This window comes from Oncorhynchus keta, chromosome 6 (genome assembly GCF_023373465.1).
Source record: "Oncorhynchus keta strain PuntledgeMale-10-30-2019 chromosome 6, Oket_V2, whole genome shotgun sequence".
NCBI lineage: Eukaryota > Metazoa > Chordata > Actinopteri > Salmoniformes > Salmonidae > Oncorhynchus > Oncorhynchus keta.
This window is the reverse complement of record NC_068426.1, coordinates 34,442,913-34,587,091: the sequence shown is the minus strand read 5'-3', so window position 1 is coordinate 34,587,091 and position 144,179 is coordinate 34,442,913. Positions and strand designations below refer to the sequence as shown.

The following is a 144,179-nucleotide window of genomic DNA, read 5'->3' as shown; positions in this document are numbered from 1 at the left end:
GGGTTAGCTAATGCTAAGTACTATAGTTGCAAAGTAGGTCAAAAGTAGTAAGAAGTTGCAAAGTTGCTAATTCGGCAAAATGCTAAAGTTGTCCATGATGAGCTTCAAACATGCAACCTTTGGGTTACTAGATGTTTGTGTTATACACTTACACATCCCCCCTGACCAACCACCGTACTTTCGTTTTTTACCTTAAGTAACCTTCTGTCTCATGTAACCATAACATACTGTACTAATTTGAGGGTCTTGGATTTGCTTTTACTATGTTTTGTCTACTCTATGAGACCAGGCTGCATCACTAGTTTGAGCCGCTCCAGGTCTCAAAACTCTTAAAGAGAAATTGCCCCTAAAAAGTAACTAATCCCTTTGAAAACAGCCTATGTGGCATCAAAATGAGTCAGAAACATGTATTCTAGTGCCAAAATTGACTACAAAGTTTAAATAGGATAAATTGACATGAAGTCAGTCTCATCTGAAAAGGAGTTTGGAACCTCAGTGAGTCACAACGAGTAAATTAAGGTTGTGTTTTAATTACAAATATGTCAACAAATCATGCCCCCTTTTGGCAAGAGCCATGCACAAATCAAATTGAGGAGGGGGATTATTTGAAATACTCTTTGAAGAGGTATGGTTTCAAGTCTCTTTTGAAGCTGGGCAGGGACTCTGCTGTCCTAGGTGATGCGAGCTTCAACTGGAAGCCAGTGGAATGTGCAGAGTAGTGGGGTGACATTGGAGAACTTGGGAAGGTTTAATTTATCTAACGACGTCAGATATCGTTATTGTTGCTTATTGCTGACCCTATCCCCCCTGCCCTCAAATTAAGTGGACACTTCTGATGACGTATCATGACGTCTGACGAGAATATACTTGAAAGGCAAGGGGCTAGGGAGGAAGGAATTCATTTTAAATGGACCACCCTTGGCCAGAAATTCATCACTCCTTCATCCCGCGACGATTGTGTTTTCAGCCACCAGTAGCTTGTGGGTGCTTTATATGCGCTACAGTCAATTATGAGTGCACGTCTTCTTATATTAAATATTATATTAATTATTCATGTACGCTTACTGTATGATTGCTAGCAAATTAATTAGCTAACTAATGTTAGCCTGCCTAGCTGGAACTTCTGAAGAAGGAAAATGTTTTATTTCTACAATTTCCAAAAGATAACCAAACAAAAATATATTTATATTTCATGATTAGTGTTTGTGCCATCATGTGCATTAGTAGCACACTTCCTAACTTATTTGCAGTCATTTTTATTTGCACTTGTATGTAGACTTCTCTATTGATGTTGTTTTTAAGTTTTCACTGACCTTTCTTAGCAGATGTACAATCTTCGCGAATTGAATTATGGGGAGTTTCAGGCACCGGAGTGAACATAATTGTACAATCGCAGAACTGACTAAAAACGATGGCTGAGGTGCTTACTTTGCAAACTTCCCTTGCTTGGCTAATCATGTGGACCGCCCTCCAGGATGGCGACAGGATTCCCCTCAGGGCATAAGGCGAGGGTAAGTGGATGTGGGTGTGTCTTTCAAGTGTTTGGACCGCTGCCTTGGAATTCCCATGCTGCAATCTAGACTCAGGTGTAGATGTAAATGTAAATCCGGGACATGCCAATTTGTAAATTATCTAATGTTTCGTATGGTATGCATTAATTTGTCAATCTCCATCATCCATTTTGTATGATATGTTACAAATTACAATTTGTACAATATGTTACGAAATCGCAAAACAAAAATATTACGAATTCCAATTTGTTTTGGCTAACATTAACTAGGTGGCTAACCGTAGCTAAGGTTTATGGTTAGGAGTTAGGTTAGGGGAAGGGTGAGCTAATGATAAGTAGCTGCAAAGTCGGTAAAAAGTAGTAAGAAGTTGCAAAGTTGTTAATTAGGCAAAATGCTAAAGTTGTCTATGATGAGCTTCAATCATGCAACCTTTGGGTTACTAGATGTTCACGTTATACGCTTACACATCCCCCCTGACCAACCACTGTACTTTCATTTTTGCCTTAACTAACCTTCTGTCTTATGTAACCATACCAAACATAACATATTGTACTCATTTGAGGGTCTTAGATTTGCGTTTACTATGTTTTGTCTACTCTGTGAGACCAGGCTGCATCACTAGTATGAACTGCTTCTGGTCTCAAACCTCTTATTAAAGAGCGACTGCCCCTAAAATGTAACTATTCCCTTTGAAAACAGCCAAGCGACTGCCCCTAAAAAGTAACTAATCCCGTTGAAAACAGCCTAGCGACTGCCCCTAAAAAGTAACTAATCCCGTTGAAAACAGCCTAGCGACTGCCCCTAAAAAGTAACTAATCCCATTGAAAACAGCCTATGTGGCAACAAAATGTGTCAAACATTTATTCTAGTGCCAAAATTGACTACAAAGTGTAAATAGGATAATTTGACATGAAGTCAGTCTCAGGAGATTGGAACCTCAGTGAGTCACAACGAGTAAATTAAGGTTGGGTTTGGGTTACAATTATGTCAACAAATCATGCCAACCTTTGCAAACTCCATGCGCAAATCAATTTGAGGAGGGGGATTATTTCAAATACTCTTTGAAGAGGTTTGGTTTCAAGTGTTTTCTGAAGCTGGGCTGTTTTCTCTGCTGTCCTAGTTGATGTGAGCTTCAACTGGAAGCCAGTGGAGTGTGCAGAGAAGTGGGGTGACATTAGAGATCTTGGGAAGGTTTAACTTATCTAACAAAGTTAGTTAACGTTATTGCTGCTTATGTAGCTAGGTGCCATACTTTTGATAAGGCAAGGCAGGCTAGCTTACATTAGCTAGTATGGCAGGCTAGATAATGTTTGAGCTAATGTTAGCATAGCTAGCTAGCTAGATAACTAACTACCTCATTACAATTTAGGTCGTACAGCTCATCCAAGTGTATTGTCTATACTGCTGGTTATGTAACGTTATTATTTGATAATGGTAGTGAGGCAGGCGCTAACGTTTGCTTACACGTCAGATTTGAAGGTTAGTTCGTTGCTCATGTATTCTTTATTGTCTAGGGGAAAACTAAATAATGGATGCAGCTATGGTGGTAGCTAATGCAACAAACCATAACTGCGTCAACCTGCCTGAATCTAATTCAATCTGGAGCTTCTTCTTGGATGAGGTTTAATGGCAGTTGGCATCCAATAAATGTTGCATTACCGCCACCTACTAGACTCCCTTATACTTTGCTTGCAAATAAATAAAAATAAACAAATACCCTACCATCTAACCCTACACTCACTAAAAACCTACCACCCTAATCCGCTGTTTAAATCTATCTAGTCCTACCTCAGGCCAACAACCTGAAAGGATGGGACACTGCCACACCACACACTCTGTAACTCTTGTAACCACAACTTCAACTTTCTGCAACTTATTGCAGTACAGTTGATAACCATTGCTATACACGCTAAGAATATAGTCTTTCTGAAGCATATATCACTTGATGGCCTATCCCTCTGTACTGGTACAGATCCACTTCTCACACCACTCCTCTCAGGATCCCTCCCCCTTGACCTATATTCCTCTACTGTCTTCACTACCTCAGCATATGACAATTTCTGCACTATACAAACCCTGGAAACCTCAATCTGCCTCTCTCGCACCAGACATTTCTAATCCTCACACCATGCCCAAACCAGATGCTTGCGCAAATTGATTTTGTCCCCCCCACACCAAATGAGATCACGACACGCAGGTTGAAATATCAAAACAAACTCTGAACCAATTATATTAATTTGGGGACAGGTCGAAAAGCATTAAACGTGTATGGCAATTTAGTTAGCTTGCAGTTGCTAGCAAATTTGTCCTGGGATATAAACATTGAGTTGTTATTTTACCTGAAATGCACAAGGTCCTCTACTCCGTCAATTAATCTGCACAAAGCGGTCAACCAAATTGTTTCTAGTCATCTCTCCTCCTTCCAGGCTTTTTTCTTCTTCTTTGGACTTTATATGGCGATTGGAAACTAACTTTCATAATAAGGTGCATTACCACAACCGACCTCAGTTCATCTTTCAATCACCCACGTGGGTATATGTTCCTAAAAACCAATGAGGAGATGGGAGAGGCAGGACTTGCAGCGCGTTCTGCGTCACAAATAGAATCAACTTCTATTTTAGCGCCTGGCAACGCAGACGCTCGTTCGCGCGTGCAAAGCAGTCTGGGTGCAATGAATAAATAACATGTGACCGGTGTGGTCAGCATGTCAGCCCTATAGGCACTCCTACAATTCACACTAAAAATTTCCCAGTGCCAAACATTATTTTGTCTCATGCCCTTCTGCACACTTTTCAAACCTAGGGACCTCCCTCCTACACACTGCTGCCACCTGCCCTAAGCTTGACACCTGTAACAACTTAATGTATTCAGCACAGAGGTTAGTGCAGGATAACATGTATCCTAACATCACTTTGTCAGGCAAAGACTCAATATCAAACTCAAAAGAACAGACAACTCTTCTGTTCCACCACTCATGCCACCCTGTCTGCGTCACACCAAACGACAAGCATCACAAACACCTGGACCCACTGTTCCCCGGGCGGCGATGATGTGGATGTCGATTAAGGCAGCACTCCGCACCTCTCTGATTCAGAGGGGTTGCGTTAAGTGCAGAAGACACATTTCAGTTGAATGCATTCTGTTGTACAACTGACTAGGTATCCCTGCTTACCTTTCCCCTTCAGTTGGTCAACTTTCACATTTACCACTACCCCAGTAATCACCCTTTTTTTGAGAGCAAAACAATTCAAATCTCTTGTCCCCCTTTGTTTAACACGGAGCGCCTGCTCCCCCTGACCCAATCTGGCAGTACAGTCAGTCTACATCTGTAAAGCATAGCATGAGATTTTCCACTAGTTACCACAGCCAATAAGTCAAAATTGGCTATATCCTAAAAATGAATGAAAACATACATTTGCTTTTTGGTCTTAATTTAAGGTTGGGGTTAGGCATAAGGTTTGCAGTGTGGTTAGGGTTAGGGTTTAAAATCACATTTTAAGAAGATCAATTGTAGAAATAGGCAGCCTTTGTGACATTGTTGCTTTCGTAACTAGTGACTAGCTAGCATTAGCTTGACCCGAGTTACTGCCCCGATGACACAGATGGCTTCATCAACAATGGTAATGTGTGTTATGTGAAAACTTGTATTAAAAAATACCCAGTTTGATCAACTAGTAGATTAATTACACAGCCAAGCAGGTACAAATAGGAGAGTCATTTTGGTTGTGAAGTGCATTAACAAAAAGCTTTGTCCTTTCTTTATAGCAAAATGCAATTTACCGCTGTCTATTGTATCACCTTGTCACATGCCTTCCCATTTAATAATACCTCATAAGATGAAGAAGTGCTTTCTTTATGAGGATTCCCTGATGCAATGGTTCGAGAGATGTCCAGCTAGCATGCCGAACATGCAACATAGAGAAGACCAGCAAGGGGAGGCTCAGCTTCACGCAGACATGCCCTCGCTGTGAGCATTCCTGTAAATGGAACAGTGGGTAAAAATTGAATCAGGTTGGTGACATTTGACCGGGTTAAAGGTCAAAACATTTTCACCTTCATAACTTAGCCTGGTGGACACAGGCTTATAGCTGTGTTAACCATTCCATTTCACTTCAGATATCAAATGAAGTTTTATTAGTCACATGTGCCGAATACAACACCTTATAGTGAAATGCTTACTTACAAGAGCCCAACCAACAATGCAGTTTAAAAAATATGAATAAGTATAAGAAATAAAACTAACAGGTAGATAAAGAGCAGCAGTAAAATATCAATAGCAAGACTATATACAGGGGGTACTGGTACAGAGTCAATGTTCGGGGGCACCGGTTAGTCAAGGTAATTGAGGTAATATGTACATGAAGGTAGAGTTATTAAAGTGACTATGCATAGATAATAAAAGACTAGCAGCAGCGTAAAAGAGGGGGGGTGGCAATGCAAATAGTCTGGGTAGCCATTTGATTAGATGTTCAGAAGTCTTATGGCTTGGGGGTAGAAGCTGTTTAGAAGCCTCTTGGACCTAGACTTGGCGCTCCGGTACTGCTTGTCGTACGGTATCAGAGAGAACAGTCTATGGCAGGAAGCTTGGCCCCAGTGATGTACTGGGCCGAACGCACTACCCTCTGTAGTGCCTTGCAGTCGGAGGCCGAGCAGTTGCCATACCAGGCAGTGATGCAACCAGTCATGCTCTCAATGTTGCAACTGTAGAACCTTTTGAGGATCACAACTCTTCTCAGTCTCCTGAGGGGGAATAGGTTTTTTCAAGCCCTTTTCACAACTGTCTTGGTGTGCTTGGACCATGTCAGTTTGTTGGTGATGTGAACACCAAGGAACTTGACGCTCTCAACCTACTCCACTACAGCCCCGTCGATGAGAATGGGGTGTGCTCGGTCCTCCTTTTCCTGTACTCCACTATCATCTCCTTTGTCTTGATTACGCTGAGGTTGTTGTCCTGGCACCACAGGACCAGGTCTCTGACCTCCTCCATATAGGCTGTCTTGTCATTGTCGGTGATCAGGCCTACCAATGTTGTGTCATCGGCAAACTTAATGATGGTGTTGGAGTCGTGCCTGGCCATGCAGTCATGAGTGAACAGGGAGTTTAGGAGGGGACTGAGCACGCAACCCTGAGGGGCCCCTGTGTTGAGGATCAGTGTGGTGGATGTGTTGTTACCTACCCTTACCACCTAGGAATGGCCCGTCTGGAAGTCCAGGATCCAGTTGTAGAGGGAGGTGTTTAGTCCCAGGGTCCTTAGCTTATTGATGAACTTTGAGGGCACTATGGTGTTGAACGCTGAGCTGTTATCAATGAATAGAATTCTCACATAGGTGTTCCTTTTGACCTTTTGTCCAGGTGGGAAAGGGCAGTGTGGAGTGCAATGGAGATTGCATAATCTGTGGATCTGTTGGGGCGGTATGCAAATCGGAGTGGGTCTAGGTTTTCTGGGATAATGGTGTTGATATGAGCCATGACCAGCGTTTCAAAGCACCTCATGACTTCAGATGTGAGTGCTACGGGTCGGTAGTCATTTAGGCAGGTTACCTTAGTGTTCTTGGGCACAGGGACTATGATGGTCTGCTTAAACATGTTGGTATTACAGACCTCAGGGAGAGGTTGGAAATGTCAGTGAAGACACACATGCAATATGTTTGTGGTGCACTCACTCACTTTTTTGGGGGGATAAATTACTGTATTGTCTTCAAGATTGATAAGGTAAGTAAATACATGTATTATTCTCATAAATGTAGCTCATACATTCATTCTTTGTAACAATTAATCTTCCATTGCTTTAATAAGTTCTTATGGCTGAGATCCCACTAAAGGGATTGATATGACAACAGCCATTAAAAGTGCAGGGCACCAAATTCAAACAACAGAAATCTCATAATAAAATTCCTCAAACATACAAGTATTTTACACTATTTGAAACATACACTTCTTGTTAATCCCACCACAGTGTCAGATTTCAAATAGGCTTTAAGGCGAAAGCACCACAAAGGATGTTAGGTGAGCGCCTATTCACAGAAAAACACAGCCATTTTTCCAGCCAAAGAGAGGAGTCACAAAAAACAGAAATAGAGATAAATTAATCAGTAACCTTTGATGATCTTCATCAGATGACACTCATAGGACTTCATGTTACACAATACATGTATGTTTTGTTCTATAAAGTTCATATTTATATTAAAAAAATATCTGTATACATTGGCGCGTTATGTTCCAAAAACATCCAGTAATTTTGCAGAGAGCCACATCAATTTACAGAAATCCTCATCATAAATTCTGATGAAAAGTGTTATGCATGGAACTTTAGATAAACTTCTCTTTCATGTAACCGCTTTGTCAGATTTCAAAAAAAGCTTTACCGAAAAAGCACACCATGCAATAATCTGAGTTCAGCGCTCAGAGACCAAAACAAGCCAAACAGATATCCACCATGTTGTGTAGTCAAAAGAAGTCAGAAATAGCATTATTAATATTCACTTACCTTTAAAGATCTTCATCAGAATGCACTCCCAGGAATCCCAGTTCCACAATAAATGTTTGATTTGTTAGATAAAGTTCATAATTTATGTCCAAATACCTCCTTTGTGCTTAGCGCGTTGAGCCCAGTAATCCAAATTCATGATGCATGAACAGACAAAGTAAAAAAGTTCCATTACAGTCCGTAGAAACATGTCAAATGAAGTATTGAATCAATCTTTAGAATGTTTTTTAACTTCTTCGAGATAGGGGGCGCTCTTTTAATTTTTGGATAAAAATGTTCCCGTTTTAAACAAGATATTTTGTCATGAAAAGATGCTCGACTATGCATGTAATTGACAGCCTTGGAAAGAAAAAACTCTGACATTTCCAAAACTGCAAAGATATTATCTGTGAGTGCCCCAGAACTAATGCTACAGGCGAAACCAAGATGAAATTTCATACAGGAAATGGTTCCAATGTTCCAATGTCTCCTTATATGGCTGTGAATGCGCCAGGAATGAGCCTGCACTTTCTGTCGTTTCCTCAAGGTGTCTGCAGCATTGTGACGTATTTGTAGGCATATCATTGGAAGATTGACCATAAGAGACAACATTTACCAGGTGTCCGCCCGGTGTCCTCCGTCGAAATGATTGCGTAATCTCCAGGTCCATGCGCGTTCCATTTTCTTCAGAAGCGAAACCAAACTGCCACGAATTATTTATCGTCGATAGATATGTGAAAAACACCTTGAGGATTGATTCTAAACAACGTTTGCCATGTTTTTGTCGATATTATGGAGTTAATTTGGAAAAAAGTTTGCGTTGTAATGACTTAATTTTCAGGTTTTTTCTTACCCAAACGTGATGAACAAAATGGAGCGATTTGTCCTACACAAATAATATTTTTGGAAAAACTGAACATTTGCTATCTAACTGAGAGTCTCCTCATTGAAAACATCTGAAGTTCTTCAAAGTTAAATGATTTTATTTGAATGCTTTTCCTGTTTGCTAGGCTATCAATACTCTTACACAAATGCTTGTTTAGCTATGGTTCAAAAGCATATTTTGAAAATCTGAGATGACAGTGTTGTTAACAAAAGGCTAAGCTTGAGAGCTAATATATTTATTTCATTTAATTTGCGATTTTCATGAATAGTTAACGTTGCGTTATGCTAATGAGCTTGCGGCAATAATTACACTCCTGGATACAGGTTTTTTTCGTAGCCAAACGTGATGAACAAAACGGAGCGATTTGTCCTACACAAATAATTTTTGGGGAAAAACTGAACATTTGCTATCTAACTGAGAGTCTCCTCATTGAAAACATCTGAAGTTCTTCAAAGGTAAATTATTTTATTTGAATGGTTTTCTTGTTTTTGTGAAAATGTTGCATGCTGAATGCTAGGCTTAATGCTATGCTAGGCTATCAATACTCTTACACAAATTCTTGTTTAGCTATGGTTCATAAGCATATTTTGAAAATCTGAGATGACAGTGTTGTTAACATAAATCTTCAATACTGTTCCAACCGGAGAATTCCTTTGTCTATAGAAATGCAACGGAACGCAAGCTATCTTTCACGTGACCGCACATGGTCAGCTCATGGCACTCATTCCCCCCTCCTTCACAGTAGAAGCCTCAAACAAGGTTCTAAAGACTGTTGACATCTAGTGGAAGCCTTAGGAAGTGCAATATGACCAATATCCCACTGTATCTTCAATAGGGAATGAGTTGAAAAACTACAAACCTCAGATTTCCCACTTCCTGGTTGGATTTTTCCAGGTCTTTGCCTGCCATATGAGTTCTGTTATACTCACAGACATTTTTCAAACAGTTTTAGAAACTTCAGAGGGTTTTCTATCCAAATATGCTAATAATATGCATATTTTAGCTTCTGGGACTGAGTAGCAGGCAGTTTACTCTGGGCACCTTATTCATCCAAGCTACTCAATACTGCCCCCATCCATAAGAAGTTTTAAAAACTAGTAACTAGCTCATCTTGATGAAAAAAATCTGAATATCTTTCCATCATTTTTTTTTGCATGTAAAACAATGCCAAAACAAATGTGAAACTGTTTCTGGATGCTCAACACAAAAAGTATAGTTAATGTTAATGTCTTTTAAAAAAAAGTTTCTTTAGGTAATGATTCACAGGTTAATACTTATGGATCATTCTGAAAGAGACCTCTTTGACCTTGTTAACAAGCAGGTATTTGTGTGGTAATAACCATACTTTTTTCCAACAGATATTATTGACAAATGTATTCCAGTAAGTTGTGACATAAGGAATGGATACAATATCCCTTTGAAATAAAGCACGTATAGATCTGTTGTTCTGAGGGAGCAAGGAGAAACACATTTTTCCTATTGGTGAGTCAACTGGATTAAGTAAGGGTAGGTCAAGAAGGTGAGGTCTGGCTACACCTCTAAACAACATGAGAGTTCCAGATGGAATGGCATCAAGACTAGGGCGAACTCTCTAGGTGTAACAGAGATATTGTAACGAGATAAAAATTCCTTAAAAAGTTGACTCACCAGCAGGATATGATTACTGAACCTGTTCTTAAAAAACAAAGGCTTGTTTCTATACAAAAGATCCTTATTGTTCCAAATGAAATACCTATGCAGGGATTTTGTTCTCTCGATATATGAACGACCACGCTAAGACTACTTGTCTATGAAAAGCAGATCATTTTGAATTTTATCAATGTTATAAACTCAGCAAAAAAAGAAACGTCCTCTCACTGTCAACTACGTTTATTTTCAGCAAACTGAACATGTGTAAATATTTGTATGAACATAAAAAGATTCAACAACAGAGACATAAACTGAACAAGTTCCACAGACACGTGACTAACAGAAATGGAATAATGTGTTCCTGAACAAGGGATGAGGGCTCACACTCAAAAGTAACAGTCAGTATCTGGTGTGGCCAACAGTTGCATTAAGTACTGCAGTGCATCTCCTCCTCATGGACTGCACCAGATTTGCTAGTTCTTGCTGTGAGATGAGATATTGACAAATCTTCCACCAAGGCACCTGCAAGCTCCCGGACATTTCTGAGGTGAATGACCCAAGTCCTCACCCTCCGATCCAACAGGTCCCAGACGTTCTCAATGGGATTGAGATCCGGGCTCTTCACTGGCCACGGCAGAACACTGACATTCTTGTCTTGCAGGAAATCACGCACAGAATGAACAGTTTGGTTGGTTGCATTGTCATGCTGGAGGGTCATGTCAGGATGAGCCTGCAGGAAGGGTACCACATGAGGGAGGAGGATGTCTTCCCTGTAACGCACAGTTTTGACAACAATCTCAGTCTGATGATGCTGTGACACACCGTCCTATACCACGATGGACCCTCCACCTCCAAATCGATCCCGCTCCAGAGTACAGGCCTCGGTGTAATGCTCATTCCTTCGACAATAAATGCGAATCCGACCATCACCCCTGGTGAGACAAAACCGCAATTTGTCAGTGAAAAGCACTTTTTGCCAGTATTGTCTGGTCCAGCGACGGTGGGTTTGTGCCCATAGGAGACGTTGTTGTCGGTGATGTCTGGTGAGCACATGCCTTACAACAGGCCTACAAGCCCTCAATCCAGCCTCTCTCAGCCTATTGCGGACAGTCTGAGCACTGATGGAGGGATTGTGCCTGGTGTAACTCGGGCAGTTGTTGTTGCCATCCTGTACCTGTACCGCAGGTGTGATGTTCGATGTACCGATCCTGTGCAGGTGTTTTTACACGTGGTCTGCCACTGCGAGGACGATCAGCTGTCCTTCCTGTCTCCCTGTAGCGCTGTCTTAGGCGTCTCACAGTACGGACATTGCAATTTATTGCCCTGGCCACATCTGCAGTCCTCATGCCTCCTTTCAGCATGCCTAAGGCACGTTCACACAGATGAGCAGGGGCCCTGGGTATCATTATTTTGGTGTTTTTAAGAGTCAGTGGAACGGCCTCTTTAGTGTCCTAAGTTTTCATAACTGTGACCTTAATTGCCTACCGTCTGTAAGCTGTTGGTGTCTTAACGACCGTTCCACAGGTGCATGTTCATTAATTGTTTATGGTTCATTGAACAAGCATGGCAAACAGTGTTTAAACCCTTTACAATGAAGATCTGTGAAGTTATTTGGATTTTTACGAATTATCTTTGAAAGACAGGGTCCTGAAAAAGGGACGTTTCTTTTTTTGCTGAGTGTAGTTGCCAAGTAACATATAAAATTGAAGCCACCAAAACGGGAGAAGATATGAGGGATGAAATTACAAATTGAAGTTGGATTCTTTAAGAAATGTTGAGCACAATTTATCTTAAAAGTATTTTCTTTCATAAAAGACCTCCAACAGAAAGGGGGCTAAATGTTGAGAAAAAGTTTTGTAAAACCATCAGTCCCAGGAGACATATTATTTAAGGGGTTCACTAGAATAAATAATCTCTTCAACTATAATAGGATCATCACACTGTTCCCTCTCAGCCTCTCCGATTGATTTCACAGCCTCCAGAGAGTCAAAGAAAAGAGTTGAGGAAACCTCACAATACTTAGAACTATATAAATTACTGTAGAAGTTGCATCTTAAGTTAGATATTAATTTAGGATCATCTGTGATGAGACCATTAATATTTAATTGTTGAATTGTATTGTATTATTTTTAGAGTGGTATTTTTCTAACCTGAAAAAATAAGACATTTTGTTGAACCTCCTCTAGCCACTTCCTTCCTAGATCTGACAAAGGCTCCCTCTGCTTTCAGTTCATACACATCATCCAATTTGTTTTGCAGCTCAAACAGAACAGATTTGTCCTCCTCTGAGAGACTTTCAACAGGCTTTTGAACAAGAGAGGATCTTTGTAATTACAGTACACTTCCTTCTTCAGCTCTCCTCTTGGCAAGAATATTCCCATATTTTCTTAACCTCTTGAACCTCTTGGGGCAGTATTTCATTTTTGGATGAAAAACGTTCCCGTTTTAAACAAGATATTTTGTCACGAAAAGATGCTTGACTATGCATATAATTGACAGCTTTGGAAAGAAAACACTCTGACGTTACCAAAACTGCAAAGATATTGTCTGTGAGTGCCACAGAACTAATGCTACAGGTGAAACCAAGATGAAATTTCATACAGGAAGTGAGACAGATTTTTGAGGCGCTGTGTTCCAATGTCTCCTTATATGGCTGTTAATGCGCAAGGAATGAGCCTACACTTTCTGTCGTTTCCCCAAAGTGTTCGCAGCATTGTGACGTATTTGTAGGCATATCTTTGGAAAATTGACCATAAGAGACTACATTTACCAGGTGTCCGCTCGGTGTCCTCCGTCGAAAACTGTTGCGTAATCTCCAGGTGCGTGCATTTTTCCATTTTGAACCGAGGAGAAACCAAACTGCCACGAGTGACTTATCATCGAATAGATATGTGAAAAACACCTTGTCGATATTATGGAGTTAATTTGGAAAAAAAGTTTGCGTTGTAATGACTGAATTTTCGTTTTTTTTTATTAGCCAAACGTGATGAACAAAACGGAGCGATTTCTCCTACACAAATACTATTTTTGGAAAAACTGAACATTTGCTATCTAACTGAGAGTCTCCTCATTGAAAACATCAAAGGTAAATTATTTTATTTGAATGCTTTTCTTGTTTTTGTGAAAATGTTGCCTGCTGAATGCTAGGCTTAATGCTATGCTAGCTATCAATACTCTTACACAAATGCTTATGTAGCTATGGTTGAAAAGCATTTTTTAAAAATCTGAGATGACAGTGTTGTTAACAAAAGGCTAAGCTTGTGAGCCAATATATTTATTTAATTTCATTTGCGATTTACATGAATAGTTAATGTTGCGTTATGGTAATGAGGTTGAGGCTATAATTACGCTCCCGGATATGGGATTGCTCGTCGCAACAGGTTAAGTACTTTCCAACCTCATATTTAAAAAGCTCCCAGTTATTACTGTATGAATTGTCATTTATATATTTGATCCAGAAGTGTGTAATTAAATTGTTTATCTCTATCTTGACCAACTCATGTTTTAATATAGAGCTATTAAGCTTCCATTAGGATGCTCTGCTAAGGCCATTATCAGAGGTAAAAAGTTTAATGTCAATATAAATAGCTCTATGATCTGTAAGGAGAGTGGCAAGGATGTTAACAGAAATAACCTGTTTATCAAAACATTTAGACACCTGCCAAAAATCTATGCGTGGTTGTCTGGAGCGTGCCTTATTAAAAAGACTTGTCATTAGGAATCTTTGCTCTCCAAATATCTAAAATATCAAACCTTTCCATAAACTGCCTCAAACTTGTATTCATAGAAGGAGACTGTCCCAGAGGCCATCTATCAATTAAATTATAAAAAAAAAAAAAAATCCCCACCTACTGTAAGTAAAATATTAAGGAACTTGGTTAGCCAGTGGAGAATACGCTTTTCCAATTATTCAAGTAACTGATCATTTTCAAGTTTGGAATTGTACCCAGAAATGTTGCTAATAATAATAATGATGTTATTACAGTTGATAATAAGACAAAGAAAGTGACAAAAAGGGTCACTGTACTTCCATTTAAATGATTATTTAGAGTGATAACTCCAGCAGAGCATTCAGAACCCTGAGAGAGCCATACATCATTTCCCCACTGAGATCTCCAGAAGTTGACATCCGTAGAAACTGAATGAGACTTGAAAAAAAAACATAAATCTGTTTTAAGCTGATTGGCAAATAGAAATAAGGCTTTGCGCTTGACATTATCTTAACCCCATAGCATTGAATGAAACTATAGACAACGACAAAGTGGAATATAGAGCAGAAAGTACTACAAGCTAAACAACAATCGCAAATCCAGTAAGAAAGAAAAGAAACCACAGATGCACACTGTATACAGTTGAAGTCGGAAGTTTTACATACACCTCAGCCAAATACATTTAAACTCAGTTTTTCACAATTCCTGACATTTAATCCTAGTAAAAATTCCCTGTGTTAGGTCAGGTAGGATCACCACTTCATTTTAAGAATGTGAAATGTCAGAATAATAGTAGAGAGTAATTTCTTGCTTTCTTTCATCACATTCCCAGTGGGTCAGAAGTTTACATAGACGCAATTAGTATTTGGTAGCATTGCCTTTAAATTGTTTAACTTGTGTCAAACGTTTCAGGTAGCCTTCCACAAGAATCCCACAATAAGTTGGGTGAATTTTGGCCCATTCCTCCTGACAGAGCTGGTGTAACTGAGTCAGGTTTGTAAGGCCTCCTTGCTCACACACGCTTTTTCGGTTCTGCCCACAAATGTTCTATAGGATTGACGTCAGGGCATTGTGATGGCCACTCCAATAACTTGACTTTGTTGTCCTTAAGCCATTTTGCCACAACTTTGGAAGTATGCTTGGGGTCATTGTCCATTTGGAAGACCAATTTGCGACCAAGCTTTAACTGTGTCTTTGATGTTACTTCAATATATCCACATAATTTCCCCTCCTCATGATGCCATCTATTTTGTGAAGTGCATCAGTCCCTCCTGCAGCAAAACACCCCCACAACATGATGCTGTCACCCCTGTGCTTCGCGGTTGGGATGGTGTTGTTCTGCTTGCAAGCCTCCCGCTTTTTCCTCCAAACATAAAGATGGTCATTATAGCCAAACAGTTCTATTTTTGTTTCATCAGACGAGAACATTTCTCCAAAAAGTACAATCTTTGTCCCCATGTGCAGTTGCAAACCGCAGTCTGGCTTTTTTATGGCGGTTTTGGAGCAGTGGCTTCTTCCTTGTTGAGCAGCCTTTCAGATTATGTCGATATAGGACTCGTTTTACTGTGAATATAGATACTTTTGTACCTGTTTCCTCCAGCATCTTCACAAGGTCTTTTGCTGTTGTTCTAGGATTGATTTGCACTTTTTGCACCAAAGTATGTTCATCTCTAGGAGACAGAACATGTCTCCTTCCTGAGCGGTATGACGGCTGCGTGGTCCCATGGTGTTTATACTTGCGTACTGTTGTTTGTACAGATGAACGTGGTACCTTCAGGCGTTTGGAAATTGCTCCTTAGGATGAACCAGACTTGTGGAGGTCTACAATATTTTTTGGTCTTGGCTGATTTATTTTGATTTTCCCAAGATGTCAAGCAAAGAGGCACTGAGTTATGGGCTTGAGGCTGTAGTCACGATCCCGGATCCGGGATGGCTCGACGCAAGAAGTTAACATCCTTGATTTCCATGCATGCAAACTCAACTGTTTTTTTTAAGCCCTTGCTTTTCATTGCGTTGTCGCCAACCATTTTCTCTAAGGCATCAGCCTGGAAAGAGTGCCGATAACATTATTGGCAGCAGCATCTGGGCCCAGTTCAAACATGCGTTTCTTGGAAGCTGGAGGTTTGCTTGGGGTTATAGGCTTAAAAGGAAAATCCTCGTCTGACACCGTAAGTGTCATAGAATCTGTCAGGCCAGTATAGTTGTGGCAGTTGTCAATCAAAGCATTTGCCTCCTGTATAACAACGTTGGATGATGGCTGAGCATTGCTAGCTGAGGAGGTAGCCATAAGATTTCTCTTTCTGTCAGCGCGCTGTGACATTTTGGAAAATATCATCTTAAATCATCAATCACCTGGTGTTTTTAGCAAGCAAAGTATTAATTTGGTTGTTCAAAATATTATACTTTTCACTATTTTTCAAAAGTTGCTATGCAGAGCTCGGTAGGAAGCGTGTGCTCAAGCTGCCATCTTGGAACCTTCCCTGCTCATCTTGTAGTTTGCGAACGAGTTGGCTCTAAGAGCCGGGCTCTTGTAGGTGAACATTGGGAGTCAGCTCGCATGTCAGAAGAGCTTAATCTATTTAAAAAAATATAAAAAAATGAAGATATGAAAAATCAAAAGATTTAAATGATTAGATTTAACTCATTCAAAGAACGAAAAAATAAATAATATAATATAGGTCTAAATGCTCAAGCGCAAATCAAATCAAATCAAATTTTATTTGTCACATACACATGGTTAGCAGATGTTAAATGCGAGTGTAGCGAAATGCTTGTGCTTCTAGTTCCGACAATGCAGTGATAACCAACAAGTAATCTAACTAACAATTCCAAAACTACTGTCTTATACACAGTGTAAGGGGATAAGGAATATGTACATAAGGATATATGAATGAGTGATGGTACAGAGCAGCATACAGTAGATGGTATCGAGTACAGTATATACATATGAGATGAGTGTGTAGACAAAGTAAACAAAGTGGCATAGTTAAAGTGGCTAGTGATACATGTGTTACATAAGGATGCAGTCGATGATGTAGAGTACAGTATATACATATGCATATGAGATGAATAATGTAGGGTAAGTAACATTATATAAGGTAGCATTGTTTAAAGTGGCTAGTGATATATTTACATAATTCCCATCAATTCCCATTATTAAAATGGCTGGAGTTGGGTCAGTGTCAATGACAGTGTGTTGGCAGCAGCCACTCACTGTTAGTGGTGGCTGTTTAACAATCTGATGGCCTTGAGATAGAAGCTGTTTTTCAGTCTCTCGGTCCCAGCTTTGATGCACCTGTACTGACCTCGCCTTCTGGATGATAGCGGGGTGAACAGGCAGTGGTTCGGTGGTTGATGTCCTTGATGATCTTTATGGCCTTCCTGTAACAACGGGTGGTGTAGGTGTCCTGGAGGGCTGGTAGTTTGCCCCCAATGATGCGTTGTGCAGTCCTCACTACCCTCTGGAGAGCCTTACGGTTGAGGGCGGAGCAGTTGCCGTACCAGGCGGTGATACAGCCCGCCAGGATGCTCTCATTGTGCATCTGTAGAAGTTTGTGAGTGCTTTTGGTGACAAGCCGAATTTCTTCAGCCTCCTGAGGTTGAATAGGCGCTGCTGCGCCTTCTTCACGACGCTGTCAGTGAAGATGTATACTTTGTTTCCGGCGCCGACTGAGATGGCCGTCCCCATGTGCGTTCCTAGGAAACTATGCAGTTTTTTGTTTTTTTGGACGTGTTATTTCTTACATTAGTACCCCAGGTCATCTTAGGTTTCATTACATACAGTCGAGAAGAACTACTGAATATAAGATCAGCTCAACTCACCATCAGTACTATGTTTTTCTAGGATTGATCCTGTGTTCTGCCTTACAAACAGGACAACGGAATGGATCGCTTGCAGCGACCCAAGGAAACGACTACGAAAAAGAGGGAAACGCGGTACGGTGTTCTGGTCAGACTCCGAAAAAGGGCACATCGCGCACCACTTCCCAGTATTCTTCTTGCCAATGTCCAGTCTCCCGACAACAAGGTTGATGAAATGGAGCAAGGGTGGCATTCCAGAGGGACATCAGAGACTGTAACGTTCTTTGCTTTCCATGGAAACATGGCTTACTGGGAAGACGCTATCCAGGGCGGTGCAGCCAACGGGTTTCTCCACGCATCAGCCGGACAGAAACAAACATCTCTCTGGTAAGAAGAGTGGCGGGGGCGTATGCCTCATGACTAACGGGACATGGTGTGATGAAGGAAACGTACAGGAACTCAAATCCTTCTGTTCACCTGATTTAGAATTCCTCACAATCAAATGTAGACCGCATTATCTTCCAAGAGAATTCTCTTCGATTATAATCACAGCCGTATATATCCCCCCAAGCAGACACATCGATGGCTCTGAAGAACTTTATTTAACTCTTTGCAAACTGGAAAACATTTATCCGGAGGCTGCATTCATTGTAGCTGGGGATTTTAACAAAGCCAATCTGAAAACAAGACTCCCTAAATTTTATCAGCATATCGATTTGCGCAACCAGGGGTGGTAAAACCTTGGATCATTGTTACACTAATGGAAAACATTTATCCGGAGGCTGCATTCATTGTAGCTGGGGATTTTAACAAAGCCAATCTGAAAACAAGACTCCTAAATTTTATCAGCATATCGATTCAAACGCAACCAGGGGTGGTAAAACCTTGGATCATTGTTACAGTATGTTCTGACTGTCTGCTCATACTAACAGCCTCACCTGTTGTTCCTGTCAATCAGACACGCAGTGTCAACCAATGACCCAAAGATGCGTGAGGGAGAGCCGAGCCAACTCACACAGTCACACATTGAGCAGCCGAGGAGAGAGAGAAAGGACAGCTGTGAAAAAATGAGTCGTAAGCACAGTAGCATTTGGATGCATGTTAATAATGTAGACAATGTTAGAACACAGTGTAGAATTTGCCAAATCAAAATCTCATATAAAGCAGGTTCTACGCACAACCTACACCGGCATATGCGAACTGTGCACCCAACTGTGAAGCTAGCTGTAGCGGAGCTTCGAGAAACTAGCGGGCCTGCTAGTGGGTTTTCGTCCTCCTCCTCCTTTTCGTCTGAGGAGGAGGAAGAAGGATCGGACCAATATGCAGCGTGGTAAGTGTTTGTCATATCTTCAATAAAAACGGAACACTACACAAAACGAAAACGAAACAGTTCTGTGTGGAAAACACAGATACGGAAAATAATCACCCAGAACTAAAATGGGGAAAACAGGCTACCTAACTATGATTCTCATTCAGAGACAACGAATGCACCTACCTCTGATTGAGAACCAAACTAGGCCAAACACAACATAGAAAAAAGAACATAGACTACCCACCCCAACTCACGCCCTGACCAAACTAACACAAAGACATAATAAAGGAACTAAGGTGAGAACGTGACAGTACCCCCAAAGGTGCGGACTCTGGCCGCAAAACCTGAACCTATAGAGGAGGGTCTGGGTGGGCGTCTGTCCGTGGTGGCGGCTCTGACGCGGGACTTGGACCCCACTCCACCATAGTCTTGGCCCACTTAAGTGGCGCCTTGGGAGCGGTGACCCTACCCCCGACCTCGGACTGGGGATCCTTGCCGCGGGTCCCAAATAGATGGGAGACTCCGGTAGTCCCGGAGTGAAGGGAAACTATGGCAGCACCGGAGTGAAGGGCGACTTTGGCAGCGCCGGAGTGACGGGCGGCTCTGGCAGCTCCTGACTGACGGGCAGCTCTGGCAGCTCCTGACTGACGGGCGGCTCTGGCAGCGCAGGACAGACGGGCGGCTCTGGCAGCTCCTGACTGACGGGCAGCTCTGGCAGCTCCTGACTGACGGGCGGCTCTGGTAGCTCCTGACTGACGGGCGGCTCTGGCAGCGCAGGACAGACGGGCGGCTCTGGCAGCTCAGGACAGACAGGCGGCTCTGGCAGCTCCTGACTGACGGGCGGCTCTGGCAGCTCCTGACTGACGGGCGGCTCTGGCAGCGCAGGACAGATGGGCGGCTCTGGCAGCTCAGGACAGACAGGCGGCTCTGGCAGCTCCTGACTGCCAGGCGGCTCTGGCAGCTCCTGACTGACGGAAGACTCTGGCAACGCTGGATAGGAGGGAGACTCTGGCAGCGCTGGACAGGAGGAAAACTCTGGAGTGCTGGAAGCGCTGGACAGGAGGGAGCACCTGGGAGGAGACGGAGAGACAGCCTGGTGCGTGGGGCTGCCACCGGAGGCCTGGTGTGTGGACGAGGCACCGGATGGGCCGGACTGTGGAGGCGCACTGGAGGTCTCGAACACGAGCCTGCACAACCTGTCCTGGCTGGATACTCCCTGTAGCCCGGCCAGTGCGGCAGGGTGGAACAGACCGCACTGGGCTGTGCTGGCGAACCGGGGACACCGTGCGTAGGGCTGGTGCCATATACCCCGGGCCAAGGAGACGCACTGGAGGCCAGATGCGCTGAGCCGGCTTCATAGTACCTAGCTCGATGCCCACTCTAGCCCGGTCGATACGAGGAGCTGCTATGTAGCGCACTGGGGACACCTCTCTCCACGGTAAACACAGGGAGTTGGCTCAGGTCTCCTACTAGACTTAGCCACACTCCCCGTGTGCTCCCCCCAATAAATTTTTGGGGCTGCCTCTCATCCCTGTTGCGCTGCCGTGCTAGCTCCTCAAAATGCCGCCGCTCGGCTTTGGCTGCCTCCAGCTCTTCCCGGGGGTGGCGATATTCCCCAGCCTGTGTCCAGGGTCCCCTGCCGTCCAAAATCTCCACCCATGTCCAGGAGTCCAGAACCCTCTGCTCCTGGTTACCACGCTGCTTGGTCCGGTTGTGGTGGGTGATTCTGTTAAAGAAATTTGTCTTCCTCTGGCGAGGAGTATGACAGATCGGACCAATATGCAGCAGGGTAAGTGTTCGTCATATCTTTAATAAAAACGGAACACTACACAAAACGAAAACGAAACAGTTCTGTATGGAAAATACATGTCGGTTACATTTCACTTCATTGAAGATTTCTCGATGTTTAGCTGTCTTCTGCACTGCTTTTAGTTCAGCGACAGACGCACCTCAGAGAACTTGGCAGAGGAACTTTTGAGAGTGGCCAGAGAATGGCAAGTAGATGGAAAAGTGGTCTGTTGTGTTAGCGACAATGCACCTAACATAAACAAAGCCATGAAAATGTTAAAATGATCCAGGTCTTGCCCACACAATCAACCTGATTGTAAGAGATGCTCTGAAGGTGATTAAGCCCACTGTGGACAAAGTGAAAGCAGCTGTGGAATCCTTCCACATGAGCACAGTAGGTGCTGAAAAACTAAAGTGTACACAACGCCAGATGGGGATGCCTGAGCTGAGGCCTAAAAAAGACTGCACTACAAGGTGGAATTCAACATTTTATATGTTGAAGCGGTTTCTTGAGTCAAAGGATGCCATGTAGTATCATGGAGTATCATCTCTACCTGACCATTGTCAATGCACCTGTTGATGCTCTGACCCAAGAGGAATGGGAGGTGGTGGAGGAGGTGTGCAGAGTCCTGGAACCCTTTGAGCAGGTCACTGTGGAGATCAATGGAGAGAGGTACAGCAAGCAGTTATTACTACATCATTATTTAATCCAGTATTATATATGTATATGAGCAGAAGTAGAATGTAGTATCAGTAGACAAAACATGAACCTGAACTAATAAATTACTGTTCTCTCTTTACAGCAATGTGACGGCCTCAAAAATGATACTCCCGTGTGAGGGTCTGCAGTGAATCACAGCCAGCTGCCAGAGAGAAGCAAATGTAACCACAGAACATGTGAAAGAGTTGATGGACACCCATAATTACTGAGAGAAGAACCCGCACCAGCCCCTCAAAAGTGAGGCAGCTTGCATTTCTGAATGCATATCTCTCATAAAAGCAAAATATGGTCAGCATTGCTGTGTGTTGCTGGTTATAACATGGAAACAAAGAAGAGAGAGAAAAGAGGGACCAGTTTAATGTTTTAACTGGGATGCTGCAGTTTGCACATTGTTTTCTTGATATTTTTTTATATGGTGCAATATACTATTATTATGTTGTTCAGATTGTATTCATTTAGAATTGTTACATTTATATGCACTTTGTTTCTATACATTAAAAAAGTTATACTTTAAATGCACATGTGTAATAGCATCCTTTTTTACATTTATTTCAATTTGTGGGATGCTGCAGTTTTGCAAATTTTTATTTATTTGTCTTTGATATGGTGCAATATTCTATGATGCTGTTCAGATTGTATGAATTTTGAATGGTTAGATTTATATGCAGTTTGTTTATATACATTAAATGTTATACTTTAAATACAAATTTTTAATAGAATTATTTTTCATAACAAAGCAATGCAGTTTTAAATACATTGTGGTTAAGGTAGAATACAATTTCATTTACTAATTTAATTAGAATTGTTTTAACACCAATCATAGTCAAACTATCTGTCACGTTCTGACCATCGTTCTTGTGTTTTCTCCTTGTTTTAGTGTTGGTCAGGATGTGAGCTGGGTGGGCATTCTATGTTCTATATTCTATGTGTGTCTGGTTTGTCTATTTCTATGTTTGGCCTGATATGGTTCTCAATCAGAGGCAGGTGTCATTAGTTGTCTCTGATTGAGAATCATATAGACTGCCCACCCCAACTCACGCCCTGACCATACTAAATAATGACAAAACAAAGGAAATAAAGGTCAGAACGTGACAGCTACCTAAATATGGTAGCCTGGGTTTCACTGTGTGTTTGTGGGTGATTGTTCCTGTCTCTGTGTTTGCACCAGATAGGGCTGTTTTGGGTTTTCACGTTTCTTGTTTTGTTTTGTTGTGTTCGTGTTTATCTTTCAATTAAACATGAATCAGAATAACCACGCTGCGCTTTGGTCCGCCTCTCCGTCAATGGAAGAAATCCCTTACAGAATCACCCACCACAACAGGACCAAGCGGCGTGGTAATGGGCAACAGCAACTGCGGAGCAAAGAGGAAAGGACATGGGAGCAGAATCTAGACTACACAACTTGGGAAGAGATAGACAGGTGGGCGGTCGACCCAGGGAGAGTGCCGGAGCCCGCCTGGGATTCGATGGAGCAGTGCAAGGAAGGTTACAGGAGAATGAGGTTGGCGAAGCCAGCACGGCAGTGCGACAGGTACGAGAGGCAGCCCCCCCAATATTTTTTTTTGGGGGGGGGGGCACACGAGGAGTGGGGCTTAGCCAGGTAGCAGACCTGAGCTCACTCCTCGTGCTTATTATAAGCAGCGCGTTACTGGGCAGGCACCGTGTTATGCGGTTAAGCGCACGGTGTCGCCAGTACGTGTCCATAGCCCGGTGCGCTATAGGGCAGCCCCCCGAGAGTGTCATGCGAGTGCGGGCATCGAGCCAGGGCGTATGGTGCCTGCTCAGCGAGTCTGGACGCCGGTACGCAGTTTTGGTCCAGGGTATCCTGCGCCGGCTCTGCGTGCTGTGTCTCAGTGCGTCCTCTGCCTGCGCTCCGCTCGTGCCGGGCAAATGTGGGAGTGGAGCCTAAGGGAGAGGTGCACGTAGTAAGCACTAGATCTCCCGTGCTTACCCACAGCCCGGTTAAACCTGTGGCTGCACTCTGGAGGGTCCGGGCTAGAGTAGTTGTCCAGCCTGAGAAAGTGGTGCCAAGGCTGCGCACCAGAGCTCCAGTGCTCCCCCACAGCCCGGTCCTTCAGGTGCCTCCTCCTAACACCAAGCCTCCTGAGGGTTTCCCCAGCCTGGTGGTTCCGGTGGCAGCCCCACGCACCAGGCTGTCTCTCTGTCTCCTCCCAACAGGTGGTCCTGTCTGTCCGGCGCTACCGGAGTCACCCGCCTGTCCGGCGCTGCCGGAGTCTCCCGCCTGTCTGGCGCTGCCGGAGCCCCTCAGCCCAGAGGCACCAGAGCCCCCACCCCTCTGTCCCGAGCTGCCCCTCTGTCCCGAGCTACCCCTCTGTCCCGAGCTGCCCCTCTGTCCAGTGGGGTCATTGAGAAGGGTTGCCATGGTTAGAAAGCCACGGAGGCGGACGATAAGGCGGACTAAGATGATGGTGAAGAGGGGTCCGCGTCCCGCGGCAGAGCCGACACCGCGGACAGACGCCCACCCAGACACTCCCCTATAGGTTAAGGTTTTGCGGCCGGAGTCCGCACCTTTGGGTTCTGACCTTTATTTCCTTTGTTTTGTCATTATTTAGTATGGTCAGGGCGTGAGTTGGGGTGGGCAGTCTGTTTGTTTTTCTATGATTTGGGTATTTCTATGTTTCGGCCTAGTATGATTCTCAATCAGAGGCAGGTGTCATTAGTTGTCTCTGATTGAGAATCATACTTAGGTAGCCTGGGTTTCACTGTGTGTTTGTGGGTGATTGTTCCTGTCTTTGTGTTTGTGGCACTAGATAGGACTGTTTCGGTTTTTTCACATTTCTTGTTTTGTAGATTGTTGTATTTTCATCTTTATTAAATATGTAAAAAACTAACCCCACTGCATTTTGGTCCGCCTCTAATTCACCAGAAGAAAACCGTTACAGAATCACCCACCAACCAAGGACCAAGCGGCTTGGTAAACAGAGGCAGCAGCAACAGCAGCAGCAGGAGAAGCGACAGGTGCAGCAGGAGCAACAGCAGCAGCAGCAAAAGCAGCAGCAGGAGAAGCTGGAGGCAGCGAAAGCAGAGAGGCGGCATTATGAGGAGCTAGCATGGCAGTGCGGCTGGAAGCCCAAGAGGCAGCCCCAAAAATTTATTGGGGGCACAAGGAGAGTGTGGCAGAGTCAGGAGTCAGACCTGAGCCAACTCCCCCTGTTTACCGTAAGGAGCCATGGATGGATTTGGAGCTGTCAGCGAAGCTGAGTGCTGAGTCTGAGAGTGTTGAGGATGTATTGGACAGAGTAGAGAGAAAGCTGTTGTTTTGGCATAGTATGCACGGCATTCGCCCTGAGGAGCGTGTTAGCTGTCCGATGCCACCTGTGTCAGTTCCTCGTACTCAGCCTGAAACGTGTGTTGGAGTTCCGGGGGATTTGATGCCGGCTATACACACCAGGTCTCCAGTACACCTTCACAACCCGGTGTGTCCTGTTCCTTGCACTCACCTGGAGGTGCGTGTCCCCAGCCCGGTACCACCAGTGCCAGCTCCCCGCACCAGGCTGTTTCTCCGTCCCATCAATGCAGGTGCTACTGCCTGTTTGTCGCTACCAGAGCTTCCGCCCCTCAGTCCAGAGGCGCCAGAGCCCCTCAGTCCAGAGGCGCCAGAGCCCCTAATTCCAGCGCTGCCAGAGCCTTCCTCCTCTTCAGCACTTCCAGAGTTTTTCGCCTGTCCAGCGCCGCCAGTGCCACCAGTCTGCCCAGCGCTGCCAGAGCCGCCAGTCAACCAGGAGCCGCCAGTGCCGCCAGTCAGCCAGGAGCCGCCAGTGCCGCCAGTCAGCCAGGATCCGCCTGAGCCGCCAGTCTGCCAGGTTTTTTCACGTTTCTTGTTTTGTAGATTGTTTTATTTTCATCTTGATTAAAGATGTACAAAACTAACCACGCTGCATTTTGGTCCGCCTCTCTTTCACCAAAAGAAAACCGTTACACTATCGCAAACTGTTTGACTTGAAAAAATACAAACATATTTTTTTTAAAGAGCCGTTTGGGACCCAAAAGAGACAGCTCTTTTTGGTGAGCTGAGTCGAATGAGCCTGCTCACTGAAAAGAGCCGGAAACGCCCATCACTATAATCTTGAACATGTGTCATTCCTTCTCTATTTCTAGATGCAATCAGTTACCAGGCAAAAATACATATTGAGGCTTTCAGTAAAACTGAGGGCAGAGAAATATGTGTGCACCAGACAGGTCAAGGCTTCTTTCATGCATGTCTTTGAGAGGTAAGTTACACTACAAAATGTTGGGTTGTTTGGATGACCCAATTGCTGGGTTGCAGGTCATTAGTTGGATTGTTTTCTGTAAATACAGCAACGTTTGGTTGTTGGTGCTGTGTTATTGATATTTGAATGAGCCAGTGGGTTAATTTTTACCTTTATTTAACTAGGCAAGTCAGTTAAGAACAAATTCTTATTTTCAATGACAGCCTAGGAACAGTGGGTTAACTGCCTGTTCAGGGGCAGAATGACAGATTTGTACCTTGTCAGCTCGGGGGTTTGAACTTGCAACCTTTCGGTTACTAGTCCAATGCTCTAACCACTAGGCTACCTTGCTGCCCCGCTACAAGTGACCATAAAATTAGGAATTTACAAGTGTTCTAGTTCTAATGTGACTGAGTGATTGACGAGTGGAAAACGGATAATGTTATTTCGACAGACTAAGGTTTTTTTTGATTGACTGAAAACCCTTGCAAATTCACAATTTTATGGTCATTCAGGTAAAATAGGTTGTCCTGTCATAATAAGGTACCTAACTAACGTTAGCTTGAGCGTTAGTCTTGCGACCATGCTCTTAAATCTAGCTTACTGAAGTGTTGTCGTGGAATATAACAACGATGGGAACATGTGGATCTGAGCAAGTGTGATGTCATTAATGTTTGTGGATATGTACAGTATGTAAATGTAAAGTTGTCTATTGTTTTCGGCAATGTGTTTTTGTTTGTAAAAAAACGAAGTAAAATCAAATAATACAAAAATTGTATTGTTTGCTTTACTACAGATTGCTCAGGACTTCTACATTTTAAACCTGGACTGCTTGGGGAAACTCACTGATAACTGGATCACGGTCTTCAAGGGCAAAAAAACTTTGCTTCGCCAGTCCAGAGAGAAGCAGGCCAAAGATACTCTCTAAGTGCAAGTATTGTTTGAAATGACCCTGCTGTTGGTGCCTCAGATGCTAATGTCTAATCAAGTTATTCACTAAACATTAATCTCTCCAGATACACAAGGTGATGTCACTTGAAGACGTCACTTTAAGACTGCCAGTGCTCCTCCCAACATCAGTTTACAAGATAGGCAGGAAGACATTCCGACCCAGCTTCAATGAGACCAGAAAGAAAGTTTAAATAGTGCATAGGCAAAGGGAGATTGACGGGTAAATTAGATGATGGCATTTTGTAAACATTTAATGAAAGGAACACCACTCCAAAATCTGTAACACATAACTCCAAGACATTAGGAAGGTTTCCATCCCATTTGCGACAGATTTTCATGCGAATATTCTCAAATCTGCATTAAACGATATGCACATTTTCTCATCGGAGATGTTTCCAGCAAACACTGGACTTTTGTGGATAAAAGGCTGTGTGTGATGACATAGTGCACGTAAATTACTTTTGCCGTTAAAGGTGAAATGGATTTCCATCGCATTTTCAACTGTACTGATGGTTTTGTAACAAACTGTTGCGTACAAATCCTGAAATTTACATCCCTAACTCTAATAATTTTCGTCAAGATAGAACTGCCAAAGGGGGCGGGATTGCAATCTACTGCAGATATAGCCTTACTATCCAGGGCTGTACCCAAACAATTCGAGCTTCTACTTTTAAAAATCCACCTTTCCAGAAACAAGTCTCTCACCGTTTCCGCTTGCTATAGACCACCCTCTGCCCCCAGCTGTGCCCTGGATACCATATGTGAATTGATTGCCCCCCCATCTATCTTCAGAGCTCGTGCTGCTAGGTGACGTAAACTGGGACATGCTTAACACCCCGGCCATCCTACAATCTAAGAGAGATGCCCTCAATCTCACACAAATGATCAAGGAACCCACCAGGTACAACCCCAAATCCGTAAACACGGGCACCCTCATAAATATAATCTAATTAACTTGCCCTCCAAATACACCTCTGCTGTTTTCAACCAAGATCTCAGAGATCACTGCCTCATTGCCTGCAGTCAAACGACCACCCCTCATCACTGTCAAACGCTTTCTAAAACACTTCAGCGAGCAGGCCTTTCTAATCGACGTGGCCCAGGTATCCTGGAAGGATATTGACCTCATCCTGTCAGTGGAGGATGCCTGGTTATTCTTAAAAAGTGCCTTCCTCAACATCTTAAATAAGCATGCCCCATTCAAAAAATGTAGAACCAGGAAAAGATCTAGTCCTTGGTTCTCTCCATACCTGACTGCCCTTCACCAGCACAAAAACATCCTGTGGTGTTCTGCATTAGTATTGAATAGCCCCCGTGAAATGCAACTTTTAAGGGAAGTTAGGAACCAATATACACAGGCAGTTAGGGAAAGCTAAGGCTAGCTTTTTCAAGCAGAAATGTGCATCCTGTAGCACAAACTCAAAATAGTTCCGGGACACTGTAAATCCATGGAGAATAAGAGCACCTCCTCCCAGCTGCCCACTGCAGTGAGGCTAGGAAACACTGTCACCACCAATAAATCCACTATAATTGAGAATTTCAATAAGCATTTTTCTACGGCTGGCCATGCTTTCCACCTGGCTACCCCTACCCCGGTCAACAGCCCTGCACCCCCCCACAGCAACTTGCCCAAGCCTCCCCCATTTCTCCTTCACCCAAATCCAGATAGCTGATGTTCTGACAGAGCGGCAAAATCTGGATCCCTACAAATCAGCCGGGCTACACAATCTGGACCCTCTCTTTCTAAAATGATCATCTGAAATTGTTGCAACCCCTATTACTAGCCTATTCAACCTCGTATCGTTTGAGATTCCCAAAGATTGGAAAGCTGCCGCGGTCATCCCCCTCTTCAAAGGGGGAGACACTCTAGACCCAAACTGCTACAGACCTATATCTATCCTACCCTGCCTTAACACATTTGGCCGCCTTTCCTTCCTGTTCTCTGCTGCCAATGACTGGAACGAACTGCAAAAATCACTAAAGCTGGAGACTCATATCTCCCTCACTAGCTTTAAGCCCCAGCTGTCAGAGCAGCTCACAGATCACTGCACCTGTACATAGCCCATCTGTAAATAGCCCATCCAACTACACCATCCCCATACTGTATTTATTTATTTTGCTCCTTTGCACCCCATTATCTCTACTTGCACATTTATCCTCTGCACATCTACCATTCCAGTGTTTAATTGCTATATTGTAATTACTTTGCCACCATGGCCTATTTATTGCCTTGTCTCTCTTATCCTACCTCATTTGCACACACTTTATATAGACTTTTTCTACTGTATTATTGACTGTATGTTTGTTTATTCCATGTGTAACTCTGTATTGTATGTGTCGAACTTCTTTGCTTTATCTTGGCCAAATCACAGTTGTAAATGATAACTTGTTCTCAACTAGCCTACCTGGTTAAATAAAGGTGAAATAAAAAATAAATGAATAAATAAATATACCAAATGTGCCCACTCTGGCCTTGGCACATTCCCTCTAGCCAACAGCTTGCACACACAGTGGGGGTAGGCTAGCTACATTATGAGATTATTATGGATAACAGCAAATATTATTTTTCTTTTGTCAAACAGGAGCCAAGCATTTATCATCATGTCACCAGAATAAGACCCTCAACATTTATTGGAAAGGAGCATCAAGCTCTTCACCTTGCACATTCACCACCCTGTGAAGTTTATGTCATTTATTTCATCAGTAGCTTAATAAACTGCATGCTTTCCTGTGTTTTAGCGGGGGAGGACCGCACACCATATCATCGCGTGACTCCAAGTTTACTTCGATTTGATGGTTATTGTATCAATATTTTCCCATAAAGGAGTTTTCACCGCCATTTCTCACAATTCATTTTAACAACACAAAATGATCCCAACATGTCGAACGAACAAATTGTCTGTAGGCATTTATAAAGTTGTTCCAGCACTTCATGTTCCCATCAGCCCGGTCAGCCAGGTCGTGACTTTTTCCATGAGTCAGGTTATTCATCTGCATGAAATGGTTGGATGGAAATGTGGTTAGTGTTGTGTAAATTAACCTATGAGCCCCAGCCAAAACATTTATGGAAGATGTAAGGATTGGGTGTTGATTGATGTAAATGACTATAAAATATACAACATACAGTGTGTGATGGTATTGTCAGTGTGCCTCCATGCTTTGCACAAGTTCTCATATTCTAAAATCTAAAGATTTCTCTTAACAGGTTGGGTCCAACATGGTTGAGTACCTCCACCAGGCAGAGGTGACCAGACCCTACCCATTTGTGTTGGCTCTTGGGGACTGCTCACAGGGGTTTACAGTCATTAGTGGACCGGCATTGGAGCAAAGTACACTGCTTGGATGTGGGCTTCAAGTCCTATTTTTTATTTTTTTATTTATTTTTTATTTTTTACTAGGCAAGTCAGCTAAGAACAAATTCTTATTTTAGGAACAGTGGGTTAACTGCCTGTTCAGGGGCAGAATGACAGATTTGTACCTTGTCAGCTCGGGTGTTTGAACTTGCAACCTTCCGGTTAACAGTCCAACGCTCTAACCGCTAGGCTAGCCTGCCGCCCCGTGTTTGATATGCCCCAGCATGGGAATTCCTATAGACCACTGTGCCCCAGCATGGGAATTCCTATAGACCACTGTGGATCAGTGGCAAGGAATAGAATCCCCCACAATTAGATTGTTGCGAAAATTATTTTTTTTCCACTGAACAATAGTGGATAAGTATCTGCTCTTGTATGTAGTGTGAGAAGGGACAGCAGGAAGCACAGCCCTCCGTGTTCCTGTGAATGAATAGATCAATGGATGGCTGAGCCATGAGTGTCTCATTCCAATGCTAATATGCTCTTAAGGCACTACTTATAGCTCTGTTAAATGTACTTTTAGTTCGTTTTTTTATGCATTTGTGGCTTTCAATGTGCTATTTAACATTTGTATATATTCTTGTACATTCTCTGACGTGATGTACAGTATGTTCTAAAATGCATGCAATAGAAATTAATTATTTGAAATTCATCATTGTATCTTGATTGTGTATGTCGAAAAGGGATGGTATAGAAGGCAAAAATATGCTAGCAAAATTGAAATTAGGATGACTGAAAATAACCCAAGGATTACATATATTACCCAGCTATTAGGTCAAGCCCTCAACCCAATATGCTGGATTTATGTCACAACCCAACACACTGGGTTGTTTTAATCCAGCAATATACAGTCCTTTCGGAAAGTATTCGAACCCCTTCACTATTTACACATTTTGTTATGTTACAGCCTTATTCATAAATGCATTTTAAAAAAAAATCCCCTTATCAATCTACACACAATACCACATAATGACCAAGTGAAAACAGGTTTTTAGATATTTTTGCAAATGATTTACAAATAAAAGCTGAAATACCTTATTTACACAAGTATTCAGACACTTTTTATATAAGACTCAAAATTGACGTCTGGTTCATCCTGATTCCATTGATCATCCTTGCATGTGTTTTTACAACTTGATTGGAGTCTATTGGACATGATTTGGAAAGGCCTGTCTACATAAGGTCCCACAGATCAAATCAAATTTGATTAGTCACATGCTCCGAATACAACAGTGTTCGGCGCAGTTTAACCAACAATGCAGTTCAAAAAATATGAATAAGAAATAAAAGTAACAAGTAGTTAAAGCGCAGCAGCAAAATAACAATAGCGAGACTATATACAGGGACCGGTACAGAGTCAATGTGTGGGAACACCAGTTAGTCAAAGTAATTGAGGTCATTTGTACATGTAGAGTTATTAAAGTGACTGCGCATAGATGATAACAGAGTAGCAACGGTGTAAAAGAGGGGGGTGCAATGCAAATAGTCTGGGTAGCCATTTGATTAGATGTTCAGGAGACTTATGGCTTGGGGGTAGAAGCTGTTTATAAGCCTCTTGGACCTAGACTTGGCGCTCCGGTACCACTTTCCGTGTGGTAGCAGTGAGAACAGTCTATGACTAGAGTCGCTGGAGTCTTTGGCAATTTTTAGGCCCTTCCTCTGACACCGCCTGGTATAGAGGTCCTGGATGGCAGGAAGCTTGGCCCCAGTGATGTACTGGGCAGTACACACTGCCCTCTGTAGTGCCTTGCGGTCGGAGGCCGAGCAGTTGCCATACCAGGCAGTGATGCAACCAGTCAGGATGCTCTCGATGGTGCAGCTGTAGAACCTTTTGAGGATCTGAGGACCCATGCCAATTATTTTCAGTCTCCTGAGGGGGAATAGGTTTTGTTGTGCCATCTTCACGACTGTCTTGGGGTGCTTGGACCATGTTAGTTTGTTGGTGATGTGGACACCAAGGAACTTGCAGCTCTCAACCTGCTCCACTACAGCCCCGTGGATGAGAATGGGGGCGTACTCAGTCCTCCTTTTCCTGTAGTCCACAATCATCTCCTTTGTCTTGATCACGTTGAGGGAGAGGTTGTTGTCCTGGCACCACATGGCCAGGTCTCTAACCTCCTTATAGGCTGTCTCGACGTTGTCGGTGATCAGATCACTGTTGTGTCATCGTGCAGTCATGAGTGAACAAGGAGTACTGGGGGGGACTTAGCACGCACCCCTGAGGGGCCCCTGTGTTGGGGATCAGCGTGGTGGATGTGTTTTTACCTAGCCTTACCACCTGGGGGCGGCCCGTTAGGAAGTCCAGGATCCAGTTGCAGAGGGAGGTGTTTAGTCCCAGGGTCCTTAGCTTATTGATGAGCTTTGAGGACACTATGATGTTGAACGCTGAGCTGTAGTCAATGAATAGCATTCTCACATAGGTGTTCCTTTTGTCCAGGTGGGAAAGGGCAGTGTTGAGCGCAATAGAGATTGCATCATCTGTGGATCTGTTAGGGCGGTATGCAAATTGAAGTGGGTCTAGGGTTTCTGGGATAATGGTGTTGATGTGAGCCATGGCCAGCCTTTCTAAGCACTTCATGGCTACAGATGTGAGTGCTACTGGTCGGTAGTCATTTAGGCAGGATACCTTAGTGTTCTTGGGCACAGGGACTATGGTGGTCTGCTTGAAACATGTTGGTATTACAGACTCTGACAGGGACAGGTTGAAAATGTCAATGAAGACACTTGCCAGTTGGTTGGCCCATGCTCGAAGTACACGTCCTGGTAATCCGGCTGGCCCTGCGGCCTTGTGAATGTTGACCTGTTTAAAGGTCTTACTCACATTGGCTGCGGAGAGCATGATTAGGGTTGCACATTTTGGGGAAGATTCAGAGGTGGAAACTTTCCCTGGGAATTAACGGGAATATATGGGAATTAATATTAATACCATTTAAATATAGATGTTTTTTGCATTGGATATTTGTACCATATAATATGGAGACAGAAACATAAACATTTTATGTATACATAATTGTATACATAATTGCAAATGATCAAATCCTTCCAATAGAAATTAAAAAACAATTTAGTTACAAATTGAACTTAAGTTGAGTTGACTCTTCACAAGGGATGATTTCACTGAAAAACAAAAGAAAGGGAATATTGAATGCTCCATCGCATCTCCCAAAAACATTTTCAATATACATCTGTAAAATGATAGTCTAAAATCTTAAGCTTTGGTTGTCTTCCTCTCATGCTTCCATGTCTTCTCCCTGGACTTCCTCGATGTCCACCTATTGAACCTCAGACTCTGAGGCTTCATCTTCACTGTCACTTTCCAATCTTGTTGAAGATGGCTCGTTGTCAGGCTCAAAAAGCCTCAAATTTGCCCAGATGGCCACCAATTTTTCAACCCTTGGTCAGCCTGTTGTGTGCTTTGGTGTGTGTATTCCCAAACAAGGTCCAGTTGCGCTCTGAGGCAGCTGATGTTGGTGGGATTTGGAGGATGATGGAGGCAACAGGGGAAAGAGCCTTAGATCCGCAAAGTCCCTTCTACTAGGTGGCTGATGAGATATGTTGGCACGACTGCCATATTGCATCTCCATCCCAAAGCCCCTGCTTGGTAGTGTACTTCACCAGACTGCCAAGAACCTTGCTCTCATCCAGGCCAAGGTGGCGAGACACGGTGATGATGACACCATAGGCCTTGTTGATCTCTGCACCAGACAGGATGCTCTTACCAGCATACTTGGGGTCCAACATGTATGCTGAAGCATGTATGGGCTTCAGGCAGACGTCTTCACGCTTTTTAATGTATTTCAACCAATGGGTGTAATAATGTGAGGGTAGGACTCCTCCACTTTAGACCAATCATCCTTCATGTTTGCAGCATTGTCTGTCACCAGTGTAAATACCTTCTGTGGTCCAAGGTCATTGATGACTGCCTTCAGCTCATCTGCAATGTAGAGACTGGTGTGTCTGTTGTTCCTTGTGTCTGTGCTCTTGTAGAATACTGGTTGAGGGGTAGAGATGATATCGTTAATTATTCCCATAAACATTCGACCACCCAACAGAGATGATTGCAATACAGTCTGCTTTCTCTATAATTTGCATCTGTGATGCATTCTTCACATATGATTTGGCACTGTATTTGCAAATGTACACAGCTTTTCCATCTACATTAGCTGCAGTGAAATGTCTCTACACATCAGATAGTTTCCGTGCCATTTTTCTGTAAAGATTTTTAAAAATGAGTAAAAAACAACATAAATAGTTAAGCAGTTAGATTAAACAACTCCTTTGTAAGATATATATTTTAAAATGAAACATGTATGGAAACAGGTGACTTAGCACACCTCAGTTAGCAGGCTCAACAAGCTAAAACCCACATGGTAGCAAAAACTAACTAGCAGAACATGTTAATTAACAAGTTAGAAATGATTTAAACACACTTTGCTGTAGGCTACTATTTACTAGTTAACAAAATATCATGTATGTCATATAAAATATATTCTCCCCACCCAGTATTGTAATCAAAACTTACCAGAAAACATGTAGTCCTGTGGGCTCAATAGCATCTCTTTAGTGTGAAATGTTGCATAATATATTAGTTTTTAATGTCCCGTTGATGGTTTAATCTTCCTCGTAGGTCGTCGATTTTTTTATTTTCCAAAGATTGTACGTTAGCTAAAAGAACGGAAGGCAAGGGGGGTTTATTCGATCGCCTACACATTCTCAGAAGGCAGCCCGACCTCTGTCCTCTTTTTGTCCGTCGTCTCTTCACACAGATGACGGTGATTTGGGCCTGTTCCCGGGAAAGCAGTATGTCGTTCACATTAGGCTCGTCAGACTCGTTAAAGGAAGAAAAAAAAGCATCTGCCAGAGTAATCGCTGTTCTGATGTCCAGAAGATATTTTGGTCATAAGAGATGGTAGCAGCAACATTATGTACAAAATATGGTTTAAAAATAAGTTACAAACCATGCAAAAAAAAGCGAACAGAAAAACACAATCGGTTAGGCGGACGTAAAACGTCAGTCATCTTCTCCGGCGCCGTCAGAGCAAAAACCAAGCCATGAGGTCAAAGGAATTGTACGTAGAGCTGAGAGACAGGGTTGTGTGGAGGCACCGATCTGGGGAAGGGTACCAAAAAATGTCTGCAGCATAGAAGTGCCCAAAGAACAGTGTCCTCCATCAATCTTAAATAGAAGTTTGGAACCACCAAGACTCTTCCTAGAACTGGCCTACCGGCCAAACTGAGCAATTGGGGGAGAAGGGTTTTGGTCAGCGAGGTGATGTTTTAAGGGAAATTCTGTCCTAGATGCCTCTATCCAACAAAGAGAGGGCTGCATGGTTCAGGGCACAGTAGAATGCAGAACCTCTAGGGAAGAGTGGCTTGCAAGTAGGAGAGCAAGGTATTAAAGGATAGAGCAGTTAAAGGAAAGATTCGCCCATTTTGAATGTTATTACGTTTTTGTGCATCTCTGAGCAATGTTCTATTGATTCACAGGGTCATTTCATGTTTTTATGTGTATCTGACCTATTCACCTTTCAAGCAGGCAGAAATGCAGCCAGTATGATGAGTTTGCATCACATGATGCAAGTATCACTTCCTCTAAATAACCCGAATGAGTCTGAGAACTCAGTAAATCTGCCATCAATGTTGACGCTTTTACAGAGGACATTTTAGTCCTGCAATTTTGCATCTAGCTAATGCATTTGGTGCAGTTTTTTTTCCAAGTAAAAAAAAAATGTGTCTTATGACAACAAAGTCTCACTGTTTGTGTGTTCTGCAGTAGGATTGGATAGATCACCAAAGGCTGTGTATCCTGTGTTAGTGGGTAAGTGAGCACTGTCACAATCAAAACCCAATACATGTGCAAGCCAGTTAATTAAGAACACATTTTTATTTACAATTGACGGCCTTCCCCAGCCAGAAACCACTGGGCCAATTGTACGCCACCCCCAATCACAGCTTGTTGCAACACAGTCTGGAATTGAACCAGGGTTTGTAGTGACACCTCAGTGAGATGCAGTGCCTTAGACCGCTGCGCCACTCGGGAGCCCCAATCCTCTAGTAAGTCATGACAAACTCATTTACAAAACTCTGTTTTGGACGAGACTGACTTAATGACCAAAATTATCCTATTTACTCTTTGTTGTCAATTTTGACACTAGAATAATAAAGTTTCTTACTAATATTGCTACACCGACACATTAGAAGGCACACTCCTCACTAGCTAGATGCCAAATTAAAAGTGTCAGATGCGCAATACACTCTAAAATCTACATTTCTTAGTTTTCTTCCAGACCCCCCCAAAAAGCATTACTCTATGAACAATTGTGAAAAATAAAACTGAGAACATAAAACTGAGAACATAATTTTGGGAAATATACAACATTTTTTTTTAAATTGGGAGGGTGTCAAAGATTGTATAGGGCCCCCTTAGAGTTGTTTGTAAAACCATTATTTTACCAGGTATATTGACAGAAAACATAGTGCACTGCTTCGTCTTGTACACTAAAGGACCTGGGTTTCATTGTTTTATTGAAGTCGCTCTCATGCTACGAAAGGTTGGCGGACCCCTGATATAATCTATTATACTGTAAACCGGAGATTGTCATGGTCAGGTCTTCTAATAGGGTGAAGAGTTTTTCCTGGTTTTAGTTGCCCCGAACAGGGGAACAATTTGTAGTGTTTAGTATTTTTGACATTCCACATAAGAAATAAATTCCAAGAAAGACAAAGAATTTTCTCAATGTGGAAGTTCATCACAGTTAAGACAGCTTCCTCTTACTGTGCTATATTAAACAGAGGAGGCTCATCTATCCATTGCTAGTCGCTGACATCTCTCTGACAGCATTATGAAGGAACAACACTGGTAAGGAAAATGACACTTATATAAAAGAATCAGACATGAAAATATATATTTCTGAATGTGTGTATTTCTTATGCTTTACACTTAACATCTGTATGCCTTGGAATACTTGTAATTCATGAGTTGAATGGCATTTCGATGACAATTTATGCTCTCTGACTTGAACAATGACCACGGCTATTGTATATTGAGAACTGGGGCCATATCCACAAATCAAATCAAATTTATTTATATAGCCCTTCGTACATCAGCTGATATCTCAAAGTGCTGTACAGAAACCCAGCCTAAAACCCCAAACAGCAAACAATGCAGGTGTAAAAGCACCAGGTGTAAAAGCACAAAACATCTCAGATTAGAAAATTACTGAGAATGTAGACATTTTCAGGATATAGGTCTAATTCATAACTGGAAACAAGCGTATGTATGGCGTGCGCCAAGTTATACATCTCAATATTTTTGAACATGTGCAGTCTTTTCAGAAATGGCGAACGCAGATATTAAATGTGCAATTTACACAACCGTTATAAATAAGGTCCCGGATGAGTTGAATTTTTGACGGGCGGACGGATAAATGAACCAATTAGAAAAGAGCAACATGCGCATGGACCATGGACCAACATTAATCAAATCTAATTTGGTGTCCGTTCTCCGCGGATCAGTCTAGACAAAGCCATCACCTAGTTGACAGATATTTAAAAGACCTCATGAGCTGTCCGAACCAGTTAAGAGTTTCCAGCAGGTGTCTTGATTATAAAAAGGCAGCAAGTCAGTGGTTCCTGTGACATAAATAGGCAATTTCTTTGGGGTTGAAATAATGTTTTGATATTGCTATTTAAACAACCCATAACTAAAAAACAATTTTACAATGATTTTACATGAGACCTAATTCACATGATATATACTCAGCAAAAAAAGAAACGTCCTCTCACTGTGAACCTTGTTTATTTTCGGCAAACTTAACATGTGTAAGTATTTGTATGAACATAACAAGATTCAACAGCTAAGACATAAACTGAACAAGTTCCACAGACATGTGGCTAACAGAAATTGAATAATGTGTCCATGAACAAGGGGGGGTCAAAATCAAAAGTAACAGTCAGTATCTGGTGTGGCCACCAGCTGCATTAAGTACTGCAGTGCATCTCCTCCTCATGGACTGCACCAGATTTGCCAGTTCTTGCTGTGAGATGTTACCCCACTCTTCCACCAACACCTGCAAGTTCCCGGACATTTCTGGGGGGAATGGCCCTAGCCCTCACCCTCCGATCCAACAGGTCCCAGACGTGCTCAATGGGATTGAGATCCGGGCTCTGCGCTGGCCATGGCAGAACACTGTCTTGCCGGGAATCACACACAGAACGAGCGGTATGGCTGGTGGCATTGTCATGTAAGAGGGTCATGTCAGGATGAGCCTGCAGAAAGTGTACCACATGAGGGAGGAGGATGTCTTCCCTGTAATGCACAGAATTGAGATTGCCTGTAATGACAACAAGCTCAGTCCAATGATGCTGTGAAACACCGCCCCAGGCCTTGACGGATCCTCCACCTCCAAATCGATCCCGCTCCAGAGTACAGGCATCGGTGTAACGCTCATTCCTTCGACGATAAACGCGAATCCGACCATCACCCTGAGACAAAACCGCGACTTGTCAGTGAAGAGCACTTTTGCCAGTCCTGTCTGGTCCAGCGACGACGGGTTTGTGCCCATAGTCGACGTTGTTGCTGGTGATGTCTGGTGAGGACCTGCCTTACATCAGGCCTACAAACCCTCAGTCCAGCCTCTTTCAGCATGTTGCGGACAGTCTGGGCCCTGATGGAGGGATTGTGCGTTCCTGGTGTAACTCGGGCAGGTGTTGTTGCCATCCTGTACCTGTCCCGCAGGTGTGATGTTCGATGTACCGATCCGGTGCAGGTGTTGTTACACGTGGTCTACTACTGTGAGGACGATCAGCTGTCTGTCCTGTCTCCATGTAGCGCTGTCTTAGGAGTCTCGGACATAGCACTTTATTGCCCTGGCCACATCTGCAGTCCTCATGCCTCCTTGCAGCATGCCTACGGCACGTTCACACAGATGAGCAGGGACCCTGGGCATCTTTAATTTTGGTGTTTTTCAGAGTCAGTAGAAAGGCCTCTTTTAGTGTCCTAAGTTTTCATAACTGTGACCTTAATTGCCTACCGTCTGTAAGCTTTTTGCGTCTTAACGGCCGTTCCACAGGTGCATGTTCATTAATTGTTTATGGTTCATTGTACAAGCATGGGAAACAGTGTTCAACCCCTTTTCTGTGAAGGTATTTGGGTTTTTCAAATGATCTTTGAAGACAGGGTCCTGAAAAAAGGGACGTTTCTTTTTTTTGCTGAATTTACCTAAACACTTATCACCACTGGGCTAATAAATAATCACTAAGGCTTCTTTTGATTTCACCATTGACCTACATCATGTTCTTTCAAGTTATCCCTTTGGAGCACCATATCATGTCGTTAAAAAGTATGCATAAATTGGGCATGCCTACAAGTAAAGGTACGAGTTGGGCAATTGAACGCCTCTGGGGCCTAAGTGTTCGATGGTTAATGATAGACCTTTCAGTCGTTTTCTGCAACGCTATCGGCAAGTGACTTGATGCCTAGGCCTACTGTGCCAAAAGAGATTCAGACAGTTGTTGAATGGGATTGCTGGAGTGTTGATAAGGTTAACCAAAATACAGCTTTTAACAACCAAACTTGTATGATTTAAAAGCATTTTAAAAAGACAGATAGAAAGTATTTTGTCTGAATGTGGAAGTTCATCACAGGTAGTTAGACAACTTCCTCTTACTGTGCTATAGGCCTATTACCCAGCAGAGGCCCCTCCGACCACTACTTCTCTCTGACAGTATTACGAAAGAACAACACTTGACGATGACACTTTGATAAAAGAATCAGACATTAAAATAGATACCCGACAACACCGGAGGTATGTGGACACCTGCTCATCGAACATCTCATTACAAAATCAGGGGCATTAATATGGAGTTGATCCCCCTTTGCTGCTTTAATAGCCTCTACTCGTCAGGGAAGGCTTTCCACTAAATGTTGGAACATTTCTGCGAGGACTTGCTTCCATTCAGCCACAAGAGCATTAGTGAAGTTGGGCACTGATATTGGGCGACGTTCCAATTCATCCCAAAGGTGCTTAATGGAGTTGAGGTCAGGGCTCTGTGCAGGCCAGTCTAGTTCTTCCACACCGATCTCGACAAACCATTTCTGTATGGACCTCGCTTTGTGCACTGGGGCATTGTCACGCTGAAACAGGAAACAGGCTGAAAACGCTGAAACAGGCCTTCCCCAAGGCCCACAAAGTTGGAAGCTCAGAATCTTGTAGAATGTCATTGTAGGCTGTAACGTTAAGATTTCCCTTCACTGGAACTCAGGAGCCTAGCCAGAACCATGAAAAACAGCCCCAGACAGACTGCCAGATGGTGAGGCGTGATTCATCACTCCAGAGAACGCATTTCCACTGCTGTGAGCTTTACACCACTCCAGCTAATGCTTGGCATTACACATTGTGATCATAGGCTTGTGTGCGGCTGCTCACCTATGGAAATCCACTTCAGGAAGCTCCCGACGAACAGTTATTGTGCTGACTTTACTTCCAGAGTTAGTTTGATTTTTAGTTTCGGCACTAGGCGGTTCCATTCTGTGCCTTGTGTGGCCTATCCCTTTGCTATTGTTGCTCCTAGATGCTTCCACCTCACAATAACAGCACTTACATTTGACCGGAGCAGCTCTTGCAAGGCAGAAATGAGACAAACTGACTTGTTGGCATGTTGGCATCCTATGACAGTGCCATGTTGAAAGTAACTGAGCTCTTCAGTACGGGTCATTCTACTGCCAATGTCTGTCTACTTAGATTGCATGGCTGTGTGCTCGATTTTTACAGCTGTCAACAATGGGTGTGGCTGAAATAGCCAAATTCACTCATTTGAAGGGGTGTCTACATACTTATGTTTAGACAGATTATCTCTGAATGTGTGTATTCCTTATGCTTTACACTTAAAATCTGTATGCGTTAAAATAGGCCCAAATGTGATTCATGAGTTCAATGGCAATTTATGCTCTCTGACTTGAACAATGACCACAGTAGGCTATTGTTCGATGTCAGGTCGATCACGAGTTACCAGTCGCTCGCAGCCCACCGATGAGTAGCTCGCCAAACAATTCTGAAAGTACACGCAATTCTCACCGCAAACTGTCATGAACAAATCTCACCCAGTAGCCTATCAGACAGCTACTATTTAATCAACACAACACTCACATTATCCCATCCCTGGTTAGCCACTAACACAAAATATCTGCCAATTCGTTTTCAGGCATTTTTGACCCTGTCTGTCTGTGTGGCGCGCGTGTTTGTTTAACACTCCTCGTGTAATTGATGTGCTAACCGTCTTGTGGGTTGACGTAAGTACTTTCCGCAAAACATGCACAATTAAATGTATAAGTAGGCTTACCTGGCAATCGTACATCACAGTTAAGTATATAATTTGCAGTGGCGATTTTAGCCTGTAAATCTTGGTGGGGCAAAAAACAAAAAAATGTGGGATGCATGCCAGCAAAGCCACTACACAACAATATTAAACATTACATTAATTGCACTGTAACGGTGACAAACGGTGCCCACAAACTGTTAGGGCCTTCATAAAGCTGTGCCAGCAGCAGTCCCAACACCTTACCACTGCTACACATGGCTTTCAGCAGAGCCTCGTCTGGCAGTGAAACAGTTCATTCAGCCTCATTTACTGCCTTTTAAAATAACAGCTGATATGGCTGACTTGCTTAAACAAATGTGCTTTCTACTGACAATTGAGATGTACAAACTATGGCATAAGGGGACGACAAGCGGATAAGAGGCAATCAGTAATTTCCATTTCGACATTAATGAGCGAACTCGGACGGACATAGTAAATATAACTATTTTTTTCAGCACTTTTGAAATGTACAGCAACAGAATTCAGTTATTTTTTTCCCACGTTGTTTGCAAACTGATGTGTAATATGTATTAATGCCAAAATAACATGCAAAACAGGAAAGCATCCCCTCCCCCACACACAAAGTGGGGCTTTGCCCTGACTAACACATGAAGTCTATTTTACATAATATGCCTAAATACTTATAACCACTAGGCTAATAAACACGTTTTTTTAAATGATTTAATTACCTACTTCATTTTAACTCAAGTTATCCATTTGGAGTGCAACATCATGTTGTTAAAATATATGTCTAAATTGACCAAGCCTAAATTGGGCAGTTCATGGCATCTACACTAAAAATAAAAGGTTCCTGGAGTGGCCTTTAAGGGTTCTTCAAACTGAAACTGTGGGGGAACCCCTATACATTTTTCAAAGAACCCTTTAAAAGGTTTCTTCAGAGAACTCATTTTAATGGATCCTCAATGAACCTTTTGAAGAACCTTTTGGGGTTAATTTGTGAACTACCCCCCCTATTATTAATATGAATAACATCAATAATACAATATTTGAGTGTTTATTATAATTTTTAGTGGCAAAGCAGAATAGGAACATTCAAATATGAGGTAAACTCCCAGCAGAGCCCCAAGTCCAATGGATATATCCTGAAGGCATTGAGTTGTTAAATGGGAGTGACAAGTGTGTTGCTATAATGGTAATTGTCAACATTCTGCTTGTAACAATAATCAGAATTGGTAGAAAAAAAAGAAAAGGACGTTTGCATGCCATCATATTAGGCAATAATTAAGAGTTGGCAACGTGGACAGTTGAAAACGTTTTACCATTGTCGCATTTGATGTACACTCGCATTCACCATGGTTGACTGAGGTGACACAGCTTGCGCTGCCTCATTGCATTTGGTCATTGCAAGTGTAAGCCATTGGGTGTATTGAATAACTCATTCAAAAATGGCAAAAAATACAGTCAAAAAATGGAATCCTGTTTTAAGATAAAAAAAAATTAAAAAACTTCCAGCTCAGAGTAGATTTTAGGATGATGTTAAGATACTGCCCAGACAAACTCATGTTATTGCCATCAACTCATAAGTGTCTGTCCTTTATCTAGGAGATAAAAGCTCATATTTAATGCTATTTTTTTTGTTGTCGCTACAAAACTACCTCTATACTTCCATTAATTTTGTATAGGTTACCTTTAGCTGAGTCCCGTGACGCTTGTGTGGTACTGTAGTAGAACATATATTAGTTTTGTAGCCCAAACGGTTCGGACGTCACAGACAAAAGTTGGCACATCAGCATTATCGACTTCAACCATTCAGATGCTGCAGAAGTTTAGTGAGGGGACCGATTTTCGGGATGTTTCCTGGACCGACAAACAATTGAGATACAGCCAATGTAAAAATAAAATATATTAAAAAAAGATAGTTTAAACTGACAGATTTTGAAGGGGATATTTTAGCTATCTTACTTAGATTTACTCACTGGTCAATGCTTTGTGGATTCCGGGCCCTGACTGCACCACGACGAACCCTTGACAGGTCAATGGCAGGTTCATGAGCGGTCTGCTTAAACTTAATCTGAATGGTGTTTTATTTGCCTACAGTGTGATTTTGGATGTGATGCAACGGAACAGTTCAGTCTTGGAAAAATGTGAACTGGTGAATTTGCTGGCAACCAAAGTACGACAAACTACTACATTTCATAACACTTTTGGTAACTTAAACGTGTTTAGAAAAGAGTTAGGGAAGCAGGATTGTAGGATTTGTTGTAGCTCAGGAATGCCCAGCATTGTATTGAATGTACCACACAGTAAATGAAGTCAAGACAGATTTTCAGTTTTTAAAATAGAAAAAGTGCGAGGCCGTCTGCACTCTTTTTTTTGGTTTGGATTCTTTCACATTCTCAACAGTCTTTGAAATGCATAATACTGTATCTTAAAGTAGTCTGTAGCTGTGTGTTACGCCGGTCCCTTCTTTCAGGGAACTGAGATTGTTTTCAGCCCATAAAATACTCATATCCTGTTCCCACAGGTGTCCCCTTTACACTTCCTTTCAGAGGCTGCTGTTACTCCTAGTGTCGCTGTGTCTCTACCCCTCCTGCTCTGGGAGGACCTGGGCTCAGAGGAAACTACCCTGTGATGTCATCTCTCTCAACCATTCACTGGCCTACGACTGCTCGTGCAGGAAGCTACTCCAGGTACCCCACGATATCAGCTGGAATGCCACAGAGCTCGACCTGTCCTCCAACCAAATCAAGACACTCTCCAGCTCCTCGTTCTGGAACCTCCAGAATCTGACGCTGCTAGACCTTAGCTATAACTTCAACCCCCAGGAACATCCATTGAAGATAGAGGACCAAACATTCTCCATGCTGGATCAGCTGGAGGCACTGCTCCTTGACGGTAATGGCCTTTGCACAGTGCCGAGGGGCCTTCCATCTGGGTTGCAGATTTTGTTTCTGAGGTACAATGACATCAAGACTGTAACACCGGAAGACTTCAGGGATATTCTACGAATTAAAGTCATCCGCTTAAGTGACAACTGCCAAGGGAGTGTCTGTAGTGGGACCCTGGATATTGCAAACCACACTTTTTCCAGCCTCACTAACCTGACAAACCGCTCAAACTCGAACGGAACCTAATCACCCACATTCAACAGCATGACCTGAGTGCACTCACTAATCTGAGCGCTCTAGACCTTTCGGGCAACTGTCCTGTGTGTTCTAACACCCCGTTCCTCTGCTTTCCCTGTAATACACCCAACGGGGCACTACAGATCCACCCAGATGCCTTCAGGAGCCTCTCCCAGCTGCAGGAGCTGAGCCTATCAGGAAACTCCCTAGAGCACCTACAAACATCCTGGTTTGAGAACCTCACCAACTTACACTACCTGTACCTCTCATTTAATCGTCTGGTTGGGGAGATAGCCAATGGGGACTTCCTCTCTGTGCTACCTTTCGTAGAAGTGATGGACTTGTCTTACAATAATGCTGGACAAAATACCCACAACTTGACCCTCTCAAATAATTTTTCCAAACTGGCATCTCTGAAGACATTACACCTAGAAAACTATGTTTTTTCAGCTCTTCACAAAAATCACTTGGAACCACTTTACTGTTTAGCTAATCTGTCTGTCCTCAATTTGGGAACCAACTTCATCTATTGGACAGACCTTTCACTTTTTGAAAAGTTCCACAATTTATCCAGTGTTGGCCTCTCAGAGAACAGTCTGACTTTCCTGTCCAATAGGGTAGATGCCTTGTCTGTGAATGGGTATGGCTGGGGCTATGAGCCAGATATAGACAGGTACGGGCCTTTCATACACAAGGATAAATTCTACCGTCGCCATTTGCCTAACATTAAACCAGAGTGTCTTGCGTACGGTCCAGTGCTCGACCTCAGCAAAAACAACATCTTCCACATAAACCCTGATATGCTGCAGGGCCTGAACAACACAGCTTGTCTCAACCTGTCATCTAACTTCATTGGAGACATGTTCAACGGCAGTGAGTTTGTACATTTCTCCAAGCTGAAGTACTTGGATCTATCCCAGAATAAAGTCTACCTGCGCTATGAGCATGCATTCAGTGAACTGACAGCACTGGAGGTGTTGGACTTGAGTTATAATAAACATTACTTTCTGGTGGCAGGGCTAAACCACAGTTTAGCGTTCCTAGAACACCTGAATTCTCTGAAGGTTCTGAACTTGAGCTGGAATGAGATCAGCACCCTCACTGATAAAACCATGTCAAGCAGCTCCCTGCAAGAATTGAACTTCCAGGGCAACCGCCTGGACATCATGTGGAACGAGGGCCTGGACTTTAATCATCTTTTCAGAGAACTTAATAACCTGACGTCCCTGGATCTGTCATACAACCAGCTCCGCCACATCCCATCTGAGGTATACCACAACTTCCCCAAGGCCCTGAGACACTTGACTCTGAGTAAAAACGGACTTGAGGACTTTAACTGGACGATGATCACACAACTGCCACATCTGGAGGAGCTGGACTTGAGTAAGAACCACCTGGAGCAGGTGGCCTTAACCGTCTCCACTCTTACCAGTTCACTGAGGCTGCTGGACCTGAGCCATAACAGGATTTCCCAGCTAGCGCCTGGTTTCCTCAGCGGCGCCAGGAGCCTGTATGTGCTGAACCTCAGCTTCAACCTGCTGGAGCTCATCAACCAGACAACGTTTGAAACAGGAGCTGAAAACCACCTCCAGCAGCTGTCACTACAGGGGAACCCGATCCACTGCACCTGTGACTTGCTGGAGTTCCAACTGTGGATGAGGAGCAATGAGGTGGAGATCCCTCTGCTGGCCAGCGGGGTGACGTGTGACATGCCCATGGAGAGGAAGGGCAGGTCTGTGCTGAGTTACGACATAGAGGAATGCGTGAAGGATGACAACGCAATGGCCTTCTGCATCCTCACGTTGTTACTCGTTGTTCACGTTCTGTTGGTATCTCTCACAGCACACCTCTTTTACTGGGACCTGTCCTATATTCTTGACTACTGTGGGGCCAAGCTGAAGCACCAATGTCTCTTACAGCACACAGCCTGTGTCTACGATGCCTTCGTCATGTATGACACCACAGACCCGCTGGCCTCTGATTGGGTGTTGAACCACCTTAGGGTGGAACTAGAGGAGCGCGGAGAGAGGGTTCGCCCACTCTGCCTGGAGGAGCGTGATTGGATGCCAGGGGTGCCTATCATGGATAACCTTTCCAATAGTGTGCGACAGAGCAGGAAAACGGTGTTTGTGCTGACAGAGGGCTTCCTGTCGCGTGGTGTGGTTAAAATGGCCGCCCTGCTAGTGCAGCAGCGGCTGGTGGAGGAGGGTGTGGATGCCATGGTGTTGCTGCTGCTGCAGCCCCAGGTTCTGCGACGCTCACGCATCCTCCACCTGCGCAGACGGCTCTGCAGGCGCAGTGTTCTGGAGTGGCCAGCAACTGCCTGTCCGGCTGCCCAGCGCTGGTTCTGGCACAACCTGAAGAGAGCCATACGGAAAGATCAGCGAGCCACACACGCATCACTACACGGCACATACTTCACTGGGCGGTGAACTCAAGGACATGAAAGGAACTGACCAAAAACAGGAAACCGATCAAAAACATGACTGAGTTTACTTAAAGGTCTCCAATTCCTACTCTGCAGTGTTCTAGACTCAGTTCCTAGAGACATGACTGTGTAGTTCCCCTTCACACACACACAGGCACACACAGGCACACACGCACACGCACAGACATGCACACACACACACACACACACACACACACACGCACACCCACACAATATAGCCTATTGCAGCGGCTGCATGGTTTTCTGTACAATCCATAATAGAATATTAGGCCTTGATTTCTGTTTTTCCTCTGAAGGATTATATTATCAATGGTCACATTAGCTTCTCTGTGAAAATGCCTGCCTCATCTACAGTACAATATAGTAAATCATGTGACTCTGTTTACTGTTGATGTACGTGACCTCATCTATACCTGGTAAGAAAACAGTATTATGATCCTATTTTGGCTACATTCAGATGTTTTTGACAGGTGAAAACCAGTCTACCGATACGTTAATAAACTTAGTTACAATGGTTTCCTATGGGAGGACAATCTTACTGATCTCAACCACTGGGTGGCAGAGTAACTCCTGATTCATGTGTTCAGGACTGGCATGATGTACACATCACTAGTTCCATATCAGTGGCTTCTCCTACAGTATCACCCGACTCTGGAAGGCAGTGTTCTCCATCCCTGGTCCTAGAGAACCACAGGGTGTGCAGGCTTGAGCGAGTCATACTTTACAAAGTGTATCAATATCAGAATGGTTTATTATCAACCAAAAGAAAAGACCTGTGCCATTCACTTTGAACTGGACTGTGTTTACAATCGCGGTACTGAGTAGATCCGCTTGTTTTGAGAGCTGTATGTAGCCACGGGTGCTCATGTGTTCATATCCTTTGCTAGTTAGTGAGTTATTAAGCCAGTTATAGATCATTTGTTGCCAGAAATGGGGGAGGGATTATTTCCTACAAGATCACAAAACGTGTACATTTCTAGACATAAAGACAGGCTTGAATAAGATAAATAGCCAATAGGCAGAGGGTAGCATCATTTGTCTGATTCTCTGTGATAATGACATGGGAATAATAACACCATTTATTTTGTAAAGTGGTTTCTTGCATCAAACAACACAACAACATTTTCTGAACAACTCCTTGTATGAAGGATTAAAACAAAAAAAACGTGTCTGGACCAAAGAAACAGGAGTTCTACAAGACGACTCACTGCTCTCTGTACGTTAAAACAAACCTGCAGAAATGCAGACTAGGGCCAAGATGGCGCCGACAGACATGGCAGCTCTGCTTCTAACTCCTAAGCAACTTTGCAATAATGTTTGACATTTTTGTGTGTGTTATACAAGCATTTCGCTACACCCGCAATAACATCTGCTAAATATGTGTATGCGACCAATATTTTGGGGATTTGATTTGACAAACATACGCAGTACACACATATATGATCTTTGATATAAATACATACTCTTCGTTATACACATACAGAAGACACATACACATACATTTGTATATATCTCTGTAGAAATCTTTATTTAAAAACCTTGTTATTATAACTGGCAACATAGTCCTGGAGGCTAGTGTGTCCCTGTGCTGATCTTGTACAGGTGTCCAGGTATCCAGGTATCTAGTCGGAGGAAAGAACACACGTCTCCAGAAGGGAATCTTTCTATTTTAATAATCCAGACTGTGTTATGTTATACCATCACCTACTATAGGTCTATGGCCACTGACAGTGCCTTGTGTCAATTTAGAACGGTTGACTAAATCAGTCAATGGTTCCCAATTCTCTCCTTAGGGACCCCCAGCTGTTCCAGAGGTAATTCACTTGATTCAATTTGCCAATCAACAAAATAACACTGTGGAATTTTAACAATATAATATGACTGACAAGAATTTAAATTTAAAAAAAACCTGAGAAATGTTCTTTATAGAACCATTCTCTGCAAAGGTTGTATAAAGAACCATAAAAAAGGGTACTATATAACCCCAAAAAAGGTTGTAACTATAGCGGAACCCTTTTTGGTGCTGTATAGAACCTTTTTAAATGGTTCTTTATACAATATAACCTTAGGAAAGCTTTCTTTATAGCACCATACAGGTTCCATTTAGAACCTTATGAGCATGGTTCTTCATTGAACCTTCAAAAAGGGTTCTATATAGCACCAAAACGGGTTCTGCTGTGTTTACAATCCAATAACCCCTATCTGGTACTATTTAGAACACATTTTGTTGTGTGTATAACTAGGTTTCCATTCAATTGGCAACATATTTTCATGTGAATATAAAAAAAGACACGAGATCTTCAGTTTCTTGGCAATTTCTCGCATGGAATAGCCTTCATTTCTCAGAACAAGAGAAGACTGAAAAGACTTTCAGAAGAAAGTTCTTTGTTTCTGGCCATTTTGAGCCTGTAATCGAACCCACAAATGCTGATGCTCCAGATACACAACTCTTCTAAAGAAGACCAGTTTTATAGCTTTTACGAAGTTACGAACAGTTTTCAGCTGTGCTAACACAATTGCAGAAATGTTTTCTAATGATCAATTATCCTTTTAAAATGCTAAACTTGGATTAGCGAACACAACGTGCCATTGGAAAACAGTACTGATGGTTGCTTATAATGGGCCTTTGTACGCCTATGTAGATATTCCATAAAAAATCTGCCATTTCCGGCTACAATAGTCATTTACAACATTAACAAGGACATTTCTAAGTGACCCCAAACTTTTGAATGGTAGTGTACATATGAGATGAATAATGTAATATATGCAAACATTATTAAAGTGGCATTATTTAAAGTGACTAGTGATCCATTTATTAAAGTAGCCAATGATTTGAGTCTTTGTGTTGGCAGCAGCCTCTCTGAGTTAGTGATTGCTGTTTAACAGTCTGATGGCCTTGAGATAGAAGCTGTTTTTCAGTTTCTCTGTCCCAGCATTGATGCACCTGTACTGACCTCACCTTCTGGATGGTAGCAGGGTGAACAGGCAGTGGCTCGGGTGGTTGTTGTCTTTGATGATATTTTTGGCCTTCCTGTGACATCGGGTGCTGTCGGTGTCCTGGAGGGCAGGTAGTTTGCCCCTGGTGATGCGTTGTGCAGACCGCACCACCCTCGGGAGAGCCTTGCGTTTGAGGGCGGTGCAGTTGCCGTACCAGGCAGTGATACAGCCCGACAGGATGCTCTCAATTGTGCATCTGTAAAAGTTTGTCATGGTTTTAGGTGACAAGCCACATTTCTTCAGCCACCTGAGGTTGAAGAGGCGCTGTTGCGCCTTCTTCACTACACTGTCTGTGTGGGTGAACTATTTCAGTTTCTCTGTGATGTGTATGCCGAGGAACTTAAAACTTTCCACCTTCTCCACTACTGTCCCGTCGATGTGGATAGGGGGGTGCTCCCTCTACTGTTTCCTGCAGTCCACGATCATCTCCTTTGTTTTGTTGACATTGTGTGAGAGGTTGTTTTCCTGACACCACACTCCAAGTGCTCTCACCTCCTCCCTGTAGGTTTCGTCGTTATTGGTAATCAAGACTGGAATAGAGAGCGAATTAATATATCCGTAAAGACACCAGCTGGTTTGCGCATGCTCTGAGGACGCGGCTAGGGATGCTGTCTGGGCCAGTAGCCTTGTGAGGGTTAACACGTTTAAATGTGTTACTCACGTCGGCCACGGAAAAGGTGAGGGGGGCCCGTAGTCATTGGTAGTGGGCCACGTCAGTGACACTGTATTATCCTCAAAGTGGGCAAATAAGGTGTTTAGTTTGTCTGGAAGCAAGACGTCGGTGTCCGTGACTTGGCTGGTTTTCTTTTGTAATCCGTAATTGCCTGTTGACCCTGCCACATAGGTCTTATGTCTGAGCCGTTGAATTGCGACTCCACTTTGTCCCTATACCGACATTTTGCTTGCTTGATTGCCTTGCGGAGGGAATAACTACACTGTTTATATTCGGCCATATTCCCAGTCATCTTTCCATGGTTAAATGCGGGGGTTCGCGCTTTCAGTTTTGTGTGAATGCTGCCATCTATCCACAGTTTCTGGTTAGGGTAGGTTTCAATAGTCACAGTGGGAACAACATCTCCAATGCACTTCCTTATAAACTCACTCACCGAGTTTGCGTATACATCAATGTCATTCTCTGAGGCTGCCATAACATTTCCCAGTCCATGTGATCAAAACAATCTTGAAGCGCAGATTCCGATTGGTCAGACCAGCGTTGAATGGTTCTAGACATGGGTACATCCCGTTTGAGTTTCTGCCTATAGGACGGTAGGAGCAAAATGGAGTTGTGATCAGATTTTCCGAAGGGAGGGCAGGAAAGGGCCTTGTATGCATCGCGGAAGTTAGAGTAGCAGTGATCCAGTGTATTGCCTGCGCAAGTGCTGCAATCAATATGCTGATAGAATTTAGGTAACCTTGTTCTCAAATTTGCTTTGTTAAAATCCCCAGCTACAAAAAAATGAAGCCTCAGGATATATGGTTTCCAGTTTACATAGAGTCCAGTGAAGTTCCTTGAGGGCCGTTGTGGTATCTGCTCGAGGGGGGATGTACACAGCTGTGACAAACACTGACAATAATTATTTTGGGAGAAAATATAGACTGCATTTGATTGTAAGGAATTCTAGGTCAGGTGAACAGAAGGACTTGAGTTCTGTATGTTGTTATGATTACACCATGAGTCGTTAATCACGAAGCATACACCCCCGCCCTTCTTCCTCCCAGAGAGGTTTATTTATGTCGGCGTGAAGCATGAAGAAACCTGGTGGCTGTGCCAACTCTGACAACATATCCTGAGAGAGCCATACTTCCGTGAAACAGAGAATGTTACAATCTCTGATGTCTCTCTGGAAGGCAACCCTTGCCCTAATTTCGTCCACCTTGTTGTCTAGAGACTGGACATTGGCGAGTAATATTAATATACTCGTAAGCGGTGGGTGGTGTGCACACCTTCGAAGCCTGACCAGGAGGCCGCTCCGTCTACCTCTTCTGCGGCAACATTTTTTGGGTCGGCCTCTGGGATTAGATCCAATGTCCTGGGTGGTGGTCAGAACAAAGGATCCGCTTCGGGAAAGTCGTATTCCTGGTCGTAATGTTGGTAAGTTGACGTCGCTCTTATATCCAATAGTTCCTTCTGGCTGTATATAATAACACTTAATATTTTCTGGGCTAACAATGTAAGAAATAATACATAAAAAACTAAATACTGCAGTTTCCTAAGGACTCGAAGCGAGGCGACCATCTCTGTCGTTTGCCATCTTGCAATATTTGCGCAATAAAGGCGTTTCCATCGCCATTTCTTCAATAATTAACTTTACCAACACAAAAAGATCCCACCATGTCGAAAGAACACATGATCTCTCTGCATTTATAAAATTGTACCGAAACAACCTGTTTCCATCATAGCTGTTGTGATTTTTTAAAAATACGATATGACTTTACTCGCATAAAAACTGTAGATGTAAACGTGGTTTATTAAGCAGAGAGAGAACAGCACACCCAGAGCCATATATTTAGATTATGGCTCTGCGCATGTAGCGCCACCCCAGTAGCAGGAAATGTTCCCACGATCCTTCCGCCTCTGAGCACACCCACAGTAAGACTCTCTATACAAATGATTTTTGCTCCAGTTACATGGTCTTTTATATACTGTTTCAGGCAGACCATACAGAATTCCTTCAGCATCAGGCATTAACAGTCACAGCGGTACAACAGTAATTTATGAACATGGTCTATGCAGACAGAGACAGAAAATTAAACATTACAAATGTATTTCACAGTCACCAACATTATCAGAGGATGATCTCATGATTTTGGCTTCAGCCAACCGAGCTCATGTTGTAAACCTGCTATTCCTCTACTGATTCTTTATTAAAACAAAGCATATACTTTTCCAGGTGTGAGTCTCTGTCCTCTTTATTTCATCGGGTACTTTTTGTGGACACCACCAACGTGTGCAGTGACCTCACTCTATGGTAAACCTGTGGTCATAAACCTTTCACGGACGTGTTCTCCGATAAGAGCACACTGTCAGTTCACATTCAACCCATGATCAGCCAATGAATGTTTATAAACACACACATCACAGGTTAAACTCCTGATCAGGTCAAATCACATGAGAACCAGGACGAAACCTTTGATGGAGTTGATGTTAAAGAAAAAGACTATTCTTGGGATAAATGCAAATACACGCCTTTGTACTGACTTCGGGATGCGACGCACACTCATGCAACACACACAATGACTATGCACTCCACATATCACATACACAAATGCCCTTTCTCACAGGTTCAGATTCATGCGAGACACTGACATTGTAAAATAACCTTCAGCATTCTAAGTTAGAATGCATTGACTCCCTAGATGATTCTGCTAGCAGTCCAAGTTCAGTCAAATCAAATCAAATTGTATTTGTCACATGCGCCGAATACAAGTGTAGACTTTACCGTGAAATGCTTACTTACAAGCCCTTAACCAACAGTGCAGTTCAAGAAGAAAATATTTACCAAGTAGACTAAAGTAAAAAGTAATAATAAAAGTAACACAATAACAAAAACAAGTATATACAGGGGGCACCGGTACTGAGTCAGTGTGCAGGGGCTAGTTGAGGTAATCTGTACATGTAGGTGGGGGCGAAGTGGCTATGCTTGGGTAACAAACAAACAGCGAGTGTACAAAAGGGAGGGGGGTGGTCAATGTACATTTTCCAGTGGCAATTTTATGAATTGTTCAGCAGTCTTATGGCTTGGGGGTAGAAGCTGACTTTTGAGACTTTTGGTCCTAGATTTGGTGCTCAAGTACTGCTTGCCGTGCAGTAGCAGAGAAAACGAGTCTATAACTTGGGTGGCTGGAGTCTGGGTGGGAAAGGTTTTGTTGTGCCCTCTTCACAACTGTCTTGGTATGGTTGGACCATGATAGTTCGCTGGTGATGTGGACACCAAGGAACTTGAAACTCTCGAACCGCTCCACTACAGCCCCATGGATGTTAATGTGGGCCTGTTTGGCCCGCCTTTTCCTGTAGTCCACGATCAGCTCCTTGGTCTTGCTCACATTGAGGGAGACGTTGTTAAAGTCCCCGGCAACTAGGAGCGCTGCTTCTGGGCGAGCATTTTCTTCTTTGCTTATGGCCTTAAAGAGTTGGTTGAGACCGGTCTTAGTTCCAGGTTCATTTTGTGGTGGTAAATAGACGGCTACGAATAATACAGATGAGAACTCTCTTGGTAGATAGTGTGCTCTACAGCTTATTATAAGGTACTCTACCTCAGGCGAGCAATACCTCGAGACCTCTTTAATATTAGACATCGCGCACCAGCTGTTATTGACAAAAAGACACACACCCCCACCGCTCGTTTTACCAGAGGTAGCGTCTATGTTCTGCCGGTGCATGGAAAATCCTGCTAGCTCTATATTGTCCGTATCTTCGTTCAGCCACATCTCTGTGAAACATAAGATGTTACAGTTTTTAATGTCCCGTTGGTAGGATCATCTTTATCGTAGGTCGCCAATTTTATTGTCCATTGATTGCACGTTAGCGAGAAGAATGGAAGGCAGTGGGAGTTTACTCGTTCACCTCCGGATTCTCAGAAGGATCCCCCGATCTGCGGCCCCTTTTCCGGCGTCATTTTTTCAAGCAAAAGGCGAGGATCAAGGCCTGTTCCAGTGAAAGCAGGACATCCTTCTCGTCGGACCTGTTAAAGGAAAAAGTTTCTTCCAGACTGAGGTGAGTAATCGCTTTTCTGATGTCCAGAAGTTATTTTCGGTCATAAGAGACAGTAGCAGCAACATTATGTACAAAATAAGTTTAAAAAATAAGTTACAAAAAAAATAACAAAATAGCACAATTGGTTGGGAGAATGTAAAACGTCAGCCATGTTCTTCGGGGTATTCAATGGCAGATGCTCATATAAAAACTGTGTCTGGACCAAAGAAACAGAAGAGTTTTACAAGAAGACTCACTGTTCTCTGTACGTTAAAAACAAACCTGCAGAAATTCAGACTAGGGCCAAGATGGCGCCAATAGCAACTTTGAAGTATTTCTTTCTGTTATACAAGCATTTTGATACTCGCAAAAACATCTGCTAAATATGTGTATGTGATCAATATTTTTGTTTGATTTGATTTGACAACCATACACAGTACACACGTATATGCTCTTTGATATAAATACATACTCTTCGTTATACACATACATATATTTGTATATATCTCTGTAGAAATCTTTATTAAAAACTATGTTATTATAACTGGCAACATAGTCCTGGAGGCTAGTGTGTCCCTGTGCTGATCCTATCCAGGTATCCAGGTGTCCAGGTGTCCAGGTGTCCAGGTGTCCAGGTGTCCAGGTGTCCAGGTGTCCAGGTGTCCAGGTGTCCAGTTGTCCAGTTGTCCAGTTGTCCAGGTATCCAGGTGTCCAGGTATCTAGTCGGAGGAAAGAACACACGTCTCCAGAAGGGAGTCTTTCCGTTTGAAAAATTCAGAAGTGTTTGGACCTGTTGTATAAAATGATAAACAAAGAAAAAAGGAGTAAAAAAAACATACACTGTTCTCTTTGTGCTGTGACTTCCACAATAACTACAACATACACTGTTCTCTTTGTGCTGTGACTTCCACAATAACTACAACATACACTGTTCTCTTTGTGCTGTGACTTCCACAATAACTACAACATACACTGTTCTCTTTGTGCTGTGACTTCCACAATAACTAAAACATACAAAATAAAAGTAGTCTTAATCGTAATGATATAAAAAAAAAATTCTATACTATTTGTTTTACAATGTTTACAGTTGCATACCCTATTTACAAAGTATGGGGGAGTTGAAAATCCCTCAGAGACAGAGTCCAGTGTGTGTGTGTGTGTGTGTCTAGCCAGGGTTGGTCTTCTTTCGTTTGCTGGGGCTCTGTCCTGGATCGAGCTTCAGCTCCCGATACTGCATCTGTCAAATACACAGTCGGAGTTACACACACACACACACACACACACACACACACACACACACACACACACACACACAATGTCCCTAGTTAGTCAAATTGTTGTTCGTTTACTATTCTTTTGGGGACTTCTGGTCCCCACAAGTATAGTTAAACACGTCCACACACACACACAATGTCCCTAGTTAGTCAAATTGTTGTTAGTTTACTATTCTTTGGGGACTTCTGGTCCCCACAAGTATAGTTAAACACGTCCACACACACACACACAATGTCCCTAGTTAGTCAAATTGTTGTTCGTTTACTATTCTTTTGGGGACTTCTGGTCCCCACAAGTATAGTTAAACACGTCCACACACACACACAATGTCCCTAGTTAGTCAAATTGTTGTTCGTTTACTTTTCTTTTGGGGACTTCTGGTCCCCACAAGTATAGTTAAACATGTCCACACACACACACACACACACACACACACACACACACACACACACACACAGAGCACCTACCACTTGTACGTCTGAGGGGACTCTAGAGAGGAAGTCTAGCACCTCATTGTTTTCAATCAGGTACGGATTCCTGAGCTTCTTAGTAAACTTATTCACACCTGAGAAGAGTGGAGGGGAAGAAACCAGTCAGAAACAGGTTAGAGACGATGATAGGGATGCAATGGTCAGAACCCCAGGAGCTGACTAGCTACACCCCTCCTTGAGGCTAGCCTGCGCATCTTCAGTTTGGGGTCTCTAGACAGGAGACACACAAGGAGCATGGGACACACACATACACACAGACTCACCCCAGGCGAGCACGAGGTATCGCAGAGGGATGAGGTAGAGGAGGACTGTAGCCACACACAGAACAGATATGGCCAGCCGACTCAGGAAAGGCACTGTCCAGTTAAATGTACTGTAGAGAGAGAGACAGAGATGTTAGTGAAGACACACACACAAACTGTAGCTGTCGAAAGGCGATACACACGCACGCACACACACAGACTCACTCACTTCTTTATCCTCTCTCCATAGGAGGCCACGTCATCCAAGGCACTCTGTACACTGACACACACGTCCTGGAGGGCATACAGCTTATCCATGAAGCCCTTACGCTCCGAATCCTGCCAGGATACGCCCACGCATACAAATGTTACAGGGAAAGAAAAGGTTGCTCCTAACAACACAATACAAAATCATGTAATTCATTTTTTCCACCAGTTGCGCACAAGGTTAAAGAGAAGGTCAAATGTTACCTTGTCATCTTTCTCCTCTTCCTCTTCCTCCCACTCGAACGTGGCTTCCCCTGCCTGTTTTAGGCCACATTGCCAGGACAGGGAGGAGAGAGACATTATACATACAGTGCCTTCGGAAAGTATTCAGACCCCTTGACTTTTTCCACATTTTCTTACGTTACAGCCTTGTTCTAAATTTGATTTTTTTTTTTTTAATTCTCATCAATCTACACATAATACCCCATAATGACAAAGCAAAAACAGATTATATTTTTTGGCAATTTATAAAAAATAAATAATATATCACAGTATTCAGACCCTTTACTAAGTACTTTGTTGAAACACCTTTGTCAGCGATTACATCATTGAGTCTTCTTGGGTATGATGCTACAAGCTTGGCACACCTGTATTTGGGGAGTTTCTCAAATTCTTCTCTGCAGATTCTTTCAAGGTCTGTCATGTTGGATTGGGAGCATTGTTGCCCAGTCTTTTTTCAAGTCTCTCCAGAGATGTTCGTTCGGGTTTAAGTCCGGGCTCTGGCTGCGCCACTCAATGACATTTAGAGACTTGTCCCAAAGCCACACCTACGTTGTCTTGGCTGTGTGCTTAGGTTTGTTGTCCTGTTGGAAGGTGAACCTTTGTCCCAGTCTGAGGTCCTGAGTGCTCAGGAGCAGGTTTTCATCAAGGATCTCTCTGTACGTTGCTCGGTTCATCTTTTTCTCAATCCTGACTAGTCTCCCAGTCCCTGCCACTGAAAAACATGCCCACAGCCTGATGCTGCCACCACCATGCTTCACTGTAGGGATGGTGCCAGGTTTCCTCCAGACGTGACGCTTAGAATTCAGGCAAAAGAGTTCAATCTTGGTTTCATCAGAGAATTTAGTTTCTCGTGGTCCGTGAGTCTTTAAGTGCCTTTTGGCAAACTCCAAGCGGGCTGTCATTTGCCTTTTACCGAGGAGTGGCTTCCATCTGGCCCCTCTACCATAAAGGCCTAATTGGTGGATTGCGGCAGAGATGGTTGTCCTTCTGGAAGGTTCTCCCATCTCCACAGAGGAACTCTGGAGCTCTGTTAGAGTGACCATCGGGTTCTTGGTCACCTCCCTGGTTCTAAACTTCCTCCATTTAAGAATGATGGAGGCCACTGTGTTCTTGGGAACCTTCAATGCTGCAGAAATTCCTTCCTTGGTTTTTGCACTGACATGCACTGTCAGCTGTGGGACCTTATATAGACAGGTGTGTGCCGTTCCAAATAATGTCCAAACAATTGAATTTACCACAGGTGGACTCCAATCAAGTTGTAGAAACATCTGAAGGCACTGTTGAGAGAAACGATAACATTATAGAAACACACTACCCAGAACCACAGCACTCACCGTGTCTCCCGACTCCCTGCCTGCAGTGATGAAGTAATTCCACGTCAACAGCAGCAGCAGAGCTCCAGGCACCATATAGAGCTCAAAGTTCCACACTACTACCACAAAGAACTGAGAGAGAAAGGGAGAGATGATTACTTTAATTGGACGAGGCCCGTAGACCTTAATATCAAAGTGTGTGTGTGTGTGTGTGTGTTTCCTACCAGGAAGGCACTGATGCTCCTCTGAGGTGACTCCCACTCAAAGCAGCTGTTAATGAAGGTTCCAATGTTTATCACGAACAAGATGCACCTCTTCACTCGGTTAAAGTTCTGCTGGAGCAACTAGAACGAAAAACACAGGGTCTTCATCATCATCATCATCATCATCATCATCATCACCGGCCGTAAAACACACACTCGCACACTTACATGTTTAGACACTTTGGGTTCTTCCTCAATGTACTTCTGCTCTGGTGGAACTATCGTCCTCAAGCCTGCCTTCACCTGAGGACGACGGGAATCACAACCCCCAAAAGGAAGGAACATGTCAGGTGACAGGAAGCAAAGGATGGTTCAGGAAAGAGAAGGTGAATAGAGTAAACTCACAGTGCTATAGATGACGTCAGACTCTAGGTAGATGAGTCCTTTCGTTGGTCCGGTCATCTCCTTATTCTTCAATACATAACCCTTCTGTTCTCCATTCTGGATCTGTGTGAGAGAGGAAGAGAGGGAGTGTGAAAGAGGGTAAGAGCAGGCTGTGTCTTTCTTTGCATTCCTAAGAAGGATGTGTGCTGGAGTTGAGCGGCACACACGCGCACTCACTCACTCACTCACTCACTCACTCACTCACTCACTCACATGTAACAGTGGGATGGCCACTTTGCCCAAGAAGTCAGCGCTCCTGTCTCGGTCTTCATCAAACACTGTCACCTCCAACACAGAGTGGATGTCCTTCACATTACTGAGAGGGAGGAGGTGAGGAGTGGGGGGGGGGGAGTAATAGGAGGGGATTAGAGGGAGAGGAGGACGGGGGAAGGAGGGGGAAAGGAAGGAGGGAGCAGAATAGTGGGAAGGAGAGGGATAGGAAGGGAGGGAGGGGGGGGGAGGGAGGGAAACAGAAAGGAGGCTGTTACTGATAAAGGTCTGTATTGGGTTGGAGACTGAGGGGCAAAGTTGAAGGGAATAGAGAAAGGGATAAAAAGAGGGTGGATATATCGATGAAAGAGAGGAGAGGCAGTTATTTAAAGATGGAAAGAAAGAGGAAGAGATCGATGGATATACTGTAAATAGATAGAGGGATATACAGTAAATAGATAGAAGGAAAAAGGGAGAGATGGAGGGATATACTGTAAATAGATGGAAGGAAAAAGGGAGAGAGAGGGATATACAGTAAATAGATGGAAGGAAAAAGGGAGAGATGGAGGGATATACTGTAAATAGATGGAAGGAAAAAGGGAGAGAGAGGGATATACTGTAAATAGATGGAAGGAAAAAGGGAGAGATGGAGGGATATACTGTAAATAGATGGAAGGAAAAAGGGAGAGATAGGGATATACTGTAAATAGATGGAAGGAAAAAGGGAGAGATAGATGGATATACAGTAAATAGATGGAAGGAAAAAGAGATGGAGATATACTGTAAATGATGAAGGAAAAAGGGAGAGATGGATATACTGTAAATAGATGGAAGGAAAAAGGGAGAGATAGGGATATACTGTAAATAGATGGAAGGAAAAAGGGAGAGATAGAGGGATATACTGTAAATAGATGGAAGGAAAAAGGGAGAGATAGATGGATATACAGTAAATAGATGGAAGGAAAAAGGGAGAGATAGATGGATATACAGTAAATAGATGGAAGGAAAAAGGGAGAGATGGAGGGATATACAGTAAATAGATGGAAGGAAAAAGGGAGAGATGGAGGGATATACAGTAAATAGATGGAAGGATAAAGGGAGAGATGGAGGGATATACAGTAAATAGATGGAAGGATAAAGGGAGAGATGGAGGGATATACAGTAAATAGATGGAAGGATAAAGGGAGAGATGGAGGGATAGAAAGAAGTCGACACTTACAAGGTGAAGACTTTGTTCCATTCCGGGTTGAGGTTCTTGTAGATGGTGTGTGTTTGTAACCGGTCGTTATTCAGCTCCAACACACAGAAAGGATCACTCTTACCTACACAGAGACGCAGGCAGTAAAACCACATGCACACACACACACATATACACACACACCTTACCTGTGACATCGGCAGCCATGAGGCCCTCAGCTCTCATCACCTTGACCTGAACTATCCCCACATCTTTCAGGTTAGACAGGGGCCGGAACATGCCCTGGGAGAGAGGGAGAGAAAGCAAAAGACAGAATATTAATTCCTACCAGCGTTTTGGAGAGTGGTTTGAGTGTATGAGCATTGTGTGTGAGATCTCTCCTACTGTTCCACCCTCTGGTCAAAAAGAGTTACTACACGGATCCAGTGGTCAGAGAAAGAGACTTACAACCACTACACCAGCATATCCCTTAGCGACCTGTAAACTTAATCAAATCCTCTTTTTTGAACAGATGTCTTCCCTGAGTTTTCAGGTTGGCAAACATAATGGTGAATAGACTAAGTTGTACCCCCTTTTACTACAATGTTACTCACATATCGGCCCATGATCTCCTTGCGTTCGATGGGGTCGTCGAGCGGGGTGAGTGACAGGTCGGCGATGGAGACGTGTGAGGAGGCTGTCAGAGTGAGCAGCAGCACCACAGAACCCCGGGCCTCCTCCAACGCCAGCTCTAACCGATGGGTGTGTTCCTTAGCAAGGGTGGACAAGTCTAATGTACAGCTGAAAGAGTCACACACACATATACTCAGTGGGGACGACATGCAGCTAGAAAACACACACACACACACACACACACACACACACACACACACACACACACACACACACACACACACACACACACACACACACACACACACACACACACACACACACACACACACACACACACACACACACACACACAAACAGAGTTAAATACACACACACATACACAAACACACACACACACACAGAGTTAAATACACACACACACACACACACACACAGAGTTAAATACACACACACACACACACACACACACACACACACACACACACACACACACACACACACACACACACACAAAGTGAAATACACACACGCACACAAAGTTAAATACACACACACACACACAGTTAAATACACACACACACACACACAGTTAAATACATACACACACACTCAGTGGGGACGACATGTAGCTAGAAAACACATACACCGACACACACACACACACAGTTAAATACACACACACACACACTCAGTGGGGACGACACGTAGCTAGAAAACACATACACCGACACACACACACACACACACACAAACAGACTCACCGTCCTATGAAGTCATCCCTGCGTCCTGTATCTTTGTCCCAGACTGCAATTTCCAGCACTCCTCCTGTCTCTTCATACAGGTGCAGATCAAACTGCTCTCTCCACTGGGGACACAGCGTCTTAGGCATGGTCTACGGGGAGAAAGAGAGACACTGATGACCTGTGCGTGCGCGTGCATGTGTATATGCCGCGTCTGTACCTTGCTCCTGTACTTCTGGTTTCCCAGTCTGAACTTTGCATAGGGGTCACTGAGGCCGTTGGGGTCCATGGGGCAAAGGTCACGACCTTCGATCAGAGAGATGCTGACGATGCCTCTCCACAGCTGGTGCTTACGGTGCAGCTCTGCCAGACGCACGGACTGCTGCTGCAGAGACAAAACCCAGAGGTACAGAGAAAGAGAGATGGAGAGAGGGAAAGGAAGATAGAAAGAAGGTCTGTTACATAGATTTTACATGTTGAATCACTTCTGGTGCTAAAAGCAGGAGCACCAACATCATGTCGACCCCGGTGCTAAAATATGGGAGAGGATGACAACCACAACAAACAGCGCTACATCACCTGCACCAGCTGTTAGACAGACTGTCTGCTCAGAGACACATTATCGATTGTACTATAACTCACAACGTGACACCATTGATAAAGCAAAGTCAGTTCTGAAAGGGGAACCCGAGGGCCCGCCTCCGCTGACGCATCAGCTTTGGATTGCACCAATTAGACGCGAGTAACAATCACGCCTCACTTCTTTGGCGGTCTATTTAAGGTGAGCGCCTCTGATTCTCTAGTATGCCTGTTCTTATTTTGATCCCAACCCCAAGCCTCCACCTGTTCTGCTTCCCTGCTGAGGGATTGGTGGAGCTCACTGCTTGCAGTTCATTGTATATATCGATGCTTTGCCCTGGGCAGTGAGCTGCCCTGAAGGAGCAGAGCCCATATCGCCAAGACTTGCATTATTCGTTCTTTAATATATGGCGAAACATATTTCGACATGGTGTTTCCTTGCTGAACTATGGTGTTTAGAATTAGGGTTTTGATGATCTTTAAGATCCAGAGCTAATCTTTTTGTTTAAAATGGGACAGTGTTCTTTCTGGTGTGGCAGTAAGACTGACCCTGCAGGAGAAAAAACTAAACTGCATAGACCAGCATATGCTGGTGACTAGAGCTGGTTTTGTTTGGTGACCAGCCTTTGTTGTGTTGCTGGTATTTTGCTGGTATGCTGGTATTTTTAATTGATTTTAATTGGACCTTTATTTAACAAGGCAAGTTAGTTAAGAACAAATTCTTATTTTCAATGATGGTCTAGGAACAGTGGGTTAACTGCCTTGTTCAGGGGCAGTATGCTGGTGACCATGCTGGTAAACCAGCATAACCAATTAGACCATGCCGTTCAGACCTGTTTGACCAGCTACTATGGGCAAATATTTGTTTTTTTTTTTGGAGCTCAGTCGGCGTCTCAAATTACAGACAAGAGTTATAATCGTAAAATACACAAGGTGCAATTTCGAAATTTGTTCGAGAGTCTGCAGTTTCTTTTTTATCTTACTATGTCAGTCACTGACAGTCATTCCATTAGCTCATGTCAGCTACCATTTTTTGATTTATAAATTTGCCTAGCCAGCTATCAAACTTGTAGTAGTCATGGTCGGATTACCGACCAGGGGGCCCCCATTGATTTTGTTAGTCACTCTCACTCAGATATCATATTCAAAACTGCAAACTTCTCTCTTCAACCTATGGCAAAAATGTGTAGAATTACAGGGACTTTTAGCTGTAAAACTGCACATTTTTCACTTCGCCACATTGCTGAATGAGTAGAGGGCCAACAAATTCCATAAGGCTAAGGGCCCGATCTGACAGTACTATGTGGGTATGGATGTGAGTACGCAGACCTGCCAATCACTGCGGCCCCTCATGATGCCGTTCAGTGGAGGGGGATGAGGGGATAGAGCACAGCAACACCAACACGACACAGCACTGGGATGGATGCGGCTGCTACACACACACACACACACACACACACACACACACACACACACACACACACACACACACACACACACACACACACACACACACACACACACACACACACACACACACACACACACACACACACACACACACACACACACACACTGGGTATGGCTAGGGATATGAGCTGATGCTATTCGTCATAGTTTTACCTTACTGGATCGCCTCCATGTCCGTTTGAGCAGCATGGTCTAGAAATAAGACACATTATTTCAAAGAGCACTCCGTTCAACATAGACTCCCATCTCCGCAGCACTCCACCAATCAGGCCTTTATGGTAGAGTGGCCAGACAGAAGCCACTCCTAAGTAAAAGGCACATAACAACCAGCTTAGAGTTTACCAAAAGGCACCTATAGGAATCAGACCATGAGAAACAAGATTATCTGGTCTGATGAAACCAAGATTGAACTATTTGGCCTGAATGCCAAAGAGTTAAGGCTGTAATGTAATGTAACAAAATGTGGAAAAAGTCAAGGGGTCTAAACACTTTGAGGGCACTGTATGTAGAGTAGTTGGAATAAGTGGATATACTTTATACGCAAACCATCAACTACAGGGCCAAGCCATCAACTACAGGGCCAAGCCCTCAACTACAGGGCCAAGCCATCAACTACAGGGCCAAGCCATCAACTACAGGGCCAAACCATCAACTACAGGGCCAAGCCATCAACTACAGGGCCAAGCCATCAACTAAAGGGCCAACAATCAACTACAGGGCCAAACCATCAACTACAGGGCCAAACCATCAACTACAGGGCCAAACCATCAACTACAGGGCCAAACCATCAACTACAGGGCCTAAACCATCAACTACAGGGTCAAACCATCAACTACAGTGCCAAACCATCAACTACAGGGCCAAACCATCAACTACAGGGCCAAACCATCAACTACAGGGCCAAACCATCAACTACAGGGCCAAACCATCAACTACAGAGCCTAACAATCAACTACAGGGCCAAACCATCAACTACAGGGCCAAACCATCAACTACAGGGCCAAACCATCAACTACAGGGCCAAACCATCAACTACAGGGCCAAACAATCAACTACAGTGTCAAACCATCAACTACAGGGCCAAACCATCAACTACAGGGCCCAACCATCAACTACAGGGCCAAACCATCAACTACAGGGCCAAACCATCAATTACAGGGCCCAACCATCAACTACAGGGCCAAACCATCAACTACAGGGCCAAACCATCAATTACAGGGCCCAACCATCAACTACAGGGCCAAACCATCAACTACAGGGCCAAACCATCAACTACATGGCCAAACCATTAAGTCTACAGACCTCTTGCACTGTTTTCACATTTTGGCAAACAGGCCAGTAATGAGGAGTGAATGTGATGTTGTTGATTCTCTGTATTTCCAAGTATTGTTGTGGCAGCATCATGTTATGGGAATGCTTGTCACTGGCAGGGAATGGGGAGTTTGTCAGCATCAAAATAAATATGAAAGGAGCCAAAGCCTAGGTAAAAAAGTTTGTGGAAAACCTGCCGTAGTCTTCTGAAAACCTAACCCTGGGAAAGAGTTTTATTTTTCAGCGGGACAAATACACACATTGTATAGCCAAAGACCCACCAGAATGGCTTTCCAATAGGTGGTGTCTCAGTCCTGACTTAAATCTGCTTGAAAATCAGAGACAAGGTTTGAATATTGCTGTCCATCAATGATTCCAAAAACTATTTTACTGAGCTGGAGCAATTTTGTCAAAATCAATGTGTTGCCCTAAAAGTTGTGCAAGTTTGGTAGAATCTTATTCAAAATGATACACAGCCAAATTTTTTATTCATTTTGAAAAATCTTCTATGATTTTTCTTTCAGTAGATGGTGTAGATTGGTTGGGGGAAAAAATTATTGAATACCCCTTTTAGATTGTATTTCAATGTAGCAACATGTGAAGACTGCAAGGGGTGTGTAGAGTATCAAAGTATTGATAAGAGACACTTCCCACTGGTTCTGATCAGTAGCCCCACCCCCTCTCTCTATCTCCACCCCCTTTTTCTCTTTCCCAGCCCCACAATGTCTCCCCGAGTGGAAGAGGGTCATACTTGAAAGGCCAACCTGTGTACACTGTAAAAAAAACATGTAAAAAAAAAAGAAAGAGAAGTTGTTTCCACATACAATTGTGAGGCAACCAGTTGCTATAGGATTGTGAATTTGTTCAACAGGAATTTCACACGCAAACATTTTGTTGAGAAAAATCACAATCCTATTGCAACTGGTTGCCTTGTTCGTTGAAGCAACTTTTTCTTCTTCTTCTTTGTTGTTAGTGTAGCCGTCGGGTCCATGTCTAATTAACCCAGCAGATCATGCATAATACATTGACAGGATTAATTTTACATCCTGGCACCGCAGATGTGGAACACAAAATAACAGAACAGGACAGTGTTCCAAATTCACGCTTGCAGTTCCACACTGCTCCAGATACAGACGCAAAAAAATTAAAATACGGTCTAAGATGCTGTTGTAATTAAGGCTTTAATTAAAACTAATCAAGAGGTAAGAACCCAATAAATTCCCATGATGGATATTACATTTGTGTGAAAGAGTGTCAGGGAGATGGAGAGAGGGCATGCAGGAATATTAAGCCAGGCTACATCAGGCTAAAAGAGACTAATTGGAGTTGGCAGGTATGGAATATGCTACAGGAGGCTAACTCCCGATAGACTCACTTTGTTCACATAAGGCTTCCAACGATGCTCCTTTACCACCTCATTTGTCTGTTGGACGCAAACAGTTCACAGACTCAGCACCACTAGACCCTCAATACACTATAGCTACTGGCTGCCTTACATTTCCTCAGAGCTAAACGTGTTCAGTGCTGGGCTGGAACAGAAACCTGCACCGCCTTGTAGTTTTTCCGGGACTGCAGTGATCTGGTTCCCTTACCGTGCATCTCGTCAAAAATGAAACGTGTTAGTGCCAGGCTGGAGCAAAACCCTCTCCTATAGTGATAACTGTTGTCAGTAGGTAAGTGGTGGTGTAACACTTACAGTGGCATCTCTGTGCGGATCCTCTATGGAGCCGTCTTTAGGCCTTAAGGTGACGGTCAGCTCCAGTGTTCCCAGGTCTACATCAGGGTAGTGAGGGTCCTGCAGTGTTAGATTAACTGGTATTGCCCTGCACAGGAATAGATCACATTCAATTTGTGTGTGTCTGAGTGTGTGTGTGTCTGTGTAACGCTCGTCGTTGCATGAAGAAGGATTGGACCAAAGCGCAGCGGGGTAAGTTTTTCATGATTTTTTTGGTCATACCCTGACCAAACCAGTGGGACTTCGGCCGCAAATCCTGAACCTATAGGGGAGGGTCTGGGTGGGCATCTATCCGCGGTGGCAGCTCTGGTGCGGGACGTAGACCCCCTCCACCTCTGGCTTGGTCCACTTTGGTGGAGCCTCTAGTGCGAGGACCTCGTTGCGGGCCCCGGACTGGGCACCCTCGCTGCGGACCCCGGACTGGGCACCCTCGTTGCGGGCTCCGGACTGGACACCCTCGCTGCGGGCCACGGACTGGACACCCTCGTTGCAGGCTCCGGACTGGGCACCCTCGTTGCGGGCTCCGGACTGGGCACCCTCGTTGCGGGCTCCGGACTGGGCACCCTCGTTGCGGGCTCCGGACTGGGCACCCTCGTTGCGGGCTCCGGACTGGGCACCCTCGTTGCGGGCTCCGGACTGGGCACCCTCGTTGCGGGCTCCGGACTGGGCACCCTTGTTGCGGGCTCCGGACTGGACACCCTTGTTGCGGGCTCCGGACTGGGCACCCTTGTTGCGGGCTCCGGACTGGGCACCCTCGTTGCGGGCCTGGACTAGACACCCTCACTGGAGGCTCCGGACTGGAGGGCGTCGCTGGATGCTCCGGACTGGAGGGCGTCGTTGGAGGCTCCGGACTGGGCTCCGGACTGGGCGTCGCTGGAGGTACCGGACTGGAGGGCGTCGCTGGAGGTTCCGGACTGGAGGGCGTCGCTGGAGGCCCCGGACTGGAGGGCGTCGCTGGAGGCTCCGGACTGGAGGGCTTCGCTGGAGGCTCTGGACTGGAGGGCGTCGCTGGATGCTCTGGACTGGAGGGCGTCGTTGGAGGTTCCGGACTGGAGGGCGTCGCCGGAGGCCCCGGACTGGAGGGCGTCGCTGGAGGTTCCGGACTGGAGGGCGTCGCCGGAGGCCCCGGACTGGAGGGCGTCGCTGGATGCTCCGGACTGGAGGGCGTCGCTGGATGCTCCGGACTGGAGGGCATCGCTGGAGGCTCCGGACTGGAGGGCGTCGCTGGAGGCTCCGGACTGGAGGGCGTTGCTGGAGGCTCCGGACTGGAAGGCGTCGCTGGAGGCTGAATGCCCACTTTAGTCCGGCATCTCCAGAGTGCAGGCACAGGTCAAACCGGGCTGTGGGAGAGCACTGGAGATCTAGTGCTTGACACTTGCACCTCTCCACTTGGCTGAATGCCCACTTTAGCCCGGCACGGGCGGAGTGCAGGCATAGGATACACTGAGCAGTCATAGCGCACCGGAGACACAGTGCGCAGAGCCGGCGCAGGATACCCTGGGCCGAAACGGCGCACCGGAGACCAAGCGCGCTGAGCTGCCACAATCTGCCATGGCACTCTAGCGTGGCACTTGCGGAGGCCTGGCATATAGCGTACCGGGCTATGAGCACGCACTGGAGACACCGTGCACTTTACCGCATAACACGGTGCCTGACCAGTATCACGTTCCTTCCCTCAGGTCTTTAGCCTGACTCCGCCAATCTCCCTGTGTGCTTTTGGGGGGCTTTTGCTTGCCTCATATCGCCGCCTCTCAGCTTTAGCTGCCCCCAGTTCCTCTTTCGGATGGCGATATTCCCCAGCCTTCCCCCAGGGTCCTATCCCGTCCAGGATTACCTCCCAAGTCCACAAATCCTGAACCCTCTGCTCCTCCATACCACGCTGCTTGGTCCGTTTGTGATGGGTAGTTCTGTAACGCTCATCGTTGCATGAAGAAGGATCGGACCAAAGCGCGGCGTGGTAAGTGTTCATGATTTTTATTAAAACTGAACACTAGAACAAAAATAACAAAGCGAGAAACGACAACGAACAGTTCCGTCAGGTGCAGAAAACACTAAACAGAAATTAACTACCCACAAAACACAGGGGGGAAAAGGCTACCTAAGTATGGTTCCCAATCAGAGACAACGGTAGACAGCTGTCCCTGATTGAGAACCATACCCGGCCAAAACAAAGAAATGCAAAACATAGAAAAATGAACATAGAATGCCCACCCAAATCACACCCTGACCAAACCAAAATAGAGACATAAAAAGCTCTCTAAGGTCAGGGCGTGACAGTCTGAGTGTGTGGATGTCTGTGTGACACCAGGTCTCAGGTAGGGTCCGGTTCGACTGGAGGAACAGAACAGAGGACATCAGAGGAAAACCGGTTGCAAAACCCGGGAGCCACAATAGCTGATGACGTAATGCGGTCATGTGGTTTCGTGTGGCTTAAGGTTGTGAGTTCAATTTGTGCAGGGATCGTCATATACACAGACTGAAAATGCATGCACTCGCTGTACTGTAAGTCGCTTTGGAGAAAAGCTTCTGTCAGACAGGTGATCTGCATACTGTATGCAGAGTATATGCCAAAACAGTTCACAAACAGGTGATATACAGATGCCATAGGCCTACAGTACCGCTGTTGCTCCAGGGACTCCAGGTAGAGGTAAGCTGAACCCATGAAGTCATCCTGAAGGCCGAAGTCATAGTCAAACACCTGCAGGGAAAACACACACCATCTGTGTCAGTGTGTGTGTGTGTGTGTGTGTGTGTGTGTGTGTGTGTGTGTGTGTGTGTGTGTGTCGCGCATGTTCGTTACCTTGACATAGAGAGGTTCCTGCAGACTGTCCACCAGTAGTTTAGTCCCCTCGTCCCAGACAGGGTTAAGATTCTTGTGGATGGTCTTACTGCGAAACACCTCCTTCCCGCACAGCTTAAACTTCACATATGGATCACTGGTACCTAAGAGGGTGGAGGGTGGAGAGAGGGTAGAGAGAGGGTGGAGAGAGGGTGGAGAGAGAGAGAGAGAGGGTGAGAGAGAGAGAGAGAGAGAGAGAGAGAGAGAGGGTGGAGAGAGAGAGAGAAAAAAGTGAGACAGACTTTTCACGATTTAGTTTTTTATTTTTACAAACACATTATTCCAGTCCAACCCTGTACGTCCCAACCCCCTAAAGATAGATGGACAGATATACTGTATATGGCTCGGTACCTCCTCTGTCCCGTATGGCCAGGTTGTGTCCTCTCTTCAGCACTATGTCCAGCTGGTACATCTCTGAGCTGGGCAGAGCTCTGTCCGAGTTAACCCCGAGGCGCCAGTGGCACCCATAACCTGGGGAGACAGTTTAAAAATACAGTGTTAAACACACAACCTAACACACACAGACACACAAACATGCATGCATGAGAGAGAGAGAGAGAGAGAGAGAGAGAGAGAGACAGAGAGACAGAGAGAGAGAGAGAGAGAGAGAGAGAGAGAGAGAGAGAGAGAGAGAGAGAGAGAGAGAGAGAGAGAGAGAGAGAGAGAGAGAGAGAGAGAGAGAGAGAGAGAGAGAGAGAGAGAGAGAGATTAAAAAAAACATGTTGGTCAAAACACAGCATCGGAACGAGGAATCCAACTTCCTGGAACCTCCTGCACCAGAGATGCTTTCAGCCTTACAGCTCCTACAGGAGCGATGTTTTCACCAGCAAACACAGTCGAGAGCATAATATTCACCATAAAAGCGACCGTAAAGCTTAGCCCCGTTCCTCTGCTGTGGACGTGTGTGTAGGCAGGGCACACATGTTTCCAGTGAGCAGACGGCTGGCTATCAGTGTGGGTCTCATGTACCAAGAGAACACCAATGAAACAGCACAGCTACAGGGACACCACTAACAGGATGTTGCATGAGAAAGACTTCCTGAGCTGAGTGTGAGCTTCTTATCTACGATACATATCCATTCCGGTGTTGCTCCATTTCCATGCCCAGGTCCACTGTCATCACGATGCATTAACCGAGGCCGGTCAGTGTGTGCATCTACTGTACTCAACCATTTCCTGCTACAGGTTCTATAGGAATTATACTTCTGGTGAAGAGAGGGTCAGCTGATATATTGTCCCCACTTACACCAACAAAAACTCATCTGGTGATCAGGACATAGACCAAGCCCAGGGATAAACACCAACCCTACAGTATTGCATCCCTGATCACATAGTGATTACAGTGTACACACCCTGCCAGTGCCGGCTTTGTCTCCCGAGTTTGGTTCCGTGGATTATACATAGCTGTACCTCATAATTACACTGTGGTTACCATGGTAATTCTCTCCCGCTCTCTCTCTCTCTCTCTCTCTCCCTCCAGGCGCACTCAAACACACAGACACACTTAAATCAATGGCGGTCAGCAACCCAGCAACTTAAAATGAAGTGCTCTGTAACACCTAAACGGGTGGCAACTGAGCCGGCACCAACGCGAAGGAGGGTCGAAAGCTGAACTTTGCTGGATGTTTCCGAAAGATGACATGATGTGTTGTAACACCACTTAATCAAGGGTTGAGTAACACCTTCCCAGGGCCTGGGAGCTCTTCCGGAAGAGGTTGAAACATTATTTTGGCGTTTCGAGTTCGGTTCAGTGCAGAAGTAGATACTTTCTCTTTTGGTGCTGTTTCCCCTCTCTAAATCTTCTAAACACTATCATGGTGTTTCAGTGTTAGAACAGCTCTTCTGCAGTATGTTAAAAATGTATTTATGTTCAGCATCTGATCGTTTGCCCGTTTTGGTAGGCTTGTTGAGCACAGTGCTCAAGGTTTTACAACAAGCTATCTTTGCCTCTTCCGTCAAAAGGTAGAAATGTGGGAATGGTTAGTCTCACCATTGAACATCATTTTTGATTGATGGTTTTGATATCCATTCATCATGATCCATTACGCCCCCTGGCACAACAAGCTAATTAATACTCATATAGAAGTTTACTTTTCGTCCTTCAAACGTGCATACAACATTCTGTGAAATAATCATGAAGTCTAAAAACATTTGAATTACCCATAATCCTCAAAAAAAAAAAGAAAAAAAGAGCCACGTGACAAGATGGTTGATTCACGCCAAATCAGTTCAATCACAAAATGTTCTCTCTTTGGTTAGTTGCCCTCATAAAAGTTAGTTACATTTTGAGCAACATATTTAAGTCGGATTGATTCTTACATTTTTGGGTAAAATCATTGAAACGACTTGCATTCATTTTCTATGAAGTATTTGTGTTTTTGTTTGTTGTTTTTGTCAATTGAAATTCACCCCAGAATAATGTTTCACAGTGAGGCTGTGTGGCTGAGTGTGTGGAAATTCCAATCAATTCCAAAGAAATGCACCATCTTACTGCCCCAGGGTTCCATTTCCTCTTTCCACCTGTCCCACTTTCACTCCTTCTCTGTCTCCTCCTGTTTCTATTCTGTCTAAATAAAGCATTGAAAAAGGTGGAACTCCACAAAAATATTCTCCACAAGGGTGTTATCATTAATCAACATGTAGGCATTGACCCCCCCCCCCCCAACGTTCTCCTAAAAAGCAATATTCAGATTGAATAACCACATTGGGCGTTCCAGAGTACTTCTATTCTGTTCTAAAACGTTCTTTGTCTCATAACACTGACATTGGTGTGAACATCCAAACACCAGATCTCCGGTTAGGGTGCATTACTTTTCATGGTTTCATTACACAATCATGGTGTTTTGAGTCTTTCCATCAGATATCTGCCATCTCATGATATCAACAATAGACCATCACTCAGACACAACCTCTCTGTGCACACAATCAATAGGTGATCAATAATAGTGATCTGTTCTAACAATCAATCAGAGTGATGTGATTAGTCTCGCTATGGCTGGGAGGAGGGGGGGGTAGTCGATAGACTACGAAACAGGAGAGAGGTATTGGCCAAACAACGACAAGACACTTGACTGGCCTGGTACAATTGAGACAATGGAAAAAGGTCAAACGTCAAAACCAATTGTATTATGCGTCCGTATGCCTGTCTGTATGCCTGTCTGTATGCCTGCCTGTATGCCTGTCTGTATGCCTGTCTGTATGCCTGTCTGCATGCCTGTCTGCATGCCTGTCTGTATGCCTGTCTGTATGCCTGTCTGTATGCCTGTCTGTATGCCTGTCTGTATGCCTGTCTGTATGCCTGTCTGTATGCCTGTCTGCATGCCTGTCTGTATGCCTGTCTGTATGCCTGTCTGCATGCCTGTCTGTATGCCTGTCTGTATGCCTGCCTGTATGCCTGTCTGTATGCCTGTCTGTATGCCTGTCTGTATGCCTGTCTGTATGCCTGCCTATTAGGCTGTGGCCCTGAGTAGTGCATTATGTACAGTGAATGGATAAGGTTTGATTCTGTACTAAGCTGTATGTCTAACCAACCAGGCTGTGGCCCTGAGTAGTGCATTATGTACAGTGAATGGATAAGGTTTGATTCTGTATTAAGCCGTATGTCTAACCAACCAGGCTGTGGCCCTGAGTAGTGCATTATGTACAGTGAATGGATAAGGTTTGATTCTGTATTAAGCCGTATGTCTAACCAACCAGGCTGTGGCCCTGAGTAGTGCATTATGTACAGTGAATGGATAAGGTTTGATTCTGTACTAAGCCGTATGTCTAACCAACCAGGCTGTGGCCCTGAGTAGTGCATTATGTACAGTGAATGGATAAGGTTTGATTCTGTACTAAGCCGTATGTCTAACCAACCAGGCTGTGGCCCTGAGTAGTGCATTATGTACAGTGAATGGATAAGGTTTGATTCTGTACTAAGCCGTATGTCTAACCAACCAGGCTGTGGCCCTGAGTAGTGCATTATGTAGTGAATGGATAAGGTTTGATTCTGGACTAAGCCATATGTCTAACCAACCAGGCTGTGGCCCTGAGTAGTGCATTATGTACAGTGAATGGATAAGGTTTGATTCTGGACTAAGCCATATGTCTAACCAACCAGGCTGTGGCCCTGAGTAGTGCATTATGTACAGTGAATGGATAAGGTTTGATTCTGGACTAAGCCATATGTCTAAACAACCAGGCTGTGTGAGTGTGAACAACAAGCTGCCTGCAGCTGATCTCCACAGGCCTTTGGTACTAAATCAGGAGATGAGCGCTGCTGGGCCTATAATACACACCGATCAGGTACAATCCTGTCAGCAGGCACTGATATACATGCAGTACAGGGTATTTCAGAAGAGAGACTGTGTCTGTGTGTTGGTTATTTAGTGAGACAAGCAGCCAGTATAGGCGATCTCTGTGAGCTCTGTGACATGACAACAGACATGTTTCAACTGGCTAAATGTACCGTGAGCTCAACTTTGTGACCAAATGGAGAGAAAAATAATTCAGAAGGGGGATTAAGTGCACAAAAGCAATCAAAGAATTTGACTGTGATTACCATAGTCATTTTCTCTCTCTCTCTCCCTCTCTCTCTCTCTCTCTCTCTCTCTCTAAAAAAGGTTTTCACAGCAGTAATCTTCTCTGACTGTTTGAGAGTTTCAAGGGCACTATCATCATTAAGCAGCATAATAGATGCAAAGCATTGAATATTTGAAATCATGCACTTCCCCCCTAAAATGTTTTACTTTGACCCTGAATTTAACAGTAGGTTACTCCCACATAATTTGAAGGAATGTGCCTATCTGATTTAGGCGGCACAGTGCACAGTAAAACGCATCCTTGGTGCATCGTAAAACGCTTCCTTGGTGTTAAATACAGTCTGTGAACAAACTTCAAACGAATTGATTGTTCAGATTACAGGATGCCAAGGTAATGTTTTTGCCAAATTCTGTTCCAGTTAAAAGGTTGTTCAGATTCAGTTAGATATGTGAACCATATGTTTTAATGGCAAGCTCAGGATATGAATTTACCAAAGGTTGTTAATATATAGTATTATAGAGATCAATCCCTTCAGGAGCCCACATCATTTATTTTTTACATTTCATCATTGGATGGTTCGGTAGTTGTGTTTCCCAAGGGACCCCACAGGCCAGAGTAGCTGACCTAAATTGTAAATTATAGGGTGAAAAAAGTTGTTTCCTGATAACGTGTATGTATTTTGCGAATCTTGGAATGTTCTCAAACCATTACTGTCCATGATTATCGGCAAGGGAACCGATTCCACATTTGGCCCATTGGTGGGATGCAAAAGGCCGCCCTCCAGATCGCAAGGTATTATTGTGAAATTCTGCAGCATGGGCATGCCATTTTCATTCCCAGTTATATAGTAAAAAATGTTTGTACCAAATAGAAATAGTGTGAGCAGTAATACTACCAAAGTGTAGTTGACATTGTTTAAGGGACATATCAGTGAAGACCACCTCTTCCAGGGCAATAGGGGACACCATGTTTCTCTCTATACTCAGCTAGGGGACAAAAGAATGCTAGTGCCTGGAAATACAATCTTAAAAGTTCGGTACGGATAGTCCAAAATCTTTCCCTCTTTGTACATTTATCCGTGATCATATACCTTGCCATATACATTTTGAAACCACACTATGAAACGTATCCCAATAACCAGTAGGGGGAGACCAGGGAAGCATTGAACTACAGAAATTCAGCCGCGGCAATATAGTCATTTTGACAATTGATATTCTGCCTGTTAAAGCAACTGGGATATTATTGTATCTACTGAGGTTAGATTGAATTGATTTCAAATCAAATCAAATTTGCTTTGTCACATGCGCGGAATACAACAGGTGAAATGACTGTGAAATGCTTACTTACAAGCCCTTAATTAACCAACAATGCAGTTTTAAGAAACAACCTAAAAAAAAAGTAAGAGATAACAACAAATAAGTAAAGGGTAAATAACAATGTGGAGGCTATATACAGGGGGTACAGAGTCAATGTGCGGGGGCACCGGCTAATTGAGGTAGTATGTACATGTAGGTACTCATGTACATATTACCTTGTATGCAAATAGCCTAGAAGGCCATTTGATTAGATGTTCAGGAGTCTTATGTCATGGGGTAGAATCTGTTTAGAAGCCTCTTGGACGTAGACTTGGCTCTCCGGTACCGCTTGCCGTGCGGTTGCAGAGAGAACAGTCTATGACTAGGGTGGCTGGAGTCTGACCATTTTTAGGGCGTTCCTTGATATAGAGGTCCTGGAAGGCAGGAAGCTTGTCCTTGGTGATGTACTGAGCCGTACGCACTACCGTCTGCAGTGCCTTGCGATCGGAGGCCGAGCAGTTGCCATACCAGGCAGTGATGCAACCAGTCAGGATGCTCACGATGGTGCAGCTATAAAACCTTTTGAGGATCTGAGGACCCATGACAAATCTTTTCAGTCTCCTGAGGGGGAATAGGTTTTGTCGTGCCCTCTTGTGTCTTGGTGTCCTTGGACCATGTTAGTTTGTTGGTGATGTGGACACCAAGGAACTTGAAGCTCTCAACCTCCTTGACTACAGCCCTGTCGATGAGAATGAGGGCGCGCGCTGTCCTCCTTTTCCTGTTGTCCACAATCATCGAATTGGAGTGGGTCTAGAGTTTCTATGTTGTTGGGAGCCATGACCAACATTTAAGCATTTCATGGCTACAGACGTGAGTGCTACGGGTCATTTAGGCAGGTTACCTTAGTGTTCTTGGACACAGGGACTATGGTGCCCAATGATGGGCCTGGTTGGATTTCTGCAGTATCTCCCTACCGTCCGACTCATTGAAGAAAAACTCTTTGTCTACTCTGAGGTGAGCACTCGCAGTTCTATTCAGTTATAGGAGATAGTAGAAGCAACATTATGTACAAAACAAGTTACGGATAACGCAAAAAAAAAGAAAAAAATAGCATGGTTGGTTAAGAGCCGATAAGACGGCGGCCCTCCCCTCCGGCGCCATCTTACAATCTTACAATTTGAGCGTTAAAGTTTCCGGCAATGGTTTTATCTAAGGAAGCAAATATATTGACTCCCAAATATTTAAAATGGGAAACAGCAACATAGCAGTTCTGAGCAATAACTAGGTCATATAGCAGCCTGTTTTTGGAACAACAGAACACAGCCTTGAAGGAAGAATGAATTCTAGCGAGTTCCTCTTGATTAGCGTTGTTGTGTTGCACTTCAAACAAACTACAGTAAAACACATTTGGTTCAGACGGGTTGGTTGGAGCATGTTGCTGGCAATTTCCACCTTCAGAATTGAGGGTTTGGTTTTTGTACGGGCCACATATTACTGTACATTGATTAAAAGCATATACTGTAAATTACCACATTCAGCATATGTTACAGAGCACAGTCACAGAATAATATAATCACTTTGAAGTGCAGTATACCTTTCAATTAAACATATGTTAGAGTGTCAAGTGACACAGAAACCATGCTTGCATAGCGATAATCCTCAAACATGAGAAGAATTACATATCTCCTTCATCCCAGCACAGACATGTGTGATGAAACCAGTTAGGGAACCGAGGGAGACATGTGTACCAACATGATTCATTCACTTTGATGTGATTTCTCCCTGACCGAGACAGCTGTCAGATCAAGTCATCTCCTGAGAGTGTGAGTCACCCACTGAGTCACACACACACACACACACACACACACACGCACACACACACACACACACACACACACACACACACACACACACACACACACACACACACACACACACACACACACACAAACTGCATCTGGATATCCCACATGTTTTCAAACTTGTCGCGGAACCTGTCAGAGGTACACACACACACACAAAAACATTTCACACTGGTATCATTTTTTTTTTTTTTTTTTTTTCACCTTTATTTAACCAGGTAGGCTAGTTGAGAACAAGTTCTCATTTGAAACTGCGACCTGGTCAAGATAAAGCATAGCAGTGTGAACAGACAACACAGAGTTACACATGGAGTAAACAATTAGCAAGTCAATAACTTAGAAAAAATGGGCAGTCTATATACAATGTGTGCAAAAGGCATGAGGAGGTAGGCGAATAATACAATTTTGCAGATTAACACTGGAGTGATAAATGATCAGATGGGCATGTACAGGTAGAGATATTGCAAAAGAGCAGAAAAGTAAATAAATAAAAACAGTATAAAAACAGTATGGGAATGAGGTAGGTGAAAAAGGGTGAGCTGACCATTTATGTACAGCTGCAGCGATTTAGCTGCTCGGATAGATGTTTGAAGTTGGTGAGGGAGATAAAAGTCTCTTCAGGATTTTTGCAATTCGTTTGTCACAGGCAGCAGAGTACTGGAACGAAAGGCGGCCAAATGAGGTGTTGGCTTTAGGATGATCAGTGAGATACACCTGCTGGAGCGTGTGCTACGGATGGGTGTTGCCATCGTGACCAGTGAACTGAGATAAGGCGGAGCTTTACCTAGCATGGACTTGTAGATGACCTGGAGCCAGTGGGTCTGGCGAGTATGTAGTGAGGGCCAGCCGACTAGAGCATACAAGTCGAGTGGTGGGTGGTATAAGGTGCTTTGGTGACAAAACGGATGGCACTGTGATAGACTGCATCCAGTTTGATAAGTAGAGTGTTGGAAGCAATTTTGTAGATGACATCGCCGAAGTGAGGATCAATAGTCAGTTTTACAGGGTAAGCTTGGCAGCGTGAGTGAAGGAGGCTTTGTTGCGGAATAGAAAGCCGACTCTGGATTTGATTTTTGATTGGAGATGTTTGATGTGAGTCTGGAAGGAGAGTTTGCAGTCTAGCCAGACACCTAGGTACTTATAGATGTCCACATATTCAAGGTCGGAACCATCCAGGGTGGTGATGCTAGTCGGGCATGCGGGTGCAGGCAGCGATCGGTTGAAAAGCATGCATTTGGTTTTACTCGCGTTTAAGAGCAGTTGGAGGCCACGGAAGGAGTGCTGTATGGCATTGAAGCTCGTTTGGAGGTTTGATAGCACAGTGTCCAATGACGGGCCGAAAGTATATAGAATGGTGTCCTGCGTAGAGGTGGATCAGGGAATCGCCCGCAGCAAGAGCAACATCATTGATATATACAGAGAAAAGAGTCGGCCCGAGAATTGAACCCTGTGGCACCCCCATAGAGACTGCCAGAGGACCGGACAGCATGCCCTCCGATTTGACACACTGAACTCTGTCTGCAAAGTAATTGGTGAACCAGGCAAGGCAGTCATCCGAAAACCGAGGCTGTTGAGTCTGCCGATAAGAATTTGGTGATTGACAGAGTCGAAAGCCTTGGCGAGGTCGATGAAGACGGCTGCACAGTACTGTCTTTTATCGATGGCGGTTATGATATCGTTTAGTACCTTGAGTGTGGCTGAGGTGCACCCGTGACCGGCTCGAAACCAGATTGCACAGCGGAGAAGGTACGGTGGGATTCGAGATGGTCAGTGTCCTGTTTGTTGACTTGGCTTTTAGGCAGGGCAGGATGGATATAGGTCTATAGCAGTTTGGGTCCAGGGTGTTCCCCTTGAAGAGGGGGATGACTGCGGCAGCTTTCCAATCCTTGGGGATCTCAGACATATGAAAGAGAGGTTGAACAGGCTGGTAATAGGGGTTTGGCGGCAGATAGTTTCAGAAATAGCGGGTCCAGATTGTCAAGCCCAGCTGATTTGTACGGGTCCAGGTTTTGCAGCTCTTTCAGAACATCTGCTATCTGGATTTGGGTAAAGGAGAACCTGGAGAGGCTTGGGTGAGGAACTACGGGGGGGGCGGAGCTGTTGGCCGAGGTTGGAGTAGCCAGGCGGAAGGCATGGCCAGCCGTTGAGAAGTGCTTATTGAAGTTTTCGATAATCATGGATTTATCGGTGGAGACCGTGTTTCTAGCCTCAGTGCAGTGGGCAGCTGGGAGGAGGTGCTCTTGTTCTCCATGGACTTCAGTGTCCCAGAACTTTTTGGAGTTGGAGCTACAGGATGCAAACTTCTGCCTGAAGAAGCTGGCCTTAGCTTTCCTGACTGACTGCGTGTATTGGTTCCTGACTTCCCTGAACAGTTGCATATCACGGGGCTATTCGATGCTATTGCAGTCCGCCACAGGATGTTTTTGTGCTGGTCGAAGTCAGGTCTGGAGTGAACCAAGGGCTGTATCTGTTCTTGGTTCTGCATTTTTGAACGGAGCATGCTTATCTAAAATGGTGAGGAAGTTAAAAGAATGACCAGGCATCCTCAACTGAAATGAGGTCAATGTCCTTCCAGGATACACGGGCCAGGTCGATTAGAAAGGCCTGCTCACAGAAGTGTTTTAGGGAGCGTTTGATGGCAGTGATGAGGGGTGGTCGTTTGACTGCGGCTCCGTGGCGGATACAGGCGATGAGGCAGTGATCAAGATCCTGGTTGAAGACAGCGGAGGTTATTTGGAGGGCCAGTTGGTCAGGATGACGTTATGAGGGTGCCCTTGTTTACAGAGTTAGGGTTGTACCTGGTGGGTTCCTTGATGATTTGAGTGAGATTGAGGGCATCTAGCTTAGATTGTAGGACTGCCGGGGTGTTAATATCCCAGTTTAGGTCACCTAACAGAACAAACTCTGAAGCTAGATGGGGGCGAAATTCACAAATGGTGTCCAGGGCACAGCTGGGAGCTGAGTTCTAGCAGGCGGCAACAGTGAGAGACTTGTTTCTGGAGAGTAATTTTCATTAGTAGTTCAAACTGTTTGGGTATGGACCTGTTATGACAACTTTGCAGGCTATCTCTGCAGTAGACTGCAGCCCCTTTGGCAGTTCTATCTTGACGGAAGATGTTATAGTTGGGTATGGAAATCTCTGAATTTTTGGTGGCCTTCCTGAGCCAGGATTCAGACACGGCAAGGACATCAGGGTTAGCAGAGTGTGCTAAAGCAGTGAGTAAAACAAACTTAGGGAGGAGGCTTGTGTTGACATGCATAAAACCAAGACTTTTTCGATCAAGAAGTCAACAAATGAGGGTACCTGGGGACATGGGGCCTGGGTTTACCTCCACATCACCCGCGGAACAGAGAAGGAGTAGTATGAGGGTGCGGCTAAAGGCTATCAAAACTGGTCGCCTACCGTTCAGAGGATAAGAGGAGCAGGTTTCTGGGCATGGTAGAATATATTCAGGGCATAATGATTAGACAGGGGTATGGTGGGGTGTGGGTACAGCTGAGGTAAGCCCAGGCACTGGGTGATGATGATTGTATCTCTGGACATGCTGGTTGTAATGGGTGAGGTCACCACATGTGTGGGGGGTGGGACAAAGGAGGTAACAGGGGTATGCAGAGTGGATCTAGGGGCTCCATTGTTAAAACAATGATAACTAACCTGAACAACAGTATACAAGGCATATTGACATTTGGGAGAGACATAAGCGAGGCATACAGTAATCACAGGTGTTGAATTGGGAAAGCTAGTAAAAACAGTAGGCGAGGCTAATCAGCTAGCACATTAAACAGCAGGTAAAATGGCGTTAGGCAACTGGGCCGACAGATAAACAAACAAGCAGAATGGGGTACCGTGATTAATGGACAGTCCAGCGTGCATATGTAGCCAAGAGATCAGTGTCCAGGGGGCAGCGGTGGATGGGCAGGGAACTGGGCTGGCGAGATCCAGGTTTTAAAAAAAACTAACTAACTAATGACTAAATCTTGTAGCTTCTGGTTAGCCTGTAGGTTCTTGAGTGTGTCATAAAAATAAAATAAAATTAAAAGTGATAGAAACCAGTTATCACAGTGGGTGAGGCAGGTTTCCGGAAGGTATAACCAAAATAAAAATCAAAGATAGATAGAAAGTAAATGGGTTCAGAGTGTTTGGGATGCGGTGATTCAGATGGTTAGCAGGCCTGTGCCCAAGCTAACAGTTCGAGGCCCGGGCTAGCTGTCAGGCCGAATTAGCAAGCAGGGAGATAGCAGGGCTAGAGAGCTAACCTTTGGGGGACGCCGCGATGGGGTGAGTCTGTTTATTCCTCTTCTTGCGGTGACATCGACAGACCGGTCGTGGCCCGGGTAATTGTAGCCCAGGAGTATGCAGCTCTAGTACGCTGGGTGAGCTGGAGACACAGCAGAAAGCTCACCTTGGCCAGCAGATGGATCATGTCACCTGTTGAAACCACACACACAGTCATGGATCGGCAGTAAAGGGTCCAGGCCACAAAAGAGGTATTGTTGGGCCTCTTCGGCTAGTCGGGAGATGGGCACAAGGCTAACTGTTGCTTGTTTTGGGACAGAGACGTTACAGGAGTAGCCACATTGCAGCTACACACCGGTGTAAAGGTTCAGAGCTTGCGGTACAGATGTGGTAGAGAAAGAGCAGTCTGATATGCTCTGGGTTGATGTCAGTTATCAGAAGACCGCTAGCAATGGCAACTGCATCTGTAGCTATTAGCTGGCTACATGTTTTTCAAACTTGGGTGATGCGGGTTGCAGGAGAGTATATTCAGCTCTAGTTTGAAAGTGAGATTAAAATATGTACAAATATATACAGAAAAAAACAATAAAACTATATTTACACTAGACAGGACACAAGACAAAACACACGTCCGACTGCTACATCTGGTCAAAACCTCATGATGACAAGACAGGTATCCACTAGAGAACCTATCCAGCCAGCAGAAGGACTGTGTGCAAGATAGAGCAATACTATAAGCCACAATTTAGTAGAGCCACCAACAGTAACACATTCAAACAACGAAACCCTTGAAAACCATAGCATGGGGAAGCAAAGGGTTAGGTGGCATGGGGAAACAGGGGGTAGGAGGCAGGGGGTAGGAGGAAGCTCACCGATTGTAGTCATCCGCATATTGAGGTCAGATGATGTGACTCGTCCCGTAACCCTTGAAACGCCAATTCCAAACCCTCATTCATGAAGTGAGAGAGAGAGAGGAGGAGGGAGAGATGGTTGTGGAGACTGGGAGGGAATGAGAGATAAAAGGGGAACAGAGGGGAGAGACTGGCACAGGAAGAAAGAGGGAAAGAGAGAGAAAAAGAGGGGACTGCCAAAGGCACCACTTAGGGACGACAAGCTCCACTCATCCAGAAAACAGCCACCGCCTCTCTCCTAAATTCATCCTCACATCCGCTCAGTCCCTGACCTCATCTGAGACACACACACACATACTGCCCCCTCAGACAGACAGGGCCAGACTCACTCTCTGCACCAGCATAGCCTGTGTCCTCTGAGAGAGAGCCAAGGTAGATGGAGGGCGTTAGAGGCAGAAACAGAACAAGAGGGAGAGAGTGATAGAAAGGCATTTAATGACAGTAAAGACGGGAGAGCTCAGAGGACTAAGGGGAAAACATACTAAGCTGAATGAAGGGATGACAAAGAGAAGAAGGAGGAGAACGAGTGGGAGGGAGAGGAGAAGTGAAGTCTTAGCTTCTGGCTATAATCCCTGGAGCGGATGCCTCTTGATTGACAGGTGCTAAGCCAGTTATGTAACCGCTGAGGCGGTCCGACAACTCTCGGTTGTTCAGTCATGTGTCTGTGTACGCTGCAGTTGGAACCAACCAATGACAGGAGTCAAGCCAGGAACCAATCAAACAAACAACAGAAGACATAATCCGTCTGGCCCTGCGGCCTTGCGGAGAGCGTGATCAAATACACTTTATGACACTGTCATGAAGCATTATGACCATCAGAGTTATATAAGCCAGATAGGCCTATCACGTACATGCCCTTATATCAGTCATCAGTCACAAAGAGGGTGTCTTGTCCTGCTGCTGAAATCTGCTCCTGCATTCATCCCAGTCATCAGCAACAGAGCATTGGGGTAGGTGCATGTCTGAGATCAATGTGTGCACAATTACAATGATAATTTAACATGGTCCATGTTATATGAAAATGTTCTATAACATAAACGCACTCTTGACAGGTAGGCTATGGTGTTACGAAATGTTTTGCCTTGTGTGGTAGGTTGTGACACTCTTATGTAGGTGTCAATGAATAAAATAACTAACGTGGTGGGTTTTGTGGGTTTTGACACTCTTATGTAGGTGTCAATGAATAAAATAACTACCGTGGTGGGTTTTGACACTCTTATGTAGGTGTCATCAAATATAATAACTACCGTGGTAGGTTTTGTGGGTTTTGACACTCTTATGTAGGTGTTAGCAAGTGGAAAATGTCAGAGTTTCCTAGTTCCGACTTGTACGCGAACACGGAATATGCATTTGCTGTTTGAGATGCTGTAGCCGCAGCTCCCGCGATGTCTGACAGATTTTCCGCTCAAAGGCTCTGTAACTGTATGCTGTACGCGTGTGATACATAAGATACGTAACAAATATACTGTACAAACGCACCAATTGAATTCCACTAAACTATGCACATTTTTATCGACCAACTACCTCCAAAACTACGCTATTTGCCTACCAACCCTCCTTCTAACTACAAACAGACAACCATGCTATTTGCCTACCAACCCTCCTTCTAACTACAAACAGACAACCATGCTATTTGCTTACCAACCCTCCTTCTAACTACAAACAGACAACCATGCTATTTGCCTACCAACCCTCCTTCTAACTACAAACAGACAACCATGCTATTTGTCTACCAACCCTCTGCCTACACAGGAACAGAAAACAATGTAGCCCACACTCATTATGCAAATAGTACTGACACACACACACACACACGGAAACGGATTGAGCTCATACAGCAACAGCAGGAAGTGCTGACTGTAACTGTGTCAGCGTTTACACCCAATGTGTTGTCCAGCACACACACTTCGGTCAACATACTAACCGTTTTCATCTTTGAAAAGGCAGCCTCTCCATCTACTGCATTTTTGGTGGCCATTCTTAAGTGCAGTCTTGTTTACTGTGCATGTCGATCTGAATTCCAAGATAAGCATTGATTAGACTGTGGGCTTAAAACACACACACGCGCACGTTCGCGCACACACACACATTTATTAAAGTCTCACACAGATCAATAAGATGGTAATAGGGTTCTACAGAATACAAAACAGTATTATTTACTTCACATTATTTACAATAAATTAAACTACAGCTCTAAGATGGATTTACGCTTCAACAAACAGGCTCTGTTTTAAATGATTAGACAGCAGTGTTTTCTTCAGTGATTTTATACTGTGTTAGGTGACATTAAGACATTAGGGCAATTCCATGGTAAGAGAATGAAGCAGAGACTCAGATTGTTCCCTTTCAAAGTGATGCCAGAGGCTAGTCGAATGTCGACCTCTTCATTGAGACAATGCTGGATCGTCAATCCATGGGCAAGTCAGTGGCACATTTTAATTTGCGCAGAAATAAAAAATGAAAGAAAATAAATCTTGCAAATTCATCACGCTACGATGTGAAATACGCTTTTAGAAGTCTTGTCTTTGTTTGAATGCTTATCGGTAATGCCGTCTTCGGTGTGCTTTGCTTGTCAATGCACAAGCAGCGTTTTACCCACTCATATCGATATATGTTCATTAAGTCATACAAAAGTGTTTGTATTGTGGGATGTTTCAAATGCATTCCGTCATTCCTAAACGTGTAATGTTATATACACAATAGGAACACCTGCTTTTATTCATGAAATAGACTGACCAGGTGAATCCAGGTGAAAGCTATGGTCCCTTATTGTTGTCACTTGTTAAATCCACTTCAATCAGTGTAGATGAAGTGAAGGATTTTTATACACATGGATTGTATATGTGTGCCCTTCAGAGGGTGAAGGAGCAAGACAAAAGATGTAAGTGCCTTTGAACGGGGTATGGTAGTAGGTGCCAGGTGCACCAGTTTGAGTGTGTCAAGAACTGCAACGATGTTGGGTTTTTCAAGCTCAACAGTTTCCCGTGTGTATCAAGAATGGTCCACCACTCAAAGGACATCAAGCCAACTTGACACAATTGTGGGAAGTTTAGGAGTCAACATGGGACAGCATCCCTGTGGAACACTTTCGACACCTGTTCTGAGGGCAAAAAGGTGTGCAACTCAATATTAGGAAGGTGTTCCTAATGTTTTGTACACTCAGTGTATTTTAACATTGGTATTTCTTTTACACACAAAAAAAATGTTTCATTAATAAAATAGTTGTCTTCCTCAAATGAAGGGCAGGGAATGTGATTGCATTGGTCCTCACCTAGTACCTCAGTCATATAATTCAGGGAAACTGGAGTTAAGTGGAATTAGTCGTGAGTTTGCCAGCCTGGAACACTTTAGTTCTGAAGAATTCGTTGCTATAGAAATTTAGCTGGCTAAATGTGAGCCACTTTCGTATTCCAAATTTAACTCAGAGTTGATCAAAGTTACCTCGCTAACTACTCAAACGTGCTTTGCTTACAAGCAAACACTCAAACAGGAAGTACCAGTGACGTGCTCAATAAAGAAGTGGTCTGTTGAAGCGGATGCTAAGCTAAAAGACGGTTTCGCTAGCACAAGCTGGAACATGTTCCAGGATTCATCCGATGAAGAGCTATAACTCCCGCTTTCAAAATGCGGGACACTAATCCGGACGCTTACAAGAAATCCCGTTATGACGTACGATGAGCCATCAAACAGGCAAAGCATCAAATCAACCCCCTTGGGTTGTGCCATGTCGGAGATCTTTGTGGGCTATACTCAGCCTTGTCTCAGGATGGTAAGTTGGTGGTTGAAGATATCCCTCTAGTGGTGTGGGGGCTGTGCTTTGGCAAAGTGGGTGGGGTTATATCCTTCCTGTTTGGCCCTGTCCGGTGGTGTCCTCGGATGGGGCCACAGTGTCTCCTGACCCCTCCTGTCTCAGCCTCCAGTATTTATGCTGCAGTAGTTTATGTGTCGGGGGGCTAGGATCAGTTTGTTATATCTGGAGTACTTCTCCTGTCCTATTCGGTGTCCTGTGACAATCTAACTGTGCGTTCTCTAATTCTCTCCTTCTCTCTTTCTTTCTCTCTCTCGGAGGACCTGAGCCCTAGGACCATGCCCCAGGACTACCTGACATGATGACTCCTTGCTGTCCCCAGTCCACCTGACCATGCTGCTGCTCCAGTTTCAACTGTTCTGCCTTATTATTATTCGACCATGCTGGTTATTTATGAACATTTGAACATCTTGGCCATGTTCTGTTATAATCTCCACCCGGCACAGCCAGAAGAGGACTGGCCACCCCACATAGCCTGGTTCCTCTCTAGGTTTCTTCCTAGGTTTTGGCCTTTCTAGGGAGTTTTTCCTAGCCACCGTGCTTCTACACCTGCATTGCTTGCTGTTTGGGGTTTTAGGCTGGGTTTCTGTACAGCACTTTGAGATATCAGCTGATGTACGAAGGGCTATATAAATACATATATATATTTTTTTATCAAATGAGGACTAAGATTGAATCCTACTATACTCATCGGATATGGCAGGACTTGCAAACTATCATGGATTACAAAGGGAAACCCAGCTGCGAGCTGCCGAGTGATGCAAACTTACCAGACAAGCTAAATGCCTTCTATGCTCATTTCGGGGCAAGCAACACTGAACCATGCATGAGAGCACCAGCTGTTCCAGATGACTGTGTGATCACGTTCTCCATCGCTGATGTGAGTTAGACCTTTAAACATGTTAACATCCACAAGGCCGCAGGGCCAGATGGATTACCAGGATGTGTACTCAGAGCACGCCCTGAACAGTTGGCAAGTGTCTTCACTGACATTTTTATCCTCTCCCTGTCTGAGTTTGTAATACCAACATGTTTCAAGCACCATAGTCTCTGTGCCCAAGAACACTAAAGTAACCTGCCTAAATGACTACGACCCGTAGCACTCACGTCTGTAGCCATGAAGTGCTTTGAAAGGCTGGTCATGGCTCACATCAACACCATTATCCCCGAAACCCTAGATCAACAATCATTTGCATTCCGTCCCACCAGATCCACAGATGATGCAATCTCTATTGCACTCCACACTGCCCTTTCACACCTGGACAAAAGGAACACCTATGTGAGAATGTTGTTCATTGAATACAGCTCAGCGTTAAATACCAAGAGTGTGCAAAGCTCCCATGAACGAAGGGTGGCTACTTTGAAGAATTGTTTAACAATTTGTTGGTTACTACATGATTCCATATGTGCTATTTCATAGTTTTGATGTCTTCACTATTACTCTACAATGTCGAAAATAGTAAAAATAAAGAAAAACCCAGAGTAGATGTGCCCAAACCTTTGATTGGTACTGTATATACATATTTTTTTAAACAAACAGCTGACAGAAGACAGGATGGCCGAGCATTTGTACGGTTGAGTCTGTTTCTTAGGTAACATGGACTCTTAATAACTAGGGCTGTGATGATACCAGTATCGCATTATTTTTTCTATGGCAAAAATGAAAACACAAACCAGGACAAACTCTTTTGTCCTTTTAAAACCTGCTGATGTAAATTATTGTATGCTATAGGAAAATAAATAAATGTGACTCTGGATGACAACATAATTATTTTTGTTTCCAACATTAAGGCTGCTTTCCTAAAGAAGTTAAATCCGTTTTGTGTTTTGTTTCCTTGCCACGATACTAACGAGTATCACGATACTGGTATTGTTCTGGCCCTATTAACACTGTGTTGAAACTTTGTTGCTCCTTGCTGAAACAAACGCGTCTTCGGTTGCCTAGGCAAGGGCCCCACAATGCAACAGAAGCACACATAGAAATAGAATGAATAGAACAGGCTTGGAACCTGTAACCCTGGCAATTTGACTTGTAAACTAATGGCTGACTAGAATTGCGATGCAATAATTTCCATGGAAATGTAGAATGTTAATTAAAATGATGTTAACTGATGTGGCTCATGCAATGGATTTACATTTTTTTTAAATAAATGAGGTAAAATGGCCAATCGAGCTCAACTAAAACTATGGAAACGCAATGGAAATCCCGTGGGGGAAAGTTCCCGAATCTCCTCATTGCCTCCCAGCAAAATTAGCCTACAATTAAAAATTAGCCTACAATCAATTTGTTGAAGCACCTTTGGCAGCAATTATAGCCTCGAGTCTTCTTAGGTATGACACTACAAGTTTGGCACGCATGTATTTGGGGAGTATCTCCCATTCTTCTCTGCAGATCCTGTCAAGTTCTGTCATGTTGAATGGGGAGGGTCACTGCACAGCTATTTTCAGTTCTCTCCAGAGATGTTCGATCGGGTTCATGTCCGGGCTCTGGTTGGGCCATTCAAGGACATTCAGAGACTTGTCCCGAAGCCACTCCTGCGTCATCTTGGCAGTTTGCTTAGGGTCATTGTCCCAATGAACCTTCACCCCAGTCTGAGGTCCTGAGTGCTCTGGAGCAGTTTGTCATCCAGGATCTCTCTATACTTTGCTCCATTCATCTTTCCCTCAAACCTGACTAGTCTCCCAGTCCCTGCCAGTGAAAAACACTCCCACACCCTGATGCTGCCTCCACCATGCTTCACAGTAGGGATGGTGCCAGGTTTCCTCCAGACGTGACGCCAGGCATTCAGGCCAAAGAGTTAAATATTGATTTTATCAGACCAGAGAAACTTGTTTTTCATGATGTGAGAGTCTTTTGTTGCCTTTTGGCAAACTCCAAGCGGGCTCCCATGTGCCTTCTACTGAGGAGTGGCTTCTGTCGGGCCACTCTAACATAAAGGCCTGATTGATGGAGTGCTACAGAGATGGTTGTCCTTCTGTAAGGTTCTCCCATCTCTACAGAGGAACTCTGGAGCTCTGTCAGAGTGACCATCGGATTCTTGGTCACCTTCCTGACCATGGCTCTTCTCCCCGATTGCTCAGTTTGGCCCGGCGGCCAGTCTTGGTGGTTCCAAACTGCTTCCATATAAACACGATGGAGGCCACTGTGTTTTTGGGGACGTTCAATGCTGCAGACATTTTGTGTTACCCTTCCCCAAATATGTGCCTCGACACAATCCTGACTCTCATAGCAAAGGGTCTGAATACTTGTGTAAATTAGGCATTTATGTTTTTTTTTTAATGTTTTTTATAAATTTGCTAAAATTACATAACACTTGTTTTCTCTTTGTCATTATGGGCTATTGTGTGTAGATTGATGAGGAAAATGTGCCATTTGAATCTATTTTAGAGTAAACATGTAACGTATCAACGTGGGAAAAGTAAAGGGGTCTGATTATTTTCAAATGCATTGTACCTTGGCAGAGGAGATATAATTTATTTAATGTGTGTGTAGTAGAACAACAATACAGATACACACTGTTTGATTTTGGTCACAAATCGCGTGACATGATTTCTTCTACAAGTTTGCAGGTTTTCATAATTAAAAGCAGAACACAGAACAGCCATGTGGTTTGTTTTGGTCCGTGTACCTGCCTCACTTGCTTACTCCCCTCTGCGTCACAATGGGATTCGATGAGTTCTAGCTTCTGTCGCTAGGGCTGTTCCTGGGGCTGTTGCTAGGGCTGTTGCCAGGGCTGGTGCTAGAATTTGCAACATTCTGACTGGATTATGTAATGAACCAAAGCGCTCGTTGCTATGCTGGTTGCTTGGCTCTATTTTACCTCGTAGCTGTCGCGAAGGAAAGAGGATGCGGACAGTTCTAGTTCACCGCATAAATGTTCGCTCAGTCTGCAAAATTATGACCTCACAATTTCTCTCCAAGGTCGATGCTTTTGACGGAAAGAGACTGGAAAGAGAACACTTTCTTTACCTTGTACTTGTCTTTATTGTTAATATTGTTAAATAGGAATAAATCATTGAAGCTGTTTTTAGATTGACGTTGCTTGCTACCGTACTTATATACCTCAGCCTGCCTAGTCAGCTAGCCAGCTACAGTAGCTGCCAGACAGTTTTATTCAGCTAACACTAGCTAGCAAGCTACTGTAACTGTTAACGCGGCTTTCTGTTTGTATGTGGCTTGCACTTCAGTGGCATACCTCGAGGACATTTTCTTTTATCTTTCCAACCAGGCGAAGTACTATGAAAACACCACTGATCTCGAAAAGAAGCGCAACATTCAGAGAAATTCACAATAACGTTGAGCAGTTAATTTATATGAGATAATTGTACGGATTTAGCTACATACAACCATTTTTCAACAACCATTTTCCATCTAACGTTAGCTAGTTGCTAGCTATACATAGAGTTCAGTGGAGGCTGCTGAGGAGAGGATGGCTCATAATAATGTCTGGAATGGAGTAAATGGAATGGTATCAAACAGGTGGTTTCCATGTGGTTGATAACTACCATTCAATTGACTCCATTCCAGACATTATTATGAGCCGTCCTCCCCTCAGCAGCCTCCACTGATATAGTTATATGTCGGTCATATTGAGGTGTCTAGCTACAGTATCAGTTAAACCTGATCAATCAAATTGATAGGTGTAAGCAATTATGGTCATTCCAGACAATCATGTGTACCTAAGGGGGAAGGATGGCCAGCCAGGCAGGAGGGTGATTTTTACTAAGGAGGAGAAGGAGGCCGTGCTGACCGAGATGCATGCTGGCTATTTTGGAGTGAAGCACGATTGCCAAAAATCAACCTACGCTTCTTCTGACGGGGAATTGTAAAGGAGGTGGACAGCTGGGCAAGTGAAATAACCTTTTGTTTATCAGTCACATTCTATTATATCTGAAATGTTTATGATTTCAATGAGTGTCATATCAGAGAGCACGCAAGTTTCCAATTTGTCACTTTTTGCAGCTCAGTACCCTATCTAGCAAGCCAGAAGTTTGAGAGGTCAAAGACTGTGGCACCAGAGTTGAAGCCCATCAAAGTTGTTTCATCAAGGCACATGATTTAAAATATAATAATATTTCACCTTTATTTAACCAGGTATACAAGTTCTTATTTGCAACTGCGACCTGGCCACGATAAAGCAAAGCAGTTCGACACATACAACAACACAGAGTTACACATGGAGTAAAACAAACTTACAGTCAATAATACAGTAGAAAAGTCTATATACAGTGAGTGCAAATGAGGTAGGATAAGAGAGGTAAGGCAATACATAGTCCATGGTGACGAAGTAATTACAATATAGCAATTAATCACTGGAATGGTAGAATGTGCAGAAGATGAATGTGCAAGTAGAGATACTGGGGTGCAAAGGAGCAAGATAAATAAATAAATACAGTATGGGGATGAGGTTCGTTCCAGTCATTGGCAGCAGAGAACTGGAAGGAAAGGTGGCCAAAGGAAGAATTGGCTTTGGGGGTGACCAGTGAGATATACCTACAGGTGTGTGCTGCTATGGTGACCAGTGAGCTGAGATAAGGCGGGGCTTTATCTAGCAGAGACTTGTAGATGACCTGGAGCCAGTGGGTTTGGCGTCGAGTATGAAGCGAAAGGCCAACCAACGAGAGCGTACAGGTCGCAGTGGTGGATAGTATATGGGGCTTTGGTGACAAAACGGATGGCACTGTGATAGACTGCATCCAATTTGTTGAGTAGAGTGTTGGAGGCTATTTTGTAAATGACATCACTGAAGTCGAGGATCGGCAGGATGGTCAATTTTACGAGGGTGTTTGGCAGCATGAGTGAAGGAGGTTTGTTGCGAAATAGGAAGCTGATTCTAGATTTCATTTTGGATTGGAGATGTTTAATGTGAGTCTGGAAGGAGAAGTTTACAGTCTAACCAGACACCTAGGTATTTGTAGTTGTCCACATATTCTAAGTCAGAACTGTCCAGAGTAGTGATGCTGGTAAGTGATCGGTAAGTGTCCCAATTCGGTAAGTGTCCCAATTGACCACAGCAGAGTTCAATATTATAGAATGTGTGTGTGGGCAAGGAAATACCCATTAAGGTCAGTAAAGGAGGAGTACGTGCTTAACTCTAAATGAACCCATTAAAAAGGGTGCTTGGACCAAGTGCATCTGGGCAAATGACTTGGTTTGGAAGAAAGACGAAAGGAAGGCGAGACCTGGGAAACCTCGCTGTTATTTCACCATCTGTTAAAGTGAATATTAAAAAAATCGCAGACAATAAAAATAACCTGAAGCTAGTTTCAGTTTCCTTTACACTGACATTTCTCTCTTTGTCTATCTAGGGTTACCTCGGTGGAAGCCAACAATCTTCTACAGTTGGAGCAGTTGGACGGTCGACCACCGAAAGCCCTGACGCCCTACACTTCAGTGAAGCCCAATAGACAAAGTACATTAATTAACCTTTGGTTGATATTTGAGAAAGCAAGAAATTGTAGTTATGCTTATAAAAATGTACCTCTTCAATTTACCTCTCCAAATGACTTTAGGACCATCGACTGTCCGAGCCCCCCAGGAAGTATCCCATCCACCAGAACAAGTGAGTTCGGATCAGTCTGATTCTCTGTGCTCTAAGTCAGAGGAGGACCAGCTTGAGGTAGGCTATACCTTCCAAAAGTGTTGAAAAGTACATATCTACCATTTATAACACTGCACTAATCCATCAGTTTTTCTCACAGTAAAGTGTAACCTGTGTGTTTGCTTGTTTACGTCTCTGTCTCTTACCCTGTCCCCTTTAAATCTGCTCCTGTTCTCCAGGACCTAGGGGTTCTGCCCAACACCCAGATGTTACATCATCTACAGCTACTGTTGTTGTCATGTTGTCAATATCTGCTAAGAAAGTGTTTTGTTCTATCATACTGGGCACATAATATGTGAAATACACAGATTAAGTAAAAGCACTAGCGGGGACTTGAAGAGAGTCTCCCTCTTCAAGTCCCCGTTCTGAGACAGGCTGGCTATTGAGAACAAGTGACAGGCAGAACCTCCCACCCACACATCAACCATCTCCTCTATATTCCACACACCAGAATTCAGTATTTTAGTCTATGAGTGCACAAAAAAAATCTGTGAGAATAAATGAATGACACAACTGTTCCAAAAACGATCAACGTTTATGTATTCCACTCTGAAATATTGCCATGATGGTTTTCACAGCCGTTTCACAAGGTGTTAATTATTGTAACTTGTAAGGTATCCTTTGATGGTATTTATTTGTTCCACATTACTCACTGCTGTATCCTATGACCTACAATAGATACATATATACTCAACCACAAGGGTGTGCTAACGAGCTTCTTTTTTATTTAATTTTTTTAAATCGTAACAGAGGACTACTGAAATGCTGTTATTTCAGTGTAGAGAAGGGATGGGCAGGTGAAAATATAAACATGACAGCCAGACAAGCCAGTGTACGAATCAAACCGATTTGCATATGAATGGAGTGGAAATTAGCTGACTGTGATCTGTAATATTAGTAACTTTAACGTGTCAAGCAGATTACACTTTTTCTTCTACATTTACGAAACGCAGCCATGTTTAAGACATGGATTCCATGTTGTAGTGTTAACAAGGTACCAAAAAGTAGTTTGAAGTCATGTTTTAATTCCATTAGCTAAACAAAACTTGTTTAAATAGCAAAATTGCGGCGGAAATCAGCCTTGTTTACATAGCGATGATGAAAAGAACGTAATTAAGGCTGTAATGATCTCCAAAATTCTAATAATTAGGTCATCACACCGTTGATATAGCAACGGACGCTTAGAGTTTATCGAATCCTATTGTGACGCAGAGGTGGACACTATTTGGCTGGGGGACATTATTTGGCATGACAGGCCTCTTACACACATGCGTGCAAACACACACACATAAAATTAAACGTCCCTTTTTCAGGACCCTGTCCTTCAAAGATCATTTGAATAATCCAAATGACTTCACAGATCTTCATTGTAAAGGGTTTAAACACTGTTACCCATGCTTGTTCAATGAACCATAAACAATTAATGAACATGCACCTGTGGAACGGTCGTTAAGACACTAACAGCTGTCAGACGGTAGGCAATTAAGGTCACAGTTACGAAAACTTAGGACACTAAAGAGTCCATTGTACTGACTCTGAAAAACACCAAAAGAATGATACCCAGGATAGGATCCCTGCTCATCTCCTTGAATGTGCCTTAGGCATGCTGCAAGGAGGAGGGGTGAGGACTGCAGATGGGGCCAGGGCAATAAATTTTAATGTCTGTACTGTGAGAAGCCTAAGACAGCGCTACAGGGAGACAGGACGGACAGGACATCATCCTCGCAGTGGCAGACCACGTGTAACAACACCTGCACAGGATTGGTACATCTGAACATCACACCTGCGGAACAGGTACAGGATGGCAACAACAACTGCCCGAGTTACACCAGGAAAGTACAATCCCTCCATCAGTACTCAGACTGTCCGCAATAGGCTGAGAGAGGCTGGACTGAGGGCTTGTAGGCCTGTTGTAAGGCAGGTCCTCACCAGACATCACCGGAAACAACGTCGCCTATGAGCACAAACCCACCGTCGCTGGTCCAGACAGGACTGGCAAAAAGTGCTCTTCTCTGACGAGTCGCGGTCTGGGGCGGTGAGTCACAGCATCATCGGACTGAGCTTGTTGTCATTGCAGGCGATCTCAACGCTGATCTTTACAGGGAAGAAATCCTCCTCCCTCATGTGGTACCCTTCCTGCAGGCTCATCCTGACATGACCCTCCAGCATGACAATGCCACCAGCCATACTGCTCATTCGGTGCGTGATTTCCTGCAAGACAGGAAGGTCAGTGTTCTGCCATTGCCAGCGAAGAGCCCGGATCTCAATCCCATTGAGCACGTCTGGGACCTGTTGGATCGGAGGGTGAGGGCTAGGGCCATTCCCCCCAGAAATGTCCAGGAACTTGCAGGTGCCTTGGTGGAAGAGTGGGGTAACAACTCACAGCAAGAACTGGCAAATCTGGTGCAGTCCATGAGGAGATGCACTGCAGTACTTAATGCAGCTGGTGGCCACACCAGATACTGACTGTTACTTTTGATTTTGACCTCCCCTTTGATCAGGGACACATTATTCCACTTCTGGTAGTCACTGTGGAACTTGTTCAGTTTATGTCTCAGTTGTTGAACCTTATGTTCATATAAATGTTGACACTAAGTTTGCTTAAAATAAACGTGGTTGACAGTGAGAGGATGTTTCTTTTTTTGCTGAGTTTATGTACAAACATATGTGTGGAGCACAGGTTAGCTGCTTGTTCACCTGCACCCGCCTGCAATCGCTAAGAACACAACCTCAACTATCAGGTTTATGATTCTGATAAAGATAGCACCTCTACAGACAGTAACTGCGCGTTCCCATTCTCTCAAGACGCTGAAAGAAATAAATCATATTTATCCACCCCAGTTTTATCCACCCTAAACCCACCCGCTCCGCGGCTATAACCGCAGGGACCGCGGGTTATGAGTCAACCCACGCATCACTAGGGGACACACGCACGCACGTAAAAAGCAATCTTAACCTCAGATCAGTGTCTTGGGTCATGTTCCTCCTACTGCAAGGAAACAGTTTGGAACATAAACACATAGTGTCTGTCCCAAATGGCTCCCTATTCCCTACATAGGGCACTACTTTTGACCAGAGCCCTATTGGTAGCCAAAGGCTCTCTGTTGTAACGTGATGACACCTGCTGAAGAATCCACCCCTATTTCCCTATTTTCCCTTTTCAAAGTATTTTGAAAGGTGGGCCCCTGTGCAGGCTCAGACAGGTAATCTGCCGGAAAATGTCCCTGTGGTACAGGAATTTTTAACGCTCTCTGTCATCCTCACTCCGAAACACACACACACCTCTCTTTCTCCATAAATACTCCCCGTCTCTCTATTACTCGTTCTATCTCTCTCTACATGATCTCTCTCTCTCTCTCTCTCCATAATCCCTATCTCCTTCCCTCCCTCTCTCCGGTACAATGCAAAACTTGTCTAGAATATAATACAAATGTAGGATTATATATCTAGATCAGGAATTCCGACAGCCTGTAGTGTTCGGATGTAATGGATATGGCTCAGTCTGCAAAAACACATTTGGTCAAATTAGACTCCCTTTGTCCCTCTCATAAACCTTCTCTCTCTCTCTCTCTCTCTCTCTCTCTCTCTCTCTCTCTCTCTCTCTCTCTCTCTCTCTCTCTCTCTCTCTCTCTCTCTCTCTCTCTCTCTCTCTCTCATCTCTCTCTCCCTTTCTCATTCTGTTCCTCTATCCATAAACTCTCTTCTTCTCCTGCTGCTCTCTGTCTCTCCCTTCGATCGCAGTACATTCTGGCAAACAGTCGTGCATTTCTGTAATGGATACTAAAACACAATCACACTTGGGAAATCAAGCTGGTGGTTCTGCACAAGGCAAGGGAAATTGGAAAAAGCCACTGGGCACAAACGTTGTGCGATGTGAAATCTATGAGGAAAATACATTGGATTTGAGAAAAAGTTATCAACATAAACTGTTGTTTTGAGGGTGAAATTCCAACCACGGGATTATGTCATCAATAGTTACCAAAGACAAACCTTGAAATAATTATGTTGAATTTGCACATAGAACAATGTCAGATCTTCAATGTTATATCCACTATCTGGGAAAAAAATATATAGGATGGGCAGCACCTCCTACTGGAGAATTGATCTATCTACAGCTACCCTTTCAGTTCCAGGGTTTTATTTACCACGCCCTGCTTAGCGATAATATTTGTCACTGACTACCAATGTGCTATCGTGAGAATGATTGTTGAGAGATGTCCACTTAAAAACTAAATAGATTCACTGTTGCTATCAAAGTTATTCCGCGCATATATCATCAATGATGCTATTAAGGCCGATGTCGCGTTTGCAAATCAACAGCTATCGTTTCAATTCAACCGAGGAATCGACCAAATAAGACAACACGTAGGCCTAGGGCTTACGAATTGTGTTTGGTTGTCAACGCAACCAAATATCAACATTTGAAGGAGATGTATCATCTGATTGGATAGTTCCATCTGTGCCACTGATTTAGTCTGGCTTTAATTCCAGTTTGTCTACAAAATGAATCATTTATATGTTTACGCCTCTGTCTCAACCTAAAATCTACGTTAAAGAATAGGACATTATTTAAAGTGCATTTTATGTTTGATTTGATTTAGTCTCTTAAATGCGATTTTTGGTTGAGATGGAGACGTGAATCCAACATAACTATTACTAATTTGAAGACAAACTGAATACTGTAATTAAAACCAAACTAAGTCGGTGGCACAGACGGAACCATCCAAGCAGAATATAAATCTCCTTTAAAAGTTGATATGTGTCTGAGTTGACAACCAAACACAATTCAATGTCACTTTAGAAATGACAATAAATAGCTCATAAATGTGTCGACAAGGTGACAAATTATGTTTTGGATTCACGTTTCCAACTGCAGCAGTGGTCACTATTTCATCCACATTTGCGATCGAATAATGGTCCATCTCCAAGGCATTCCTAGTCAATCACCAAACATTTCTGTAAAAAAAAACAACGATACATGAAAAAAAAAAAATATATATATATATTTTCGAGTTGTTGGCAGTAGGTGCACTTCAGCAGCCCTCGTGCCGGGAAGGCAAAGTGTTTCCATTTTTAACCATTTCATATGTTTGAAGGGAAAACTCTGCCTATGCGGCAGGCCCAGAGAGCAAATTCCAAATCCCGCAAACAAACAATCACCTACCGCATTTTATCACCAAATTAAAACACACATTTAAAAAGTGTGTCCAGTACTTCAGTCAAACTTCCCATTAATTTGATGAGAATTGACATTCCAACCTGTCTCTTCTACAGTCACGTTGCACTTGTGAAAATATACTTAAGCTATCATATCATATCACGACCCCATGTGAAAGTGGGGTCACAAGAGAAAATGTACACTTGGTTCATAGAACGATAGCCGCTAGATGCAGTTGTAATAAACAAAGTGGATTCTGTTATCTTCCTACAAATGTGGCCCTACCTTTTGATTGGTTTAGGCTCCTAAATAGAATGAACCCATCACTGAAAGGAAAAACTCAAGAACGCGTACGTACAGTTGAAGTCGGACGTTTACATACACTTAGGTTGGAGTCATTAAAACTTGTTGTTCAACCACTCCACAAATGTCTTGTTAACAAAGTTTTGGCAAGTCGGTAAGGACATCTACTTTGTGCAGGACACAAGTCATTTTTCCAACAATTGTTTACAGACAGATTATTTCACTTATAATTCACTGTATCACAATTCCAGTGGGTCAGAAGTTTACATACACTAAGTTGACTGTGCCTTTAAACAACTTGGAAAATTCCAGAAAATTATGTCATGGCTTTAGAAGCTTCTGATAGGCTAATTGACATCATTTGAATCAATTGGAGGTGTACCTGTGGATGTATTTCAAGGCCTAACTTCAAACTCAGTGCCTCTTTGCTTGACATCATGGGAAAATCAAAAAGAAATCAGCCAAGACCTCAGAAAAAACATTGTAGACCTCCACAAGTCTGGTTCATCCTTGGGAGCAATTTCCAAACACCTGAAGGTACCACGTTCATCTGTACAAACAACAGTACGCAAGTATAAACACCATGGGACCACGCAGCCATCATACCGCTCAGGAACGAGATGTATTCTGTCTCCTAGAGATGCACGTACTTTGGTGCGAAAAGTGCAAATCAATCCTAGAACAACAGCAAAGGACCTTGTGAAGATGCTGGAGAAAACAGGTACAAAAGTATCTATATCCACAGTAAAAAAAGAGTCCTATATAGACATAATCTGAAAGGCCGCTCAGCAAGGAAGAAGCCACTGCTCAAAAACTGCCATCAAAAAGCCAGACGATGGGTGGCAACTGCACATGGGGACAAAGATCGTAGTTTTTGGAGAAATGTCCTCTGGTCTTATGAAACAAAGATGGAACTGTTTGGCCATAATGACCATCGTTATGTGTGGAGGAAAAAGGGGGCAGCTTGCAAGACGAAGAACACCATCCCAACCATGAAGCACGCGGGTGGCAGCATTATGTTGTGGGGTTGCTTTGCTGCAGCAGGAACTGGTGCACTACGCAAAATAGATGACATCATGAGGAGGGGGAATTATGTGGATATATTGAAACAACATCTCAACCCATCAGTCAGGAAGTTAAAGCTTGGTTGCAAATGTGTCTTCCAAAGGCACAACGACCCCAAGCATACTTCCAAAGTTGTTGCAAAATGGCTTAAGGACAACAAAGTCAAGGTATTGGAGTGGCCATCACAAAGCCCTAACCTCAATCCTAAAGACTTTTTTGGGGCAGAACTGAAAAAGCGTGTGCGAGCAAGGAGGCCTACAAACCTGACTCAGTTACACCAGCTCTGTCAGGAGGAATGGGCCAAAATTCACCCAAGTTATTGTGGGAAGCTTGTGGAAGGCTACCCAAAACATTTGACCCAAGTTAAACAATTTAAAGGCAATGCTACCAAATACTAACTGAGGGTATGTAAACTTCTGTCCCATTGGAAATGTGATGAAAGAAAATAAAAGCTGAAATAAATCACTCTCTACTATTATTCTGACATTTCACATTCTTAAAATAAAGTGGTGATCCTAACTGACCTAAGACAGGGACTTTTTACTAGCATTAAATGTCTGACTTGAAATGTATTTGGCTAAGGTGTATGTAAAACTTCCGACTTCAACTGTATGTACTGTTTCACTCTACTATGCCCACAAGCCAGGGTTGACAATGGGTGGACAAGACCAGGCACTAAATCAGACTGGGGGAAAAGATGGTGATGTACTTTCCTACACAGAAGTATCATACAAAATGATTGCCTCGTGATCTTCTGAACTTCCCTATGCCTTTCTGATGTAAACGAACAAACCCTATGTTAGGATTATGAATTCAATGAATTCTTACTTTATGTCTCCCTTTACCTAGTTACAGATGTTTTTTTTTTATACGTACAAACTTTGCCATCTGCTGAAGGACATAGCTAGTCGAAGTTAGCTAGTCAATCAAGCCCAGACGTTAGAGTTGCTTTGAAGCTTCCGGTTTCATTTCCAAAATAAAGTCTAGAGCTTGTTTAAGAACTGCATTCGATAACGACATTTGGCGTAACTGCATTCGATACCAGTGGATTATGTAGTATAGGCTTGGGGCTTCAGCAAATTAATTGTGTGGGAATGATACTATAAAGACACAGAAGAGCCTTGTCTAGAATAACCGCCTGAGCCGAAAAACAAAGAAAGTAAATGTGATTTATGCTAGGCCTATTCCACTATCTAAGTATGCTATGCTGTTGTGTTATTTAATGGCCATATATTTTATAGCCGCGTGGGGCTACTGTGGTGATCATGTAACCTAATGAATCACACTCCTTCCAGGATTTGGGAGCTCGGACTGTAGGTCTTATATCAGGCATTCTGACTGCTGTATTTGCTAATTCCACTCTGTATGGAGGCTTGTTATAGCCATTCGCGTTGCACAACCCCATCACGCAGAGGCTATATCCATATCAATAAATGAGACAAAACAAAATATTGATTTAAGTCTTGGCTATAACCTGTCCTGAGTGAAATAGCCAAGGGGTCCCAAATGGTCAAGACCATCTACAGCCTATTCTTATTGCCAGATCTGTTTTTCCCATCAGCCACTGCATGTGCTTCGTCAACTATTTTGTTTAAAATGTATTTAGAGGCTATACTTAGAGGCCTGTGAGCTAGGTTCTCTCTTTAATTGGAGGCCTATAATAAAAAGTGTTGCGATGGAGGGAATAGCCTATATGGAGACTACCTAATGTCAGACTTAGCCTACGTTTAACACACATATGTCAGAGTCAAGGCCCGCGGGCCACATCCGGCCCGCGAGAAGGTTTTTTACGGCCCCTGGGATGATCTTGATTTATTATTAGAACCGGCCCGCAGACCGCAGCAAGCCGGCAGCCCGCAGATCTTTTACACGCACCAATACTACATTTCCCACAATGCAACGGTGACGCACCGAGCAGTAGGCTGCTTCATTTCAATATTTATTGGCACAGCAGTTGTCAGCATCACAGTAAAATTAACTTTCAGATACCCATCAAAAATGGCAAAACGGAAGGTGGACACTGAGAACCGGGGTTTCAAACAAGGTGGGAGTCGGAGTATTTGTTCACGGAGGTAGCTGGAAAACCTGTGTGTCTTCTGTGTGGAGAAAGTGTGGCGGTATTGAAAGAGTATAATCTGAGACGACATTATGAAACGAAACACGCGGACAAAAACAAGAATATGGACATGGAACAAAGGCTACAAAAGGCAGAGGAATTAAAACGAGGCCTCAAATCTCGACAGGCTCTGTTCAAAAAGCCAAATCACAAGGCCAGGCTGCTGTCAAGGCCAGTTTTATTTTGGCAGAAGAGATCGCTAAATCAGCCCGGCCATTTACGGAGGGGGATTTCATCAAAAACTGCATGATTAAAGTTTGTGACGAAGTTTGCCCAGAAAAAAGGCAACTCTTTTAAATGTGAGTCTGAGCAGAAACACCATTGCCGAGAGAGTAGACCAGTTGTCCATCAATCTAAAAGAGCAGCTTGTGAAAAAGGGAAAAGATTTCATTGCATATTCCTTGGCTGTGGATGAGAGCACCGACATTTCTGACATTGCCCAGTTGTCAATTTTCATCCGCGGAGTGGACTCCAGCCTAAGCGTGACAGAGGAGTTTTTGGCTTTACGTCCTATGCATGGCACAACTACGGGCATGATTTGTATGAAGAGGTGTCAAGATGTGTAAATGAGATGGAGCTGCCTTGGGAAAAACTCGTGGGTTTGACAACCGACGGAGCACCTGCGATGTGTGGACACAGGAGCGGACTGGTGGCGAAGATACGGGAAAAGATGCAAGAGGAAAACGCGACAGGTGAGCTGACAGCTTATCATTGTATCATACACCAGGAAGCGTTGTGCGGTAAAGCCTTGAAAATGGAGCATGTAATGAGCATCATCACGCGCACAGTTAACTTTATCAGAGCCAAAGGTTTGAATCACCGCCAGTTCAAGGCATTTCTGACGGAGTTAGAAACGGAGCATGGTGATTTGCCTTATCACACAGAGGTGCGATGGCTAAGCCAGGGAAAGGTGCTTCAAAGATGTTTCGAGCTTCGTGAGGAGATTTGTCTGTTCTTGGACAGCAAAGGGAAAGACACAACACAACTCCGAGACGAAATGTTTCTGTGTGAAATGGCTTTTCTGTGTGACATTACGAGTCATCTGAATGCAATGAACTTGCAGCTGCAGGGTCGGGATCGTGTCATCTCTGATATGTACAGTACAGTGAAGGCATTTAAAACCAAACTGACTCTGTGGGAGACGAATCAGATGCGGAAAGAAAATTTGAGCCACTTTCCCAGCTGCCAGACCATGAAAGAGAAGCTCTCTACCAGTGCGTTCCGAGCGCACAGTTGGCTGATAAAATAGGTATGCTTGCCGCTGACTTTCGACGCCGATTTGCTGACTTTGAAGCACAAAAAAGCAGGTTGGAACTGCTCGGTAACCCATTTGCTGTTGACGTGAAAGCTCACCACCAAACCTCCAAATGGAGTTGATTGACCTCCAATGCAATGATGCACTGAGGGCAAAATATGCGGCAGTGGGTGCTGCGGAGTTCGCCCGTTTCCTCCCCCACAATGCCCCAGCTGCGCATCCAGGCTGCTCAAACGTTGTCTATGTTTGGCAGCACATACCTGTGTGAACAACTGTTTTCTTTGATGAACTTGAACAAAACATCACACAGAAGTCGACTTACTGCTGAACACCTCCACTCAATTCTGAGGATTTCCTCAGCTCAGAGCCTTACTGGTTGATGAACTTGTGGAAAAGATGGGACACCACCAAGTATCACCCTCAACCTCAAACAAGTGAACATTACTGTGCAATCACATATTTAGAGTTTTACTCAGTTCAAGTTTAAAAGTTAAAGTTTAATATTTGTTTTCACTGCATGTTACTTCTCCTTAAACAAAGTGTTGTTTTTGATTAATAGATTTTTGCACTTTATTTTATTGTATTTCAATCCAATTATATTTTAAAAATATTTCAGTTGAGTGGATGATAGAAAATTGCTATTATTGTTTTTTTCTTTGAAGTAAATTTAGCCCACTTTTGCTAAAATAGAAAATATAGGCTACTGATGGTGCCTTGAATACCGGTTTCTTTCATTTAATGTTCATGTTATGGGGATTTTTATATAAAGGAAATTTGTCTTTTGTGTCTGTTGAAAATTAAAGATTACTGACAGAGCCATAAGAAAATATTGCTTTATTTATCTGATCATATTGGAATATATTTGTTAGGTTTTCAGTAGGTTCAATTAGGTTCACTAGACTATATGCGTCATTTAAAAAATTTTCAATGAACATTCGAACAGTCCGGCCCTCGGCTTGTAGCTAAATTTTTTATTTGGCCCTCCGTCCATTTGACTTTGACACCCCTGGTTTAACATCTACCTCGTTCGTTTCAAAGTTAATATGTTCAGAATTTTTTTAATCATATTAACCCTGCCTACAAAATATGCTTTGGCAAGATTTTGAGTGATGAAATACATATCTAAATATTCTATATTAAAACATTTTGAGTGGCCAAGAGCGTTCATACATAATTCAGATTCCCCAAACATGTAGTATTATTCTATGTTTCATTATTCCTGGTAGATACTACTGGTTATTATTCATTATTCCTGGTAGATACTACTGGTTATGATTCATTATTCCTGGTAGATACTACTGGTTATTATTCATTATTCCTGGTAGATACTACTGATTATGATTCATTATTCCTGGTAGATTCTACTGGTTATGATTCATTATCCCTGGTAGATTCTACTGCTTATGATTCATTATTCCTGGTAGATACTACTGGTTATGTTTCATTATTCCCGGTGGATACTATTGGTTATGATTCATTATTCCTGGTAGATTCTACTGGTTATGATTCATTATTCCTGGTAGATACTACTGGTTATTATTCATTATTCCTGGTAGATACTACTGGTTATGATTCATTATTCCTGGTAGATTCTACTGGTTATTCCCCTGGTAGATTTATGATTAATTATTCTACTGGTTATGATTCATTATTCCTGGTAGATACTACTGCTTATGATTCATTATTCCTGGTAGATACTGCTGGTTATGATTCTGGTTACTGCTTGATTCATTATTCCTGGTAGATACTACTGGTTATGATTCATTATTCCTGGTAGATACTACTGCTTATGATTACATTATTCCTGGTAGATACTACTGGTTATGATTCATTATTCCTGGTAGATACTACTGGTTATGATTCATTATTCCTGGTAGATACTACTGGTTATGATTCATTATTCCTGGTAGATACTACTGCTTATGATTCATTATTCCTGGTAGATACTACTGGTTATGATTCATTATTCCTGGTAGATACTACTGGTTATGATTCATTATTCCTGGTAGATACTACTGCTTATGATTCATTATTCCTGGTAGATACTACTGCTTATGATTCATTATTCCTGGTAGATACTGCTGGTTATGATTCATTATTCCTGGTAGATACTACTGCTTATGATTCATTATTCCTGGGAGATACTACTGGTTATGATTCATTATTTCTGGTAGATACTACTGGTTATGATTCATTATTCCTGGTAGATACTACTGGTTATGATTCATTATTCCTGGTAGATACTACTGGTTATGATTCATTATTCCTGGTAAATACTACTGCTTATGATTCATTATTCCTGGTAGATACTACTGCTTATGATTCATTATTCCTGGTAGATACTACTGGTTATGATTCATTATTCCTGGTAGATACTACTGGTTATGATTCATTATTCCTGGTAGATACTACTGGTTATGATTCATTATTCCTGGTAGATACTACTGGTTATGATTCATTATTCCTGGTAGATACTACTGCTTATGATTCATTATTCCTGGTAGATACTACTGGTTATGATTCATTATTCCTGGTAGATACTACTGGTTATGATTCATTATTCCTGGTAGATACTACTGGTTATGATTGGAGACAGAGCCAAGAGAATGGGATGGTGCAATATTGAATTAGTCATATTTTGATAAGGTGCATGCATGGGGAAGTCCACGTCACCCAGATATATGCCCATGCTGTAGACCTATTGGACTGAAACTTCACTGTTGTAGTCATAATACAGCTAGTGGTACAGCTGTATCCATTCCATTAGCTGCCTGAATGTGAAGTCAACTCAACTGAGTAGTAGAGAATGGAGACTTCTAACTTGAAAATGCGCAGGATACCTCTTTCCGGTTTCCCTGACTTCCGTTTTTTTTATTCTGTGCTATGCTTGTTCGCGTAGCACTCCGCACAGGCTGTTTGGTGTAGGTTGTTTTTGTTGGTAAGATGAAACGGACAAAACTCTGAATTGTCAGAATTGCAACACAAGATTAGTTCAAGCCTACATTTTTTTGGACCATAATCGTAACATGGTGTTTGTTTGTTCACAGATGAATTTTCACGTTTACGTTTCATGTTTCACACATGGCTGTTCTTGCGATCCTAACGATGAGCACGTTCAACCTTTTGGCAGCTATCTGGCTCCATACTCTTAGATCATGCATTTCTCCTACTCCCCTCCCCTCCCCACACAGCAAACACACACACATGATCCTTTTCAGAAACACTACAGTATTACATTGTCTTATCTCAGACCCATTTGGGCACCAATTTGTTGGAGATCTTTAACTAACTATATATACACAAATATTACCCCCTCCCTTCCCAAAACCCAGGTTTTGTGTTTTTCTTATTTGATGAAATATCATTTGTCTTGTCAGTGTGTAAAGACACACAACTGTAACCTGTAGTCAACAGGTCTGGTCAGGCTGCAGCTGCTGTCTTAGCTGGAGAACACACATCATGTCTGCACGCTCTCACACACACACACACACACACACACACACACACACACACACACACACACACACACACACACACACACACACGCACACGCACACGCACACACACACACACACACACACACACACACACACAACTAAAAGGTGAACCATATGACCATCAGCTCAACCTGTCCTGCAGGTATTGTTATGCAATGGTTGTTTACTTAACCCAAATGACCTGTTAAACAAATTAAACTGTTCACATTTGTTTTGTCGAGCATCCCAAGGTACTGTTGTCTGTGGTTGTTAGCTAAAGGTAACTTCCTTTGATGATGCGGGTGCTGTTTTACACCAGCATGGTAGTTTATTTTAGCAGCTTCAATGGAAATGATGGATAGCCTAGAACCCTAAATAAAGGCTACAAAAGAGCTACAATATATTGTAACGGGGTGGTACAGTACACGTCGGAATAGCCTGTAGCTCCAATATTGCTACTATAGCCCACATTATATCTATAGGCTCCATGTACATGCTGCAAAGATATTACTCATGTAGGGCTAATAGAGATAGGCTATAGCGGTATCTTTGTTTCATTGATCCTTACCTGCAGGTCAGCTTTATCCAGTTGTGCCTCCTTCTCTCCTACATCGCTGTCACTGCCACTCGCTGAAGGGTCCGCAACCAGCCTCTCCAGGCACGAGGACCCCAGCGAGGAGCTCTTGTGGTGGGATTGCACCAGCTGTACTAGCGTGGGCTTCGGGATTCCCGAGCCGCCAACGACTCTCTGTGTGTCGGGCTGCATCGGCTCTTCGCCCGCCTGTCTGGAGCTGTGGCTGGTGCTCGGGTCCACTTTGCCGCAGAGGGGCGACTCCTGTAAGTCCAAACCCACCGGTTCAGAGAATAGGTCGGGCTGTGAGGAGGAGATCACCCGATCCAAAACAGGGTGTTTTTTCTTCTTCCGAAACATCCACAATGATCCCTTCTCCTTTTTCTCATCTGGGTTTCTGGCGCTGAGTTTGGGGCTAAGGATTGGTTTGGCTCTCGCTTGAAATTGTTTCCACATTGTGTTTTGCTGGGACGAGGACGAGGAGGCTTCATCGTCGTTCTCTTCACTTCTTTCCATTCTCTCCTGCTCGTTCTCTCTCTGTGTGGTGCGCTGCTGCTTTCGAAACGATAAGTGTCACAGCATGATGGACTGACAAGGCGCACTGGAGAACCAGCAGCTATTGCGCATTACGCAGTTTCTCCTTTGAATACACCGCAACGTTGCTTCGATGAACTCTGTAGGGTAGACCAATGGAGTGAGTGATAGTAGCCTAATTGCTTTACGCGGAAGTACGCTGATTTGCCGTGAATGGTAGGCGACTCTGCAAAGGGGGTGTTTGCATTTTGCCCAGATGTTTCAAAACAAGCATATTCAACAGCCCGCAGGGTGCCAAAAGATTCCTGTCTGTACACCAGGTAGACTACAAACGAATAGGCCTGTGCATAATAAATGATCAAATTAATATTACATAATGTGAGTAGCCTACTATCAAACTAGACATACTGTTAATTAATGTATACCAAGCTGGTTAAATAGACCTATTTAATCCAGGGGTGTCGGCATGGGTGGGGCTGGTTGGGCCCAGGGCCACCCACCAAAAATAAAATGCTCTTTAATTAAATGTCAGTGTTCCAAATGTGACATTATTTGTCTTTTTACATACACATGCAAAAACCCCCAGATATAAATCATTGCAAGCAGTGCACTCGGTTAGTCAGATTTTACTAAATATAACAGAACAGATGACATGGAATGACATTCACTCTCACTGGATGGTTTGCCAAAAAAATAATTAACTGACACCCAATAAACCATGAATATGACTGCGTTGAGGCATATGTCACTGTGCTTCTGTGGCTATTTGCACCATGCCTCTGCCTATTTCATTTATTCATTTAGAAAATAAGAGAGTTCATTGTACAGTGCCTTTATCACAGTCAACACACCTATATTTGACCTTTAATTAACATTAAAAATGCATCATTTTCTCTCAGTTATCACGTTTCAGGTAAGACCAAAATGCAGACTGTGTTGAAGTAACAATGTTTATCACAGCAACAGGGGCAGGTCAAGACAGGCAGAGGTCGATAATCCAGAGTAGTGGGGCAAAGGGTCAAAAGGGTCCAAGGCAAGGGTCAAAACTAGGAGGGTGAGAAAACGAGAGACTGGGGGAAAGCAGAATCTGAGACAAAACGTTGGTTGACATGACAAACAAGACGAACTGGCAACAGACAAACAGGGAACACAGGTATAAGTACCCAGGGGATAATGGGGTGGATGAGGGACACCTGGAGGGGAATGGAGACAAGCACAAGGATGCGATGACCATTAAAACTTCCGGGTTGGAGCGAGCGGTCGCATCGCACTTCGCTCCGCTGGAGACTCTGCTAGCTAGCCAACAGCTAACAGCTAACAGCTAGCCAACGTCTACTGAATCGAATTCAACAACCCGGTCGCAGTCACAGGTAGTATCACATTTCATTTCATTTCATTACAGTACAACGGTTTGATTTGTTTGATCGTAGCTAGCTACATAGCCGTCTTTGTTTCAAAGATAATTGTGTAGTCTAGAGCGATTTTCTAGGTTAGCTAGCCAGCTATTGTCGTTCTTTTAACGCAACGTAACGTAAACAACACTGCTAGCTAGCCAGCTAGCCCCCGAATAGTAGCACTGTAGAAACTATTACACTCAACGGAACGACTTGATTAGTGTAGTGTCAACAACGCAGCTACTGCCAGCTAGCCTACTTCAGCAGTACTGTATCATTTTAATCATTTTAGTCAATAAGATTCTTGCTACGTAAGCTTAACTTTCTGAACATTCGAGACGTGTAGTCCACTTGTCATTCCAATCTCCTTGCATTAGCGTAGCCTCTTCTGTAGCCTGTCAACTATGTGTCTGTCTATCCCTGTTCTCTCCTCTCTGCACAGACCATACAAACGCTCCACACCGCGTGGCCGCGGGCACCCTAATCTGGTGGTCCCAGCGCGTACGACCCACGTGGAGTTCCAGGTCTCCGGTAGCCTCTGGAACTGCCGATCTGCGGCCAACAAGGCAGAGTTCATCTCAGCCTATGCCTCCCTCCAGTCCCTCGACTTCTTGGCACTGACGGAAACATGGATCACCACAGATAACACTGCTACTCCTACTGCTCTCTCGTCCGCCCACGTGTTCTCGCACACCCCGAGAGCTTCTGGTCAGCGGGGTGGTGGCACCGGGATCCTCATCTCTCCCAAGTGGTCTTTCTCTCTTTCTCCCCTTACCCATCTGTCTATCGCCTCCTTTGAATTCCATGCTGTCACAGTTACCAGCCCTTTCAAGCTTAACATCCTTATCATTTATCGCCCTCCAGGTTCCCTTGGAGAGTTCATCAATGAGCTTGATGCCTTGATAAGCTTCTTTCCTGAGGACGGCTCACCTCTCACAGTTCTGGGCGACTTTAACCTCCCCACGTCTACCTTTGACTCATTCCTCTCTGCCTCCTTCTTTCCACTCCTCTCCTCTTTGACCTCACCCTCTCACCTTCCCCCTACTCACAAGGCAGGCAATACGCTTGACCTCATCTTTACTAGATGCTGTTCTTCCACTAACCTCATTGCAACTCCCCTCCAAGTCTCCGACCACTACCTTGTATCCTTTTCCCTCTCGCTCTCATCCAACACTTCCCACGCTGCCCCTACTCGGATGGTATCGCGCCGTCCCAACCTTCGCTCTCTCTCCCCCGCTACTCTCTCCTCTTCCATCCTATCATCTCTTCCCTCTGCTCAAACCTTCTCCAACCTATCTCCTGATTCTGCCTCCTCAACCCTCCTCTCCTCCCTTTCTGCATCCTTTGACTCTCTATGTCCCCTATCCTCCAGGCCGGCTCGGTCCTCCCTCCCGCCTCCGTGGCTCGACGACTCATTGCGAGCTCACAGAACAGGGCTCCGGGCAGCCGAGCGGAAATGGAGGAAAACTCGCCTCCCTGCGGACCTGGCATCCTTTCACTCCCTCCTCTCTACATTTTCCTCCTCTGTCTCTGCTGCTAAAGCCACTTTCTACCATTCTAAATTCCAAGCATCTGCCTCTAACCCTAGGAAGCTCTTTGCCACCTTCTCCTCCCTCCTGAATCCCCCTCCTCCCTCTCTGCAGATGACTTCGTCAACCATTTTGAAAAGAAGGTCGACGACATCCGATCCTCGTTTGCTAAGTCAAACGACACCGCTGGTTCTGCTCACACTGCCCTACCCTACGCTCTGACCTCTTTCTCCCCTCTCTCTCCAGATGAAATCTCGCGTCTTGTGACGGCCGGCCGCCCAACAACCTGCCCGCTTGACCCTATCCCCTCCTCTCTTCTCCAGACCATTTCCGGAGACCTTCTCCCTTACCTCACCTCGCTCATCAACTCATCCCTGACTGCTGGCTACGTCCCTTCCGTCTTCAAGAGAGCGAGAGTTGCACCCCTTCTGAAAAAACCTACACTCGATCCCTCCGATGTCATCAACTACAGACCAGTATCCCTTCTCTCTTTTCTCTCCAAAACTCTTGAGCGTGCCGTCCTTGGCCAGCTCTACCGCTATCTCTCTCAGAATGACCTTCTTGATCCAAATCAGTCAGGTTTCAAGACTAGTCATTCAACTGAGACTGCTCTTCTCTGTATCACGGAGGCGCTCCGCACTGCTAAAGCTAACTCTCTCTCCTCTGTTCTCATCCTTCTAGACCTATCGGCTGCCTTCGATACTGTGAACCATCAGATCCTCCTCTCCACCCTCTCCGAGTTGGGCATCTCCGGCGCGGCCCACGCTTGGATTGCGTCCTACCTGACAGGTCGCTCCTACCAGGTGGCGTGGCGAGAATCTGTCTCCTCACCACGCGCTCTCACCACTGGTGTCCCCCAGGGCTCTGTTCTAGGCCCTCTCTTATTCTCGCTATACACCAAGTCACTTGGCTCTGTCATAACCTCACATGGTCTCTCCTATCATTGCTATGCAGACGACACACAATTAATCTTCTCCTTTCCCCCTTCTGATGACCAGGTGGCGAATCGCATCTCTGCATGTCTGGCAGACATATCAGTGTGGATGACGGATCACCACCTCAAGCTGAACCTCAGCAAGACGGAGCTCCTCTTCCTCCCGGGGAAGGACTGCCCGTTCCATGATCTCGCCATCACGGTTGACAACTCCATTGTGTCCTCCTCCCAGAGCGCTAAGAACCTTGGCGTGATCCTGGACAACACCCTGTCGTTCTCAACTAACATCAAGGCGGTGTCCCGTTCCTGTAGGTTCATGCTCTACAACATCCGCAGAGTACGACCCTGCCTCACACAGGAAGCGGCGCAGGTCCTAATCCAGGCACTTGTCATCTCCCGTCTTGATTACTGCAACTCGCTGTTGGCTGGGCTCCTGCCTGTGCCATTAAACCCCTACAACTCATCCAGAACGCCGCAGCCCGTCTGGTGTTCAACCTTCCCAAGTTCTCTCACGTCACCCCGCTCCTCCGCTCTCTCCACTGGCTTCCAGTTGAAGCTCGCATCCGCTACAAGACCATGGTGCTTGCCTACGGAGCTGTGAGGGGAACGGCACCTCAGTACCTCCAGGCTCTGATCAGGCCCTACACCCAAACAAGGGCACTGCGTTCATCCACCTCTGGCCTGCTCGCCTCCCTACCACTGAGGAAGTACAGTTCCCGCTCATCCCAGTCAAAACTGTTCGCTGCTCTGGCCCCCCAATGGTGGAACAAACTCCCTCACGATGCCAGGACAGCGGAGTCAATCACCACCTTCCGGAGACACCTGAAACCCCACCTCTTCAAGGAATACCTAGGATAGGGTAAGTAATCCTTCTCACCCCCCCCCCCCTAAAAAGATTTAGATGCACTATTGTAAAGTGGCTGTTCCACTGGATGTCATAAGGTGAATGCACCAATTTGTAAGTCGCTCTGGATAAGAGCGGCTGCTAAATGACTTAAATGTAAATGTAAAACTGCACATTTATCTCTCTGCCCATGGTAGAATATGTAGAATTGCAGGAAATGTACTTTAAAACCGTAACATTTTCTGTCAGCATCATGGCAAAAAGTGTAAATATAACATGAGATTAGCTATAAACGGCACATTTTTCTCTTTGCCCCCCGGCAAAAACTGTAAAATATCTGGAAGTTAGTCGCTTTCCCCCTCCCAAGCTTTCCCCCACCCACCAACAAATTATTGGCTATGCCACTGATTTATGCAACCATTGCCCCTGACCACCTTTAACAGATAGGCCTTATCTGAAGTCATCAAGGACAACAACCACCCGAGCCACTGCCTGTTCACCCTGCTATCATCCAGAAGGCGAGGTCAGTACAGGTGCATCAAAGCTGGGATCGAGAGACTGAAAAACAGCTTCTATCTCAAGGCCATCAGACTGTTAAACAGCCACCACTAACATTGAGTGGCTGCTGCCAACAACTCCAGCCACTTTAATAATGGGAATTGATGGGAAATGATGTAAAATATATCACTAGCCACTTTAAACAATGCTACCTAATATAATGTTTACATACCCTACTTTATTCATCTCATATGTATACGTATATACTGTACTCTATATCATCTACTGCATCCTTATATAATACATGTATCACTAGCCACTATGCCACTTTGTTTACATACTCATCTCATATGTATATACTGCACTCAATACCATCTACTGTATCTTGCCTATGCCGCTCTGTACCATCACTCATTCATATATCTTTATGTACATATTCTTTATCCCCTTACACGTGTCTATAAGGTAGTAGTTTTGGAATTGTTAGCTAGATTACTTGTTGGTTATTACTGCATTGTCGGAACTAGAAGCACAAGCATTTCGCTACACTCGCACTAACATCTGCTAACCATGTGTTGGTGACAAATACAATTTGATTTGATTGGATTGGATTTGATTTAATGTACACTGAGTGTACAAAACATGAGGAACACCTGCTCTTTCATGACATAGACTGACCAGGTGAATCCAGATGAAAGCTATGATCCCTTAATGATATCACTTTTTAAATTCACTTCAATCAGTGTAGGTGAAGGGGATGAGACAAGGAATAATTTTTTTGCCTTAAGACAATTAAGACATGGATTGTGTATGTGTGCCATTCAAACTATGAATGGGCAAGACAACATTTTTAAGTGCCTTTGAACAGCGTATGGTAGTAGGTGCCAGGTGTACTGGTCTGAGAGTGTCAACAACTGTTGCACTGTTTTTTAACATAAATCATCAATAAGGTTCCAACCGGAGAATTCCATTGTCTGTAGAAAAGCACTGGAACGAGAGCTAACTCTGTCGGGACCGCACGTCACGAGCCTGAGACACTCTGCCAGACCCATGACTCATTCAGCCCCCATTCCCCCCTCCTTTATTGCAGAAGCCTGAAATAAGTTTCTAAAGATGGTTGACATCTAGTGGAAGCCTTAGGAAGTGCAACTTGACCCCATAGACACTGTGTATTTGGTAGGCCAAGCTTTGAAAAACTACAAACCTCAGATTTCCCACTTCCTGGTTGGATTTGTCTCAGGTTTTCACCTGCCATATGAGTTCTGTTATACTCACAGACATCATTCAAAACGTTTTAGAAACTTCAGAGTGTTTTCTATCCAATACCAATAATAATATGCATATATTAGCATCTGGGACAGAGTAGGAGGCAGTTCACTCTGGGCACGCTATTCATCCAAAAGTGAAAATGCCGCCCCTATCCCAAAAAGCTAAACAGTTTCCCATGTGTATAAAAAATGGTCCACCACCCAAAGGACTTCCAGCCAACTTTACACTGTGGGACGCATTGGAGTCAACATGGGCCAGCATCCATGTGGAATGCTTTCGACACCTTGTGAGTCTGTTCTGAGTGCAAAAGGGGGTGCTGTATATCAGGCTATATAATTATATCTAATGTATTTTAAATGTGACAGATTACAGAAAATGGGAGGAATGGCCATACCGTATGTATGTAAAATTGAATTTCATAGCATCCACTTTAAATATTTCTGTTCCCAATAAATGTTTGCTTCTGGTTGCAAAATGATACTCCTCGTTTAATTAAGGAGAAGCAAAAGAGAGAGATAAATCTAGCTATATTATTATTAGTATTTGATACACTGCCGATTTTGAAGGTTTTCCTGCTTACAAAGCATGTAGAGGTCTGTAAGTGTTATCAAAGATACACTTCAACTGTGAGAGACGGAATCTAATACAAAAATCCAGAAAATCACATTGTATGATTTTTAAGTAATTAATTAGCATTTTATTGCATGACATAAGTATTTGATACATTAGAAAAGCAGAACTTAATATTCGGTACAGAAACCTTTGTTTGCAATTACAGAGATCATATTTATTATTTAGTCAGCCACCAATTGTGCAAGTTCTCCCACTTAAAAAGATGAGAGAGGCCTGTAATTTTCATCATAGGTACACTTAAACTATGACAGACAAAATTAGATAAAAATCCAGAAAATCACAATGTAGGATTTTTAATGAATTTATTTGCAAATTATGGTGGAAAATAAGTATTTGGTCACCTACAAACAAGCAAGTTTTCTGGCTCTCACAGACATGTAACTTCTTCTTTAACTTGTGACTAGGGGGCAGTATTTTAATTTTTGTAAAAATAACATTCCCAAAGTAAACAGGATATTTTGTCAGGACAAGATGTTGGAATATGCATATAATTGACAGCTTAGGATAGAAAACACTCTAAAGTTTCCAAAACTGTAAAAGTATTGTCTGTGAGTATAACAGAACTGATATTACAGGCGAAAGCCTGATAAAAATCCAATCTGGAAGTGCCTCATGTTTTGAAACCTCTGCGTTCCAATGCGTCCCTATTGAGCAGTGAATGGGCTATCAACAAGATTACTTTTTCTACGTATTCCCCAAGGTGTCTACAGCATTGTGACGTAGTTTTACGCATTTATGTTGAAGAATACCCGTAAGCGGCTACATTGTGTAAGTGGTCACCTGATGGCTCTCAGAGTGATTCTCGCCATGTACAGAAAGTATTGAGATAAACTTTTGTTATTGACCAAATACATATTTTCCACCATAATTTGCAAATAAATTCATAAAAAATCCTACAATGTGATTTTCTTGATTTTTTTTCTCCTTTTGTCTGTCGTAGTTGAGGTGTACCTATGATGAAAAGTACAGGCCTCTCTCATCTTTTTAAGTGGGAGAACTTGCACAATTGATGGCTGACTAAATACTTTTTTTGCCCCACTGTACATATTGAAGCAACATCTCAAGACATCAGTCAGGAAGTTAAAGCTTGGTCGCAAATGGGTCTTCCAAATGGACATTGACCCCAAGCATACTTCCAAAGTTGTGGCAAAATGGCTTAAGGACATCAAAGTCAAGGTATTGGAGTGGCCATCACAAAGCCCTGACCTCAAATCTATAGAAACCTTGTGGGCAGAACTGAAATAGCACGTGCGAGCAAGGAGGCCTACGATCCTGACTCAGTTACATCTGCTCTGTCAGGAGGAATGGGCCAAAATTCACCCAACTTATTGCGGGAAGCTTGTGGAAGGCTACCCGAAATGTTTGGCCCAAGTTAAACAATTTAAAGGCAATGCTACCAAATACCAATTGAGTGTTTGTAAACTTCTGACCCACTGGGAATATGATGAAATAAATAAAAGCTTAAATAAATCCTTCCCTCTGCTATTATTCTGACATTTCACATTCTGAAAATAAAGTGGGGATTTTTTTATACTAGGATTAAATGTCAGGAATTGTGAAAAACTGAGTTTAAATGTATTTGGCTAAGGTGTATGTAAACTTCTGACTTCAACTGATATATATATATATATTACTTTCACTACAGCTACTGTAGCAAATGCAGCTAGCTAGTTTAGCCTACTCAAACACGCGGTTCCAAGAGAGGGATGCAATGTTAGCTAGCTGGCTATGGCTATCCTACACTGGAACTCTTCGAAGTCAAGGTTAGCTTTTGGTTTTATACATTTATTGCCACCTGGTCCCACTGGTGTAACTGTGAAATTGCTTGCTGTACGCTGTACTGCACGATTGTAGCAGATTTGCTAATGCGTTAGTTCTAGTAGCTATGTTGACTATGACATTAATATGGGGAAAACGATGTAGTGGTTAGCGGTTATGGTATGAAAGTTTGGCTTGGAAAGGTTTTTTCGCCTGGTCACAGGCAGCTGTTGTATTGTGCACTGAAGTCCACAAGTGAAGGGAAAAGGTGAGAGGAGATGCGAGAAGGAATTATATATACAACGAGCAAAGTCATCATGCAATGTATATGTGGCTGCTACTGAAGTTCTGTATTTGTGTGTGATCAGGGGTGTATTCATTCTGCCAATTCTGTTTAAAAACATTTCTTAAATGGAAGCAAACTGAATGAAATGGGGATAAACATAACTGCATTTCTCCAATAGAAACTCTTGTTTGCATCTGTTGGACTAATGATTACAACCTAGATCAGCTGGATGCAGGCAATTGTGTGCAAGATGCCATTGAATGTGTCACTGTCACCTTGAATACTCAAATTTCCTTCGAACCTATACACATATGTTGTACACTTTCATTCATAGGCTAGGTTGTAGCAACCTCGCGATGGGTATCTTGTATCATGCAGTAGCCAATACATTTCAATGTTACATTAAGCTGGGTGAATGGAATATGAATGACAGACATTCAATATGCTGTAATAGAAAAAAGGCCATAGTCATAAAAAAATGATTTGATCTGCACCGATTGCCACTGGATCTAATCTTTGGTTTTCTTCTGAGCTACAGCATCTGAGCTCAATCAGGTGAGAAACGAGGCCTCGGCCAAAGCAAGGAAAACTGACTCGGTAGTGGATTGGAAGTCTTTCAGACAACTGAGAAACAGATGTACTATCTCGATTAAGAAAGCCTAACTTTGTAAAACAGTTCATGCACGTTAACGCACCGAAGCATACACATTCTTCCTCTTCCAAACCTTAGCAAGTTCTGTCTGACTCTGGCATCATTGTCACGTTCTGACCTTAGTTCCTTACTTCCTTTGTTTTTGTCTTTGTTTTAGTATGGTCAGGGCGTGAGTTGGGGTGGGCAGTCTATGTTTGTTTTTCTATGTTTATTTTTGAGTTCGGCTTAGTATGGTTCTCAATCAGAGGCAGCTGTCAATTGTTGTCCCTGATTGAGAATCATACTTAGGTAGCCTGGGTTTCACTTTTGGTTTGTGGGTGTTTGTTTCCGTGTGAGTGTTTGGGCCACACGGTACTGTTTCGGTTTTGTAAATTCACGTTGTCATTTATTGTTTGGTGTTCTGAGTTTTAATTAAAAATCATCATGAACACTTACCACGCTGTGCTTTGGTCCTCCTCTCTTTCTCCCGACGACAACAATCATTACTGAGAAGAATGGGAGAAGTGACGCTTTTAACCAACATTTTATTTATTTTATTATTTATTATTATTTTTTATTTTTTATTTAACGTACATTTTGTAGAATGCTGTAGGATCAATCCAACTCTTATTTAATTTGGATTTATATAGATTTTCACATAAGCTTTTAAAATTGTCATTAATAGTGTTGTTGTTTCTAATAAAGCATTTGTATCCTTATCTTTTAAAATTAGAACTGGTTTGCATGTATTCGTTTTCTGAGGGCTGCGATTTGTTTACCTGGTTTATTTTCCATTAAATAGTATTATGCTTTATTTAAATTAAACCTGTAGTTGTTCTCTTCAAAAGAAAAAAACATCATATTCCTGCTTAAGTTCAGAAATTTTATTTTATTCTTTACTTTCTAAATATTCTTCGGGGGGTCTTTTTCTAAAATAGTGATGTATTTTTATTTAATTGAAATGTCTAACTCTTTCAGAGTATGAGATTATCCTTCCCATAATGTATGCCTTTAAAGCATCCCAAATTATGTTCAGTGGTTGGCTTTTCTCTGTCCTCTGTGTCTACATTTGATCATGATAATGGTCTTTATTTTTTCATTTTCATATTTGAATACATTTCGGATGTTGAAAATGATCTCTGTTCATTCTCCATATTCTGTCACTAAGTGTATTTCCTGTTGGCGTAGTTAAGCGTGATACAGGAGAATGATCCGATATCACGACATCATGGATTTTAGAACCCAGTACAGTATATTGTTGAGTGCATTTATGGAAATAAAATGGAGTCAATTCTTAAATAGCTTTTCTTACTTCAACAAATGGAGTCGTCATTTGTTGTTGGAAATAATCATCTCCAGGTGTCCTGAAAATATTTGTAAAGAGTTATTTTTTCAGCCTCTTTGAAGGTTCCTTGAATTTTCCCTTTTTATTGTGTCTAACTTGCTGAATTATTGATTCAGGTCACTTGTTGAAATAATGATTCCTGTTTGGGTTTGATCTAAAATAGCTTGAATTATATCTAAAACACCAGGTTTGCCCCTGGGGGATACACAATGAAATCAATGTGTATTTTTCCCCATGTAACATACAATAAAACATTTGAAAACGTCCTTCTTGGTCCGTATGCTCGGATATAAGGGAAAAGTGTGTATTCTTATTCATCAGGATGCCTACACCTCTGCTGTTACCACTGTTAGGTGGCAGCATAGATCTCTCAAACCCAATTTCTCTTTAAATATTGCATTTTTCATTCTTAATTTTTTTTTGTAACACTTGCAGAAAAAAAACAACATCTGCTGACAATCTATTTCAATGTTCAAGAACCTGTGCACATTCCATATAATAAGTTGAAGTTGCTGGCCTCTACTTGTATACAATCAAAGTTAACCTTGTCTGTTCCGTCTGTCATTGAAGAACCAGATAAAACATTTGAGCAGTCATGTCAAATGAAGGCTATGGACATCTCATGGATATGGGAGTCAGAGTATGAATACAAATGTATTACATAGAGTATTTAAAAGGTGTGAACATGTAGGAACATAAAACGTACAGCAAGTACTTCTTTGTACTTTGAGGTGCTGTTCCTTTTTAGGGCTTTTAAGCGCCAACTCCTCTCCTAACATGCCAGAAATCTGTGGATGATGTCATTGTAAACACATTGGAGAAAGACTGCCACTTAAATACTGTGGTCAGTTTGTAATACCTTGTGAATTAAAATAAAGTATAATGGTTGATGGGGCTCTACTTGGGGAGAGTGGGTCCACCAAGAGACGAACGTGAGATGAGTGGAGGCACCACACCCACTTCAAGGGAGTGTCTGATGCCCTCCAAGCTCCCCTGCCCTGATCCCTTTAATAGAGCCCATCTCCACTCTCGCTAATAACCACAATTGGATCTGAAATATAATCACAAACAAGGAATAATTATTATTTGACTTCTTAATTTGTCCAGAACTATTATTTATTTTACAGCTGGTTTGCAAGTCACAAAAATAAATTAAATTCCATTGTAGTATAGATAAATCCTTACTTCCTTCCCTCTTTCCCAAGCTAAAAGCTTGTCCATCTCCACCTCCCGCTCCCAGCTTTCCTCCCCCTTTACCCCCCCAAGCCAAGCTTGTCCCACCCTGCCATCCTTAACCACCCTTTTCCCACCGAAGCTAAGGCTGTCACAACCTCCCATCCTTGCCGACCCTTACTCACCCAAGTGAAGTTTGTCCCCACGTCTTTTCCTATGCACCATCCCTTTTTCTCAGACACATCTACACCTACTCACACATGGACTTACTCATCCATTCTCATTCAACATATACGTACTCATTTTCCTCCACTGTCCTACACATATTCATATTCACCATTGTTCACACACACACACACACACACACACACACACACACACACACACACACACACACACACACACACACACACACACACACACACACACACACACACACACACACACACACACACACACACACACACACCAGTTATTGAAATACATGCTACAATTCCTCTTTTGTATAGTCTTTTCAGTATCCACGTAGATAATCGGCTACTTCTATTGTTACATCCTCAAGAAGAGCAGTTATCATTATTCTTTTTTAAATAATTCAAGCTCTGTCAAATTGGTTGGTGATCATTGCTAGACAACCATTTTCAAGTCTTGCAATAGATTTTCAAGCTCATTTTTGTCAGACCTTTAACTCGGCCACTTAATACTAGGTGTCCATCTTTTCACTCTGTCAGTTAGGTTAGTATTGTTGAGTAACTGTTAAAGGAATATAACAATTCCTATATGTGTTCATTAACCAATTCAATTAAAATCACTCTGTCCATTTCTAAGAATGTGTAAGATCCTTATTTGCATAAATAGACCAGTCTACCAAAATTAGCCAATAGCATTTATTCTCGAGAGCGCTGCTCATAGTACCATGTACATCAGTTTATATATTACATATGACGTCATAGGTTTAAAAATGTCCTTCCCCCTCACCAACCAGGACAAAGCAGCTTCATAAGTTCATTCCAACTCACTAGCGCACTATATGACACACTATATCTGGATTAACTCCAGAAGTCTCACTATAGTTTATTACCACTTAGCAGACAGTTCCAGACCTAGACTGTGGGGTATTGTGTGTAAGATGACCAATAATCTCAATTGAATATATTTTAAATTCAGGCTGTAACACAAGAAAATGTGGAAAAATGTAACCTATGTGAATACTTTGTAACTGCCAAAAATGCTGTTATCAAGATCATTTCCTTAGTATGGAATGTCAGTGATCACCGAGTGGGAGAAGTCAGAGCTCAGGAATGATAGACACATTTTCTACTAGTAATTACCATTTGGAGGGCCGTTGAAGTTGATGTTTCCCTGTCGTATGTGGTAAATTCCCACTTCCCACTTGGTTACGAACACAGGATTAGGTGCAATCATTACTGCACTTTTAAATGTAGGTGGGGGCAATGTGCTGCGTATTTGGGGGCATTGTCTAAAATATGTTGTATTTGTGCCAACCGTCAGTGGAAATGTTGTACCAGTTTAACTGATTTATCGTTATGATGTTGAAAGTTGAGCGTTGAAAGTTGAACTGACACTATCAGTTTTGCAATTTTATAAGAACTTGTGACACTCAAGAGCGGCACTGTTAACCTTTTATTGCAGTGGGCTAAATCAGGGTCACACAGAGTGATTCTTGGCAGTCTTAAACAAATCTACTTTGAAGCAAAAGTCTTCACCTCACTCACATAGTTATGTGCTCACAAAAAAAGAAGACGCCTGTACCATGTTGGATATAGAGTTGAATTGTATTCAATTTTGAGTGTGCATCCCACTGTTAACCTTCATATACATCACAGAAGACTGAAATATAATACAATTAATAATTTACTATCAACTAGTTGCAAGTAGTTTATTATAAAATTCACAGTAATTTACTGTAGCTAATCTGTCACACTCACTGACCCGACGGTCAGGTCAGGTACGTAGGTCAGTGAGTATTACAGTAACATGGTGACTAAATTTGAATTAAACATTGCATGGCTCTCTTTCATCACATGCACTTACAGTATGTCAGCCTTGTTAACTGACAATATACACAGGTAATGTTTGTGAACATAATTCAACAGAGCATATTAACTGGGATGACATTCCCGCTCATGGGAGACCAAAAAGTAGTTGATGTTACGTTTGATACTGGAGCTCCGAGGCATGCGACAAAATCGCTAAGCAGTTCACTTCGAAGCAGTGTGCCGATGCATTAGAAGCACGTGACCAATGGCGTCCGAAGCTTCATTTTGTCGAACAACCACCTGATTGGTTTGGTATTGGTTTGGTAGAAGACAAAAAGGACACGGCATGTGCGGTGTCGTCTCTAATAATTTGACTGTTCTAAATTCTTCTGACCAGCAGGTGCCACTAGCGTACAATGTGTTGATCAAAGCCTCAAGCAATGAACCTATTTTCGACCTAATTGGCTGGAAATGATCAATGCTTCGGGAAGTTTGTTTCCCCATCAATACTAAAAAGAACTTGCTGAAAGCCGCACCACAAATAAGTCACTCCTGCAATCTTCTGATAGGCTGCCGCTGCTACAATACGCTGCAAGTGACGTGCATATGTGACTCACCACCTGGATTCGGTCTAATGTAGCAAAATGTGAAATGGCATTTTTTTTTACATTGGATAAAAGTAGAGACTCAGAGGTACAAATTGGCATATGATACACTGCATTTGAGGAACAACGGGAAAGTGAGTTTTTCTGTGACTTTGTGGTGACCTAACATAAACGTTTGTGGTGCTTTCACTGTAAAGCCTTTTTGAAATCGGACTGTGGTGGGATTAACAACAAGATTACCTTTAAAATGGTATAAGATACTTGTATGTTTGAGGAGTTTTAATTATGAGATTTCTGTTGTTTTGAATTTGGCGCCCTGCACTTTCACTGGCTGTTGTCATATTGATTCCGTTAACGGGATCTCAGCCCTAAGAAGTTTTAAAGACATATAGCTAGCTAGCTAAACAATGAACCTAGCTAGGTAAACTGCGTTTATGATAACACATATCACGTAATGTTAGCTAATGAACCAGTCAGCTAACGTTAGCAAGTTAAACAACAGTGAACAAAGTGGCTAGCTAACATTAGGCTCTAACGAGAAAAGCAAATGTCTCTGGGACACAAATAATAATGTACTGTGTGCGCCGGGGACCCCTCGATGTCCAGAGGGGGTGGAGGGACCTCCGGTACCTCACCGTCTTGTAGGGGACCAGCTACCACCGGCCTGAGGAGAGACACATGAAACAAGGGGTTAATGCGATAGTAAGAGGGAAGTTGCAATCTATAACAAACCTTGTTTATCTTCCTCAGGACTTTAAATGGCCCCACACACTGCGGCCCCAGCTTCCGGCAGGGCAGGCGGAGGGGCAGGTTTCGGGTCGAGAGCCAGACCCTGTCCCCTGCTGCGAACACCGGGGCCTCACTGCGGTGGCGGTCAGCGTTTCTCTTCTGCCGTTCACTGGCCTGCCTGAGAGAATCCTGGACTTCCCGCCAGGTCTCTCTAGAGCGCTGTACCCACTCCTCCACCGCGGGAGCTTCGGTCTGACTCTGATGCCATGGAGCCAGGACCAGCTGGTAGCCCAGTATGCATTCGAATGGCGACATGTTCGTGGATGAATGACGAAGTGAGTTCTGGGCCAACTCTGCCCACGGGACGTACCTCGCCCATTCTCCTGGCCTGTCCTGGCAATACGACCTCAGAAACCTACCCATTTCCTGGTTTACTCTCTCCACCCGGGTGATAACCAGAGGTAAGGCTGACCGAGACCCCCAGACGCTCCATAAACGCCTTCCAAACCCGGGACGTGAACTGGGGACCCCGATCAGATACGATGTCCTCTGGAACCCCGTAGTGCCGGAAGACGTGGGTAAATAGAACCTCTGCAGTCTGCAGGGCTGTAGGGAGACCAGGCAATGGGAGGAGACGGCAGGACTTAGAGAACCGATCCACAACGACCAGAACAGTGTTCCCCTGAGATGGGGGAAGATCAGTAAGGAAATCTACCGAGAGCTGGGACCATGGCCGTTGTGGAACCGGGAGGGGTTGTAACTTCCCTCTAGGCAGATGCCTAGGAGCCTTACTCTGAGCGCATACCGAACAGGAAGAGACATAGAGCTTCACATCCTTAGCTAAGGTGGGCCACCAGTATTTCCCCCTAAGACCCCGCACTGTCCCATCAATCCCCGGATGACCCGAAGACGGTAGTGTGTGAGCCCACCGAATCAATTTATCACGGACACCAAGCGGCACATACCTACGACTGGTCGGACACTGTGTAGGCGCAGGTTCAACCCTCAACGCCCGCTTGATGTCCGCGTCCACCTCCTATACCACCGGGGCCACCAGCCGAGAGGCTGGAAGGATGGGAGTGGGTTCGATGGACCGGTCCTCGGTGTCGTAGAGACGGGACAGCGCGTCAGCCTTAGTGTTAAGGGAACCTGGTCTATAAGAGATCGTAAATCTAAAGTGTGTAAAGAACATGGCCCACCTAGCCTGACGCGGATTCAGTCTCCTCGCTGCTCGAATATACTCCAGATTGCAGTGGTCAGTCCAGATGAGGAAAGGGTGTTTAGCCCCTCTAGCCAGTGTCTCCACACCTTCAGGGCCTTTACCATAGCTGGTAACTCCCGGTCCCCCACATCATAGTTCCGCTCCGCCGGACCCAGCTTGTTAGAAAAGAAAGCGCAGGGACGGAGCTTCAGTGGCGTGCCCGAGCACTGAGACAGCACGGCTCCAACCCCAGCCTCGGACGCATCCACCTCCACTATGAATGCTAACGAAGGGTCCGGATGCACCAACACGGGAGCTTCAGTGAACAGCGCCTTCAACTGGTTGAAGGCTCCATCAGCCTCTGCCGACCACCGCAGACGCACCGGCCCCCCCTTCAGCAGTGAGGTAATGGGCGCCGCGACTTGGCCAAAACCCCGGATAAACCTCCGGTAGTAATTGGCAAACCCTAAAAACCGCTGCACCTCCTTTACCGTGGTCGGAGTCGGCCAATTACGCACGGCGTTAACGCGGTCTCACTCCATCACCACCCCCAAGCTGGAAATGCGATAACCCAGGAAGGAAACGGTTGTTTGGAGAACACACATTTCTCAGCCTTGACGTATAGGTCATGCTTCAGCAGTCGCCCAAGAACCTTGCGCACCAGGGAGACATGCGCGGCGCGAGTGGCAGAATAAATCAAGATGTCATCAATATAGACTACCACACCCTGCCTGTGCAAGTCCCTGAGAATCTCATCTACAAAGGATTGGAACACGGCTGGAGCATTCTTCAACCCATACGGCATGCCGAGGTACTCATAGTGGCCTGATGTGGTACTAAACATTGTTTTCGACACGTCTCCTCCCCGAATACACACCAGATTATACGCGCTCCTGAGTTCCAGTTTTGTGAAGAAACGCGCTCCGTGGAATGATTCCACCGCCGTAGCGATGAGAGGTAGCGGATAACTAAATCCCACTGTGATCGAATTGAGAACTCGATAATCAATGCACGGACGTAGACCTCCCTCCTTTTACCTCACAAAAAAGAAACTCGAGGAGACGCGTGACATGGAGGGCCGAATGTACCCCTGTCTCAGAGCTTCCGTGACATATGTCTCCATAGCCAAAATCTCCTCCTGTGACAGTGGGTACACGTGACTCCGGGGAAGTGCAGCGTTCTCCTGGAGGTTTATCACGCAATCCCACCGCCGATGGGGTGGTAATTTGGTCGCTTTTTTCTTACTAAAAGCGATAGCCAAATCGGCATATTCTGGGGGAATGCGCACGGTGGAAACCTGGTCTGGACTCTCCACCGTCGTGGCACCGATGGAAACTCCTATACACCTACCCGAACACTCGTCTGACCACCCCTGAAGAGCTCCCTGTTTCCAGGAAATGAGGAGATTGTGAATAGCCAGCCAGGGAACCCCCAACACCACTGGAAACCCAGGTGAAACAATAAGGTAGAAACTGATCTTCTCCCTATGATCCCCCTGCGTTACCATGTCCAGTGGAATCGTGGCCTCCCTGACCAGCCCTGACCCTAACGGTCGGCTATCTAAGGAGTGCACGGGGACAGGTGGGTCTATCTGCACTAACGGAATACCCAACTTACGGGCGAGTCCGTGATCCATAAAACTCCCAGCTGCGCCTGAATCGCAGAGAGATTCTCTACCACCGGTCCGAAGTGTGTCCTCTCCGGCCACAATAGGCACAGGAGGAGCCTCCTCCTCCGGTCTCCCTAGATGCAGCTCCTCCCAACTCCATCGGAGTTGGAGCGGGAGGGCTGAAAGGTGGAATTGACAGGACCCCTTCTGAACGCCCGCGGGCAGCTAGCAGGTTGTCCAGTCGAATCGACATGTCTAGCAGTTCATCAAGGGAGAGTGTTGTTTCCCGACAAGCTAGCTCCCGGTGGATGTCCTCCCGGAGACTGCAACGGTAATGGTCCATCAAGGCCCTGTCATTCAATCCAGCACCAGCAGCCAGGGTCCTGAACTCCAACGCGAAGTCCTGCGCACTCCTCGTCTCATGTCTGAGGTGGAACAGTCGCTCACCCGCCGCTTTGCCCTCTGGTGGGTGGTCGAACACGACTCGAAAAATGCGGGTGAACTCCGGGTAGTGGTCCCGAGCCGAGTCTGGGCTGTTCCAGACAGCATTGGCCCAGTCCAGGGTCCTACCCATCAAACAGGAGACGAGGAGGCTCACACTCTCCTCACCCGAGGGAGCCGGACGCACGGTAGCCAGGTAGAGCTCGAGCTGGAGCAAAAATCCCTGGCACCCAGCCGCCGCTCCATCGTACTCCCTCGGGGGGGAGAGACGCAATGTGCTGGACCCAGAGGACGACGTAGGTGGAGTAGGTGGCGTCGTCTGTGGGGGAGCTGGGGTAGACGTCAGTAGACCACTCCTCTCCCATCGCTCCATCCTCTCCATCATCTGGTCCCTCGCTGAACTGATCCGATGGAGGACAGCTGTATGATGATGACTTCTACAAATGGTGTGGTGGAGGAGTCAAACGCGGAGAGCAGGTAATATCCTACGTGAATCTATTTATTCCAACGACAGCAGAGACATGGACATGCCAACACTAGGGCGTAAGAAACCACCCGTCCAAAATACACAGGACTAAAACTGTCTGGAAAATAATGAGAATACACTTATACACCAACACCAAAATAACAGAGAACAAGCCCGCACAAATACCCAGCAGTGCCCTTAAATAGCCTACAAACAAACATTAACTCAAAACAGGTGTACCCAATTAAACCCAATAAACAGAAACAAACGGAAAGGCAATCGATGGCAGCTAATAGGCCGGCGACGACGAGCGCCGTCCGAACAGGAAGAGGCGCCATCTTCGGCGAGATTCGTGACAAACACATCCTAGATCTGAATGAATGAAATACTATTATTAAATACTTTTTTCTTTACATAGTTGAATGTGCTGACAACAAAATCACACAAAAATTATCAATGGAAATCAAATGTATCCACTTTAATGTTGAGTCACACTCAACATTAAAGTGGAAAACCACACTACAGGCTGATCCAACTTTGATGTAATGTCCTTAAAACTAGTCAAAATGAGGCTCAGTAGTGTGTGTGGCCTCCACGTGCCTGTATGACCTCCTTGGGCATGCTCCTGATGAGATGGCGGATGGTCTCCTGAGGGATCTCCTCCCAGACCTGGACTAAAGCATCCGTGAACTCCTGGACAGTCTTTGGTGCAACGTGGCGTTGGTGGATGGAGCGAGACATGATGTCCCAGATGTGCTCAATTGGATTCAGGTCTGGGTAACGGGCGAGCCAGTCCATAGCATCAATCCCTTCCTCTTGCAGGAACTGCTGACACACTTCAGCCACATAAGGTCTAGCATTGTCTTGCATTTGGAGGAACCCAGGGCCAACCGCACCAGCATATGGTCTCACAAGGGGTCTGAGGATCCCTGACCTAATGGCAGTCAGGCTACCTCTGGCGAGCACATGGAGGGCTGTGCGGCCCCCCAAAGAAATGCCACCCCACACCATGACTGACCCACCGCCAAACCGGGCATGCTGGAGGATATTGCATGCATCAGAACATTCTCCACGGCGTCTCCAGACTCTGTCACATCTGTCACATGTGCTCAGTGTGAACCTGCTTTCATTTGTGAAGAGCACAGGGCGCCAGTGGCGAATTTGTCAATCTTGGCGTTCTCTGGCAAATGCCAAACGTCCTGCACGGTGTTGGGCTGTAAGCACAACCCCCACCTGTGGATGTCGGGCCCTCATAGCACCCTCATGGAGTCTGTTTCTGACCGTTTGAGCAGACACATGGACATTTGTGGCCTGCTGGAGGTCTTTTTGCAGGGCTCTGGCAGTGCTCCTCCTGCTCCTCCTTGCACAAAGGCGGAGGTAGCGGTCCTGCTGCTGGGTTCTTGCCCTCCTATGGCCTCCTCCACGTCTCCTGATGTACTGGCCTGTCTCCTGGTAGCGCCTCCATGCTCTGGACACTACGCTGACAGACACGGCAAACCTTCTTGCCACAGCTCACATTGATGTGCCATCCTGGATGAGCTGCACTACCTGAGCTACTTGTGTGGGTTGTAGACTCCGTCTCATGCTACCACTAGAGTGAAAGCACTGCCAGCATTCAAAAGTGACCAAAACATCAGCCAGGAAGCATAGGAACTGAGAAGTGGTCTGTGGTCACCACCTGCAGAACCACTCCTTTATTGGGGGTGTCTTGCTAATTGCCTATAATTTCCACCTGTTGTCTATTCCATTTGCACAACAGCATATGAAATGTATTGTCAATCAGTGTTGCTTCCTAAGTGGACAGTTTGATTTCACAGAAGTGTGATTGACTTGGAGTTACATTGTGTTGTTTAAGTGTTCCCTTTATTTTTTTGAGCAGTGTATTTAACCATTCCCCCAAACATATATTTGGCACAAATAAACATATATTTAACCATTCGCCCAAACATGCTAATGAGCTCTAACCAGTACATTGTTCACACCTATATTTTAAAATGGAGTGATGATCGTACCTTATATTCAAAATATTTGGTCGAAAAATCTCTCACTTTGATACAAGGGGAGATTGTTGTTATGGACCTTTCACATCTCCTCTTGAGTCATCAACTTATTTGTATCCAACATACTATCCATCGTGTGAGGGATGAATTGCATGAAGGGCCCCAACAACACACGCTTGCAAGGGGATTCGGTGTCCTGTGCCTAGCTTCTCCCCACGTAAAAAAAAAAAATCAACCATACATGAATCATGTTTTTACCTGTCATAGGGGACGACAGGCCTTGTCTCATCCTCACAGGCAGGCAAAGCAGTTGTCCTTAGGCACAGATCTAGGGTCAGTTTACCTTCCCCAAATCCTAACCCCATTAGAGGGGGAAAACATAAAGCTGACCTTAGATGAGTGTCTATGAGAAAGTTCATCCAGAGGGGATGTGACTGCGTACGAATATCTGTGACAGGTCCCAAACTATGTGTTATGATGACGTAGTACATTAACCAGCACTGAACAAAACTGACTGGACTGCATTTTCACAGTGTACAGTAACCTACGATGAGACTATTTGTCGAGGTGTCACACGGCACAGCCATGTATCAGGGGTAAAACACTGTCCGATGCTAAGCCACACACCCAAACACACACATTCATATTAGTGAGCATCAGAGGTACAACGGTGGGCTTTTATTTTGTGACGAGCACCAGTGTGAGACATCACTGTGTCTGTGTGGACACAACCTTGATCATGCTGACATATGTACTCATCTATGTAGCGTACAACAATGGCATGGACCAACATACAGGCTAAACCTCACCACCATTGACACACAGGTGCAGCGTGCACACACACATCGCCACACGTCTGCAAACAGGCACACACACATTCTATTTTTCATTGTAAACGGTGTAATCTAAACGTGCCACGTCACAGCCTAAAGGACTGACCAGGCGCTCTGGAGACCAGCAGCAGTTGTGCCTTAGCGGTTTCTCCTTTCAAGTCTGACTCCATAACGTTGGTTAGATACTCTCTGTAGACCATTGGAGTGAGTTATAGTATAGCCTATTGATTTACTTGAAAGGAACCTAGGCTCCAGTGTAGTGAATGATACTCAGCAATGGGGGTATTTTGCCCAGATGTTCCAAAACCAATGTTCGCCAATTTTACACCAAGCTGGTTAAATGGGCCCAGTTAATATCCAATCGTTGCCCCTGACAACCTTTTACAGGTCTCTATATAGGCTGTCCTGCAGATCTGTGGTTCTCTATGGGCAGAAGGGTTGTGTGTGAGCCAGGACTGCAGGATTCCCAGACAATCTCCCACACGCAATCTTCCCCAGCCAATCGCACACAGGCGTGTGCGCCTACATTAGGAGTTAGCTTCTGCTGCAGCCTTTGCTGTAAAATATAACTAGTTACAGCTGTGCTCCGGGACTGCTCAGGGACTGCTCTGGGACGGCGGTGCTCCGTGACTGCTCTGGGACGGCAGACCTCCTGGACTGCTCTGGGATGGCGGTGCTCCGGGACTGCTCCGGGACTGCTCCGGGACGGCGGTGCTCCGGGACTGCTCCGGGACGGCGGTGCTCCGGGACTGCTCGGGACGGCGGTGCTCCGGGACGGCGGTGCTCCGGGACTGCTCCGGGACGGCGGTGCTCGGGGACTGCTCCGGGACGGCGGTGCTCCAGGACTGCTCCGGGACGGCGGTGTTCCGGGACTGCTCCGGGACGGCGGTGCTCCGGGACTGCTCCGGGACGGCGGTTCTCCGGGACTGCTCTGGGACTGCTCAGGGACTGCTCCGGGACGGCGGTGCTCCGGGACTGCTCAGGGACTGCCCCGGGACTGCTCAAGGACTGCTCCGGGACTGCTCCAGGATGGCGGTGCTCCGGGACTGCAGAGGCTGTACATTTCATATTTCGACCTACATTTAGTGGTTTGCCAGTAGACATTATCCAGAGTGTCTTACAGTAGCCTACACCGTTCACATATTGCGTGACTCCATTGTTTAAATCAAAATCCTTATTTAGTAGCTAAATTTATTTTTTGACCACTTATATAGAAACATTTTTGACTTAAAAGGCGTTTTAATTATTATTATTATTTTACAATAAACTGTTACGGTAGTGCATGTTAAAATACGCAATGCATAGGACAATAATCAAAGATTGTTTTAAGGTAGCAATATGGGTAATATATGTACTCGGTTTGTAAATAAACTACTGTAACTTCCGGCACCGACAGAGATGGCCGCCTCGCTTCACGTTCCTAGAAAACTATGCAGTTTTTTGTTTCTTTATGTGTTATTTCTTACATTGTTACCCCAGGTCATCTTAGGTTTCATTACATACAGTCGGGAAGAACTACTGAATATCAGAGCAACGTCAACTCATCATCAGTACCACCAGGAATATGACTTTCCCGAAGCAGATCCTGTGTTCTGCCTTCCTCCCAGGACAATGGAATGGATCCCAGCCTGCGACCCAAAACAAAGACTTCGTAAAAGAGGGAAACGAAGCGGTCTTCTGGTCAGGCTCCGGAGACGGGCACATCGCGCACCACTCCCTAGCATACAACTCACCAATGTCCAGTCTCTTGACAACAAGGTTGATGAAATCCGAGCAAGGTAGCATTCCAGAGGGACATCAGAGACTGTAACGTTCTTTGCTTCACGGAAACATGGCTCACTCGAGAGACGCTAACGGAATCGGTGCAGCCAGCTGGTTTCTTCACGCATCGCACAGACAGAAACAAACATCTTTCTGGTAAGAAGAGGGGCGAGGGCGTATGCCTTATGGTTAACGAGACGTGGTGTGGTCACAACAACATACAGGAACTCATGTCCTTCTGTTCACCTGATTTAGAATTCCTCACAATCAAATGTCGACCACATTATCTACCAAGGGAATTCTCTTCGATTATAATCACAGCCGTATATATTCCCCCCCCAAGCAGACACATCGATGGCTCTGAACTAACTTTATTTGACTCTATGTAAACTGGAAACCACATATCCTGAGGCTGCATTCATTGTAGCTGGGGATTTAACAAGGCTAATCTGAAAACAAGAATCCCTATATTGTATCAGCATATTGATTGCGCAACCAGAGCTGGTAAAACCTTGGATCATTGCTATTCAGCGGCGCATATAAGGCCCTCCCCCACTCTCCTTTCGGAAAAAGCTGACCACGGCTCCATTTTGTTGCTCCCTGCCTACAGACAGAAGCTAAAACAAGAAGCTCCTGCGCTTAGATCTGTTCAACGCTGGTCCGACCAATCTGATTCCACACTCCAAGGCTGCTTCGATCACCAGGACTGGGATATGTTCCGCATTGCATCAAACAACAACATTGACGAATACGCTGATCTGGTGAGCGAGTTCATTAGAAAGTGCATTGAAGAGGTCATTCCCATAGCAACGATTAAAACATTCCCAAACCTGAAACCGTGGATTGATGGCAGCATTCCGGTGAAACTGAAAGCACGAACCACTGCTTTTTTACCAGGGCAAGATGACCGGAAACATCACCTCTGTTGCCTGGTTTACGTCTGCAAATCTGACTGCAGATACAGTGCCTTGCGAAAGTATTCGGCCCCCTTGAACTTTGCGACCTTTTGTCACATTTCAGGCTTCAAACATAAAGATATAAAACTGTATTTTTTTGTGAAGAATCAACAACAAGTGGGACACAATCATGAAGTGGAACGACATTTATTGGATATTTCAAACATTTTTAACAAATCAAAAACAGAAAAATTGGGCGTGCAAAATTATTCAGCCCCTTTACTTTCAGTGCAGCAAACTCTCTCCAGAAGTTCAGTGAGGATCTCTGAATGATCCAATGTTGACCTAAATGACTAATGATGATAAATACAATCCACCTGTGTATAAATGCACCTGCACTGTGATAGTCTCAGAGGTCCGTTAAAAGCTCAGAGAGCATCATGAAGAACAAGGAACACACCAGGCAGGTCCGAGATACTGTTGTGAAGAAGTTTAAAGCCGGATTTGGATACAAAAAGATTTCCCAAGCTTTAAACATCCCAAGGAGCACTGTGCAAGCGATAATATTGAAATGGAAGGAGTATCAGACCACTGCAAATCTACCAAACCTACCAAGACCCGTCCTTCTGTAGCTCAGTTGGTAGAGCATGGCGCTTGTAACGCCAGGGTAGTGGGTTCGATTCCCGCGACCACCCATACATAGAATGTATGCACAACATGACTGTAAGTCGCTTTGGATAAAAGCGTCTGCTAAATGGCATATATTATATTATTATTATATTATAAACTTTCAGCTCATACAAGGAAAATACTGATCAGAGATGCAGCCAAGAGGCCCATGATCACTCTGGATGAACTGCAGAGATCTACAGCTGAGGTGGGAGACTCTGTCCATAGGACAACAATCAGTTGTATATTGCACAAATCTGGCCTTTATGGAAGAGTGGCAAGAAGAAAGCCATTTCTTAAAGATATCCATAAAAAGTGTTGTTTAAAGTTTGCCACAAGCCACCTGGGAGACTGTTAGTATAATTTAATTATGCCGATGTGTTTTCATCAATTGAAAGCCCTTCGTCTATTTTATGAGAATTTGCAAGATTTCTTGTTTGCATAAAATAGACGCAGACCAGTCTTTAAATAATAGGTAATATAATTTATTCTCGGAGCGCGCTCCCACTCAAAACAAATGCATCAGTTTAAATACAGATCATGACGTCATTTCACTGTCTTAAACAACCCCCTCTCGACAGGACAAAGTAAGGTGAAGAGTTCATTCTAACTTACTAACACACTCCCAGATAACTTTTGACCCCCCAACATTACCGATCACCACTGAACTGACAGGTTTAATTAACAGAAACCCAAGGAATGCACTCACTGCCTAATCTAAAAACCCCAGAGCTAAGTTTCATGTTGGGTCAACCATAGGCTAATGACCTTATGTGTTTACACAGTCCACAACCCATTTGTTCCTGCCCAGTTGGAATGGTTTTATTACTCCTTTCTCCTGTCACACAATTTCTTCCTATGAACTCATATTGTCTATTTAAACATACAGAGTATAAGTTTATCTAGACACAATTCTATTTAAAATGGGGATATTGTTTATTCATTTATCCATAATAAATCCATAATAAATTCAACAGACCAAACATGTGGAAGAAGGTGCTCTGGTCAGATGAAACCAAAATTGAACTTTTTGGCTACAATGCAAAACTTTGTTTGGCGTAAAAGCAACACAGCTCATCACCCTGAACACACCATCCCCACTGTCAAACATGGTGGTGGCAGCATCATGGTTTGGGCCTGCTTTTCTTCAGCAGGGACAGGGAAGATGGTTAAAATTGATGGGAAGATGGATGGAGCCAAATACAGGACCATTCTGGAAGAAAACCTGATGGAGTCTGCAAAAGACCTGAGACTGGGATGGAGATTTGTCTTCCAACAAGACAATGATCCAAAACATAAAGCAAAATCTACAATGGAATGGTTCAAAAATAAACATATCCAGGTGTTAGAATGGCCAAGTCAAAGTCCAGACCTGAAATCCAATCGAGAATGGTCCCTGTAGCTCAGTTGGTAGAGCATGGCGCTTGTAACGCCAGGGTAGTGGGTTCGATCCCGGGACCACCCATACGTAGAATGTATGCACACATGACTGTAAGTCGCTTTGGATAAAAGCGTCTGATAAATGGCATATATTACTATATTACTAATCTGTGGAAAGAACTGAAAACTGCTGTTCACAAATGCTCTCCATCCAACCTCACTGAGCTCTAGCTTTTTTGCAAGGAGGAATGGGAAAAAATGTCAGTCTCTCGATGTGCAAAACTGATAGAGACATACCCCAAGCGCCTTACAGCTGTAATCGCAGCAAAAGGTGGCGCTACAAAGTATTAACTTAAGGGGGCTGAATAATTTTGCACAACCAATTTTTCAGTTTTTGATTTGTTAAAAAAGTTTGAAATATCCAATAAATGTCGTTCCACTTCATGATTGTGTCCCACTTGTTGTTGATTCTTCACAAAAAAATACAGTTTATATCTTTATGTTTGAAGCCTGAAATGTGGCAAAAGGTCGCAAAGTTCAAGGGGGCCGAATACTTTCGCAAGGCACTGTACCAGTCAGATTTACTCCTAAACTAGATTATAGATTATAACCTGATGTTTCTCTCTTCTCGTCTGAACTAGTTGCCCACATCTGTCACGAAGTCCTCTGTCTTACTGCTGTGTATACTGTCCATACTTGTGGTAGAGGCAGTGCCATATCCAGAGCTCTTCAGCAACGCTAAGACTTTGTGACGGGATCTCTTCAGCTTTTCAGCGTCTGGCTCAGAGATGTTATCTGTGGCACAATATAACTTCAACAACAGGGAAATCATTGCTGATCATATCCGAATATTGCGTCTGAGATTTGTTTTGCCCAATAAAAAATGCATTTATATCAAAATGTCAGTAAATCGTTGATTGAATACTTCTACTCTGTATCGGCATAAATAAGCTATAATTTAGGCATCAGAGAGCCATAGAGAGGCTGTAGCTAGAGAACAGATTTCTGTGATAGAAACATTTCTGTGAATTTAAAACCGATGCAGATTATCCAAAGTTACCAGCCACTCACCATGAGATGGCAGATTCAGCTGACTGGCTATCTCTCTCCGACTCCACTCCTTCTCCAGCAGTTCCTTCCACTGTTCTCTCACCTCCAGATCTATCGACTGCAATCTTTCTAATTGTTGACCGCCTGCTATGCAAAGCAAAAAAAGACATAAGAACAGATCATAGAGAAAGATAGAGACCTCTAGTGGCCAAAAGCCTGCATGAACATGGGCAGCATGCCAAGCACCATTCAGGGCTTCCACCATTTTAAGGTAGTCAACTGGGTGGGACTTCCTACTTCATTGGCTGATCCCTCCTGATGACTCGATTGGAGCGAGCCCAACCAGGTCATCAGTAGGTATCAGCCAATCGTGAAGAAGAAAATGGACTAATTTAAAATGGATATAGCCTCAATGAAGCTGCCCATGCTGTCACAGACATTATAATGGCACAGATTCAAAGACGAGTCCTCTATCTATCTCTATGGTACAGATGCACAAGGTTACATTGAATGGAGACAGTACGAGGAGGGTGGAATTGAGGAAAGGATGTATATTCTGGTGTAAGAAGACTGTTTGCTTACTGCTAACACCTTGATCCTCCCTCGGATCTTCCATTGTGATTTCTCCCTCTCCCAGTCCAGAGCTCTCCAGGGGTGGCTTGTCTCCACTGACTGTTCAGGAAAAACAATAACAATGACGAACTTCGAACAAAGAATTCTGGGGTAAAGAGAGAGAGAAAAGTGATTACTCACAGTCAGGTCTATAAGGTTCAGGCATTCTCCTATTTCCCTTTAGAATTGGTGGAGTTGATGTCTTTGCTATTTCCAAATTCTCCCAGTTTCTCCGATCCCATTCCTGACTGAGAAGTTGTGAAATCTTCTCAGTGGCTTCATCATCTGCCTGTGGAATGATCCCTGTCTCCACTGGTTTATGGATCTCAGTGCTCAGGCAAAATAAATGTTTCCCTGCCACCATCTCCTCTATCTTCTCCAGCAGCTCTTTGACCTGAGCATCTGTGTCTTTACCCTTACTGTCAAAGACATGATACCTGTTCCCACATTTCTCTATAAGCCAATGCAGGGCCTTCCCTTCACTCTCAATGTGCTGCTCAATAGTTGTGTCTCCCAGACATGCCCCCAGGTAAAGACCACTATAGTGTGTCTCCAGACTCCCTCTCCTAGCAGCTTCATGTTGTCCTGTGTCACCTTCCTCTGTTCCTCAGTAAACGCTGTGTCTACAGGAATCATCAGGAGGGCAGCATTGGGAAACGGACAACAAAGAGAAACACCCTTCAGGATCTCTGACTTCACCAAGGGAGAAGTGAACTCGGCCGGAAAGAATTTCCACCATCCGGGTGTGTCCACGACAGTGACTTGCCTCCCCCCAACCTTAGCCGACTGTTGTGTAGATTTTACACTTCTCCTTCCAGCCTCAAACTTAGAAGTGTTCAAGATGGCATTTCCAACAGCACTTCTCCCAACGAAGCCCACCCCAGCATTAGGATTCTCAGGTTGGTTAGGATGTGGGTCTCCCTCTGTAAGAAAGAAATTCATTAAAACATAGAACATACAACCATTTAACCTTCACAAAACGGTTAATCGCGGACATTCTAATAGAGATGTTACAAGATCATTGGAGCTGTAGAATTATGATTATTAAGGTATTATAGTGGAGATCAGTGCAGTTTTGTGGAGGAATAATAAATGGGTATATGCAGGTTGAATTGTTGTTTATAACATATTTATCATATTTAAGTGGTTCATGTTGTCTCTTCTGACCATTTATTTATTAACATGTGTGATTCACTCCTGAGTAGATATACCAACCATTCAGAAGCGCATTTAGTTTCTTCCTTTCCTTCTGCGTTTTCAGACGTCTTTCTTCCGATCTCTCCACCACTCCCCTTCCCTTCTCCTCAATGTTCAGCAACACTGCACCCTCAACTCCAAAAGTGGCTCCCATTGTTCCCTGCCACCATCTCCTCGATCTTCTCCAGCAGCTCTGTGACCTCAGTGCCAGTGGCTTTACCTTTACTGTCAAAGACGTAGTACCTGCTCCCACATCTCTCAATGAGCCACTGGAGTGCCTTCCCTTCATTCTTAATGTGCTGCTCAATGGTTGTTGTGTCTCCCAGACCTTCCCCATAGGCGAACAGCACAATAGTGTAACCCCAGACTCTCTCACTGAGAAGCTCCAGGTGTTCCTCTACTGATTTCCTGCTTGCTTCTGTTAACCGACACTCAGCCTCAACCACAAGTATGAAAGCATGGGTTCCAGGGTGGCAAAGAGATGTACTGCTTTATAAGTTCTCTCTTAACCAACTCTGGTGTGTCACCGAAACAATATTTCCTCCACCAGCCAGGAGCTTTGACCAGAGTGAACTTCTTCCCTCTCACTCCTCCATCTCTCTTCTCACACTGGGCAGTGATTCCCCCAGCTTGAAAGGCCTCTCTACCCAGGATTGTGTTTCCAACAGAGTGCCTCACAGACCTTTTGTGGCCCTACAATCAGCACTCTCAGCTCTGAGAGATAGACAGTGAGTGGAGGAGTAAGAGGGCAGAGAAAGACAAGAGAGGGAGGGTGACGGAGAGGTAGAGGGGGAGAAAGAAGGTGAAGGAGGATGAGGGTCGAGAGATAAAATCATGAGGGAATGAGAGCGGAGAAGTGTATGCAAGGGAGAACATTTGTTGTTGTTTTCAATGACTTTCTAATGTCATTAGGAAACATGGCAACCAACTAAACTTCAAAACATGTAACATTCGTCATTGGGAGGAAGAGAGGAGGCCCAAGGTGCAGCGTGGTAAGTATTCATATTCTCTTTGAATGAAAACGAAATACTCGAACAAAAACAACAAAACACAAGAACGAAACAAAAACAGTCCTGAATGGTGAAATACAAACACAGAACAGAAAATAAACACCCACGAAACACAGGTGGAAAAGGGCTACCTAAGTATGATTCTCAATCAGAGACAACTAACGACACCTGCCTCTGATTGAGAACCATACCAGGCCAAACTCAGAACACAACATAGAAAAACGAACATAGACTACCCACCCAACTCACGCCCTGACCATACTAAAACAAAGACATAACAAAAGAATTAAGGTCAGAACGTGACAAAACATTGTATTCTCCTTTAAAACCAATGCCTTCCATGGAGTTCAATCTGATTAACACACTGTAAAACAGTAACTGGCCTGAAGCTGTAATGAATACTCAGAGAGAAAAAGGTCTGGATTCATGTGCAGAGCGCGGCAGGTGTTTATTTCGCCTTCGCAGATTGTGGTCAAAGGCAGTGGTCAAACACAGGTAGGCAAACAGGGAGGTGAATCAAAACTAGGACTGAAAGCTATAACTGGTTCTCACAAACGAGCTAAGAAAAGGCATAGTTAGATAGCACAGTGTCCAAGGACGGGCCAGAAGTATATAGAATGGTGTCGTCTGCGTAGAGGTGGATCAGGGAATCGCCCGCAGCAAGAGCAACATCATTGATATATACAGAGAAAAGAGTCGGCCCGAGAATGAACCCTGTGGCACCCCCATAGAGACTGCCAGAGGACCGGACAGCATGCCCTCCGATTTGACACACTGAACTCTGTCTGCAAAGTAATTGGTGAACCAGGCAAGGCAGTCATCTGAAAAACCGAGGCTACTGAGTCTGCCGATAAGAATATGGTGATTGACAGAGTCGAAAGCCTTGGCAAGGTCGATGAAGACGGCTGCACAGTACTGTCTTTTATCGATGGCGGTTATGATATCGTTTAGTACCTTGAGTGTGGCTGAGGTGCATGAGTGTGGATGAGTGTCTATGAGAAAGTCTATGAGACAGTTCATCCAGAGGGGATGTGACTGCGTACGAATAGCTGTGACAGGTCCCAAACTATGTGTTATGATGACGTAGTAGATTAACCAGCACTGAACAAAACTGACTGGACTGCATTTTCACAGTGTACAGTAACCTACGATGAGACTATTTGTCGAGGTGTCACACGGCACAGCCATGTATCAGGAGTAAAACACTGTCCGATGCTAAGCCACACACCCAAACACACATATTAATATTAGTGCGCATCAGAGGTACAACGGTGGGCTTTTATGTTGTGACGAGCACCAGTGTGAGACATCACTGTGTCTGTGTGGACACAACCTTGATCATGCTGACATATCTACTCATCTATGTAGCGTACAACAATGGCATGGACCAACATACAGGCTAAACCTCACCACCACTGACACACAGGCACACACAGGCACACACACACACACACACACACACACACACACACACACACACACACACACACACACACACACACACACACACACACACACACACACACACACACACACACACACACACACACACACACACACACACACACACACTTAAAGGGTGTAATGCAATCTTGTCAAGTGGATGGGTTCTGGTCCTATAAAGTTTTTCATTTGAGTTTGATCTAATGAGTCTTTATCTAATGTAATCTAAAGTAGACTGTCAGAGTATTGATTGTGCTGTCTCACTTTGCTCCGGTTCCGTAAGAGAGCCCTCGTAGACAGAAGTGGTGCTTTAGAAAGCCTCAGTCTGTCAAATGGACTAAAAGGAAATTGCATATTTAGTCTCGTTTAAAACTTTGGTTCGTTTCATAACTTCTGTCGGACAGGAAGTGGCACTGTGGTCTAGGTTTCTGACAGAGAGACACGTTCTCTCTATTTCTCTCACACACACAACAACTATAAACACACACACACGTACACTCACAATTTCACATGCTCCCTTTTACTCATGCAAAGATGCCATCGATTAAAATAAATAACACGGAACACAATGTTAGAAACAGAATCAATTCATCTGGCCAACATTCTAACTGTGTGATCAGGTAGAGTGCAAAATACATATTCAACCATAATCATAAACAGTCTTATTCAGTCCTAAATAACTTCCCTTGAATACACAAAAAGGGGCTCGGACATCAACTGCAATCTAAGGTGCAAATCTACTACAGCGCTACAGAGCTTGGCTACAGTCTTGGCTTCTAACGGTATCCAACAGAACGTCGTTTCTTGGTTTTTCACAACACCAACAAAACATTGACAAAATGCTTGACTCTGTTTAAAAGTCAAACTCCAATGTAGGGTGTGGCCGACCTATAATGTCCACGGTTTGGAGAGTGTTTAGTGTTGGTTTTACCACGTGTCCAGTTTCTCTGTTAGTGATTGGAGACATGAACATATTCAGAAGAGGGAGTAACAATTACAGAAATTTCAAACAGATCTGTACTGTATAGAACTCCAATGAATGTTTACGATTAAGAGGCAGTGGTCAGGTGGCAGTGTGTGATTGGCCAGCATGTGATTGACCCTGTGATACTCCTCATTAGGTGAGAGGAGCGAGGTGGAAGCTCTGGGGTGAAAGGTAAAGGATCAGCGCTCACAGGACCTGCTCATGTTGCATCTTCTGAAGCATCTCCTGCATCCTCCTCAACTACAGAGAGAGAAAGAGTGAAGGAAGAAAGAGAGAGAGGGATTGAGAGTGCAATAGGAAAGAACTTTTCCAACACAATGTATGTGTGTCCAGTATGCATCAGTCTATAGCATTATATCAATGCAAACCACTATCATACAGGGTTGGTTAGGTTACTTTCTAAATGTAATCTATTACAGTTACTTGTTACCTGTACAAAATTGTCATCCATAACGTAAATTTGTGGATTACCCAAACTCAGTAAAATAACCTGATTACTTTCAGTTACTTTTAGATTACTTTCCCTTTAAAAGATACTCCAAAAAGACAGAGGGCCCATCAAACTTCACCTGTTTTTTTTATGCTGAATTGAATGTCAATGTATTTTTTCACAACATCCTTTCAGAATTTTTAATCCCAGAATCCCAGAAGTAATCATCTACTTTTTCAAAAGTATCTGTATTCTGATTACAATCTGATTAGCTGAACGTACAGTTAATTTATGTTTTCTATCAGATTACATGTAATCAGTTACTCGCCAACCCTGCTATTATATAATTAGCACAAACATTTAATTATCATATGAATGTCATTAATGAACTGTAATTAACAATTCATACACTCTGGAATGACTGATACACTCTGGAATGAGGGAAAGACCGAGACAGAGATAGAGAGAGATAGCGAGAGAGATAGCGTGAGGGATGAGAAGGAGAGTGTAAGAAGTGTATATGACAATTGTTTTGACTTTTTATTTGACACGTCCACTATGTGATCTCCACTGTGTGATCTCTACTGTGTGATCTTCACTGTGTGATCTCCACTGAGTGATCTCCACTGTGTGATCCACTGTGTGATCTCCACTGTGTGATCTCCACTGTGTGATCTCCACTGTGTGATCCACTGTGTGATCTCCACTGTGTGATCTCCACTGTGTGATCTCCACTGTGTGATCTCCACTGTGTGATCTCCACTGTGTGATCCACTGTGTGATCTCCACTGTGTGATCTCCACTGTGTGATCCACTGTGTGATCTCCACTGTGTGATCTCCACTGTGTGATCTCCACTGTGTGATCTCCACTGAGTGATCTCCACTGTGTGATCCACTGTGTGATCTCCACTGTGTGATCTCCACTGTGTGATCCACTGTGTGATCTCCACTGAGTGATCCACTGTGTGATCTCCACTGTGTGATCTCCACTGTGTGATACGCTACCAGCTCTCACAGGCTCGCTTCATAATTAGAAGTTTGCTCATCGATGCTTCTGAAATGTCACATTTCGAAGTTGTTCCAAATGTCACATTTAGATGTGTTTAGTGTTCAAGTTGAACGTTTAGGCATTAAGTCCATATGGTTGAGATGTGGGGGAAGTTTGGAATAGGCTTGATTTAAAAAATCAAAATCAACTTTCTCTTTCTAACTTTTTATTGTTTGATTTGAACTTTGATTTGCACCTTTTGGAATCAGAGGATGATGCTTATTGCCGTCTGCCATCAGGAAGCCTGGTGCGGGGAGCTGCCACCGGAGGACTGGTGTGTGGAGGTGGCTCTGGATAGACCGGACCGTGCAGGCGCACTGGAGCTCTTGAGCACCAAGCCTGCCCAACCTTACCTGTCTCGATGCCCACTCTAGCCCGGCCAATACGAAGAGCTGGTATGTACCGCACCGGGCTATGCACCCGCACTGGAGACACCGTGCACTCCATAGCATAACACGGTGCCTGCCCGGTCTCTCTAGCCCCCCGGTAAGCTCTCCTACCTGGCATAGCCATACTCCCTGTGAGCCTCCCCCCAATACATTTTTGGGGCTGACTCTCAGGCTTCCATCTGCGTCGCCGTCCTCTTCATACCAGCGCCTCTCCGCTTTCCCCGCCTCCAGTTCTTCTTTGGGGCGTCGATATTCACCAGGCTGTGCCCAGGGTCCTTTTCCGTCCAATATCTCCTCCCAAGTCCAGAAGTCCTGTGATCGCTGCTCTTCACGATAAACAGGGGGAGTTGGCTCAGGTCTGAACCCTGACTCTGCCACACTCTCCCTGAGCCCCCAAATACATTTTTGGGGCTGACTTTCGGGCTTCCTTGCCAACCGTTTTCCCTCGTATCGTCGGCTCCTCTCTCCGGCTGCCTCTGCTCTCCTAAGTGCCTCCACCTGTTCCCATGGGAGGCGATCTCTTCCAGCCAGTATCTCCTCCCAAGTGTAACAACCCTTGCCATCCAAAACGTCTTCCCATGTCCATTCCTCCTTTCGCTGCTTCTGCTGTAACGGCTCTCTTCTATCTCCTCCTCTGACGAAGAGGTGGAACAAGGATCGGACCAGAATGCAGCGAGGTTAGTTCGATACATCTTTAATATAGAAAAACACGAACAATACAAAAACAACTAAACGGAATGTGAAAACCTATACAGCCTATCTGGTGAATAACTAACACAGAGACAGGAACAATCACCCACGAAACACTCACAGAATATGGCTGCCTAAATATGGCTCCCAATCAGAGACAACGATATTCACCTGACTCTGATTGAGAACCGCCTCAGGCAGCCATAGACTACGTAGACACCCCACAAAACCACAAGACAAAAAACACATGTCACACCCTGGCCTGACCAAATAAAGAAAGAAAACACAAAATACTAAGACCAAGGCGTGACAGATTCCTGCTGTCAGGACTGTAGGAGATACAGCCATCAACTTCATTAGCTCATCTACTGTGGAATCTTCCAGAACAAAGACTAGATGCCCTGCTCTCGCTGTGTCTGTGTGTCTGTGTCTGTGTCTGTGTCTGTGTGTCTGTGTGTCTGTGTGTGTGTGTGTGTGTGTGTGTGTGTGTGTGTGTGTGTGTGTGTGTGTGTGTGTGTGTGTGTGTGTGTGTGTGTGTGTGTGTGTGTGTGTGTGTGTGTGTGTATGTGTATGTGTGTCTGTGTCTGTGTCTGTGTCTGTGTCTGTGTCTGTGTCTGTGTCTGTGTCTGTATGTGTATGTGTATGTGTAT

General features: G+C 44.1%; 3 protein-coding genes and 1 long non-coding RNA gene across 8 annotated transcripts in view; 2 read left to right on the top strand and 2 right to left on the bottom strand.

Moving 5' to 3' along the window:
• LOC118385431 (arrestin domain-containing protein 3-like) overlaps positions 1-5,360 on the bottom strand; it is a 13,836-nt gene extending 8,476 nt beyond the window's left edge. Inside the window, exon 1 of the mRNA XM_035772559.2 lies at positions 5,340-5,360. The gene's annotated coding sequence lies outside the window, so the exon portion shown is untranslated. The remainder of the gene's footprint in view (positions 1-5,339) is intronic.
• A 31,790-nt stretch (positions 5,361-37,150) lies between these two features.
• Positions 37,151-53,749, top strand: LOC118385429 (toll-like receptor 8). The gene is given in 3 exon segments (XM_035772557.2): positions 37,151-37,198; positions 44,183-44,763; positions 44,766-53,749. Coding segments are annotated over 3 exon segments (3,048 nt in total). The 5' UTR covers positions 37,151-37,181; the 3' UTR covers positions 47,216-53,749.
• LOC118385576 (multiple C2 and transmembrane domain-containing protein 1-like) lies at positions 52,678-107,401 on the bottom strand. Of its 5 annotated transcripts, none has more exons than XM_052521352.1 (22): positions 107,254-107,401; positions 70,428-70,547; positions 70,038-70,180; positions 69,856-69,935; positions 67,199-67,325; positions 64,345-64,383; positions 62,363-62,527; positions 62,164-62,294; positions 61,381-61,567; positions 60,976-61,069; positions 60,809-60,911; positions 59,593-59,695; positions 59,341-59,442; positions 59,164-59,238; positions 58,957-59,076; positions 58,754-58,864; positions 57,402-57,455; positions 57,160-57,269; positions 56,952-57,061; positions 56,665-56,762; positions 56,018-56,159; positions 52,678-55,712 (listed from the first exon to the last, which is right to left on the bottom strand). In XM_052521352.1, the coding sequence occupies exons 2-21, from the start codon at positions 70,486-70,488 to the stop codon at positions 56,088-56,090; spliced, it is 2,085 nt and encodes a 694-aa protein (XP_052377312.1). In that variant the 5' UTR covers positions 70,489-70,547; positions 107,254-107,401; the 3' UTR covers positions 52,678-55,712; positions 56,018-56,087. The 5 variants fall into 5 exon arrangements, with proteins under 5 accessions (XP_052377312.1, XP_052377309.1, XP_052377311.1 ...); XM_052521349.1 differs by lacking the exon at positions 107,254-107,401 and adding an exon at positions 84,827-86,974; XM_052521351.1 differs by lacking the exon at positions 107,254-107,401 and adding an exon at positions 82,864-83,021.
• On the top strand, positions 92,976-93,620 carry LOC118385428 (uncharacterized). The gene is made up of 3 exons (XR_004826026.2): positions 92,976-93,123; positions 93,224-93,330; positions 93,492-93,620. It is a non-coding gene; the product is annotated as an uncharacterized LOC118385428 (long non-coding RNA).
• Positions 107,402-144,179: the final 36,778 nt, after the last annotated feature.

Bases quoted from the DNA above. Each gene is read 5' to 3' on its own strand.
- LOC118385576 (XM_052521349.1), bottom strand. From the start codon at position 84,935: ATGCTTATCTTGGAATTCAGATCGACATGCACAGTAAACAAGACTGCA. The intron at 61,568-62,163 runs GTGAGTCTGTTT...TGACTCTTTCAG, and splicing joins AGGGATGACTTCATAGGACG to CTGTACATTAGACTTGTCCA. The intron at 57,456-58,753 runs GTGAGTGCTGTG...GGCCTAAAACAG, and splicing joins GCAGGGAGTCGGGAGACACG to GCAGGGGAAGCCACGTTCGA.